The 110,476-nt window shown below is 46.1% G+C and overlaps 1 protein-coding gene, 1 long non-coding RNA gene, 5 other non-coding genes and 1 pseudogene across 11 annotated transcripts; 3 read left to right on the top strand and 5 right to left on the bottom strand.

The window, feature by feature from the left end:
- Positions 1–11,418: 11,418 nt before the first annotated feature.
- On the bottom strand, positions 11,419–17,542 carry LOC133045108 (uncharacterized). Of its 4 annotated transcripts, XR_009690128.1 has the most exons (8): positions 17,398–17,542; positions 16,621–16,776; positions 15,290–15,482; positions 14,581–14,925; positions 13,361–13,433; positions 11,895–12,072; positions 11,681–11,809; positions 11,419–11,594 (listed from the first exon to the last, which is right to left on the bottom strand). It is a non-coding gene; the product is annotated as an uncharacterized LOC133045108 (long non-coding RNA). The 4 variants fall into 4 exon arrangements; XR_009690126.1 differs by having other exon boundaries at positions 11,419–11,809; XR_009690127.1 differs by having other exon boundaries at positions 11,419–11,809; positions 17,282–17,526.
- LOC133045324 (small nucleolar RNA SNORA71) lies at positions 12,687–12,820 on the bottom strand. The gene has a single exon (XR_009690199.1). It is a non-coding gene; the product is annotated as a small nucleolar RNA SNORA71 (small nucleolar RNA).
- On the bottom strand, positions 15,979–16,113 carry LOC133045325 (small nucleolar RNA SNORA71). The gene has a single exon (XR_009690200.1). It is a non-coding gene; the product is annotated as a small nucleolar RNA SNORA71 (small nucleolar RNA).
- Positions 17,543–31,435: 13,893 nt separating the features above from the next.
- On the top strand, positions 31,436–31,570 carry LOC133045323 (small nucleolar RNA SNORA71). The gene has a single exon (XR_009690198.1). It is a non-coding gene; the product is annotated as a small nucleolar RNA SNORA71 (small nucleolar RNA).
- A 1,006-nt stretch (positions 31,571–32,576) lies between these two features.
- Positions 32,577–32,709, top strand: LOC133045322 (small nucleolar RNA SNORA71). Its single transcript, XR_009690197.1, has one exon. It is a non-coding gene; the product is annotated as a small nucleolar RNA SNORA71 (small nucleolar RNA).
- A 1,524-nt stretch (positions 32,710–34,233) lies between these two features.
- LOC133045326 (small nucleolar RNA SNORA71) lies at positions 34,234–34,365 on the top strand. The gene has a single exon (XR_009690201.1). It is a non-coding gene; the product is annotated as a small nucleolar RNA SNORA71 (small nucleolar RNA).
- Positions 34,366–37,754: 3,389 nt separating this feature from the next.
- On the bottom strand, positions 37,755–64,776 carry LOC133045107 (lipopolysaccharide-binding protein-like). Of its 2 annotated transcripts, XM_061127268.1 has the most exons (15): positions 64,556–64,776; positions 63,745–63,859; positions 60,565–60,693; positions 59,584–59,739; positions 56,686–56,749; positions 53,655–53,718; positions 52,462–52,553; positions 49,522–49,698; positions 46,918–47,127; positions 45,598–45,768; positions 42,936–43,003; positions 41,437–41,482; positions 40,464–40,527; positions 39,195–39,271; positions 37,755–38,292 (listed from the first exon to the last, which is right to left on the bottom strand). In XM_061127268.1, the coding sequence occupies exons 1-15, from the start codon at positions 64,677–64,679 to the stop codon at positions 38,260–38,262; spliced, it is 1,590 nt and encodes a 529-aa protein (XP_060983251.1). In that variant the 5' UTR covers positions 64,680–64,776; the 3' UTR covers positions 37,755–38,259. The 2 variants fall into 2 exon arrangements, with proteins under 2 accessions (XP_060983251.1, XP_060983252.1); XM_061127269.1 differs by lacking the exons at positions 52,462–52,553; positions 53,655–53,718.
- LOC133045370 (U1 spliceosomal RNA) lies at positions 49,900–50,040 on the bottom strand (annotated as a pseudogene).
- Positions 64,777–110,476: the final 45,700 nt, after the last annotated feature.

The raw sequence follows: 110,476 nt of genomic DNA, 5'->3' as shown, positions 1-110,476 counted from the left end.
GCAATACTCTGTGACTTCTGGGGCTAGGTCATAAAGAGGATAAGAGGATACATCTTCCACCTGGCTTACCCTCTTTTGCAATGCTCACCCTCAGAACCCAGTTACCATATTGGGAGGAAGCTCAGACCACAGGAAGAGAGCATATGGAGATGTTTCAGCTGACAACATCAATGGCCAGACATGTGAATGAGGAAGCCTTCAGATGATTCCAGTCCCCAGGCTTCAAGCCAGCCCACCTAAAATCAAGCAGAACAAAGACAAGAGAACCTCAGCCCAAACAGCAGATTCTTGAGCAAAATAAATATTGTCATTGTCTTAAACCACTAAGTTTTAGGGTAAATTGTATGGAATCATAGTAACTGGGACAGTTTTCAAGAGCCATAATTGAGAAAAGTTGTTAACTGAACAGATGTATGAGAAGTATGTTGTCTGTAGCCAATTTCTTCTTTTTTCCTTTTTTTCTTTTTTTAGTTGAGCTGAACTTGCTTGGTGTAGATAATGGTTGAGAAGACCCACTTGTATTTCTCCTGAACCTAACACAATACTGGCACAGCGTTGGTGCTCAGTGAACATTTATTGGACAGATAGGTGAGTGGGTGGAAAATTCGTTGGCTCAGCACTGAACCCACTTTCTTGCTGGACTGTTAAAGTCTTAATGAATAATATCCATTGGTAGTGGTAGTAACCATTATTAGACCTGGGCAAGACATCCCCAGGCTTCCCTGGTGGCTCAGCGGTAAAGAATCTGCCTGCAGTGCAACAGCCATAGAAGACACGGGTTTGATCCCTGGGTTGGGAAGATCCCCTGGGTTGGGAAGATCCCCTGGAGGAGGGCGTGGCAATCCACTCCAGTATTTCTGCCTGGAGAATCCCCATGGACAGAGGAGTCTGGAGGTCTATAGTCCATAGGGTTGCAAAGAGTTGGACACAACTGATGCGACTTAGCACAACGAGGGGTACCCTGCCCCAGACCCTGTGCTTCAAGCAGTACTTCATTTTGGACTGGTATTCCTCAAAGTTTTCTAAGTGCTTTTCTTAGGCCAACAATGCCATCTTGGTCAGGTGCCCCAGTTAGACCAGTCCCCATGAGGGGTCTGTTAGCCAGAAATTTCTAACTTGAAATTTTCTAAGGCTCCCTCCAGTGGTTGGGACTGACCAGTGCCAGAAGTGCCATCCAAGCAGGACTAAGCAGTCCCAGACCACATCCATCCCCTGTGGGTCTCATTCTCCATTTCTTCTCTTTAAGGAACTCTTCGACCCTCTATCTTACCCCTCACCCTTCTCTCATGTATGTGTGGGTTGACCAGATGCCCTGAGATACTGCAGGACTTATGTCATGAGCCTTATAGCCAGCTGTGGTTCCGAGTGGACAGCCTGGTGAGGACCTCACTCTTGGTATCTGGTGCAGTAATTTTTTCACCAATTTGTGAACGATTGGGCTGCCAAAATGGTTTTAACATGCTGATTTTGATGATTCTCACTCAACATTGAAACCAGGCTGGGTTTCAGATTCTGAGCTACCAGCAGTCCCCTGCAGATGCTTGAGCTGCAAGCGTGGGCCCAGGCATTGGCTTGCATCGCTCTGTTCAGACCACACTGCCTCTCTGACCTACTGCAGCCAGAGCAGTGGAGAGAAGGGCAGTAGATGGCCTTGACTCTGTGTATTCTGCAGTCTCTTCCCCAGCTGGCCACCGGCATGGCCACCTCACTCCCTTTGGCAAAAGCGGCCATGCCTGTCTCCTCTGCGGACTTCTGAGATGTTGCTCTACAATGCCAGTGCACTCTTCCCACTGATGTCTTTGTGAAGCTTTGAATTTCCCAGTCTTGACTCGCCTCAAGCGGAACACAGCTAAACCTGTGAGAGCAGAACCCGCAGAGGGTCTATTAGAAGTGGCGAGATGTTTATAAGGAGGCAGCACACTCTGAAAAAAGGTAGCACTTACAGGCAACACCTGTAACACTGGAGCAAACTTCATTACTGAGAAATTTTTATTTTAAAAAGAGGTTAAACCTGTATTTTTGTGTGACTTTTTTCATTACTGGGAAGTTGTCTGTCTTGGATTTGGAAAGGACAGCTTTTTTTAAATGATAAATCGCTTGCTCCCAACAAAGCAATGTCTTTACCGGATCTAAATCAAATATAACATAAACTCTGGTTTCCCTTAACACCTCTGACAGAAACCACAAGGCCAACTTACTTCACAAAACTACGATAGGGAACACGTCTCATCCCTTTTCTCTGTAAAATTGAGAAGAATCTGTTCTGTACTTCCACTTTTCGGACGTGGTGGGCAATTCAATCTCAGTGTTTTACTGTGGTTCTGATTCTGTCAGGGCTCTCCAGGCTAATGTCCTGGTGGAGTGCCCAAGACCAGAACACTGGGGAGCAACCCTCTGAAGTCCTGTCCACACTCCTGTCCACAGCGCAGGGAAGTCTACTGGCTGCTGAGTCACATGTTCCCTTTACTGGAGAGAAGTTCTCAATGAAGTCGTTTGCAGTTATAAACTTCTCCTTACATACCGATTTAGCTGCATTCCACAAGTTTTTATATGTAGTATTTTCATTATGGTTAAAGTCTAAGCATTGTCTAAAGTTTTTTTTTAAGGTATTGTCTTTATTTGTTTGTTTTGGCTGTGCATGTGGCTACACCTCCAGCTGCAGCACTCGGGCTTCTCTTTGGTTTCTCTTGTTGTGGAGTACAGCTTCTAGGGCACGTGAGCTCAGTAGTTGTGGTTCCCGGGCTCTAGAGCATGGGCTCAGCTGCTCCACGGCATGTGGAATCTTCCCAGACCAGGGATGGAATCCATGTCTCCTGCATTGGCAGGCAGACTCTTTACCACTCAGCCACCAGGGAAGCCCTGACGTTTTGCTTTTGTGTCTTTATGTTGTAGTCACATATTCTAATCTGTGTGATTCTGGTGCATTGGTATTTGAGACTTGCTTTGCAGCAGATAACGTGGTCAATAGTTGTAAATATTCCAAATGTACTTGAGAAAGAGATAAACTCTCTCATTGTTGAGCACAGAGATATTTTTATCTATCAAAATTAAGCCTATATTCCAAAGACTAGAGTATGGATAGGGAAAAATAGTTAGTGGGGATGTCTGGCAGCAACCACTTGTAACCAAGTAATCAAGGTGATAAAGCATGCTGATGTCATGTACTCTCTGATATGACATGATGAGAGTGGAATTTCACCTCTGTGATACTCTTTCCCAAAACCCATAACTCCAGCCTAATCATGAGAAAACATCAGAAAAACCCAAACTGAGAGACATTCTACAAAATACTTTTACCAACACTCTTCAAAAAAACAGTCAAGGCCATGAAAAATAAGGAAAGACAGAAACTCTTTCAGAATAGAGGTTAAGGAAAATAAGGAAAAAGTAATGACTAAATATAATGTGGTATTCTGGATTGGATCCTGGTACTTTGGCCACCTGATGCAAAGAGGCGACTCAGTGGAAAAGACCCTGATCCTGGGAAAGATTGAGGGCAGGAGGAGAAAGGGACGATAGAGGATGGGATGGTTGTATGACATCACTGATTCAATGGATATGAGTTTGAGCAAACTCCGGGAGATGGTAAAGGACAGGGACACCTGGTGTGCTGCAGTCCGTGTGGTTGCCAAGAGTTGGACATGACCAAGCGACTGAACAACAACAACAGAAAATGGACATGAGTGGGGAAACTGGGGATAACCAAGTTGAGCTTGGAGTTCAGTTAATGGTATTTAATACCAATATTAAGTTCTTAATTTTGATAAATGTGCTTATTAGGAACACCTGGGTAAAGGATATGTGGAAACGCTCTGTACTAGGTTTTAAACTTCTCTGCAAATCTAAAACTATTCAAAAACATTGGGTTGACCAAAAAGTTCATTCAGGTTTTCCCATAATGGGAAATTATGGGAAAAAATTTCCCACAATTTTTTATGAAAAAACCTGAATGAACTTTTTGGTCAACCCAATAAAATGTTCATTTTTAAAAGTCAAGCCTATTAATCATATCATTCAAATTTTCTAGTAAAAATAAAGTCAGGAAAAATTAAAGGGGAGAGCTCTGCCTTTACTTCTCCAAACACTTCTCATATAGAACTTTCAACTCCAAAGTCCCCTTTGCGATGCATGTGTGCATGCTCAGTCGTGTCTGACTCTTTGCAGCTCCATGGGCTATATCCCGCCAGGCTCTTCTGTCCAGGGAATTTTCCAGACAAGAATACTGGAGTGGGTTGCCATTTCCTTCTCCAGGGCATCTTCCTGTCAAAGTCCCCAAGACAAGGAAACAAACACAAAACTTGGCCATCTTCTTGATATGGTGCAGAAGACCCTTCAATAAATAATAACAAGGGTCAATAATTTAATGAGGCAGGGCAGCTGGTAAATCAAGAGTTTCATTCATCCCTCTGTTTAATCTTCACCATGTCCCTCTAAGGGCTTCCCCTATGCTTCCACAGTAAAGAATCGCCTGCAATTCAGGATACAGAAGAGACATGGGTTTGCTCCCTGGGTCAGAAAGATCCCCTGGAGGAGGGCCTGGCAACCCACTCCAGTATTCTTGCCAGGAAAATCCCACGGACAGAGGAACCTGGGGGGCTACGGTCCATGGGGTCGCAAGGAGTTGGACACGGCTGAAACGACTGAGCAAGCATGCATGTCCTTCTAAAGGAGGTAACTGGGGCCCAGACAAGTTGAAACTTGTCACCCAAGTTTCTGGCTGAGTTGCACCAGGTCTGTGTGACTCTGAAGCCAGGGCTCTCCCATCCACTCCAGGTGTCTGCCCTAAACCTCTGTGGCACTCACTATCCACAATGGCCATGTTAGAGCACCTCCCAGCATCCCTGACACTGCCTTTACACATAGACCACTCCTCCTCTGCACAGTTAATTCTACTTCCTCCGAGAGAACTTCTCTGACCCCCAAGAGGTCAGGTATCCCTGTTTAGACTCACAGCACCGGTCATTTGCCCTCCATAGCATTTCTTATAGTTTGTTCTTTTTTTGCATTGTTTCCCAAGTTAGTGATTTTTTTTTTAAATTATTTATTTGGCTGTGCCAGGTCTTAGTTGTGACATGCAGGATCTTTAGTTGTGGCAGTGTGGGATCTAGTTCCCTGGACTAGAGATTGAATCTGGGCGCCTATGTTGTGAGCTTGAAGTCTTAGCCACTGGACCACCAGGAAATTCTATCTTAGTTTTTAATGTTTTCTTCATTTGTGGGTTACTTGTTTATCATGATGGGACTGTGAGCTGTCAGCTATCTATGTTCACTGGTGTGTGTTCCCACTGCTTACTTAGCACAGAGGCTGGTAGTTAGTAGGTGCTCAATTAACAAGTGGTAACTGACTGAATGAACGCGTTCCGGGCACACTGAGGTTAACGCTGGGAGGCGGGGCTTGTGCTGGGCTAGCACTGCAGAACTTGGCATCCTGCCTCAGCAAAGCTCAGGAACATGCCTCAGGCATTCCATCAGGCATGCCTGATTTGTACCTGGCCCCACTCTGACTAGATAAGGAAGAGGGACACCAGGGGATGGCAAACCCGGGCTGGAGCAGCTTCTTTTAAGCCCCTACAAGATGCAGCGGTCCTCCAATAAAGGAGGCATGTTTGCAACACTCTTCTTTGATGGAATTAGCCTTGAGCCCCTCATCATCTAGATCTGTGCTGTAGCCACCAGCCACACGTGCTATAAGCATAACCCAGACATGCTGTAAGCATAACATGCACACCAGAGTTCCAAGATTGAGTTTGGGGAAAAAAAGAAAACATCTCAATCATTTTTTAACCTTCATTATAATTTTGGAATGACAGTATTTTTTGATGTAGTGTATGAAATAAAATCTATCACTAAAATTATTTCATCTGTTTTATTTCTTTAATGCAGTGCTTAGGAAAATTTTAGGGTTTGTTTTTTTTGTTTAAATTGTCAATTACATGTGTGGCATGTAATGTTCTAGATTGTACACTCCATGAGGCCCCTCCTCAGCTTTGCTCAGGGTTTCTGTGTGCATCTTAGAGCCAGGCCCGCACACAGTGACTGTTCCATAAATACCTAGAAATAGAACTTAAAGCTGTATGTGATCCCTGGGAAGGCAGACACTTCCTTTTTATATATATATATATAATTTTATTTATTTATTTTTGGCTGTACTGGGTCTTTGTTGCTTTGTGAGCTACTCTCTAGTTGTGGTATGTGGGCTTCTCATTGCAATAGTGTCTCTTGTTGCAGAGCACAGGCTCCGGGGCACTCGTGGGCTTCAGCTTACAGCTCTTGGGCTCTAGAGCACAGGCTGAACAGTTGAGGCACACAGGCTTAGCTCAGCTCCATGGCATATGGAACCTTGCTGTATTAGGGATGGAACCCGTGTCTCCTGCATTGGCAGACGGATTCTTTACCACGGAGGCACCAGGGAAGCCCCGAGGGCAGAAACTTTCTTATTGATCCTTGTATTCCGATTCTCAGCTTTTGTTTGCAGGGACAAATGAACCTTCATTCTCCCAGCTCTCCATTCTCGTGGCTTGATTCTACTATGTATAACTCCCACCAGTGGCTTCACCAGGGCCTCTGATCAGTTCAGTTCAGTTCAGTTCAGTCGCTCAGTTGTGTCTGACTCTTTGTGACCCCATGGACTGCAGCATGCCAGGCCTCCCTGTCCATCACCAACTCCCGGAGTTTACTCAAACTCATGTCCATTGAGTCAGTAATGCCATCCAACCATCTCATCCTCTGTCGTCCCCTTCTCCTCCCACCTTCAATCTTTCCCAGCATCAGGGTCTTTTCAAATTGAGTCAGTTCTTTGCATCAGGTTGTCAAAGTATTGGAGTTTCAGCTTCAGCATCAGTCCTTCCAGTGAATATTCAGGACCGATTTCCTTTAGGATGAACTGGTTGGATCTCCTTGCAGTCCAAGGGACTCTGAAGAGTCTTCTCCAACACCATAATTCAAAAGAATCAATTCTTTAGTGCTCAGCTTTCTTTATATTACAACTCTCACATCCATACATGACTACTGGAAAAACCATAGCTTTGACTAGACAGACCTTTGTTGGCAAAGTAATGTCTGTGCTTCTTGCTGTTAGGTTCCTAGCTCTTCTTTATTTATTTTTTAAATAACCTTTACTTTAGTTGTATTTTTAAAAACTGTTTGTTTATTTGGCTACACCGGGTCTTAGTTGCAGCATGAAGGATTTTAATTGCATCATGTGGGATCTTGCATGGTGGTGCAGGGACTCTAGTCATCCAGAATGTGCAGCGTCAGTGGTTGCAGCACTCAGGCTTAGTTGCTCCGAGGTATGTGGGATCTTAGTCCCTCGACCAGGGATAGAGCCTGCTTCTCCTGCATTGGAAGGTGGCTTTTTTTTTTTTTCTCCCTTTTTTGTTCTTTTTATTTATTTTTTTTTTTTGGAAGGTGGGTTCTTAACCACTGGACCACCAGGGAAGGCCCTCATGGCTCTTCTTGACCCTAATCCTGGTTCTTGGGTCACTTCAATCATACCCTGCAAAAGTATCCTCAAGCTTGGAAGAGCTAGGACGAGTCCTGCTTCAGACACAACCATAGGGAGATGCACACAATATTTTGGCATTGGCTGAAACATGCCCATCGTCTCTGTATGTTTCAGGTTCACAAGTTCAGTCCTCAAGACTGGTGGTTTGAATGCGGAATATTTTAGGAAGACTGGATAATAGGCAATAATTTGAAACAGATGGAGGGAATAGTAAAATATCCTAATTTCCAGTTTTCCAGTACAAACAAGCATCTGACAACCTCGTATGCTTGTGCTATTTATGAAATCAGCCTGCAACATTTTTCACTACTTCATACACTAGGAGATGGAAACCAGCTGGGCTGCTCATTGGAAGGGAGACAGGTCCCTTCATTTCTCTGAGCTTCGGTTTCCTCATTTATAAAATGGAGGATAATTAAGTCTACCTCACTGGGTGGTTGTGAAGATTAAGTGAAGTAATTATATACACAGGCTCACTTAGTACAGCACATGGAATTTAATAAAAGTTCATTCCATGATAGGGATGATTAACACCAACCCCACTGGGATGCCTGCAGATCTGCACAGAAGTAAGTATTCATGGTGTCACATTAACAGATGAGTATGTCATAATGACATTTTATATTTGTTATTCATTTTTAACTATCAGCAAGCTAGACATACTCATCAAAAACAGCTGATGTGTACAGAGCACTCAGTGTTAGGTAGGTACTGTGTTATGCCTTTAGCACGCGTCATCTTGTTTCATCGTTACTATTTGTAGTAGGTCCTTATAATGGTCAAACCACAGAGCCAGAAACTGAGATTCAAGGAGGCAAAATAATGTGCTCCAGGCCCCACAACAGTTAAGGGACAACATCAGAGTTCAACAGGCTCTTGGGACTTCCCTGCCGATCCAGTGGTTAACACTGTGCTTCCACTGCAGGGGACGCAGGTTTGATCCCTGGTCAGGAAACTAAGATCCCGAGTGCTGCAGGGCACAGCCAAAAAAAAAAAAAAAGAATTCAACAGGCTCTTAATGATTTCCTTAGGTTTCTTCCTAATGTAGGTGGAATTAGGTATCCTGGTGACATGGCAGTTGAGGTGACAGAAACAGAGGGGCCTCGGTGAACGATTCCTTGTACCCATGGTCCAGGCCACCACTGGCTTCATCCTTCATTAAATATACATTGAGCTCCTCACCTGTGTCAGCCACTATGCTTGTAACACACTATAGGCTGTTATCAGCAGAGACTCATTTAATGGCACAGTGATGGAGAATGTAAAGGCTCTTAGAAAGAAAAGGAAGATGGGAATTTTGGTCACATGACTGACCACACCTTGTAAAAATTCAGGGAAAGCTGAACCCCAGGCCTCATGTCAAGTCTGACAGCTGCTCTGACTCCAGAGCCAGGCCTTGTGGAGTATGAATGTGGTTTAGAAATTGGAATCTCATCCTGTCCCTTTAGGAATTCCAGAAGTGGCTCTCTTGCCTACAACAGGAGCTCACCTCTCTGCACCTCCGGGCTCTATTTTATTCTTAGCTGCGCCAGGTCTTCGTTGCTGCACGCAGACTTTCTCTACTTTGTGGTGCAAGGGCTCTTCATTGCAGTGGTTTTTGTTGCAGGGCATGGGCTCCGAGGCACTTGGGCTCAATAGTTGGGGCACATGGGCCTAGTTGCTGCACAGCCTGTGGAATCTGCCCAGCTCGGGGATTGAACCCAGGTCCCCTTAATTGCAAAGTGGGTTCTTAAAACACTACATCACCAGGGAAGTCTTGGACTCTGCTGTTAAAGGGACTTAAATCCTCCATCTCTTCCTGTTTTGTTTTTGTTCCTGCAAGCAGTTACTCAGGTTCTTGACACACTCAGGTGGCGCAGTGGTAAAGAATCCACCCACCAATGCAGGAGACACAAGAGACGCGGGTTCGATCTCTGGGTTGGGAAGATCCCCTGGAGTAAGAAATGACAACCCACTCCAGTATTCTTGCCTGGAAAAATCCCATGGACAGAGGAGCCTGCTGGGCTACAGTCCACAGGGTTGCAAAAGAGTAAGCAAGCACGCATGACACAGTCAGCTCAAAAGGAAAACATGCCTGGCTTGGTTAGCACTGCTCTTGGTCCTCGACCTAGGGCTGACCTAAGAGGCTGAGTTGGGGTGAGCATCACTTATGATTGATTGGAAAGTGAACAAGTGAATGGTCAAAAACATGTCCTTTTTTTTGACTACGCTGCATGTCACATGGGATCTTAGTTCCCTGACCAGGTCATAGGTTAGGCCTGCCCTTGGGTGATGACTGTGGATGGGGGTGGGGCGAAGGGGCCCAAGCTGACAGTGGAGAGCCTGCCCTCCCGATGCACACAGCCTGGTCTGACTCGCTAACCCCAGCTTGATTCGGCCGCCACCCTCAGCACATGGCAGACGTTGCTAAGTAGCCGTAGTCCTGCCGTTCCCCGGGCCTGTATCCCAGAGGAAAGATGCCTCCCAGCCCAAGTCCATGCTGTGACAGCTGGTGCACAAGAACACTCGGAGGTTAGCGCCCCTCACTCTGCTCAAATCACACCTCCTGGGGAGGCCTCCTCCAGATTCAAAGGGCCACACCCCCAGCTTGCCCTCAGGCTTCCTGTCTTAGTTCTCTGCTCAATTGTTTTTTCCCTTAGTCCTTCTCTAGCATACTAGACGTTTTAATACTTTATGGTCTGTCTCTGTCCTCTAAAATGGAAGCACCATAAAGTCAGGGGTTTTTGCTCTTCTGCCTTCTTCCATTTACCGATTCCTAGAATTAGGCCTGCCCAAAATTGACCCTTTATGTGAATGAAAGCCATTTCCTTCTCCAGGGGATCTTCCTGACCCAGGGATCGAACCTGAGAAGCCCACTGTGCACAAAACCGACTCTTGATGTGAATGAAAGGAAGGGCAGGGAATACAGGCTGGGCGGTGGTTTAGCCAGTGAAGGCTTCCTGCAGGAAGTGACACAAGCTGAGTCAGGCAAGGATCTGAAATGAAAGGGGGTTTCCAGGCGTGTACACAGGCTCTCAAAGTGGCAGCGTGGTCAGGAACATTATGTAGTAGCATGGCTGGGCATGTGGTGCTTCTGGAGTGTGATGTGTGAGATGAGGGTGGACACAGACCATGGGCCATGAGGAGGCCCCAGGTGTCTTCCCTGGACAGTGGGAGACCTCTCCTGGGGCTCAGGGTCAGGTGGGCAAGGGTGGCAGAAGGCAGGGGAGGGCAGACCTAAGAGGCTGGGTTGGGGTGAGCATCATTTATAATTTGAAAGTGAACAAGTTGAATGGTCAAAAACATGTCCTCTTTTTTTGGCTACACTGCATGACATGTGGGATCCTAGCTCCCTGACCAGGGATCGAACCTGTGCCCCCTGCAGTGGAAGCATGGTCTTAACCACTGGACCGCCAGGGAAGTCACAACACACTTTGGATTTCTGACTAACCATGAACTCTTATATAAGCCCGACACCTGGCCTTTGCCCACCACACCCCCAGAATCTTCCCAAGGGCAGCTATTCCTACTAAATCCCTCTTCTACTCCTGCTCAAAACCCTCTCCCTAAATTCACCCCATGTACTTCCACCCCATAGCCCAGGGCTCTCCTGCCCTCCTGGAGAAATTCAGCGCCTGACTCTGTCTCTACCTCCAGCCCACCCTCATCCTTCCAAAGCCCTGGTGCAAACGTTTCTCTGCCAACAACTCTAACAGCTTCCTTCTCTCAGAAACCTGAGCCCCCAGAGCACTTGGGATCATTCAAACCCATGGCAATTCGCAATTCTACATCCCATCCCCAGGTCAGGCCTCAGGAGTGTGTGAGGTAGAAAGTCTCAGTGAGTGGAAACTGGAAGACCTGCCCGTGTGACCCACAGCCTCTCCACCCAGCTGTGCAGAGGGAGGCAGGGATTAAAGGAAACAAAAGAAGCAAGCGGCAGGGCAGTTTCATGATTTATTGAAGTGGGTGAGAGGACAAGATGCCCAGCACAGACGCCTCCAACAGGTTCTAAAAGTTACACCAGGAGCAGAGAGAGGGACATGGAGGCCACTGGAGGACCTGGTTCAGATGGAAGGAAACCAGTCTTCTGGGTCCGCCGTGCCCTGTGGCACCTGCTGGGGAGGGGCAGAGCCAGCTGAAGGTCTCCAGCTGTGAATCCCAGGGCCCCCGAGTCCCAGGCCTTTCCCAGGCCCCTGACCTGGTCACACGGGGCTGAGTCCTTCCATACTGCGCTGAGGCAACAGGAGGAGAAGGTCTGGCGGTGGTCACGCAGCAACACCCCTCTTCAGTCTGCTACGCCATCGTCTGTGATCAGACCCAAAACAACCTAGAGGAGGAAGTCAGTGAGGCTGGCAGCTTGGAACGTCTGTCTCAGAAACACAGGCCAACTTAGCTCCTTGGCAGTAACTCACCATGAGGAGGCTCCTCCGGCAGAGCTGGGACTCAGCTCACCATCCTGAGAGGCCAGTGCTCCCATCCCTGAGGCGTCTTCCAAGGCAGCACCCCCAGCGTGACGGGGAGGTCACAGGGCAGGAGGTCACGACAGGGGGTTGCCCTCCGATGTTACCTCGCCTTTCTTCAAGCCAACATCTGTGAGAATGCCCCCAAATAGTCAGTCACAGCAAACTCAGCTCAAAAAGGACATCTCAAAGCTCTCAGAGAAGAGTCAAAAGGAACATTATCTTTTTAAAACTGCACCTTCTGAGGGCAACAGAGCAAATGTCGGAACTGGCAGAGAGACGGCTGCTCTCAGGAGCTCCTCCTGGTCGGTCCGCCCCCACTGTATGTCAGAGGGGGACCACCACCGCCAGCAGCCCTCCCGCCCCCCACTTTCATTACCTGCTTGCACACCTGACTCCCAGGTGCGCACACTCACCCCGGCCTCAGCTCATCTTCATGTTCCTCCCCTCCCCCCGAAGTCCCTCCTGTGGTCATCACGTCTCAGTCCTTCCAAGGCCGGCCCACCGCCTCCTCCCAACAGCTGCTCCCCTTGACAATCTTACAGCAGTGACCACACACCACCCGACATCTCGCGTGTTCATTATGCGTAACGCAGCCTGGCTCCTTACACCCCCTAACATCTCGAAGCCTGACCCGGCCACGGCCTGGCTCTGGTAACAGGAGGCCACGCTGAGACGTCACCGCCTGTCACAAAGGAGCCCCCAGCGCCTGAGGGGGAAGCTGGGGCTGGAGAGAAGCCGGGGTGTGGGAAAGCGCCAGCATTTGAAAGGGACAGGTGTGGACCCTCCAAACTCGGGAAATTGCTTTCCACAATTTCTCTCCCTGCATTGTCAACGACCAGAGCACGGACAGCCCGTGGTCTCTTTTGAATGCAGGTGCATACAGGGCAGAGAGCGCTCTGGGAGGAGAAGCCCGACGCTGGGCAGAAACACTGGGAAAATATTACGACTGGAGATTACAGGACTCGCGTGGTCTCGGGTACCACCAAGTCACCTCCGACACAGCTGTGGTTTTTCAAATGACAGAAACCAGGTTCTGAAGAGGATGCTGACTGAGATGGCGGTCAAAAGAGCCTCAAGCCCAGGGGTGGAATCTCTGGCGCCCAGGTTCACTCTGACACCCAGGTTCACATGCTTCTGGCCACACTCCGGGGAGGAGGGCAGATACCCCATAACTCCCAGTGCCCTAATGGGACTCCAGAGGTGTCATCCCTGCAGCAGCCGTTGAAGACAGCGAAGCGCCAGATGTGATCCAGGCTGCCCGGGGCTGGGGTGGTGAGTGGACCTGGGGACTCGTGGATGCTGCTTTCATCCCACCTCTCAGCTCCTCTACATCTTCACCCAAAGCCCCCGGGAACACACACACGACTACCGTGTGAGAGGACCCAACACTCTAGAGAATGGACCAGAGATCTTACCTCAAGGACACCGGGGTCTAGAATGCTCCTGACACGACAGCTTCCATGACCCCTCTGCACACAGTGGACTCGTCTGCAACAGACCAGAAGCCAAGGGTGAGCGCTCGACTTGCCCCTGCTCACAGGAGGGCAAAGGCACCAGGAAAGGGCTTAGCACAAGTGTTACCAGACAGTAAACATCCCCCAAGTGTTGGCTGTTGTTATTTCCCGAAAAGACATGCTATTTCTTCACACAAAAACAGTAGTTAACTCTGAAGAAGGAGACAGTGGATGGTCTGTGGCAGGGTGCCAATGCTGATTGATGTGTAACTGATCAGTGACAGGCAGAAAAGGATGCCATCGCCAGATTTATGGGAACGTGCTATGGCCAACTGACAACTGGGCATCAAGGGGAACTTAAGCAACACACAAAAGGAGCCTGTTTCCCAACAGCAGGAGCCAGAAGGAAATGCCCCAGCAATGACACTAGCACACCCCAGCAGACCCCGAGGCCCTGGAGGCCCGAGGGGTGGGCAGAAGAGACACAGAAGTGTAGAAATCTCCCAGAACTAGGGAGTGAGGATGCGAGACACCCCTGCTATGTCTCCTCTGTCTGCACTACCAGTAAGCAGGCCACCGGCAGCCCAGGATCACTTCCAAGTGCAGCGGCAGAAAAGGACAGAGGGCTTACTGAAAAAGGAGGCCAGTGGCAGAGGCTTGGAGCAGTCAGCCCAATTGAGCATGAGGACCCAGTATCTGCTTCCAGTCCTGCTAAAAAGCCTTCCACATGGCCCAGAAGGGACAGACAAAGCGAGGACACCTCTGAAAGAAAAGTGATGGGGTTCTTAGGTTGTAACAGACTGGGATGACACGAGCTGGAGACAAATAGCCTCACTGCAGTCCTGCTTTCTGGAGGATGAAACCAGAGATAGGAGAAGGTCCCAGAAGCAGGAGGAGGCAGAGAAGTGAGTGACACCCGGGTACAGGGCACATGTCAGAATCCTTTTCCCGCTCCACACATTCTGCTGCCCACGTAACAATCTGAGGAAGGTCTCCCCAAGGGCTCTCAGGACCACGCACACAAAGAGGAACCAGGTGTGTCCTCAAAGACCCCAGAGAGGGTGAAGCTGAGTGCCAGGACCAAGTCACCCTTGTCTCTCTTCTGTCTATTCCCAGACCACACGGGACCTCATGCACCTTGCGGGAGGCAAAGCCCCCGATCTCCAGGAAACAGAACTCACCTGGGCCAGCTGCCTCTTGACAGGATGGAGACACCTCTCAGGGACCCCTGTGTACCGTGCTGCTTCCTCTGTAATGACTGAGAAGTCCTGCATGAGCAACCTAGATGCCACCTGGTCACCACATGTCCTGGAACCCAGGCAGAGTACCTGGGTTCTCTGAGAAGCTGGCTGCTTCACAAACGTGGGCTGTGTTCCCAGCTCACGAGCTACACCTCTCATTCCCAGGACAGGAGTTCGCTACTCCACATAGGACAACAACTCATCTGCATCTGAGACAGAGATGGCTTTTCAGATCATCTTTTGTGCAAACTCAGATGACTCTGTACAGATTCTGGAAACTGGATCCTGAATAGAAAGAGAAAGTCCAGGACAGGTTTGCAAGTGTGTGGCACCTCACAGGCCACACAGGGGCAGGGGGTTAGGGGTTAGGGGGTAGGGGTGTGTGTGAGGAGGTAAAGGCACCTCAGGCCTCCTGCAGAGGTTGAGGTCTGGTGTCTATTTAGGCCTTGTCCAATTGCATTACTACTGTGATTCCTGCTATTTAAGCCTGTCCGAGTGCATTACTGTTCTCGTTCCTGCCACCGTAACCACAGGTCCTTGGGGAACTCTCTGTTAGTAGACTGGGCTCTGTCTCATGCCAAGGAACCTCCAACGGATAAATACTGGTCAACAGGAAGAACAACTCCAAGAAAAGAAACACAGGAAGTACCTCCACCTCTCCCCTGGCTGGCTGGCCACAAGCAGTCTTTCTCTGGTTCTCCATGACATGATGGGCCACACCACCTCACTGGGATGTGTCTGTCCTGTCCTTCTTTCCTGCTGGGCAGATATTGCACAGCTGCTGAGCACCAGACACCTGCCAGGCACCGAGCAGGTGACACTCACGGCACTGACCTTGAGATCTGAGCAGAGACAGGCAAAAGACAAGAAAACCAATGATTCCCATGAAGGATGATTAGTATCCTCACCTCATGTCAAGCCTCTCTCCAGACCACAAGCTGGACTAAGGACCTGGAAAGGGGAAAGAGGGGAGGTGGACCTGGCTTTCTGGAGGGACGTTCTTGGTGAAAATTACCCAAACAGTGGCTCCACAACCAGGCCCAGCTTCTAAGAAACAGCCCATGCTTTATCTTCCTTTTTTTTTTTTTTTTTTTTAACACATTATTGACCAGAGACTTATTATTAATACTTTTTTTTTTAACCCAAACATTATTGACTGCAAATGCATCAATATCACTTTCATAACAAATCACTGGCCACAGACAGTTTCTGCAAAAATCCCCTGGTCAACAATGAATTAAAAGCTTCTCAGAAACTAGCACTGAGCCTCACAGCACTTAGTAAGCTGGACACCAGGTGCCAGGAGGCAGATCTAAAAAGGTGGTAGGAGGGAGAGGGTGTGTGACAGCTCCAGAGTTCAGAAGGGATAGGCGTGAACCCTTCAAACACGGGGAAAATGCTTTCAGCAATTCCTCTCCCTGCACTATCAATGACTAACGCACGGGCAGCCCACGATCACTTTCGGATGGAGGGGCAGAAAAGGGCAGATGGGGAACCAGGCAGAGGAGCCCAGGTTAGCAGCCGGCTCTCCACCTAGGTAGGGGAAAGCTGCCCAGCCAGGTCCAGGACTCCAGGCACTAGCCTCACTTCCTGAAAAGGTTCTACCGCCCCCCCCCCCCCACCCCCATCAACAGAAGCCAGGGAAAGACCAACTCTGGTTTTTTAAAAAAGAAAAAAAGCCTCAATTACTCATCCACCCCACAAATACCAACTGAGGACCTATTACATGCCAAGTACTGTGAGTTCAAAGACAAAGAAAAACACAGACCAGGCCTCTGCCCTTCCGGAGCGATTGCCATTTTCTCCCGTGACGGAAAGGAAAGCTCAAGAGAATAAAGGAACTCACCCCAGGTTCCCTGGCTAATGAGGAGCTGAGTCAGGATCTGAACTCAGGCCTGCCTGGCCCCCAAACCCAGCCCCATCCTCCTGCACAAGGGCTTTGCAAGGCAGGTCCCAGAACCCTCAAGCCCAAGTACCTACCCCTCGGCAGTAGGGCAGGAAGGCCACAGCTCCAGCACTGCCCCAGGGGACAGCTCAGTCCCTGGACACGGCGGGGCCGCGGCAGGCAGTGTGGGTCAGGGTCCTGCAGGAGAGGAGGGGGCGCCGCCCGAGGCAGGGTCTTCAGCTGCGCAGGCCCTGGCCCAGGAAAGACAGGGGAAGGCCTTCGGTGCGAAGCAGGGGCCCAGGAAGCCAGACTGCTCTTCTAGGGCCCTGGGGGCGCCCTCAGTTAAAGTGGAGGTTTGAACACTTTTCCCTTATAAGTTACCGAGAGGAAATGGGCTAATGGTCACGAAGATATTTGCCCTGCAACCGACAAGCGGCTGCAGGGGATGAAACGCTGGAGTCAGAGGTGATGGGATGTGATGGGGGCCTCTGGCGCAGCAAGGGTGCGGTTCACACAGGCTCCGCACGAACCTCCCTGCGAGACCTCGGGCCCACACATCCCCGGACCCGCTTCTCGCCGTCGGTGGGCCCAAGTCTCCCCACCGGGCGAGTGAAGCCCGGGACCCGACGCTCCACGGCGTCGGCCGGTAGTGCGGTGACTCGAGGCCCCTTTGTCAAGAACACGAGTGCAGAGAGGTCCACATGCAGCTAAGGGAACCGGCTCAGAACGAAGAGTGGAACTGGGCTTGAAGCTGACCTGCACTCCCCGACCCCTCGGGCCTCTGTTTCCCCTCCTGTCGGGGGCAGGGGTGGGGACGGAGAACCGGCCTTAGAGGCCGCCGTGGGTCCCGGGGCGGTCCTGCAGTGACTCACCCGGGGCGCCAGGACTGTCGGCTGCAGGTCAAACTGGACGACGTGAGAAGATGCTGAATGGTTCCCGGCGACTCGGAGACACGACCCGCCCTCCATCTGTTGGGCGCTGGCGGAACTGCAGTTGAGAGTCTGGCTGGGGCCTAGAGCGGCGAATCCCCGGATGGACCCCGCGCTAGCAGTCTCTTCGCGCCCCCTAGTGGATCGGGGTTGAAACTCTGACCCGCCAAGTATTCAAGCATTCTTCCATCTCCCCAACCATCCATCCGACTATTAAACGGTTAGGACGTCTGTAGTTTTGACCTGTCTATTCCTTCTCTTCTCTCTGACTTTCTGTGGCATTCACTCTTCCTGTTGAATTCAGTCTTGCTGGGAACGTCAATTATGGTGTCCTGCCTTCTCCTGACAAAGTGTTGTGTGGGGGGCTGAAGCTGGGAAAACTATACTTTCTTCTTTAACTTTGTATCTCGAGTGTGAGAGAGTGTGGATCCTGAAGAGCTTGGAGGCTAGTTGTGGGGCTATGAATAGACTCATACTTCAACCAGTTTCCAAATTAAGATGGCTTCACGGTGGAGGTGTGCCTTATTGGGGTTTTGAAGGACTCAAACAGAAAAAGGAAATGGGAAGATGTTCAGAAAAGGGAGGAAGAGAAAGACTAAGAAGCTGATGTTGGGGTAAGGATGGGGGAGTGGATGTATGTGCTGGGATGTGAAGAAGTTAGAAACTGGATGGGGCATCTCATTGCATGGCCTGTAATAGATGATCTTTAAATATTGATGCAAGAGAAGAAAGAGAAATTTTCTTCGTTGTAATGGCAGAGGGGCTCACTTGATTCTGAAGTGTAAGAAAAATTCCATGTGTCTCAGTCAGCTCCTGGCTCCTGAGGGCTTAAAAAATGAGAAAAAGGACAACTGAAAGGATCCAAAGTGAAAAATCAATAAAACAACAAGAGTAGAAACTAAAATAGCAGAAAATGAGCATTATCATATTTAGAACAACAGAGCCAAACAATGTTAGCAATGAGGAAGTTGGTACAATCAGAGCAGAAAGTAAAAAAATGAGAGAACAATCTGACTTTTTACTCGTAAAATTTAAAACGTTGGTAAAATGAGCACTTTTCTGGAAACTATTTAACAGAATTGTCTTAAGGAAAAAATAGAAAACCCAAATAATTTCATAACACTGTAAGGAATTGAATCAGTAGTTAAGTCTTCCCATAAAGAAAACATCATAACCGAGTGTCTTAATAAGTAAGTTCTACAAAGCTTTATATTATATAGCCTCCTGGATAAGAGAAAAAGAGAAAACAGTTCTAAGTTCACCTAATTCCCAAATTAGAAAAGGTCAATAAAAGAAAACATAAATTATAAGTTAATTTATTTAGGAATGTAAACATCCTAAAAATATATTGGTAAATCTCAGGTAGAACTAGGCTTGATCAGTATAACAGGCGGACAAAGGACCCAACTCAAATTTGACCACTTTTCGGCCCCTCTTCCTTTCACTGTTGTTACCCACCCTCCACCCACTGTATCCCTCGGTATGGCCTGCCTACCCAGTGAGCTCACCCAGGAAGGAGCAGGGTCTTGGCCAAGCATCCCAAGCAGGGCAAGCCACAGAGACCCTGAGATGTATGCATGCTCAACACCTAGGCACCTCTGCACGGCCAGTACCTCCCAACCCACCCGTGAGATGAGACACCTCCCAGATGGGTGACTCTTCCCCCAGCTACAGAAAGGTGGACGTGCCTGTCCTTTGGCCTGGAAAGTAGCTGAGAATTGAGATTTCCAAGACTGTGGAGTTAAGGATTGCATTTCTCAGAAGGTCCCTCTACTTCTTGCAAACCTCTCTCTTATTCTAATGGACCTGCACGGGTTACACTGTCACAGGTTTAGTTATTAATATCTTCCACTTGTCCTCATGAAGCTTGTGGGAAAATTCCCCCCAAGTGTTGCTCTTTCAAGATACTTCCACGGACTACTCTGGTGGTCCAGTGGTTAAGACTCTGAGTTTCCTAATGCCGGGGCCGAGGTTCAGTGCCTGGTGGGGCAGCTGAGATCCCACATGCTGTGCAGCATGTGAGGGGCAAAAAAAGATATTCCCAAGAGTCTTCATTAGAAGGGCCCACCATTTAAGGATTAGAATGGAGATTTTTTGAATTCCCCCCTCCTTCACGATGGTAGAACATAGGGTGACTCTGCTGGCCCAGAGAAGGATGCTCTAGGAAAGCATCAAGTGTTTTCTATGTTCAACCAAGCATCCCTAATATCTCTGCTTCTCAGCAAGAGACTATAATATGAATGGCATGTCCCTGAGTTGGGCAGTGCTCAACCTGCACAACCATATGTGGCGATCCTGCCTCCCATCAGTGGAAGGTGGATGGATGTGTACTTCAGGGAAAACCCAGCATGTATTCCCCTGCTACCTCACATGCAAGAAATGGAGTAAATGTAAAGTTGGAAGTCCACAGAAAGAGAGAGGGGGAGATGCAGGACAGAGTCCTGGTAGCATTTCAGTCCCTGGTGTTTGTCACCTTGGAAGCTCACTTCCACCTCTGCCCTTCCTCTTGTTCGATTATATAAGCTTCCCAATAATGTAATTTTTTGTTAGCATAAGTTAGGTTTCTGTCTCCAACACTCCTGGCGAAAAGTCCGTCCATAGCCAATTATTAAGGTATTCCACCAGTGGCATGGAGCATGGGAGGTCGGCAGCTGCCTGATGCGCTGTGTGTGTTTATCTCAGATGACTTTCTCATCTACGACATTGGCCTACCTAACGAGACTGCAGCAAACAGGGCAGCATGTTGAAGTCTCGAAATAAAAGTAGTGTGACAACCTTTGCTTGGGGCATTCAGATAACAGTCCATGCTCAGTGGCTTGGCCTTATTTGTCAGTCAGCAATGTGTCTGCAGACGTTAAATACAAAACAAAATTGCAGTGCCTGCTCTGCAAACTCCTGAAGGGATGGATGTTTGAAGTGGGTCTATTGCTGGCGGGGATGTGTTGGGGACCTATCCAGAACAGGAGTAGGCTGATGATTAGGTCTGCCTGGAGCAAGGCTCTTTCAGGAGTGGACAAAATGGGCTTAAGGAGGCTCTGGGGGAGGAGAAGCCACCAGCCACTTGCTACTGGTCATCAAAACAGAACAGTAGCAGCAAAAAGGGGGCAAGGGCACTGCTCTGCCAATGAACCTTCTGTTCATTCATTCATTCATTCAATACATGGTAAGTAAGTGCTTCCACTCTGTGCCGGCACTGTGCTAGTGGGTGGGGCCAACAGATGGCAGGCAGCCTGACTGGCAGGAAATTAAAAAAGGAACAACGAAAACTACCATCTAAACAATTCCCCAAACAACTGTTCAGTTAATGATTTTTCCCCATAAAGGCACTGGAAAAGCTATGCCCCTTTTCAAATGCTGCTTTTTGTTTTTCTATTTGTATAATGACTGGGACTTCCCTAGTGGCTCAGACGGTAAAATGTCTGCCTGAAATGCAGGAGACCCAGGTTCAATCCCTGGGTCAGGAAGATCCCCTGGAGAAGGAAATGGCAACCCACTCCAGTACTCTTGCCTGGAAAATCCCATGGACAGAGGAGCCTGGTAGGCTATATAGTCCATGGGGTTGCAAAGAGTCAGACAAGACTGAGCGACTTCACTTTCACTTCTTTCACTTAATGACCGGGAGGTATAGGGATGAATGAAAGAAACCCATTGTATCTGTCTTGTTCCAAGCTTATGGTCTACTAATCCACCAAATTAGTTCTGTCCCACAAATGCAAGCATGGTTTTCTATTGGGAAGTCTAGTAGTTTATTGCAATGACGTCAAAAGTGTGGTAGATATCACAGAATCGGGAAGAAGACAAGATATGATGGATTGAGTTATGACCCCTCAAAAGGTGTTATGTTGAAGTCATAACACCTGGTACCTGGGAATGTGACCTGCTGTGGAAGCAGTCTTTACAGATGTAATTAAGAGGTAAGTTAGATGAGGTCATGTTGCAAGAGGGAGGACCATTAATCCAATAAGACGGTGTCCTTACAAGGAAGGAGAAAGGCATTCCAGGAGAATGCCTTGTGACTCCCAAGGTTGATGGGCACCACCAAAAGCTAGGGAGAGGCAAGGAAGAATCTTACCCAGAGTTTCAGAGGGAACATGGCCCTGCTGTCACGTTGATTTTGGACTTCTAACCTCCAGAATAGTGAGGGAATGCATTTCTGTTTTAAGCCACCCAGTTTGTGGTACTTTCTAATGGCAGTCCTGGGGAATAAATTCAATACACATAAAAATTTTTAATCTTTCTGAGTCTCAGTTTTTCAACTCTAAAGTAGGTCAAATAGGCAAAATGGCACAGCTACTGTGTGAAAAAGAGTTTTTTTGCCTGTGCCATGCAGCTTGCAGATTCTTAATTCCTTGACCAGGGATTGAACTCAGACCACAGCAGTGAAAGCACTGAATCCTAATCACTAGGCTGCCAGGGAACTCTCTGGTGCAGCCGCCAGGGCAAATAGTATGGTGGTTGCTCAAAAAATTAAAAATGGGATTGCTGTAGGATCCAACAATTTCACTTATGGATATATCCTCGAAACAACTGAAGGCAGGGTCTTTAAGGGATATTTGTCCACCCACGTGCATGGCAATATATTCACTATAGCCAGAAAGTAGAAGCCACTCGAATGTCCATTGACGGATGAATGGATAAACATGATGTGGTCTATCACACAATGGAATATTATTCAGCCCTCAAAAGGAAGGAAATTCTAACAAATGCTATAAGATACATGAACCTTAATGATATTATGCTAAGTGAAATAAACCAGTTATAAAAGGACAAATACTGAGTGATTCCAGGCTTCCCTAGTGGCTCAGTGGTAAAGAATCCATCTACCAATGGTGGAGACGCAAGAGATGTGGGTTTGATACCTGGTCCGGGAAGATCCTCTGCAGAAGGAAATGGCAACCCACTCCAGTATTCTTGCCTCAGAAATCCCATGGACAGAGGAATCTAGCCGACTACAGTCCATGGGGTCCCAAAGAGTTGGACATGACTTAGCAACTAGAGAACAACAACTGAAAGATTCTACTTATGCAAGTTTCCTTGATCAGTCAAATTCAGAATCAGAAAGTAGAATGGCGGTTGCCAGGGGCTGGGGAAAGTGGAGTTACTACTTGATGGCTGTAAGTTTCAGTTTGAAAGATGATAAGAGTTCTGGGGATTGACTGCACAACGATGTGAATGTATTGGACACTACTGAGCTGAATACTTAAAAATGGCTAAGATGGTAAATTTTATGTTATGCTTATTTTAAAATTCAAAAATTTAAGAGACTTTCCTGGTGGTCCAGAGGTCAGTTCAGTTCAGTTCAGTCACTCAGTCGTGTCTGACTCTTTGCGACCCCATGAATTGCAGCATGCCAGGCCTCCCTGTCCATCACCAACTCCCGGAGTTTACTGAAACTCATGTCCACCGAGTCAGTGATGCCATCCAACCATCTCATCCTCTGTCGTCCCCTTCTCCTCCTGCCCTCAATCCGTCCCAGCATCAGGGTCTTTTGCAATGAGTCAACTCTTCACATGAGGTGGCTAAAGTACTGGAGCTTCAGCATCAGTCCTTCCAATGAAAACCCAGGACTGGACTCCTTCAGGATGGACTGGTTGGATCTCCTTGCAGTCCAAGGGACTCTCAAGAGCCTTCTCCAACACCACAGTTCAAAAGCATCAATTTTTCAGCACTCAGCTTTCTTCACAGTCCAACTCTCACATCCATACATGACCACTGGAAAAACCATAGCCTTGACCAGACAGACCTTTGTTGGCAAAGTAATGTCTCTGCTTTTTAATATGCTATCTAGGTTGGTCGTAGCTTTCCTTACAAGGAGTAAGTGTCTTTTAATTTCATGGCTGCAATCACCATCTGCAGTGATTTTGGAGCCCAAAAAATTAAAGTCTGACACTGTTTTCACTGTCTCCCCATCTATTTCCCATGAAGTGATGGGACCAGATGCCATGATCTTAGTTTTCTGAATGTTAAGCTTTAAGCCAACTTTTTCACTCTCCTCTTTCACTTTCATCAAGAGGTCCAGAGGTTAAGAATCTGCTTTACAAGGCAGGGGACACAGGTTCGATTCCTGGTCGGAGAACTAAGATCCCACATGCCTTGAAGCATCTAAGCCGTCGAGCCACAACTGGAGTCAGTGCCCGGCGAAGAAAGATCCCACAAGATGCAATGAGGATCCCGTGTGCCGCAACTGAGACTCGATGCAGCCAGATAAATATATAAATATTTTTAAAAAATTAAAATAGGTAAAATAATGCATTGAAATATGTGAATACCATAAGTGCTTTTTTCAGTAGTTGATGTCTTACGTTAAATAGTAAACTAGTAATACATTTTAGCTACTACCATGGTTATCATAATTTGATTAAAAATTAATATTCATAACTATAAAAATTCTTAGAAATCTAAAAATAGAATATACATCATAAAACATTGTGCTTAGTCACTTCAGTCATAGCTGACTCTTTTTTTTTTTTTTTTTTAATATCTGACTCTTTTTGACCCAGTGGACTGTAACCCCCCAGGCTCCTCTGTTCTGGGATTCTCCAGGCAAGAATACTGGAGTGGGTAGCCATACTCTCCTCCAGAGAATTTTCCTTACCCAGGGATCGAACTCACATCTTTTATGTCTCCTGTATTGGTAGGCGGATTCTTTACCACAGAGCCACCAGGGAAACCATCAGTTAATTTCATACATAATGGTGAAATCATAGAAGAATTTTTCTATTTTTATCCTAGAAGCTCCAGAAAATTAGTCAGGGATGTCTGCTGCCCTTGACCGGGATGATCCAAGGTCATAAAAGTAAAGAATTGGGGACTTCCTTTGTGGTCCTGAGGCTACAGTTCTGCACTCCCAATGCAGGGGGCCCAGGTTCCATCCCTGATCAAGAGTTCACATAACACAGCAAAGATAGACGGTCCTGTATGCTGCAACTAAGACTCAGCACAGCCGAATAAACAAACGCATAAATACATAAATATTGAAAAAGAGTGAAGAATTGATATCGTCAACTAGCATGGTGAGAGAGAATGAGCCAAAATCAAGTATCATTATCCTGGAATGCTCAAGTATTCAGGCAAAATAGTTAATGATTCTCAAGCCAGGAGAGTTTAAATTAATTAGCCACAAACATCTCAGTTATTTAGTTAGCAAAGGAGGCCCAAAACTGTTGTTCAGGGAAACTCAAGTTAAATAGCTAAGACCATCCAGAGTCATTAGTCAAAAAGTTTGTATTCAAGGATTGTCCAACACCAAATGAAGGAAAGTCCAATGTCACCAGCCAAAGTTATCAGTCTTTCTCTTGGACTCTGGTCCCCCAGGGCCCAGCCTGCCAGTTTCTGAAGGGAGAAAGCCACCTCTTCTCCTGTCTGCCCCCATGGCAGAGGCCTGAGCCACTTAAACCTTCAGTGAGCTCACACTGACCCCCTCTCCAGAATCAGTGGCCTTCAGCCCAGGATAAAAATGAACCAGAAGGAAGACTAGTAACAGAGAGGTCGTGGGAGTCAGAGAACCCAGCTAGGGGACCCAGGGAAGTGGGGGTGCTGGGACCTCAGTGGGAACTGACCCTGGTAGAGAGACCCTCTGTTTCATCTCAGTCTGTCCGAGCATCCAGTGAGGGTTTGGGGCTGCTGAAGACCCCCAAACAGGCCCAGACCTGGGCCACAGGACAGCAGAGGCCCTGGGCGGCTGGACTGGCCAAGGCTACCACTGGCCCTCAGTCCCAGGCTGCAGAAGCCCAAGCCTATTCCTCCTGAAAGACGTAGTAACAGAGCATCAATAAGACGAGGAGGAGGACGAGGAACAGAATAATCAGAACTGCCAGTATGGTGTTCATTCTTAGTGTGGGGATGGAGCTTGGAGCTCCTGCAGGGCTCACCAGGCCAGCTGCTGACTTCAGGCCTAGACCCTGGGCATCACTTCCTTGGGACAATCTGTTTAGCCAGCTGAGACCTCATCTCCCCACCCCAGCCCCGCCAAGTCCAGGCAGCAGGAATCTCTCAGCCACTGTGAGGTCACAAACTCCAAGATGACAGAATGTTGGCCTCCCAGTCACAGCCCTATCCTTTATAAATGTGATCAGTATTTTGAAAGTGAGACTTTTCGTATGTCATCATAAAAAAAAAAATATATATATATATATATATATATATATATATATATATTGCCTCTCTCTTTAAACTTTCTAAATGGAAATATCTTTTCCCTATCCTTAGAAAAATATCAGGCAGTCCTCATAACTTCTCTGTTCTAAGTCTTGTGTTACTAAAAATAGTGAACATGATTTCTATTCCATTAATTTAAATGTTCATCTCATATATTCATCGTGTTTTCAGTGACCGTTGGTAGTTAGGACTTCTCTGCTCTCCACTGTCTGGGACCAAGCAGACAGTGCACTGCTGTCTGCTTGGAAGGGATGGGAACCTTCTCCCTTTTCTCATCCAGATGTGTTTCTAGTCACCAGGTCTCTTCTCAGTCCCCCTACCCCCCACTCCCAGCACCTCCAGGATCAGGTGAATTGAAGAGTGAGATGGGGGAACATTTCCCTCCAGGCTGGACCTGAAATTAAGGCTGTGCATTCTCCCTCGGCCCCTATTTCAGGGGTTCTTCAGAGATCCTCCTCCTGGTGCCCTTTGACTGAACCCCACGTGATGTGAACAGGCCCTCTTCTTGGGGACCCCCTGCCCCTAGCAGGCTCTGTCTAAAGTAGAACCTCTCGGGCAGCAAGTAGCCAGTCCTACCCCAGATTCTACACCTGCCGAAGGAGACAATGTACCTTTGACTGAGGAAGGGGTTGGGCACGGGTCACCTGGGCTTTCCAACGCTAGGTGACATTTATCAAGCTCTGAGGTGTTCCTGCTGGAGCTCCCGGTATGGGGATCACCAGAGAAAAAGGAACTTCCTCCTACTCTTCCTCTTGGGGGCAAAGGAGGAGGGACTATTTTAAGACATAGAGCCCATAATTCCCTCTTTTTCATGTCTAACACTGTACTTTAAAAAAAAGTATATATTTATTTATGGTTGTGCTGGGTCTTCATTGCTTTGCACAGGCTTTTTCTAATTGCAGAGAGCAGGGGCTACTCTCTAGTTACAGTGCGTGGGCCTCTCATTGTGGTGGTTTCTCTTGTTGCAGAGCACGGCTCTAGGGCATGTGGCTTCAGTAGTTGCTGTGTGCAGGATCAGTAGTTCTGGCACATGGATTTAGTGGCTTGGCAGCAGGTGGGATCTTCCCAGACCAGGGATCGAACCGGTCGCCCCTGCATTGCAAGGCAGATTCTTAACCACTGGACACCAGGGAAGCCCCACTATGCTGTTAATACCCTCAAATTAGAGGATTGAGTTACAAGCAACCATTTTCCAGTTATTTCTTCCTAAATTCTACATCTAATCCAATACCCTTTTAGGAAGGCAGCTGCCATTTTATCAGGTGGAGAACCTTCAAAAATTACAACAGTGATTTGTTATTGTTCAGCTATTCTTTCCTGTATTTTGGTGCCTCCTTGGTACCTCGGCTGAAATATCTATTTTAATATCTTGTTACACTAATGACAAGCATCAGCCACACCTTTTAGATGGCCAGCCTCCTCTAGACACTGGGGATGCAGAAATGAACCCGCCCAGATTCCCTCCCTGGCATCACAGGCACAAAGATGCAGATTATCTAGGTTGGAATCATGGCTCTGACCTTTCCCAGCCTTCTGAAGGCAGCTTCCCCTTACTCTCCAGCTTAGAACTATGAGGCTCCCCATCTGAGTGGTGCAGGAGACCCAGCGCCTCTTAGGAGGTCCCAGGCTCGTGGGTGGGGCCTGTGGAAGGGACTTGCTCTCAGTCTCCCACTTGCTGTTTCTGTCCTCTGACTCCAAAGAGCTGATCGAAGCCAGATGGCCTGAGACCTGGGCTGATGGACACGGCAGCCACCAGGCCGTGTGGCCACACAGCACTGAAATATCGCCAGTCCCAGGGGCAACGTGCTGTCGGTATAAAACATGCGCTGATTCCGAAGACTACGTGCAAAGGAAAAAGTAAATACCTTATTAATAATTTAAAAATATTGATTACATATTGAAATAATATTTTGATTAGCTTGTGTTAACTAAAATATATCATTAAAATTAATTTCACCTTTTAGGTATTTTTAAATTTTTTATTTATTTTTATTGCGATATAGTTGATTTACAATGTTGTGTTAGTTTTTGGTGTACAGCAAAGTGACTCCATATACATATTCTTAAAAAAATTTTTTTTAATTTATTTATTTTTGGCTTTGCTGGGTCTTCAGTGCTGTGCTTAGGCTTTCTCCAGTTTTGGTGAGCGGGGGCTACTCTCTGGTTGTGGTGCCCTGGCTTCTCATTGCAATGACTTCTCTTCTTGTGAAGCGTGACCTTTAGAGCACTTGGGCTTCAGTAGTTGCAGCACGCAGGCTCAGTAGCTGTGGCACACAGGCTTAGTTGCCCCACTGCATATGGAATCTTCCTGAACCAGGAATCAAACCTGTGTCCTCTGCATTGGCAAGCGGATTCTTAACCCCTGGGCCACCAGTGAAGTCCCCTATATTCTTTTTTATACTCTTTTCCCATTATGGTTTATACAGGACATTGAATGTAGTTCCCTGTGCTATACAGAAGGACCTTGTTGTTTGTACATTCTACACATTTTGTACCTTTTTTTTTTTTTTTACTTTGGTGCTTGTTTAATCCCTAAGTCGTGTCCGACTCTTGCAACCCCATGGACTGTAGCCTGCCAGGCTCCTCTGTCCATGGGATTCTCCAGGCAAGGATTCTGGAGTGGGTTGCCATTTCCTTCTCCAGGGGATCCTCCTGACCCAGGGATCGAACCCAGGTTTCCTGCATTGTGGTCAGATTCTTTACCAACTGAGCTATGAGAGAAGCACCCCCTTTTTAATCTTACTTTTCTTTTCTTTTTTTATTAAGTTTTATTGGAGTATAGTTGCTTAACATTTTTAATGTGGCTCCTGGGAAATTTAAAATTACACATTCAGCTGGCATTGTATTTCTACCGGATAGCACTGCCTTTAGACCCCTCAAACACAGCACACTCTCTGCCTCATAAATAATCCCATGGTGTCCTCACAGTGACAGAAACTCTGGGCTTTTTCAAAAATACTTACGTAGAGCAACTACCATGCTTGGCCATCTGCTCTGTGCTATGTCCTGGATGCACACTGTTTCATTTAATCCTCACAGCAATCGCTATGAGGAGGGGAGCTCTGACTCTGCCCATTTTCCAGAAAGGAAAACTAAGGCTGGACAAAGTTAGGTCATAGCCACACGGAGAGTAAGGGCAAGAGCAGGAGGCAGGAGAGGACACCAGGGCTGTGTGCACACCTGGCTCCTTCGTCCAGTGTCCCGCCAGCCACAGCATCCCACGACTCCTCCCCCTCACGGAGACACCCAAGGTTCTCACAGTCTTAGAACTGCACCGGCTCCTCCCAGGTACAGCGATGGAGTGTTTTCACCCTCAGAAACCACCTCCGCCTATTTCCCTCTTTGTGGTATCAGTCAGGCCTTGATTTCCACACTGCGCTGACCTAGTGACCTAGTGAGCATCGGGAATGTGAAGGAATGAGACCCTTGCTCAGACACACGTGGACTGTCTGCAGTTCAGAATGTGGACTGAGTTAGTGGCAGGGTTGCTTCAGGTCTGAGAGATACACTGGGCCGAGGATGCAGACAGTGTTAGTGCCTGTGTGATTAGGGGCCATGAGCCCCGTCTCAAGTCTGTCTGCAGCGCCTTCAAGAGGTTGGGACCTCTGTCTTCTCCGGAACAATGCAAATCTGACCAGGTCCCCGATCGCAAATATGATCAAGTCCCTCTTGATCAAAAGCAGCTTCAAGGCTGCTTTTACTTTTAGGGTGACCTTTTAGCAAAGCACCTGCCCACCACACTAGGCTTATCTCCCTGTCATCCTCACGTTCCAGTTGCAGGTCATTGGAACACTATTTTAGTCTGGCGAGGTCCAAATGAATACACAGTCAGAATTCATTCTTTTGTTCAACTGAGCCAGCCACGGAAACTAGGTGCTCTGAATACAATAGTCAGTCAGATAAAACCCCTACTGTCCAAACTCAACACGATCAATGTGAGCTCTTGCTAATAACAGTTCCTGTCTTAGGCTCCCTGGTAAAGAATCCGTCTGCCAGGCAGGAGACGGAAGAGATGCAGGTTCAATCCCTGGGTCGGGAAGATCCCCTGGAGGAGGAAATGGCAACCCAGTCCAGGATTCCAGCCCAGATAATCCCAGGGACAGAGGAGCCTGGCAGACTACCAGTCCGTAGGGTTGCAAGAGTTGGACACGATTTAGCGACTAAACAACAACAGGTAGAAGAGTAACCATTTCTACAGATTAATGACAAGTCAGTGACAACAAACAGAACACAAAGAAAAGCAGAGCAGGTGAAGGAAGGTTACTGCCAAAATTCCAGGCTGCTTCTGGAAATTACCCATTCATGCAACGCAGAACTTGGACTCCACTCCACAAGAGGGCGCTGCAAAACCGGTTGCGCGGGATCCACTCCAGGCAACGCCGGTCTAGCCGCAAGCCCCGCCTCAGCTTCATTTCCGCCGTCGCTGTGAGCGTGAAGGCGGTTCTTGCCCGTTTGTCCACGTTTGGTCGTGGATTCCACACTATCTGCACGTATCCGAGGCCATCCGCGGACACCGGCATCTTCCCGCACTGTCGGCTTTGTCTCCGCCGCTCTCCAGCGCCGTCTGGTCGTGGGGCACCCTGGGTGAGTCCTCTGCGGGGAGCGCCGGGCACGTGGTCCGCTCCCTCCCCAGCCCAAGGGGAAACAGACCCGAGCGGGTAGTGCAGGCCGCAGGTTGCCTTGGAGCCCAGGGCCGCTCCCGGTTCCGAGCCCGTCCCCTGAGATGCGTGTGGGTCTCTCGGGACTTGTCTTCTCGACAGAGGGGCCTCCGGCTGACGCCGCTTCAGAATATGGGGGTCCCCTGGCCTCACCCATCCGTGGGGAGATTTGGACCCGCCGACGGCGAGAAGCGGGTCCGGGGATGTGTGGGCCCGAGGTCTCGCAGGGAGGTTCGTGCGGAGCCGGTGTGAATAGCACCCGTGGTGCGCCAGACCCCCCCCCCCCCCACCCGATCACATCCCATCACCTCCGACTCCAGCGTTTGATCCCCTGAAGCCGCTTGTCGGTTGCAGGGCAAATATCTTCGTGACCATTGGCCCATTTCCCCTCGGTAACCTCTAAGGGGAAGTGTGCAAACCTCCACTTTAACTGAGGGCGCCCCCAGGGCCCTAGAAGAGCAGTCTGGCTTCCTGGGCCCCTGCTTCGCACCGAAGACCTTCCCCTGTCTTTCCCGGGCCAGGGCCTGCGCAGCTGAAGACCCTGCCTCGGGCGGCGCCCCCTCCTCTCCTGCAGGACCCTGACCCACACTGCCTGCCGCGGCCCCGCCGTGTCCAGGGACTGAGCTGTCCCCTGGGGCAGTGCTGGAGCTGTGGCCTTCCTGCCCTACTGCCGAGGGGGTGGTACTTGGGCTTGAGGGTTCTGGGACCTGCCTTGCAAAGCCCTTGTGCAGGAGGATGGGGCTGGGTTTGGGGGCCAGGCAGGCCTGAGTTCAGATCCTGACTCAGCTCCTCATTAGCCAGGGAACCTGGGGTGAGTTCCTTTATTCTGAGCTTTCCTTTTCTTCACGGGGGAAAATGGCAATCGCTCCGGAAGGGCAGAGGCCTGGTCTGTGTTTTTCTTTGTCTTTGAACTCACAGTACTTGGCATGTAATAGGTCCTCAGTTGGTATTTGTGGGGTGGATGAGTAATTGAGGCTTTTTTTTTTTTTTAAACCAGAGTTGGTCTTCCCCTGGCTTCTCTTGATGGGGGGGCGGTAGAACCTTTTCAGGAAGTGAGGCTAGTACCTGGGATCCTGGGCCCGGCTGGGCAGCTTTCCCCTACCTAGGTGGAGAGCCGGCTGCTAACCTGGGCCCCTCTGCCTGATTCCGCATCTGCCCTTTTCTGTCCCTGCATTCGAAAGTGATCGTGGGCTGCTGGTGCCTTGGTCATTGATAGTGCAGGGAGAGGAATTGCTGAAAGCATTTTCCCCGTGTTTGGAGGGTTCACTCCTGTCCCTTCTGAACTCTGGAGCTGTCACACACCCTCTCCCTCCTACCGCCGTTTTAGACGCCTCCTGGCAGCTGGTGTCGGTTGTCTGCCTGGCTCAGTGCTGGTGTCCGCGAGGCTTTGGGAAAGAATGTGGGTGGGTCTGCCACTGCAGTGGTTTATGACTCTGGTCTCCGGTCTCAGCAGCCCTGAGACCTTGTTTGCTGCTGGATTTGAAGTGATTACAGGCTGCCTGTGTCCTAGTTGTTGCTAATATGGGCCGAGGAAAAGTTGCAAGAATGTTCCTTATAATTCAGGTGATTCTTGCTTGTCCCTTCCAAACCGGACAGCCCTTTAGTTGCGGTCACAGTGGCCAAGCCTGAGGCGGACTGAGGGTGGAGGGAGTCAGGCTGTCGTGGGTTCATTGCCTCAGACCCGGATTCCCCAGCATTCACACCCCAGGTTTTCCTGTTGGTGATGATGATGGTTTCCTGTCTGGTGGGCTGATCACCTGCCGGCCTCTTTTACCCCCCGCAGGAGTGTCACGTGGCTGCCGCTGGGCGAGAGTTGTCCTCAGGGAGAGCCGAGACTGAGACTGAGGTAAGTGGTGTCCCGCTCATTCTGTGCATTCTGTCCTGCTCATCCTCCCAGTTCTGTGCAGACTGGGAGGCCAGAGGTGTGGGGAGTGAGGGTGCAGTTGGAGGCCCGGCCCTCTTCTGCTTATGAGAGCCCCGGGTGGAGGCCGAAGTGATGTTGAGAGGATGGAGGTTCACACGCAGTGACCAGCTGAGGGCTTGTCTGTGAGCCTGAGCGAGAATTCTCTCTGGTTCAGTCCTGGTGGTGTGTTCATTCACTCCTTCGGAACCCAGGGGTTCTCCGAGTTTCTGCCGTCAGTCTTCCCTTGGGCTCTTGGCAGGGATTGGGAAATGATCCAGAGTAGATCTGCCATCTTAGGCTGTGAGTCTGGTCAGTGCTCCGTCTGCTGGTCTGTTCCTCGTTCAGGCTGCTTCTCAGGATGCTGGCAGTGGCCTCTGCTCGGCTCCCTCTCTGCCCTTCTCTGCCCCTGCATTCGAAAGTGATCGTGGGCTGCCGGTGCCCTGGTCATTGATAGTGCAGGGAGAGGAATTGCTGAAAGCCTTTCCCCGTGTTTGGAGGGTCCATCCTGTCCCTTGCAAACCCTGGCGCTTTCGCACATGTCTGTCCTTCCCCCGATTTGTGTTGCTTCCTGGCTCCCAGTGCTGTGTGCTCACTGAGCGCCCCTCTTCCCGAGCAGGCCCCTTCCTCAGGAGTCTATGGGCTGGCAGGGGAAGGCTCCCTTCCTGGAAGCTTTCTCTGCCTCCTCCCCGCACCCCTTCCCACATCCTCAGCCCCATCACCCAGCGCTAACTCCTCCTGGAAAACTTGATTTGCTGGTCGTGCCCGTTATGCTGTGATCTTGAGGGCAGTGCCACTTTGCACTGTGTCTGATGTCTGGCTATAGCAGCTGGTCATAGAAGGGGGGAAAAAAAACCCAAAGAGGTAGAGATGCCCTATCTGTTGCAAGGAGATCAGACTCCTCCCATTGCGGAGGGTCAGGACACCATGCCCACCAGCAAGCCAGCCTGCTGGGTCAGCCTCCTTTCCTTCTCCCTTGGATGTGTTGTTTCTCTAATGAAAGCTAGGCTTACTGTTACCTGCCTTTAATCCTGCCGAGGGTGATTTTCTAGTAACCGACTGGACAGGGCACAGTGTCGTTGAGGATACATGTGTACATAACCCTCATAGTAGATGGTGGACCCACGGCCCTCCCCCACGCCTGTTACTCTTCCTGATCCATTCTGGTCGCTGCCCGTCAGCCACGGGCTGCTCCCCAAACCCTGACCTCAGCATGTTGTTTTTAAAATAAGACATATGAGCAGCAGATCAATCACAGTTGCCCCAAGACAGTAGTGTGGCGGTTCAGGGACTACGGTGACAGCCCTCTGTGAGGGTGCTGGAGTCTGCCAGCCGCTGTGCCAGTGGTTCTCTGACCCCCCCGGGGCCTGCTCTGCGCGCCCGTTCACGGCCTTTCTCTTGCAGATGGGTCTGTGTGCACAGAGGTTCCACGGGAGGCACCATCTTCATGCCAGCTGGGCGCTAGGCCCTGGGGCCCCAGGTAAGGTGTTTGGACCTTTCTGTGGAGTTTTGTGTGTTTTGTAAAGTCTTCTGCATGCTTCCTGGGGCTCAGGTGATCATGTAAGGGGAAGTGGGGTGACAGAGGCATCCTGGTGTGAGGCGGTCTCTCCCAGGTACACAGGGGAGGGCCCTGTAGAAACCTGCTTGGGAGAAGGGCTCCCCGGGCACCTCCCTTCCAAGTCTTGTGATGGGGAACATGTGGGTCTACGCACCAGAGGCTCTGGTTCCACCTCTGAACCCGTCTAGCCCTGTGACCCCCCCATCTCAGAAGCTACTTACGTGAAAAGGGAAGCTAGGATAGCAGTGAAGGTTTTAAAACAGGTTTCATGGCTGTGTCCTGACCAACATCCTGATTGTTTTCAGCCAAAAAGCTGTTTTTTTATGCTGGAAGTGTGTTGACTCCCCCTGGCAGGGAGGTCTTGTGGGGTCTTGGCAGGGCGCTACAAAGCTGCTGGGACTCGACGCGACTGGGCAGGGCTGGGTTGCTGCCCCTGACTCAGGCATTCCCCGGGCCCCTGGCACCAGCCTCCTGTCCTCTCTGGCTCCCCTTCTGCCCTTTGCTGCTCCTGCATTGAAAGTGATTACGGGCTGCCTGTGCCTTGGTCATCGATACTGCAGGGAGAGGAGTCCCTGAAAGACCTTTCCCCGTGTTTGAAGGGCCCAGCCATCCCTTCCGAACCCTGGAGCTTTCACACACTAGTTTTTTTCTCTTGCCAGTCCCTTCAGAGCTTAGACCTCTGCTGGTCCTTGGACTTGCAGGGGTTCACTTTGTCTTTGAAGTTCAGGAGCCTCTTGGCAGAAACCAGTCAGCACATATTTGGTCCTCACACTGAATAAGTTCACGTGGTGTGAAAGAGCATGGGGTGGGGAGGGAGGGCTGTAAACTGTGGCTTCTGCTCTGTGGACTTAACAGGAGTGTGGACAACCCATAATATATTATTCAAGACAGCCCATGACTGATGTGCTTGTTGGTGTGGCTGACGGAGCCCCCAGCCCTCATCAGCAGAGGGCTGACGACCTGCCTTTTGTCTCTGCTGCAGATGTGTTCGGTGGGAGGCAGAAACCATCCACCAGTGCCCTCGCTTAATATGCTCCGAAGAGGCAACATGGCACCCCAAGAGGTGTGTCCAGCTCCCAGATAAAGGTGAGGTGGGGTCCCATTCACCACTGCCCCCCCTTCCCCCACATTTGGTCTGAGGGCTCATGTCGAGTTCTCTCCTGTCTGCATTCGTGTTTGATCCTGTTGCTGCTAGGTGTCTCTATTCACATCTCATAATGTGAAGCTAGTGAGACTGTTAGATGTGAGCCACAGGGTACTCGGTAGGCAGCCTGAGCGTTCCCTTGGCTTTCAAACCTGCCCCCTGCCCCTGACATACATCAGAGGCTTGTCCTGTCCAGTCCCTGGTCCTGGGGCTCCTCAGCCAGCCTTTCCATTTCTCTTGGCAGCCCATATTAAGTGGGTCTTTGCAGAATAGGATGATGGTGGGAGAGCTCCTGAGGGTGGTGGTCCACCCTTTGATGAAGATACAGTGGGAGTTTGGTGTTGGGGCCCCTGACAGCACTAACGTCTAGTCTGTCTTCCCTGATCTGGTGCTTGAAAGAAAATCCGTTGTTGTAAAAACCAAACTTTTGAGATGTTTTTCTTTGTTACCGCATCTATTCTGGTGATTTCTAGTTGAGCTTGCATAAATTGGAAGCTTGGGCCTGGTCGATTGGAACCCTCAGTGATGTTACCTGGGGAGGAGATGGTGCTGGAGACTAAATGCTTATATGGTTCTTCCCTCCTAGGTCAGCCGTAGATCTGGAGGTGGCTGAGGAAGTCCCAAGGTCCTGCGTCAGTGACCTTGGGGTCACCTGGGATCTGGAATGGCTGGTATTTCTCCCTGAGGTGGGAACTGAACCGGCTGGGAACTGCCCTCCGGAGGGTTGGCTGGTTTAAGTCTATGCAGATGGGAACTCCCGACCATTGGTCTTGCCTGCCCTTTCTTGTAGATCCCTATTGTTTGTGGATACCAGTGGAGCAGAGAATGGAGAGTGCCATTCCCACGTGAAGAGCTGCCCGCCATCTGCTCACAGTGTCACGGGAGCCGTGTTCTCAGCACTAGAGATCCGGGGCAGGGCTCTGGGACTGGCGGCCCGGGTCCCCTTCAGCTGCTCTGACTGCTGAGAGCTCTGCCCTTGGAGGGTGTGGACCGAGAAGGCTGGCCCCAGTCCCTCAGTGACTTCAATGACCGGGAGTTTTTCTCTTGAGTTGGCAGCTGTTTATCATTTTCTTCTCCACTTGCCCATTCAATAAACTATACACCACCTCACCTGTGTTTTAAATCCACAGCAAGCCACGTGCCAGCGAGGTGGGGCAGCGTGAATGTGGGTCACAGGCCGGATCCTGTTTTTACCCGTTAAGTCCTTCCATCCTACTCCTGAGGCTTGGCACATGGGCTGTTGTTTGAGGTGTTGTGTTCGGACGGAGATGAACAAGTGCTGGTGGTTGGCTCAGGTTAGGACCTGTGAGAGTCGAGGCTCTGACGGGAACCAGGGTGCTGGAGTGAGACAGGTGCCGATGTCACTGGGAAAGCTGGGGGGTGGGCTCAGCAGGTACCAGCTGGCCTAGCTTGCGTGGGATTGAGGGGTTTCCCAGGACATGGGACTTTGGTTGCCAAAACCAGGAAAGTCCTGGGAAAGCTGGAACAAGTTGGTCAGCTTGTCTGGGGTGTAAAATACACGGTATTGGGACTTCCCTTATGGTCCAGTGGTTAAGATTCTGCCATCCAAAGCAGGGGACCAGTTGGATCCCTGGCAGGGAGCTAAGATCCCACATGCCTTGAGGCAGTAAGCCCATGTGCCAGTCAAACTGGGTATCTGTCAACTACAAACCAAAGCATCGCTGACTTTCTAAACTGGTGAGGTATGATGCTTCTTATTAGGGTATCCTGTGATGGGCCTGCCCCTGCATGAAGCCCAGCAGGTGCTGTACGTCACTAGGAAGACTTTCCCGCTTGTGCTGCTGGCCTAGATAACCCAGGAGGGCAGAAGCCAAGAGGACCCGCTGAATTCCAATCTGTGTGTGTCATCCTTCACTCAGCTTCCAGGCAGCGGTCCCTTTTCAGAGGTATTTGTCAGTCAGTCTACATGTCTGCTGACATTAAAAATAAAGCAGTAGCCCCTGCTCGCTGCAGCCAGAGAAAGCCTGCATGTAGCAACAAAGACCCAGAGCAGCCAAAAATAAAAATTTTAAAGCAATAAGCATGCCTCCTGCCAGCAGAAGAGGTTGTATATGTGAAGTGGGCCTTTTTGGTGGGAGGGGTTATGCTTCTTTCTACCCTGAAAAGCTGGAAAAGTGGGTTTGTCCAATGACCTTGGCCAGGAAAACCCATGAACAGGGGAATCCTTTGCTGCCAAAAGATGCAGAAGCAGAGAGGGAAACAGCCCATAATTAGAACAATAAATAGTAATCTGCAGGAAAAATGGCAACTTTCTTTGCTAACCAAGCATTCCAGGATAATATTTGGCTTTGGTTCATTATCATTTTCTGGGGAAGTCCTCTCATGCTATTTTAAAATTGAGAAATCTGGGGTTTGGAGAGATTCAATAGATTTTTGCTAAGAGAGCAAAGAGGTGATGTAGCCACAGTTATAAAGCAGGTCACACTTGCCCTAAGTCTATGCTCTTTATTACTTTCGTAACTGAGTATGATAGTAATTTGCTAATTGTATTATAGATCAGGGTTGCATTCATGGTGTAAATGCCTTTTATTCTTGGTGGATTGTTTTAGACCAGGGGTTTGTACATTATGGCCCATTGCTCAAATCTGGCTGCCTGTTTTGTTTGTTTTGTTTTTTTAAATAAAGTTTTACTGGAACACAGCCACGCGCACTCTAGCAGGCTGTTCTCTGTTACAACAGAAGTGTTGAGTAGTTAAAACACAATATATTCAGCCAAGACTAAAAGATTTGCTCTCTGGACCTTTACAGAAAAAATCTGGCTCCTGTTTTTGGCTGTAAGATTGACGTAAACAGAGACCATGTGTTTTTGTTATTCTGATCCCACCTCTTCTAGCACTAGGCCCAGGGACAGAAGCAGGCAAATCAAATTGAAATCATTTATTGGATAGATTTGTAGCCTGTATAGGCGCTGGGTGGTCTGTGGTCTCAGTGAGTCTTCTACATCAAGAAAGTAGCAGAACAAGGCTTTAAGCCCATTTCTGTCTGACTTGCTTCTTTAACCATGACATCAAATAACATGTATGAAGTTCCACATGTATGTTTAATGTTGAGCAGGATGCTTTGGGCTGCATGGTGGTTGAACACTGCTCATACTTTTTTCCGTCACTGAAGTTGTCTCTAGGGGACCACAGGCAAGGAGTTGGAGTTGGCTCCCCAGAGAAAGGCTGAGGACAGCTGAAAGAGGGTATGTAGGGACACAGGAAGGGGTGGTGGAAGTCAGGTATGTCTTCAGGTGTCAGACGTTTCCTGCGTCCGTGAGGACAGGGGACACTCATGGGAGAAGAGGCAGCCTCGATCCCCGCAAAGTCAAGGGCAGTCCACTTGTGTCAATCACTCTTCCAGCCACAGTTACTCTTCCATCATCAGGCTAATCAACATTGGCCCCTAAGAACAAGAAGTTCTGGAGAGAAGGCAAAAAAGACGAAAAAGATCATTTTCTGAGCCACACGGCATCGGAGCTTCCTGAAAGGGAAGCCTTTACAGGAAAAAACATGCTCACTTGAATAAAAAACCAAGTCAGCCTACAAACCAAGCCCTTGGAGGCCTTAAACACTGTGCCCCTCAGCTGCCTGCCCCTAGGAATTCATCTGCAATTTCCTGATCTGACTTCTGGAAGACATCCATGAATGTCCTTTTCCTGCTTCAATTTTTTTTTTTTTTACCCCCCTGGGAGAACCATGTACACACGAGTGCTGGTTGAGTTTACTCCCCTCTCATAGTTAATGTCTAAGGATGTAGCCCAGGGTTACCTTGGAGTAAGAAGCATTACACAGTGACGTCACTGGTAAACTAGTGTTTCTGAATTTATATCAGTGTCCTATGCTTGTCCTTGGCTCGGCCCCTGGTATGTTTCTTCCACCAGAAAGCATCATCAGGTTTTCTCCAGGACCACACATCCAGGGTGGGAAGCCTGGTCAGGGGCCTAGTGGGGACTCCCAGCCATGGACATTCTGGGCTTTTCAGGTGGCCCCTTATCAGCTCAATAAGTGGTTCATCTAATCTGACCCCTTTACACCCTCTCATCCTGTCATCAATAGCTAATGGGCCTTATACATTGTAGAGGTTCCATTATGTTTGAACTGAATTATTGGGAACTGAGCTATTTTACTGAAGCCAAGATTCCAGGTCATCAAAACCTGCCATTTATACTCCAAAATTTAAAACCAAAATTATTCTTTTCCTATGAGGATTCAGTTCAGGATCTATGTGAGAGTCAGGGACTCCCCCAAGTATCCATCAGCTCTAAAGCAAGCATCTCAGAAGGTCTAGAGCTCCCAATTCAGACTCCCATTTCCCACTGACCTCATGGATTTGGAACTCCAAGCTGTTGAGGTAGGTGTCCCTTGGCAGAGGGAGTGGGATGCCCTCCTCAAGCTTTGCTGAAAGATAAAGAGCGGAGAGCGGTAGGCTGGTCAGAGGAGATGCAAAGATGCAGACCATTGCATTTGCAATTGGCTAAGGAGAGAGTGGGCTGCTTTGACCCGTGGTGGGCTACTGGATTCAGGGCACATCTGTCCACTCTTCAGCCTCAAGCTTCTACTGGCCCCTTCAAGAGCCCCTTTTCATCTGCTATCCAAAGTGGCCTGGGCTGGGACATGCAGTGAGTGGTGTTTATATGCAAGGACTCAACCCCAAGGACCACCATCTCCTCCACTTTATCTTTTCCAGGCCAGTTTTGCGGCTCGTATCTCTTGGTCATAAAAGCCAGATGGTGAGGCCAGTTGGAGAAGGCCCTGGCATCAGAGAAGGCTCACTGGTCTCACAGGCAGCCACTATCCCAAGAATTCCATCACAGTCATCCAGCATGTCAGTGACCTCGCCTCACCCTAGGACCCAAATGTGCTAACTCCAGGACTTCCCTGGTGGTCCAGTGGTTAAGAATCCGCCTGCCAATGTAGGGGACAAGGGTTCCATCCCTGGTCCAGGAAGATCCCCCCCATGCCGTGAGGCAGCTAATCCCACACCCTATCACACCTGAGCCCACGCTCTGGAGCCCATGAGCCACGACCACTGAGCCCACGCACTACAGTTCCTGAAGCCCGTGTGCCTGCAGCCTGTGCTCCGCACCAAGAGAGGCCGCTGCAATGAGAAGCCTGAGCACCACAGCTGGAGAGTAGCCCCGATCGCCACGATTAGAGAAAGCCCATTCGCAGCAGTGAAGATCGAGCACAGCCAAAAATAAATTAAAAAAATTAAAATGTGCTAACTCCAGGTGCTCTCCACAGTGCTACCTGGAATGCTCGGCCTCCCTTGGCCTAACTCCTTGTGCTTTGGGACTCAGCCCAGCCCTCTAGACTGACCTCCAAGTCTGTTCCAAGCACCTCCTCCTAGCTCCTCCAGTCCTCTAGTTCCTACAACTTTCTTCTGTGGTGTCGTTTATCTAACTGTTGGCGTTCACATGTCCGCCTTCCCAACAACGTGTGAACTCCATGAGGGCAAAGATCCTGCATCGCTAGTCCCCCAGCCACCACAGAAGAGAGGCTCACCTTGTTGAATGAGTGAATGAACCATGAATCCTACAGAAAGGGTAGAATTCAGCTTTTGCATGGGGCAGGTAGTAGCTATTCTTACCGTTGAGAGAGGGGTATATAATGTGGAATGCATAGTAATTGAAGATGGATTCCATCAAATTCACCTGGAGCAGAGGAGGGGCCAGAGCAAAGGAATCAAGTAAGACAGGAATAAAAACAGAAATCCATGGGAAGAACATCTGACTCCCCACTCTGAAAACAATAGCCTGTTATCCCATTTACAAAATAGAGGTTGACAATGACCATCACCATGACACATAAACGGTTCCTCGCTCACAATTCCCAAATCCCAAATCTCTGACCTTCATTCTCCACAGGTGTACACAGGCACGTTTTGTGGCAAAACATGACTTGAACTGTCCTGGTGCTATTTAGTGGTGTTTTTGTTTTTGTTTTTAATTCTACCTTATTTGAATGTTTTAAAATTTTGTTGCAAAACTATGACTATGTTTGATTATAGAATGTTGCCCCAGATCCAGGGGGGCATGCTCCACAGTACCTCCCAAAAATTCCCAGTTCTGAAACCCATCAGCCTCAAGGGCTTTTGAGAAGAGATTGTGCACCTGACCATTATTATAGTGACATATACTGAGAGTGTAGTCTAATATGTGTGACATTTGGTCAAGGTGTCTTACTGCATTCATTGCCCCATTTCAAATTGCAGTCCCCGTTAGAGATAGATGCTATCATCATTCCCATTTTATGGTCAAAGAAACAGGCTCAGAAAGGCTAAGTGATTTGCCCAAGGTCACACAGGTAGGAAGTGACAGAGCTGATGGACGAGCCCAGACCCATTGTCCTCCAAAACTCACGCTCTGAACGTTCATGTCCTGTCCCTCTTTTTGCCCTTCTTGGATGATTAGCTTTCAGATGTGATACCCTGATTCCTGCAAGACTACACTGCATCTTTTCCGGGACCTTGTTGCTTCTCCTGGAGCCCTTACATGAAGCTTCTTCCCATGAAGCCCTGGTTGGAGAGGACATTCAAGAAATAATGAAGGAAAACAACTCACATTGAAGAAACCGATGTTGGAGTGCTTCAGTTCCAATTTCAGCTCACTGTGCAGAAAGAGAAGCACAGGTCACCCCACGCTATGGCTGGTACTTTCTCCCAAGTTCCCTCACCAGTGGGGTGTGTGGTACTTGTGGGCAAGGGCATTTCTGGAGGCTGGACACCCAAGGGTTCCTCTGCAATGTGCTTGTGGATTTAAGCCTTTAAGCATGTACTGTGTGGGACTTCCCTGGTGATCCCGTGGTTGAGAGTCCACCTTGCAATGCAGGGATTCGATCCCTGGTCAGGGAACTAAGATCCCAGATGCCACAGGGCAAGTAAGTCCTTGCACCACAACTACCGGGTGATGAAATGAAGATCCCATGTGCTCCAACTAAGACCTGATGCAGTCAGAGAAATAAATATGAAGCATGCATTGTGACTTAAGAAGTGACATTGTTAAAAATAACATTCACTGAGGCTCTTTGATAACTTGAAGAAATTATGATAATGTAAATATTAACCAGAAAAAGTGGAATACAAAAAAAAGTGGTAATGAATGCCTCCAATGATATAAAAATGTATAAGAAAACTGGAAGGAACCATGAAACTATTAATGGTGATAATCTCTGTGTGGCAAAATGATGAGGGATTTTGTCTGCTTTTTTTTTTTTTAATACTTTGGTAATTTCCAATTTTTTCCTTGCCATGAGCGTGTGTTACTTTTACAGCATGGCAATAGACAATAAAAATGCAAAAGAGAGGCACCATAAATGATGCTGGCACGTTGACTTCCGTCACTATAAAAGCCAAACCTCAACCCCTCCACCTGCCATATTGGTCTCCCTCCTCACAGGCTTTCCCTTGGCTGCTGAGCTGGTCCCCTTGTTCAGAAATTCTAATTACCCTGGATCAGTCTCTCTGTTTTCTGCTCACAGGGCAGGGCAGTTTTGATAATTCCTTGGTAAAATTGTGTGAGGTCCTCTTGAATCCTCCTTACTTTGCTGTCTCCTCATAGTCTAAACCCTTGGCTGTCTCCTCTGACACTGCAGAGACGCCCCCCCCCCCCCAAGTCATATGCATAAATTCGAATTCCAGGACCTCCAAAAGCCCCGAAAGCTCATTGTTTACTTTTTATTCCTGTATTTATTTATTTTAATTTGGCCACTTGGCATTTGGGATCTTAGTTCCCTGACCAGGGATCAAACTGGTGCCCCCTGCATTGCAAGTACAGTCTTAACCACTGGACTGCTAGGGAAGCCCAGCTTCTCTTTTTAAAGATCTCTTAAGGAGATGTTAATTTTAACAGGGTCAGGGCAGTCTATATGAGCCAACAGCATCTAACCTTGAGACCAGGAATTCATTCTTCTAGGGAACCCATTGCACGTGTACGTCAGCAGGGAGCAGAGCCCAGAGTGGATGAAATGTGGGGCACAGGTGAAGTCTCTGAACAGAGGACACTGCTAGGACAAGTGCCAATCCATCCCCTTCTCTCCTCTTCCCCAACCCATGGCCTCTTACCTCCCTGTAGCCAATGAACCAGTGATCCTGCTGGAGTTCACATTGATGGTGATGGAGATGTTGGTACTCTAGAAAAGCAAAAGAGGATGATCCAGATTCTTGGCCCAAGAAGACATGCTATTGGGTCCAAGAGCAAGAGACAAATCTCCAGAAATAGATACCACAGCCAGATGTGGGACATATGAGCAAAAAGCAGCTGCTTAAGGATTATGGACTGAGGAGGCAGGAGGCTGGTAGCTCCACAGATGACTTTAAAGAGAGGTGAGCTGCGGTTTCAGACATCTCCATCTTCATGGAAGCATCAGGAAGGGGGAAATAAGCCCAGACTAAAGACACAGAGCATTTGAATGGGGAGATTGTCCATCTGTAAGCAGGCCACCAAAAGTTCAGAGTCCCCAAGCTCTAGGGACATTTAAAGACACCAGTAATTGATGTCTATGTTTAATGATTAAGCTTGACCTGTTACAGATGTGGGATTGAACCAGGTGACTGTATCTGGAGGCTCCATAAAGCCTGTCCTATCTATGATGGTTAGCTGTTCTACCTGAGTCCATTTCCTCTTTCCAGGAGGTGAGATCTTACCTGCAACACCTGAATGAATGCTTGTGGCAACATCACTGAACAGCTCCACTTTGAAACCTGATTGATAGCCCAGAGACTTGTGGTAGGAAAAACGGAACACTGTGTCCCTACCAAAGGACAGAAGGCTGGCTTCCGCACAGGCATAGACAAGGTCATTATCAGTTTGAACAGTGGCCAAGAACTATTGAAGGTGAACAGGGAAGGGTCTGTGGCAGAGTCGGCTTCAAGTTTCGTAAGACAACCCACTGGACTACATTTCCTAGCTTCCTTTGCAGTTAGGTATGGCCATGTGACTGAGTTCTGGCCAATGGAATGTGTGTTACTTCCCGACCTTATCTTGGATTTCCCAGTCTCCAGAACTATGAGAAATAAATTGATATTGTTTAAGTCAGCTAGTCTAGGATATTTTGTTGTGGGAGCCCAAGCTAAGATAGCACTTGAAATATATCACGTTTGGAAATTCCCTGGCAGTCCAGTGTTAGGATTCTGTACTTCCACTGCAGGTTTGATCCCTGGTTGGGTAACTATATCCTGCATGCTGAATGACTCGGCCAAGAAAATGAAAAACAAAAAAACAAAGCGTCACTTTCTTTTGACCCCCATGTTTTCTGGTGAAAAACATGCTGCCGCTGGAAAAGTTTTTCCCTTAAGATAGGTGTTCTTTTTCTCTTGCTACTTTCAAGACTTTTTCTTTACCTCTAATTTTCGGAAATTTAATTCTTATGTCTTGGCATAGATTTCTTTGGGTTTATCTAGTTTGGAATGTGCTCAGTTTCTTGAATCTGTAGCTTTGTCTGTCTCTTGCTAAATTTGGGAAATTTTCAGCCATTATTTCTTTGAGTACTTTTCAGCCCCTCCCACTTTCTCCTCTCCTGAGACTCTGATGGCCTGAATGTTAGTTCTTTTGTTATAGTCCCACAGGTTCTTGAGGCTCTTTTCATTTTTTTTCTTTGGTCTGTTTTCCCCCTGTAGTTCAGATTGGGTGATTTCTACTGTTCTATTCTCTAGTTCGCTTATTCTTTTCTCTCTGGAGTTTAGCAATAAGTTAAATGTTAGTCACTCAGCCGTGTCCGACTCTGGGACCCCATGGACTGTAGCCTGCCAGGCTCCTCTGCCCATGGAATTCTCCAGGCAAGGATACTGGATGGGTAGCCATTCCCTTCTCCAGGATCTTCCTGACCCAGGGATTGAACCCAGGTGTTCCTCCTTGCAGGCAGATTCTTCATCATCTGAGCCACCAGGAAGCTATGGTAAAACAATTATTGTCTAAAAGTTTTCTATTTTACTAGACTTCATTTTTCTGGTTCTTTGGCTGGAGAAAAGAAGGTTTTGTTGTTTGTTTATTTGGTTTTTTAGGCCCCACATACTGCCACGCAGTATGTGGGTTCTCAGATCTCAGTTCCCTGATCAGGGATTGAAACAGCACTCCCTTCATTGGAAGCAAAAAACCTAGAGGGGATTTTGATAGGGATCGTGTTGAATCTGTGAATAAATTTGGAGGGTATTGCTATTTTAAAAGTTCTTTACATTTTATACTTTCTTTAAAAAGGTAATTTGATGATTTTTATTTATAACATTTTAAATAGGTTTATGCAAGAGACACAAGAGACAAGTATTTGATCCCTGGGTTGGAAAGATCCTCTGGAGTAGGAAATGGCAACCTACTCCAGTACTCTTGCCTAGAAAATTCCATGGACAGGGGAATCTGGAGGGCTCTAGTCCATGGGATTGCAAAGAGACTGACATGACTTAGCAACTAAACAACAACAACAACAATGCTTTGAATTAAATAAATTTTAAAATTAAGTAATTGCAACAGTGAGAAAACTAAAAATTTCCACCTCAGCTGGAGTGAATGACTTTTAAGGTTTCTTGCAACTCTGACAGTGTTATGATTTGATTAGCAATATTGGGAAGCTTGGCTGTTCAGACCAAGTGTGCAAGACCCACTCAAAACACACCAGAAATAAATAGCCTTCAGCTACTTCAGCTGTGTAGTCTCCCAGTCCTTTAACCAAGGCAGGGGCTTCTACCCATAGCAAACATGACCCTTTATTGCCCCGGATGGATTCAGACTTACCACCTTGATTTGGAAGAGGGGCTTGCGGCGAGCAGATTTGGGCAGGAGAGCGAAGGCCTGGATGTCCATCACTGGCATGAAGGTCACATTTCTGGGAGTGAATGTCAGGAATGGAGCTGATTCAGGTGACGTCTCAAGCTCTAGTTCCATATTAGGATACAACCTGGCCAGCTGGAAAAATAGGGGCGATACTAGGGGAGGATATGAGACAGACAGAGGGACCCTGAGCTGTATTGGGGAAGGCCAGATGGGCAGAACCCCAACTCAAATCTTCAAGGGCCCTGAACTGGCAGTGGAAAAATATAGGATGGTGGGAATTTTATATGTATATATAAATAAAGTTTAAAAATATATATTAAATGGTTAATGTAGCAATTTAGTTGATAAGAAATACAAATGGCTATAAATAAATGAATACATGTTAAAATTCAATAGTAATGGGGATATGCACACAAAATGTAGTTTCACATTATTCCATGAAAATGGACACAAAAATTCATACATGTGATAATATCCAATTTAGAAGAAAAGACACTCAAAATAGTGAGAGAAAAAATTAGCTAATATTCTCAAAATATTTGTTAGTAGGCAATTATATTTTTAGAACTCTTTTTCAGTGGATGGCTTTATGATTGGAAAGAGCACTTTGATAATGTATCCGGGATGGGTAGAAATACCACAATGGGAAAGCTCCAATAACTGGATGGTCACTATACTGCCTCCTACACTGTGTTAAGACTAGTGTGCAAGTTTGGGGCCAGAGCTGAATTGCCTGGCTCAAGAGAGGGGAGGCTGAGAACTCTTCTCCACTATGCTCCTGCTACTTTTCAGCTCTGCCGTACATAAACAGCAAACAAATATTGATTGTTGGTCTAGCCCCCAGTTATTAGCCTGCCCAATGTGTCCCATTTGCACCCTGGAAGGATCTTGAATGTTTGTCCTGGCTGAGTGTTATCTCCCATTTGATAATGGCCAACCCAGCAGCAACTCAGTGGGGGCAGGTACTAGAGTTGTTCCCATTTGATAGATGAAGAAATTGAGGCCCAACAAGATCAAGTTCCCAAGACAGGAAACAGCAGATCCCAGATTCAAACACAGGCAATCTGAATCTGGATCCTGTGTCTTTTTGCCTCCAGAAGTCAGAGAATGATGGAAATTTTGAAGCAAAAAAAAAAATCTTAATTTATTTAATAGCTTACTTTTATTCACTATGTTAGTAAGTAAGCTGTTTGTTCGGAGAAAGTTTATGCATAGCTCATATATGTCCACACACAATCTCAACATTTGGCCCATGTCAGTGGGCTTGTCCTAAGGTCTTACCTGAGGAATAATGGCCCAGAATGAGCTGGTATGCAGCTGGATTGGGAAGTCCAAGGGAATCTGCAGCACACCAAGCAGGAAGCCACTTGAGAAGCAGGACACCAGAGTAGTTAGAGGCATGGACTTGGAGGTCTGGCAGCGGGGCCTCAGCTGCTGCTTCCGCCAGTTTTGGGCTGACTTATGGTTGATAAACTTCGTTAGGTTCTGTATCTGGAAAAGGAGGATGATCATAATAGCACTTGTACAGGGTGTTCGAGGACTGAACGAGATATTCTAAAGGTAAAGAGCTAACTGCAGGGCCTGGAACATAGGAAGGGCTTAATAAATGTCTATGATTGCTATTCATCACTTCTCAGGATTCTCCCCTAAAGGGCCAACAAGAGCTGGTAACCACCACAGTCTGGATTTAATGTGCTTTCAGATATGGCTTTCCCCAACCCCAAACTCTTCTTCTGGCCAGAAGTCTCTCATGGTGCTATTCTCTACCCATGCCTTTGGACTTGCTCATCTTTCAGCTTGGCAAGCCCTGTCTTATACCCGTCCACAGTACACCTTCCTCCATCTCTTCCCCCTTTAAGATCCTCAGCCTTGGGACGTCCATGGTAGTCCAGTGGCTAAGACTCTATGCTCCCAATGCAGGAGGCTCAAGTACAATCCCTGGTCAGGGAACTAGATCCTGAATGCCACAACTAAAAGTCCTGCATGCTGCAACTAAAATCTGGAGCAGCTAAATAAACAAATATTAAAAAAAAAAAAGATCCCCCACTGTTCATTTGGGCAGCTTCTTGTTGCTGTTGTTCAGTCACTAAGTTGTTTGACTCTTTGGGACCCCATGGACTACAGCATGTCAGGCTTCCCTGTCCTTCACTATCTCCTGCAGTTTGCTCAATCCATGTCCATTAAGCTGATGATGCCATCCAACTATCTCATCCTCTGTTGCCTCCTTCTCCTCCTGCCCTCAATCTTTGCCAGCATCTGGGTCTTTTCCAATGAGTCAGCTCTTTGCATCAGGTGGCCGAACTATTGGAGCTTCAGCTTCAGCAGCAGTCCTTCCAGTGAGTATTCAGGGTTGATGTCCTTTAGGGTTGACTGGTTTGATCTCCTCGCAGTCCAAGGGACTCTCAAGAGTCTTCTCTAGCATCAGTTCTCTGGCGCTCAGCCTTCTCTAGAGTCCAGCTCTATTTAGCACTTACCACAGTGCTCAACTCGGGGCTGTGAGGGTACCCTGCTCAGATCTCCCTTCAGAGGCATCAGCTGTGAGCAAGGCAGCTGGTTGACAGGCCCCCACACCCCCTGCCTCACACCATTCACACTGGGGCCACCCTCTCCCAGACAGCTCCCAGCCCCTGACTGAGCATAGCCCACATGGTGGAGATGGAGAATTTTGTCAGATTTCAGGATTCGAGGTGATCGCTTAAGACAATGAGTCAAACTGAAAGTCACAATCAAGGCTTCATTTGCTTACTCTGAGAGAGGAAGCAAGAGGCTAAACCAGAAAGGACCCTGGCCCCGCTGTGGCCCCCTTTTCCCTGTGGCAGGACATAGGATACCATCATGGACCCAGTGGGAGGTGGTGGAGGAAACGGGGAAGGACTAGAAGGCCAAAAAGAAAAAGTATTGACTATTGAGTCAAACTGGAGAAAACTGTCTTCAAGGCCCCCAGGAAGGGATCTCAGCTGAAGTTACCCCCACTCCCCATCCACAAATAGGCCTCTGAACGGGAAATATCAAGGCTGGGAATGCAGGTTGGCAGGCGAGGCACGGGCTTGAGTACTTACCTCCCTCTGGAAACTAGCAAACACTGGCCGTGAACCAAGTCTGGACTGGGTGAGACCTGCCACCTAAAGCTTAATGTCACTGCCTGCAGGTGGATCTGAAAGATCACACATAGGATTCACCTTGGAGCCAGACTCCTTTGACGCCCGCCTAATACACACTCCTCTAATAAGCAAGCTTGGTGCTGTGGCTCCCCTTCAGCTTAGCTGAGACTTAGACACACAGCAGCACTTCTGCCGCATCTGCCTGCCTTCCCTCTGCTTCACAGGCATCTCTGTCTAAGGGCTCGTCCCACCCGCTCCATCCTCCAATGCCCGTTATCTCTCCAGGTGTTTCCCTAATAAATCTCTTATAAGTCTGAAGTTGTCTTGGCATCTGCTTCTTGGAGTACCTGATACAACACACCAGAGCCTGTGTTATTTTTTGAAAATACTATCGAGACCTTACTGGCGGTCCAGTGGTTAAAACTCCAAGCTCAAAATGCAGGGGGTGCCGGTTCGATTCCTGGTCGGGGAACTAAGATCCCGCATGCTTCACGGTGCAGCCAAAAATAAAAATTGAAAAAAAAAAAATACTGCTAATATAGCTAACATACATACATGCATCAGACTCCAAGTTCTTACAGGCTGTCTCTCATATAATCCCTGGGGTAAAATAGGCACACATGCACAAAGAGGGGAACTGAGGCACAGCCTGGATTCGAAGCCCTATTTGGCAGGCTCTAAATTCCACATTCTTCTCCCGGCTCCCCAGAGCACTCACAGTGGATCTACTGTCCCGTCTGATGCTCTCTCTGGGGACCCCCAGCCTCCTCCCTCCCCTACTCACATGCTTATTTTGGATGGTGAATTTCATCTGCCCGGCCTGGTGGTAAACCCTGCTGGCCGTGTTGAAGGCATATTCGGAGACAGCAAAGTATATCATGTGGTCATGTTTCTGGGGCAGCCTGATGGGCGGAGCATCGAAGGGGACTGAGGAGTTCCGGTTTCTGCCGAAGAATTCACCCTGCAGACAGAAGGACACAGCGGCCTCCAGGGTTCCTACCAGAGAAGATGTCAGGCCCGGGTGGCGGCTGGGCTGGCGATTCCTCTCTAGACTGTAGGGCTGGTGTCTTGGAAGATTCATCTGGCCCCACAGTACGTAGACCCTAACAGCTACCTGAAATTCCTATCGTAGACTGTTTCTTTTCTTTTTCTTTTTTATTTTCAGGGGAAAGCGCAAACGCAGTCCCCCACTACCACAAATTATGCAGTCGAGTTTCCCACATTTGGGGAAATCGCAGGGGTCAGCACATCCGGAGTGCAATGGATAAGCCTCGCCCTGGGAAAACCACCTTCATGATAGACTATTTTTTTGGGTGGGGGCTGTGTCTTATGTTCTTCCAGGCTCAGGATGCAGGGGAAGGAGCACCATCCAGTGAAAAGTATGGATTCTGGAGCTTAACCTCTTGGTTTTGGATCCTGGCCTGCCACTTACTCGCTCTGGGATCTTGGGAAAGTCTCCGACTTCTTTGTGCTTCAACTCCCTCACCTGAAAAATGGAGGTGTTGTGGGACTTCTCTGCTGGTCCAGTGGTAAGGAGTTTGCCTCGCAAGGCAAGGGATGCGGGTTCGATCCCTGGTTGGGGAACTAACACCCCACATGCCATGGGGCAACTAAGCCCATTCACCATAACTACGGAGCCTGCACTCTGGAGCCCTCGTGCTCTGACCTGAGAGCCTGTGTGCCGCAGGGTTAGACCCCGCACGCTGCAGCAGAGATCCCATGTGCCGAAAGGAAGACCGACACCGCCAAAAAAAATTAATGAAAAAAGTGGGGATGATGCTAATGGTTTCTACTTCATAGAGGTGGTATGAAATTTACATGCATTAACATTTGTGCAAATACTTAAAATAGCACTTGGCACATAGTAAGAGGAGCTTCCCGAGGTGGCGCTAGTGGTAAAGAATCCACCTGCCGAAGCAGGAGATAAGACATGTAGGTTCGCTCCCTGGGTCGGAAGAGCCTCTGGAGAAGGGCATGGCAACTCACTCCAGTATTCTTGCCTGGAAAATCCCATGGACAGAGGAACCTGGCGGGCTACCGTCCATAGTGTTGCAATGAGTCAGACATGACTGAAGTGACGTAGCATGCACGTCATAGTAAAAAGCATGTAAAGAAAGTGTGAAGTCACTCAGTTGTGTCCAACTCTTTGCCCCATGGACTGCAGCCTACCAGGCTCCTCTGTCCATGGAATTCTCTAGGCAAGAATACTGCAGTGGGTTGCCATTTCCTTCTCCAGGGGATCTTCCCAACCCAGGGATCGGACCCAGGTCTCCCGAACTGCAGGCAGACACTTTACCATCTGAGCCACCAGGGAAGCCCTGTAAGTGTTAGGTGTCAGTTAAATAAATAAAACTGGAGAGGGGTGACACTCTAGGACCTGGCTCAACAGGGGTTGTGGGAAAGACCAGAATGAAGACAGGGTGTTTTCTTTTCCTCCTGCCACTGTAACAAATGACCATAATCTTAATGGTTTAAAACAACAGAGATTGTAGTCCTTCACGTTTCTGGAGGTCAGAAGTTAAAACTCAAGATGTTGGCAAGTCTGCCTTCTTTCTTGAGGCTTCAGGGCTGAATCTGCTTCCTTTTCTACCCTGTAGAGGCCACCTGCATTCCTTAGCTTCTGGCCCCTCCCTTGCATCACTCTGACCCTTAGTTCCAAGCTCTTGCTTCTGTTGTCACATAGCCTCCTATCCTTTATCACCTACCTCCTTTTTATAAGGGGCTTCCCTGGTGACTCAGATGGTAAAGCGTCTGCCTGCAATGCAGGAGACCCAGGTTCGATCCCTGGGTGGGGAAGATCCCCTGAAGAAGGAAATGGCGACCCACTCCAGTACTCTTGCCTGGAAAGTTCCATGGACGGAGGAGCCTGGTAGGCTATAGTCCATGGGGTCGCAAAGAGTCAGACATGACTGAGCAACTTCTTTCTTTCCCTTTTTATAAGGACCCTTATGATTACAACCGGCTTCCCTGTTAGCTCAGCTGGTAAGGAATCTGCCTGTGATGCAGGAGACTCGATTCCTGGGTTGGGAAGATCCCCTGGAGGAGGGCATGGCAACCCACTCCAGTATTCTTGCCTGGGAATCCCCACAGACAGACGAGCCTGGGGGCACAAAGAGTCGAACCCCTGAGTGACTAAGCACAGTACATGATGACAACAGCTAGCCCATTAATCCAGGATAATCTTGTCATCTCAAGATCCTTCATTTAATTAAACATTTTACCTTACATTTCAAAGTCTCATTTGCCATATACAGTAAAATGTTCAGATTCTGAGGACTGGGACACAGACATCTAAGGGAGCCATTCTTCAGTCTAGCATAGGGAGTAAGGCGTATACTACATGCCAGGCACTTGGCTATGCACATTAGACACATCTCATTTAATTCCTGTATTCACTTTATGATATAAGGCTATTATTATTTGAATTCCATGGAGGCTCAGAAAAGTTAAGTAATTCTTCCAAGATTCTTCAGCACACACGTGCTAGGGATTTGAGCTCAGGTCTTCTGAATTCCAGACAGATTTACTATGTTGGTTCAGAGACATCATCTTAGGTTTTGTTCTGCAGTGTGGGCTGTGTATCACATCTTCCCACTGTGGGCACTAGTCAGGGACATGGACTGACAAGCAGAAGGTCTGGAGGAGAGTAGAAGCCAACTCTGAGAGGGAGAATTGGATTTCTGCCAGTCCCCGGCTCCAAGGCCCTTTCTCTACAGCCCCTTACCTTAAAGGGTGTATCCAGGCCTTGGGAGGTCACCTGGGGAGCTCCTACTAAACTGTAGTCAATGCCGGCAATCTGGTCAATCATCACGGTGACTATGAGCAGGAGACAGACAGCATTATGAACAAGGGAGCCAAACACAGTTGTTCAAGTTGTGCACTGTGCAAATCCACAAGAGCTCTTTTCCCATATAGCCTTTGGAGAGTGAAAATGGGGCTGGTGCTGATCAAGGTAACTTCAGTCACAAAGAGAGTGCTTCATACACTCATTCATTCAATATTTATTGAGTCCTTGCTATATACCAGGCACAGTGAATGCAAGAGGCTGATGAAATAGGTTAGTAGGAGAGTCAAAGTCTCTGTTCTTCTGGAGCTGGCAATCCAGAAGGGAAAAAAAGACAAGTATTTGAGCAAATAGATATAAAATCACAACTCTGCTAGGTATCATAAATTCACAGGATGATACTAGCCATATAAAGGGGGTGAAGTGGGGGATATAGAGTCAGAGGAGGTTTTGCTTGGGCCGAGATCTGAAGTAGGAATAGGTGTTGATCAGTTGCCAGGGCGGGCAGAAGCGGGGGCTCAGGGAAGGATGTTCCTGGCAGAGGGAGCAACACATGCAAAGATCTTTTTTTTCTTTTTGCAAAGATCTTATAGAAGCACGGGACATGGTGTATTAGTGGAATCACAGGGACCCATGTGGCAGCCAAGTTGCCCAGAGCAAGATGAAGCTGGCAGTCAGGCCTGCCCATGCAATGCTGCGTCACCCACTGCGGGGTCGATATTCTGAGAGTCAGGGGAGTCTTTGATGGCTTTAAGAAGAGGGGAGGACCTGACCTGATGTATGATTGTACAAGGTCCCTATGGCGGTTGGATGGGCAAGGCTCAGGGGTGCATGGAAATCTCAGAGCAACCCTATTTTGTTCAAGCAGCCAGTACAGAGTCAGCATGTGATTCTCCCATGTATTTGTAATCCTATGCCCACCTGTGCACCTAGCAGGTTACTGAGTCCCCACCCTCGATCACCTCATGCCCCCGTCTCCAGAGAGCAGACCCCCAGGTGTCCAACCATGTAGGATGGAGAGATACTTGATGGGGAAAATTCTCCCAGGATTCTTGGGAGATGATGGTGATGGTCCCGGGGTGCTAGGTGCCATAGCACCTGACGGCACCCAGAGAAGACAGGGGCCTCCAAACCTGGCAGAGTGCGGAGATAGGGCTCCAGGTGGGAGGCTGCTGACTTCTTGACCATTTTGCAGATCTGCCGGAAGTGGACGAGACAGCCACGTGAGGCCTTCCCCATCTCCCTCCCAGGCCATGTCCCTGCCCACTTCCCCACCGCTGCCTCAGGAACTGTGGGTCACATGCCCACCCTGTAGGTAGGTGAGTGGAGGGAAGGGAGAATATGGTGAAAATGGAGACGAGACCTCCATCAACCACAGCACTTGGTCACTGCCCATTTTTGTTTGCCCAGCTTAAGTTTCTAGACTTTTCTGGAACCCTCATTAAAAGCAGATGATGGTCAAGTCAGCACTACCCTGGGGTCTGCTATTGTCATGGTCTTCGGTTCAATGTCTTGGTTGCTAAGTGCCCAGAAGTGCAGTATGCATTTATTAGACAGCAGGCGTTGGTGGGGGGACCTTCCCTGGCGGTCCAGTGGTTAAGACTTAGCCTTCCAATGTAGGGGGTGTGGTTGGGGAGCTAGGATCTCTCATGCCTGGTGGTCAAAAAGCCAAACTATAAAACAAAAAGCAATCTTGTAACAAATTCAATAAAGATTTTAAAAGTGTTCCACATCAAAAAATATTTTAAAGAAAAGAAAAAAGAGAGAGAGAGAGATCAGAGGGACAAAACAGAAGAGCTTCTAGGTGCAGGAGGCAGCTCTTATATCAGAGGCTCCACCACCCCCATCCTCCAGCTCCTTTGCCCTCTTCCTACCGGGATTCCTTGCCATCTGGGATTAGCGGATCCGTGAAGGAGCTCGGTGGCCGGTCTGCAGGCAGTACTCACTAGGGCCACCAGAGGACGCCCCAAAGCACAGCCAGGAGAATTCCATTCCTCAGCCAGCCACCAGCTTCCTCCTCCGTGTCAAGAATGGGAGATCCCAGAAGTTGGAAGCTTGTCATTTCCTAACGTTAGCCATATCTATACCATTTCTATGAATTTTCCCTTCTTACCTGTTAATGTAATTAATATTTCTTTTACACCAAGTAGCCTTTTAAAAACTATATAGTCACTTAGTCGTGTTCGACTTGTGACCCCATGGACTGTAGCCCATGGAATTCTCCAGGCAAGAATACTGGAGTGGGTTGCCATTTCCTTTTCTAGGGGATCTTCCTGATCGAGGGATCAAACCCCGGTCTCCTGCACTGCAGGCATATTCTTTACTGTCTGAACCACCAGGGAAGCCTCTAAAAACTACAGACGTTTAATAAAAAATACAGAAAACTATCACTGTTGTCAAAGGGAAACTGTTATCCCTTGGCATAAACAGGATATACCTGGGAAAAAGAGTCCAAGGGGTTGAAAAGCCACTCTGCAAGGTGGGCTAGATATAGCTGCCCACAAGATAATGCCCCCTCTTTGTTAAAGGAAAGTGTTCAGCACCTATTAGTCCTAAATGGAGACTTCCCCTTTGACATAAGAAGAAAGAGAAAAGGGACCACATAGGGAATCCCTTGTTCATTTTATCATTCTGCATAATTTAGCACTGAGGCTTGAAGCCTCAGTACTCTCCTTTCGGGGGAGCTTTCCCCACTTTGGGAACCACTGTTTGATGCAAACTTCTGCCCTGGCTTCTCCTGAAGCAGAGGGTAAAGGCAGTGCTACCTGGGCAGCCAGCCCGCCCAGGCCTGAATCCATCCACCCCACGCCCCTTTCTCTGCAGAGCCACCTGGGGCTTTGCACTCATAGCCCCGTGGAGGCTGGTCAGAGACCACATCCTTGGAAGCTGTTCTTGTGCTTAGCCTCTCTGACACCTGCCCCGCTTCCCACTGGACACATGGTCCCCGGATTTTTCTGGCCCATGTTTCTTATATTGGTAGTGCAGAGACCACCCTTGCCTCTGGCCTCAACCTGCTGCATAGGGCTACAGGAGCATACATGTCTATGAAAATAAGCTTGCCCTCCCCTCTTTTTTAAGCTTGTCCCCTTTACCTAGCTCCTCTTCTGTACTAGGCACTGGTCAGTGCCTGTAGCTGTGATGTCGTATGGTCCTCACAATAGCCCTCCAAGGTAGGTGCTATGATTATTTCTATTACTTTTTTGGCTGCACCTCACGGCATGCAGAACTTTACCAACGAGGGAAGGAAACTGCGCCCCCACCCCTGCAGTGGAAGTGGGGGGTCTTAATCACCAGCCCACCAGGAAAGCCCTATTTCTATTTTATAGATAAGAATCCTAAGGTCCAGAGAGGTTAGGCCAGTTAACCAAGGCATCACAGCCAGCGAAGTGGCAGAGCTGGGATTTAAACCCAAAGTATCTGCTCACAGAGCTCATGAGCTCAACAGTGAAGGTTCAAGGAGGTGAAACCCAGTTGGGAAATGACTCTGTAACAGTAATAACGTGAGCCCTCTGAACACACCCAGTGTACCTCTATCCAATTAAATCCTCACAGCTCCCTTCAAAATAGGGGTCATTGTCTCCATTTAACCAATGAGGAAACTGAGACTCCAGGGGGTCCCTCAATTCACCCAAAGATACACAGAGCGGAAATGGAAGAGGTACCTCTTTGCCTCTAAGACCAAGGCTTTTTGGAGAAGTGAGAGATACCAAGGGCTGACCTCACTGCTGTTTTCAATATGGTGCCTTTTATTGGGTCAGGAGAGGGAACATTATTTGAGAAATATTTTCCTCTATTTGAGATGAGAAAGATACCCTAGGTTTTCTGCCTGAAACTCTTAGATTTATTTTGGCATTTAAATCCTTGGACCACCTGGAGTTGATTTTTGTATATGGTATGAGGAAAGGATTTAAAGTCACTTCTCCATGTTGAACATTATTTATAACAAAGATATCACTCTATCAGTTCCAAATGCCAATTTAGCACGTGTGGTTATTCAAATCTGGGAAAGCCGTGACATTCTCCTTTACATCATGAATGAAGAAGGTTTTGCTAAGCAAATTCCAATGACAACATATTTAAGGGCCACGACTGTGTCTACACACCAAACGTGTACATGCCGATGACCTGCGTGTTAACTGCGAATCTGCTCATCCTTTTGTTTACCTTTTGTTCCAAGATGGTTTTGACATTGTTTTCAATTCTTTCATGGAAGAGGTTCAGGATCCAGCTGGAGAAAAGAGGAAATCAGGTCAGAACACACTTTATGATTAGCTGAGACTCCTAAGAGAGCGCTAATGGTGGTGCTAGCGGTAAGGAAACCGCCTGGCAAGGCAGGAGACACAGATGTGGGTTGAACCCTTGGGTTGGGAGGATCCCCTGGAGCGGGGCACCGGCAATCCACTCCGGTATTCTTGCCTGGAGAATTCCATGGACAGAGAAGCCTGGCCAGCTACAAATCCATGGAGCCCTAAGGAGTTAGACACGACTGAGTGACTAACACTTTCACTTTCACTTCCCAAGAGAAGGGTGACCCATGGATCTGAGCTTTCCCGTGTGCTATTCCAAGAAGGGACCTGGCCAGATGAATTTAATCCGAGGGATGGTAACCCATAGTATGCTGTTAAATCAGAAATATAGGTGGGAGAAGGCTAGTTAGGGGTGTGGTATTAACTATATACATCAACATCTCCAATATTCTTTTCCTTCCTTAAAATCCACTCATTTCCTGTTTCCAGTCTTGGTGGTTCAGTGAGACTAACCCTACTAACTCCTGTTTCCAGTCCTGGTGGTTCAGTGAGACTAACCCTACTAACCCCTAGGTCTAGAGGTGGGCCCTAGACCCTGGCTCAGCCAGTAAGAGTCCAAAATGATTGATCCAAGGAACGGTCTTGTGACCCCACATTGACCAATGAGAACTTGGTCAAAGTTCATTGGCCAATGCTCTACCTGGAGCCCTATGGAAAAGGCTGCTCCTGCTTGCTGAGATGCTGGGCTCTAACCGACAAGGAAACCTGGCTTTCTGCGACCATCTCTGCCACTCTAAGAGTGGAGGACCCTGTCTGAGAATGAGCAGACCTAGACCCAGGAGACAGAGAGATTCCTGGCAATATCAAACACCTGAAGCCAATCACAGCTTTGGCTTCCTTCATGGACTTTTGGGGCTTCCCTGGTGGTTCAGTGGTAAAGAACCTGCCTGCCAATGCAGGAGATGTGCGTTCAATCCCTGGGTGGGGAAGATCCCCTGGAGGAGGAAATGGCAACTCACTCCAGTATTCTTGCCTGGGAAATCCCATGGCCAGAGGAGCTCGGCAGGCTACAGTCTATGGGGTTGCAAAATCCTCTGACATGACTTAGTGACTGAGTATGCACAGACTTTTTAGGTATATGGGAGCCAGTCAAGTCCATTCTCAATGCTTAAACACCTGAGTTGAATTTCTGTAACTTGCAACTTAAAGGAGGCTGGTGAATTTGTATGTCAAAAGTTTAAAGATTTCTTGGGGAGAAGAATAAGAATGGATATGAAGAATCTGTTTAGAAAACATGAAATATGTGACTCTTAAGGATGCACAACATTATTCACAAGATAGACACTCACTAAAACTGAGACACTGTTACCTTTTAGGTTGGCAAAAAGTTTAATCTCTGATGATCTGCCCGTGATGGCGATTGTACTTTCTTACCTTGCGAATGGATGTGAAAACTAGCAAGTCCCTTGGAGGGCAATTTGTTGGTAAATATTAAAATTACAAAATGCACATAGCAATTTAAGAATAAATCCTAGAGTTTATTTGACCAGGTATAAAATGGTATTATTCCTCAAGGTTATCCTTGTAGCTTTATTTATAGTAACAAATGACAGGAAGAAACCCTCACTCCCAAACTAAAAATGTATTTATAGAGGACTAATTATATACGTTTTGAAAAGTGAAAGTGTTAGTTGCTCAGTCATGTCTGACTCTTTGTGACCTCATGGGCTGTAGCCTACTAGGCTCCTCTGTCCATGGAATTTTCCAGGCAAGAAGCTCCCCTGCCAACTCCATTCTGTTCTTCTCTGTGTCCTGGAGTGCTGATGTCTAGAGATTCATCTCCCAAACTCTCTTGCTCTCTGGCTGCTGGTTGTTTTGGCTAATGGGAGGCACAGCCAGGAAGCAGAGAGGAGATGGGGTACTTATACCGAGGCACCTGTCTGTTGGACCACTAGAGTCCTGTCCCCTGTCCCCTCCTCTGAGATTTCAGTTCTTTCAGGCTCTGGTAACCCCCTTGCCTCCCTTGCTGAACACTCCTTAATCCTGCCCACACTCCAGTTAATATTCCCCTCTTGTTTGCCACTGGCTCTTGTCAGTTAAGCCTTTTGAGTTGCCCTCTGTGTCCTGCTGGGATCTGAGTGATGCAGTACCAACCCAAACACAGTGACAGGCTGTCATCCCACAGACCACCACCGTTCATTCCTTATTCACTGAGTGGACCCTCTAGGGAAATCACTTTGAAATGCGGGCTTGCCTTGAAAGGCACTGGCGAACAGTTTCTTAAAGGGCCAGATTGTCAATATTTTTGGCACTGCACGCCAAATGGTCTCTGCCAACTACTCAACACTGCTGTTGTCAGACTAAAGCAGTCCTGGACGAATGGGCATGGCTGTGTTCCAGTGAAATTTGCTTACTCGTGGCTGTGACTTCCCTAGTGGTCTAGTGGCTAAGACTCCATGTTCCCAATGCAGGGGGCCCAGGTTCAATCCCTGGTCACGGAACTAGATCCTATGAACCACAACTAAGAAGTTACTTGCTGCAACTAAACATCTCACATGCAACAAAAATCAGTGATCCCATGTGCACAACTAAGACCTGGTGTAGCCAAATATATAAATGAATATTTAAAAATAGATAAATTTAAACAATGGTTGGCAGATGGATTTGGCCCCTAGGCCTTACTTAGTTCATTGACCTCTGATCTTGATGGATCCTCAGTTTTGCTCTTATGTCCCATCAGAGGAGTCCCCTGGGTGAGCTGGATGCTGAGACAGCTCTGACAATCTCCAGAAAGTGTGTTTGGGGGGTCACTTACCTTATGTGTCCAGAAATTTCAACACTGACATGGCCGATGGAGTTGCGGCAGCGGGTCACGGAGACAGTGGGTCGCCCAGACTGGTCCTTGCCCAAGTTCAGGGAAGCCAAGATGGAAATGCCGTCCACACTCAGATCAAAGGTACCATGTAAGGTGCTGGGTGGGAGAAATGAGAAGCAAAGGGTATAGAGTCAGTCACCTCCCAGAAGATGAGCCAAACTTACGCACACCCAAGTTTGTCTCTCAGACCCCACCAGCTAGTTGTGTGTCCTGAGTCTCAATTTTTAAACTTTCCAGGTGGTGCTAGTGGTAAAGAACCTGCTTGCGAATGCAGGAGACATAAGAGATGCAGGTTGCATCTCTAGGTCAGGAAGATCCTCTGGAGAAGGAAAAGGCAACCCACTCCAGTATTCTTGCCTGGAGAATCCCCATGGACAGAGGAACCTGGTGGGCTGCAGTCCGTAGGATTGCAAAGAGTCGACTAAAGCAACTTAGCAGGTACACACAGCTGGTGTTGAGTATTTGCTGTGTGCCAGGCACACTGCTAAATGCCTTAAAACTGTTATTCTATAGAAGCCACAATTGCATCTATGAGGTGGGTTGTTATTGACCCCATTTTACAGATAATGAAACTAAGGCTTAGGGATGGTCAGATCTGGGTCATTTATTGACAGGAGAGGTTTCAGAACCCAGAAAGGGAATTCCACTGGGGGAGGACATTTTGTTTCGTGTTATGCAGTCTCTAAGTTGTGTCCGACTCTTTTGCAACCACATGGAGCCTGCCAGGCTCCTCTGTCCCTGGGGCAAGAATACTGGAGAGGGTTGCCATTTCTTTCTCCAGGGGATCTTCCCGACCCAGGGATCAAAGCTATGTCTCCTACTTGGCAGGTGGGTTCTTTACCACTGAGCCACCAGGGAAGCCCGGGAGAGGATATGCCCTTGCCCAAAGTCGAGAGACAGTCTAATACCAGTACTACTCACATGAAAGACTTTTCCACCTTCCAGTTCCCACTGACAGATACATAGTTATTGGACAAGGAGGCTCTGATACCCTGTCTTGGCTGTAGACTCAGCTGGGAGTTCCGGAGTAAGAAGTGATGGATCCTCATTCTAGGGAAGGAAGACAGATCATCAGACTCAGAAAAACCAGGGGCACATCAGTCCTCCAAATGAATCTTGAGAGTCCCCTTTCAGCCTCTCACACTCTTTTAAATTTACTGACTTAAACCAAAAAGGACAAATAAATCATTTCATTCACATCCTTCATGGTCTGCTCAGGTTTTACCTCCTCCAGGAAGCCTTTCTTCCTCAATCTTCCAAGACCAAAGACCTTCCTCTCGCCTCTGACACTCACCCTCACGAACTGCCCTTGTCTATCCTATTTATTGGATTCTCACCACCTCGAGGACCCTGTGGATGGTCTGCCCCTGCCCTCATGCCATCTGCCTGCCTTTCTGTAGAAAAACTTCAGTCAAAGAATACATTCAATCGGAGAAGTGAGAAAACGCATAAACAAAGGAAAACAGTCAAACCAGACCAAACAATAATAGTTTAGTCATTAAAGAAAGAACCTTTAGTTCCTCCTCCAGGGCTTTAGATAATATTCTGAGCCTTATCCTTTGAGCCATTTTGTATATAGTAAAACCCCCACTATGTGGAAGAAGTTAACTACGTGAGGACCAGAAGGTAGCTATGACGTAATTCCAAGAATCAGCCTCCAAGAAATGGGAACAAACCAACCCTGTAACTATAGACTAATGGTACTTAAAAGAGTCAAGATGATGCTGGTCAGACCACTGAATGGCCAATTCCAGGATGACTGGCAGATCTGACTGTGCTGCTTCTGCATGCAGCCCGGTCCCTCCACCTACACACCCCTGAAACTCTTGCCCACTGATTGTCAGTGGGGAGTTGGCCTTTGGAACCTCTTCTTTGGTTTCTGGCGTCTGAAATAGCACAAACTTTCCTTTCCACCAAACTTTTCCCTTTCAAATGGTAAGCATCTGGATCTCACTTTCATAACACTGTGAGCTGGCTTTGCATTATGTATCCTTCAGCTTCCCTTTTCCCACCCTCACCCACTTGGAATACAAATAAGGGCTCACGATTTAGATCCTGGGACCTGTGGGACATACATATGAGAGGTATGATGTAGATACACTTTTCTTTTCCTATAGAGTTTTAAAAATTTTGAATTGGTTGCCACATTTTAAGATTGGAAAGTTTTCCACCTAAAATGTGAAGGAAAAAACGTACAAGTCTGGCTTCTCTTGAAAAACAAAACAAAAAACATAGTTGACTTTCCCTTACAGCCTCAATCAACTGCAGGTGAGCAGCAGTGACCCCTTACAGGGCAGGTGCCTTCCAGGTAAACATTGCTCTGGTCATTTGTTTTTGTTTGTTTGTTTACAGGTCTATTGCTTGTTCGTCCCTTCTTCTGACATTTATTAGCTGGGATTGATGCAGGCAAACTACATTTCCCAGAATTCTTTGCAACTGAAATCTGATTAGGACTGGCCAATGGGATGCATTGGGGAGAGATGAGTGGTTAGGAAAAGGGGAGAAAGCCAGGATATTTTTTCTCCTTCTCTCTGCCTCAATTTGTGTCTTGGTAGTGGTTACATTTCCACATTGGGGCAGCTCCTGCAGACCACCCCTTCCTTCACGATCTTAGCTCCTACCTAGAGATCCTGGATCTTGTACTGTGTTGATATTTCTTGTCTTTTTCTCTCCGGCTTTTAAGGATGTTAGTAGCTTTTCATTGCTACTAATTTTAGGTTGCGTCATCATTCCCAAAGTGGCTTTTCAACTCTTCTAACACCTTTGTAGCAAATTTCTTATATGCAGTTCCCTCCACTGAAGTTCCTGGCACGGGTTCTGCTTTCCCAGCTAGTGCCTGATGGACGCATTCACCCTGCCTGGCACACTCCTCTTCAGGAGGATACATGGTCACTGTGGTCATTTAAGTTGGTGGTTCTTGTCAGAGCAACACTTATTTGTCCACTCAACAAAAATTCCTTGAGATCCTCCTGCTCTGTCAGACCTGGCTCCAGGCACAGAGGCTATAGAGATTCAAAACCCAGTCCTTGCCCTTGGAGAGCTGACGGTTGGTGGTAGATCCGGATGCTAACAGACCACAGTAACTCAGCGTGAACAAGCGCAAGGGCGTGCCCTAGGGCTGTGGTAAGGAGCATCGCCCTGTAAGCAGCAGGTCCTGGATATTTTCTGTATGTATGCATAAATTTAAAATGGCTTCTTTTTGCTGACTGTCTCAGGGAAATTGTCTTGAGAGACTTGAGAAGGATTCTAAAAAGCAGCTTTTTCTGTCAGTGATGGACAAACAATCTCCAAGAACCTATTCTGGACACTGAGGAAGCTGGGGAAGGAGAATTCATATAACCAAAGAATGATGAAAAAAGAGTAAGGGGTGAGGGCTCTAGGACTGAATACGAGAAAGTTGGAGGGAGTGTAAGGTCAGTTGTATCTCACAGGGAGGAAGAAAGGGAACCAGGGTTGTTAACCAGAGACCAGGAGGCTCCTGCTTCATTTCTTACTGGGGATGTATGTGGATGCTATCTTCAAGGGGTAGTATGCAAATAAAATGTGGACAGGGTCCAGAAAGACTTAAAGTCCGTGATTGCAACTCCTAACAGGCTCTGAGGGGTGGATGGTACGTCTCAAACAGGTCCCTGATCTGGAGAGTAACCAGGATTCCCTGCATGTTAGTTGCTCAGTCGTGTCTGACTCTTTGTGATCCCAGGGACTGTAGCCTCTCTCCACGGAATTCTCCAGGCAAGAATACTGGAGTGGGTTGCCATTCCCTTCTCCAGGGGATCTTTCTGACCCAGGGATCAAACCCAGGTCTACAACATTTCAGGCATATTCTTTACCATCTGAGCCACCAGGGAAGCCCCTAGAATTCCCTGGTAGAGCAAAAATCCAGAGCTGATCTTTGGCGGGCTGACATAGGAACTGATGAATGGTTTCTAATCCAGATGATTCAAAAAACACATAGCACTTTCCAGAAGTTCCACAAGAGCTTTCCATGATTCCTTTACCTTTAGTCCAAGTGATGGTCCAATGTTTATCCCCCTTCCCCATGACCCTAGGTTCCCATTCTTCCCCCTCTGCTGCCCCCGTGGGGGAGAACAGAGACCTCACCCACTAAACACATAGTTCACGCTTCCAAGCCAACCGATTCCGTAGCTTCCTGACAAATCAGGCAACTTGATGGTGGACAGCTCATTCTTCAGGGTGGCTACTCCATACTGACGGGCTGGGGGGACATAGAGTTAACACATTCAGTGGGAGGTAGCTAAGTATAACAGTTGAATGGCTAGGCTTTGGAGTCATGTGGACTGGGATGAAATGCAGGATTTACCGCATACTATTGTAATCCCAAGCAATTTCCTTATCTCCCTGAACCTCAGTTCCCACATCTGTAAAACGGTAACAACAACAATGATGATGATGATACTAACCTGTGTCTGAGTATTAAATTAGATCATGAATGCAAAGGGCCAGGTCAGTGGCAATCATTGTTATTTATTCATCCAGATCAAGGTCATGGAAGCGATAGTGGGATACTGTGGGGCTTTTGAGGAATCACTGACTGCAGTTTGGTCAAACCTTAGGGTTTTGACTATTGCCTGGGTCATGTGAACAATGCAGATGTCCAGATCCAACTTCAACCAGTCTTGGTTAGGTCTCTGGAGTCTGCATTTTAATGTGTCCCAGCAATTCTAACATGGGTGGTACATGGACCACCCTTGGAAGAAATACTGATCTAGTCCTATCCTTGGCTTCTGTCATTCAAGATGAAGAAACTGAAGCCCCAAGGTTTCTAAGGCTGATATCCAAGGTTTCTAAGCCAGGCGGTGGCAGAACCCTAGCCTGTGATTCCCCAACCCAATGACCACACCACTCTGGTGGGCAACAAGGAGCCCCAGAGGAATCACCACCTTCCTCTTACCATATTCCAGGCCTTTTCTGGTGATCCTGGCCACGAACCCGGGATTAGGTGTTCCTTCTCCAAACCTGGTGAACTCTGCCAGCAACAGTAGAGCCACTACCATGTAGTATGGTCTGGCCATCATCCTGTCCTCAGCTCCTTCCTGGGCAGGGATGGGTCAGAGTCTCTTTGTAGGAGCCTCCCTTAGTGAAGGTGATAGCAGAATCTTAGGTGCTTATAAAGCCAGGGGCCGGATGAGGAACTGAGCCAGTTAGGAGGGGCTGAGAAAGTTTAAGGCTTTGGGGCAGCCCAAGTTTCAGCAGCTTGAGATGCAGGGCAAAGGTTGCTTGTGAAACTTTTTGAGGTTTCTTTCTGGCCTGAGAGCAGAAGTAATAGCACAAACTCCAGTCGCTTCCTCTTCCAATAGCTGCTGCCCAGGGCTGCCAGTGGAGCCAGCCTCCCCATGCCCCTCTCTCTAGCTGAACACTCTCCATTCATTCCCCACTATCTACAGACTGAAATCTAAACACCCAGCCTGGCAGCAAAGGCCCCCCAACTTGGCTGTGATCCATCTTTCCAACTGGTTCTTCTACTGGCCAAGCTTGCTAAGCCCACATTCTGGCTCTGCTGGAATCCACTGTTCTCCACTTGCGTCATGCAAGACCATCTCAAGTCAGGTCATGAAAATAATGAATGGCTTCCACAAATCTAGACCCCAGGCTCTTGGATTTTTCTTGCCCATGTTGTTTTTATTATTTTTAAAGATAATTTTTTTGATGTGGACCATTTTTAAAGTCTTTATTGAATTTGTTACAATATTGTTTCTGATTTATGGTTTGATTTTTTGGCTGCGAGGCATGTGGGATCTTAGCTCTGACCAGGGATCTAACCTGCACCCTCTGCACTGGAAAGTGAAAGTCGCTCAGTTGTGTCTGACTCTTTGCGACCCCGTGGACTATACAGTCTGTGGAATTCTCTAGGCCAGAACACTGGATTGGGTAGTCTTTCCCTTCTCCAGGGGATCCTCTCAACCCGGGGATCGAACTGGGGTCTCCCACACTGCAGGCAGATTCTTTACCAGCTGAGTCACCAAGGAGGCAATGTCTTAACCACTGGACCACCAGGGAAGTTCCACCTATGTTGTTTTTAAAACAACCTTCTTAAGGTATAATTTATATGCAGTAGAACACACATATTTGAAGTGGACATTTCAGTGAGCTTTGACACACGTGTATCACATGTGTGATCACGTTGTAATCTAGATAAAAAATTTCCATCACTCCAAGAAGTTCTCTTGGCTCTTCTCAATCATGTTCCACCTTCTCTGATTCCAGAGAAGCACTGACCTGCTTCCTGTTGCCACTGATTCCTTTTGCCTCTTCTGAAGCTTCATATAAATCGATTGATACAATATGCATTCTTTCTGACTTCTTCCATATAGCATTATGTTTTTGAGATTAAGCCATATTATTTTGTGTCTCAATAATTCATTCTCCTTTTTATTATGGAGGAGTCCTCCGCACAGCAGCTAGAACAATCCTTGTATTGCATTTTTAATTTCCTGTAAATAGGAAATACATTCACATGGTTCAAACATCAATCAATATAAAAAGATGTACAGGGAAAACTCTTACTCTCATTCCTCTTCTGTGTCTTCCCAGTTCCTGTTTCCTCCCCATCAAATCAGAAAATGTTTCTACTGTGATAAGTACTAGGAAGTATGGAGGGTGCTTTGACAGCTTACCCGCTAGGGCCCAGGGGAGCACAGAAAGGAAACAAAAGAGAAGATGTGCTCAAGCTTGGTTTTGAAGTCCATGTAGGGGTTTGGTAAAACAGACAGAGAGAGGGAAGTTACCCCAGGCAGGGGGCACAGCACAGGCCAAAGCATGGAAGCCTAAAAAAGCACTGCACATTCTGGAAGGTACGAAGAATTTTTGGAGAGTAAAGCGTGGGGGTGGGGACGGAGGAGAGAGTGCCAGACGAGGAGGCGTGAGCAGTGGCGGGGCGTCTCCTCTTGAAGGGCCATGTTATCCAGTCTTTGTATGAACATGGAATAGTTTTGTTTTCTAGTAATTGATAATCCCTATGATGTGTTAGGGGCTTCCCAGATGGCACACGTGGTTAAAAAAAAAAAAAACCCCACCTGCCAATGCAGGAGACATTAGAGTTGCAGGTTCAATCCCTGGGTCGGAAAGATCCCCTGGAGGAGGGTATGGCGACCCACTCCAGTATTCTTGCCTGGAGGATCCCACAGACAGAGAAGCCTGACAGACTACCGTCCATAGGGTCAAAAAGAGTCAGACATGATGGAAGCAACTTAGCATGTACGAATGCATGCTTTGTTAAATTCTTTATTTTCCCTGGAGAGGCGGCTGACTTCGTGACATCTCAATCCTGATTCTGTCACTTTTAAATCATGTTTGGTCTAATAAGACTTGGTCTGGGACTTCGCTGGAGGTCCAGTGATTGAGACTTACCTTCCAGTGTAGGGAGTGTGGGTTCGATCCCTGGAGGGGGATCTAAGATCCCACATGCCTCACAGCCAACACTGTGAGGCATAAAACAGAAGCAATACTGTAACAAATTCATTAAGACTTTAAAAATGGTCCACATCAAAAAAATCTTAAAAAAAAAAAGAGATGTAGTCCAGTCCTTGTAAAATCTCAATCTCATCTTCTACTTAATGTTTTCCCTCTATTTCTGTGCAGGCTTCCGTGGCTCTCATGGCTTGGAGCAAGCATGTGTATGTGTGTGTGTATACATGTTTATACACGAGCATGTGCCTGCATAAGTGTGCATCTGTCTATGTGGAGGGGTGGTCTTCTCTTTCACATACCCTTCCCTCTTCCCTGCTCTGTTCCTGTAAGGAAGAGGGAGGGGAAGCTAACTGGAGGAGTTGGGGCTCCTCTTTGCTTCTTTCAGTGGTGATGAAGGTGACCCTTCCTGAGGGTCTCAATATCTGTCAGCTCCAGTGGAGAAACAGAGGCCCCGTAAATTCAATCCATGTGGAACTCAATTCCAAAGAGCTGTCTAGGTAAGAACCAGTCTGTGAGAGACTCATTCTCTACCTGTAGCCCCCAAATTCATGCCCTCAACCCTATACTTGTGACCAGTGTTGCGTCCAGTTTTGCATCCCTTTGGAAGATGGGATCATCTCAGAGAGATGGTCCATGCCTCTTCTTTGTTTGCCTGGAGCATCTTTGCCTCTCTCACCAATGTTCTAGGTCACTAAATAGGGTCCCTCAGCAAGCCCTGGACTCAGCAGATAATTAATTATGGAAGGAGGTGTCAGTCTCTGCTAGTTTCCCTCTGCTTGGACTTTAATGGACCAGTCGAGAATCCTTTCTCTTCTTCCACAGGATGGTGTGGGGAGGGCATAGCTGAGAGTGGGCAGGTCATGTTTGGCTTCTAGATGGAGGTCCAGCAGCCCTTGGAGGATGGAGAAGATCTGCGTGAAGGATGCACAATGGGGTTGGACTCCAGAGTGATTTAGGGGACAGAACATGCTGCCCATACTAGTTTGCTAGGGCTGGCATAGCAGGGTACCAAAAGCTAATAGCTTAAACAGAGGTTTATTTTCTCAGAGTCTTGGAGGTCAGACATCTGAGATTGAAGTGTTGGTGGCATTACCTGCCAGGGCTGGGAGAGGTAATCAGGTACAGCCAGCCGTTTCCCCCTCTTTCAATGGTTTGCAGACAAGCTTTGGCATTTCTCGCCTTTGCAAACACATTGCCCCAAATTCTGCCTTCATCTTCACATGGCATTCTCCTTGTGTGTATGTCTGTTTCCAAATATCCTTTTTAAAAAAAAAAAAAAACCAATAAGGACACCAACATATTGCATAAGAGGTCCACCCTAATGACACATCTTAACTAATTACATCTGAAATGACCCTATTTCCAAATAAGGTCACATTCTCAGGTCCTGGGGGCTAGGACTTCAACATATGCATCTGCGGGGGATACTGTTCAATCCATAACAATGTCCTAACTGCTATAAGGAGTAAGGATGGCCAAGTCATGGCGATGCTGAAAGTTGAGTCAAGGTCCTGTATGAATGTTTCTTTGTGAGCCTGTGTCCCATCCCCAACACGGGCACAATCCTATGAACCTTTCAGGATCATTGTGGGGATCAAATACGACAACATTTGGGAATGTGCAGAGTGCCCAAACCTGTGAGTCTGGGCAGTGAGGTCATCTGCCTTGAGGACCATCCTATGAGATACCTTGTCTTGCTGAAAATGTGGAACCAACAATAGAGGAAATCTTCTAATCATAGTTTTCACTTCTCCTTTGACTTGAAACTTGGGGCAGAGCCAGGAAATTGGAAGTTCATGTTTCTGAACTCAAGAGTTAAAGCTCCTCAAAAGCTGTGGGCTGAACACATGCCTTCGAGACATTTTTAAGGCGCTTTTTCCTCCAGCCCTTCCGGGCACCTGGGTATGCTTCCTCTGCCATCTCATTCTGGAATTGATCTGCCCACTGCTTTCCACACAAGTTCCTCTTCTCCCCAGGGCTGGGAACTCACTATAATCCAAGAACACCCATGGGTGGCCTGGTCTTGGCATTTTTTCCTTCCCCCCACAATGGGACAACTTGTCCTCTATTTGGGTTCATTCCTGGCCCACACAGACCTCAATCTGCAGCAAGGACATTGTGTCTGTCTTTGGTCCTTTATCTGGGCTCATCTTCATTCACCTGTTTCTTCCAGGATGGGGCTAAAGCTCTAGCTAACTTGATTAAAAACTATCTTCATAGGCAGTATCTGTACATGATAAAAAGTGGTACAAAAGGTTGAAAATAACCCTTCTTTCCCTGTTCCCAGTCCTCCATCTCCTTTCTCTAGGGGAGGGTCTTTCTTACCCTTCCAGAAGCCCTTCGTGACCACAGAAGCATACACGATAACACAAATTCTCTACACTTTGTTTTTTGCACTGAACAATAAAGCTCAGAAGATGGTTTCATATCAGCACATACTAATCTGGCTCTTCCATTTTAATAACTGCAGAATATTCTGTTATATCAAAGTTCTAGAATCTGTTTACCCAGCCTCATTTTGATGGACATCTGAATTAGTTCCATTCTTGCTATGACAAACTGTGTTGTAAATAATATTGTTGTGCAAATGTATTTGTGTGCAAGTGTGAAATGTCTGTGGGAATTAACCTTAGAAGCAAGAGTGTCCCTATTTTGCTTAGGTTTAGTTGAGCTTCTTGAAACTGCAATATTATATCTTGCACCGAATTTGAGAAAAATTTGGCCTTTTCTTCTTTTTTGACTGTGCCTTGCAGCTGCCAGGATCTTAATTCCCAGATCAGGGACTGAACCTGTGTCCCCTGAAGTGGAAGCATGGAGTCCTAACTGCTGAACTGCCAGGGGATTTGCAAAATTGGGGCATTTCTTTAAAAAGCTTTTTTTTCTTTTCTGGCTTATTCATTCTTTTTTTTCCCCTCTTTCTGGGACTACAGTAACATGTAAGTTGGGTCTTTTGATGTTGCCTAAGTTACCGAGGTTCAGTTCACTATTTTTTCAATCACCCCCCTTTACCCCCCATTCTTCAGATTGGATACTTCCTATTGAATTTGCTTATTCTTTTATTTTTTTCTACCATATTTAATTTGCTGTTAGGTCCATTCAGTTTATTTTTTTAAAATTTCAGATATTGTTGTTTTCAGGTCTCAAATTTCCATTTGGTTCTTTTTTAAAGTTTCTATATTTCTGCTGAGGTGTCCTATTTGTTCACGCATCTTCAGCAGTTTTTCCTTATGTCTTGGAACATAGTTACAACAAAAAATTTAAAATCCTTGTCTGCTAATTCCAACAGTTGGATCCTGTGGGTGTTGATTTCTTTGGATTGTCTTTGCTTTTGAGTGTAGGTTGTATTTTTCTGTTTTTCACATGTTGAGTGTTTTAGCATGTATCCTAGACATTGTGAGAGGTGTGAAAGCAATTGATTCTGTTAGGTTCCTCTGAAGAGTATTAATTTTTTTTTTTTAAGAAGGTAGTCACTTTGATTGATCTAACTGAAAACTTGGCCTCCTCTTTGTTAGGCAACAAAGAAAACCTCAGTTCAGTTATTTTAGCCATAATCGGACTGTTTAGGGGCTTCCCTGATAGCTCAGTTGGTAAAGAATCCACCTGTAATGCAGGAGACCCCGGTTCAATTCCTGGGTCGGGAAGATCCTCTGGAGGAGGGGTAGGTTACCCATTCCAGTATTCTTGGGCTTCCCTTGTGGCTCAACTGGTAAAGAATCCACCTGCAATGCAGGAGACCTGGGTTTGATCCCTGGGTTGGGAAGATCCCCTGGAGAAGAGACTGGCTACTCACTCCAGTATTCTGGCCTGGAGAATTCCATGGACTGTATAGTCCATGGGGTTGCAAAAAGTTGGACAAGACTGAGTGACTTTCATTTTGGGCTGTTTAGAGTCTGTGTTGTTAATGCACAATTGAGGAGTTGGCTAGAGATTTAGACAGTTTATACACAGAATTTGAGGATCCTTTTGCTCTGAGAGGTTTCTTCCTTCACTTTCAACCACTATGGTTTCCCTAAACTCTGTCTTTGCGTTCTTCAAACAAGCTAGAGCATGGCCTTCCCTCATATTAAAAGCCATAAAAATGGGAAGCATCAAGTGCTGACCCCTTATTTCAAGTTTTAACTTCCCTCAAGTATCTCCCCAATGTGGCTTTCTCTCCAGGGCCTTTAGAGAGTTGTTTTTCAGATTGGTCTGATGTTTAGAGTTGTTATGTAAGGGAGGGTGGTCTAGGGGATTTCCCTAGTGGTCTAGTGGTTAAAAACCCACCTTCCAATCAGGAGATACAGGTTTGATCTCTGGTCAGGGAACTAAGATCCCACATGCTATGGGGCAACCAAGGCCACGAGCTGCAACTACTGAGCCTGCATGCTCTGGAGCCAGAACACCACAATAAAGACCCAGCACAGCCAAACACAAGTAAATAAATAAAATTTTAAAAAATAAAGAAAGAGACAGTGGTCTGGTAGGAGATGCTTGACCAGTTTTAGTGACAAAGAATCTCCATTCCCTTCCTTGCACTTAATATTTAAAACTTGTTCTTGATGATTTATTTATTTAGGCTGCATGGCATGCAGGATCTTAGTTCCCTGAGGACCAAGAATTGAACCTGTGCCCCCTGCAGTTGAAGAGCAGGGAATTCCCATATTTTAAAAAATTATTTTTAATTGTCTGCCTTCCCATCACTCTGTAAATGTCTTGCAGGGAGGTGGGGATGGAGGTCAGTTTTGTTCATCATTGTATCCCCAACTCATTGTACAGAGTGCATGATAGGGGCTCAATATATGTTTGTTGAATGTGTTAATGAAAGGAGACACAGTCCTTATCCTCATGGGACAGTCTGTTGGAGAAGACAGATAATAAACAAAATACATACGAGGTTAGAAAAGGGAAGCACAGAGTTAAATAATGTAAATAAGGATGACCAATGTTACTGTGCCCAAGCATTATGCCAAGTGTTTGACAAGCATCATTTCATTTAATCCTCACCATTGCGTATAAGGTAGGTGCATTAGGTTTCCAGAGATGCTGCAAAAATTACTGCAAACCTGATGTCACACAACAGCAGAAATTTATTCCCTTACAGTTCTGAAGGCCAGAAGTCCAAAATCAAGGTGTCAATAGGAACACGTTCCCTGAAGACTCTAGGGAAGAATCCTTCCTTGCCTTTCATAGCTTCTGGTAGTTTCTGGCAATCCCCAATGCTCTTTGGTTGCAGCTGCATCATGATAAATTTCTGTTTATAAGATATATTTATTTTTGCTTATTTCATTCTCTATATAGTCTCTCTCTCTATGTATATATGGTTATATATATAGACATAAAATTTAGAAGGACTTCTCCTTGGATTTCATTTTATTCCTTCCAAACTTAAAACAAGGTGGGACAGAGCCCACTGACATGCTCTCTCACCCAGCCCTGACTTTCTCCATCTTGGCCACAAGACAGACTGTTGGGGTCCTTTAATGGACCAGAACCTTGTGGTGGGGAGTCAATGATAAGAAAGTGAAAGAGAGAAAGAGAGAGAGAGAAAGAGAGAGAGAGAGAGAGAGAGACAAAAAAGACCCGGGGACCTAAGCTCTGATGGAGCAAAGGTGCTTTAATGATTTTTCTATGAGTATATATAGGCTGCAGTACAAGAAACTTCTTTCGGGAATGATAGAGATCAGAATACCAAATGTACAGCAACCGTTACCAAGGGAACAACGGGTAATGTTAGTCACAAGGTCAGGAGACAATCCATATCTCAAGAAAGGGGAAGGAGACTAAGCTGTTTTGTCCTAAGGAGAATGTTTACTAAAGGAGACTCATGCTTGCCTCACACAATGACCTCAGTCCCTGGGAGCAGCGTGCTGTTCCGCTTGAAGAGGGACAAAGGACTTATGAGAGACAGCATGTAGGAATCCTCCCGTCAAACATTCCCTGACAACAGACGACCACGTACTTAGCTAAAATCATCTCTGGATTTGTCAGTCCGAGAGGAAAGCGAAGGTGGTCTTAAACCTGTGTCAGCTCCATCTATCCCACAAAGACAGAGAGGGGAGCAGGGGAGAGGAGATGCTTAGCAGTGCAGAGGGTCATATGATGTGCAGGGGACACCGGTTCTGCCACAACTCAGTGTGGGATCCAGGGAAACTGTATCCCTTTATAAATGTTTGCAGTCCTTTTATAAAACCTGGCTGATCATGGTGGTCTCCCAGGGTTGTGAAAGATGAAGGAGGTGGAAGTTTTAAACCCCCAAAAAAGAAACACTGGAAATCACAACATTCTTATGAACATGAAGAAGAGGGATTTCATGGGATCTTAAGGGCTGCCAGACTGTGCTTTCTTGGGTTGGGTTTCCCCGAGGACTGTCATGGTTGCCTGGAAGTTATTGCTTGTATGTGCCAGCAAGGTTTGTTGTAATTCCTCCTCAGGGGGAGGGATGGAACTTTGTCCTCTCACTGACCTGCAGAACAAGGATGTGTGGGGGTTTCGAGGGCAAGCACTTCCTCTTCCTCCCAGGAGTTCTGGAAGTCACCCAGGGCAGATGTAGGAACCACTGGGCCTGAAGCAGCTGCAGGACGGGAGGGCTGGAGCAGGAGTTCATGGATGTGATTGGGCACCTGCTTTTCCAGAGAACTTAGGAATTTCTGGGTCCCCTCATAGGATAGTTCACTGGGGGTGATCCTGTTTTTTTTTTTTTTTTTTATTAATTTATTTTTGGCTGCACTGGGTCTTCATGGCTACACAAGGGCTTTCTCTAGCTGCAGTGAGTGGGGGCCACTCTTCATTGTGGTGTGCGGGCTTCTCACTGTGATGGCTTCTCTTGTTGGGGAGCACAGGCTCTTGGCATGTGAACTCAGTAGTCGCAGGTCACAGGCTTAGTTGCTTCGTGGTGTGTGGGATCTTCCCGGACCAGGGATTAAATCCGTGTCCCCTGCATTGGCAGGCGGATTCTTAAACACTGGACCATCAGGGAAGCCACAGAGGCTGATCTTAAACAACAACAATTTTTTTAAAAGCTTAGGAATGTGGGGTCAAATGCACTCATGTTCCTGGAGTAACTTTACTGCTGTTCAGTCACTACGTTGTGTCTGACTCTTTGTGACCCCATGGATTGCAGCATGCCAGGTTTCCCTGTCCTTCACCATCTCCCAGAGTTTGCTCAAACTCATGCCCCTTGAGTTAGTGATGCCACCCAACCACTTCATCCCTTCTCCTCCCGCCCTCATTCTTTCCCAGCATCAGAGTCTTTTCCAGTGAGTCGACTCTTTGTATCAGGTAGCCAAAGTATTGGAGCGTCAGCTTTAGCATGAGTCCTTCCCATGAATATTCAGGGTTGATTTCCTTTAGGATTGACTGGTTTGATCTCCTTGCTGTCCAAGGGATTCCCAAGAGTCTTCTTCAACACCACAATTCAAAAGTATAAATTCACATATTTCAGAGGGGTATAGTGGATTAAATAGTATGGCCCCCAAATTCCTACTGAAACCTCAGACTGTGAAAGTTATTTGGAAATAAGGTCTTTGCAGATATGATTAAGATAAGGACTGAGATGGGGTCATGCTGGACTTGGATGGGCCCTAAATCCAATGAGAGTGTCCTTATAAGAAGAGAGGATACACAGAGAGACACATAGGGAAGAAGGCCTTGAGAAGATGGAGGCAGAGATCTAAAGGATGCTGTCAGAAGCTAAGGAACACCAGGAGTGTTTCTGGTGAGTGTTTCTCACCAGAAGCTGAGAAAGGCAAGGAAGGATCCTCCCTGGAGTCTTTGGAGGGATTGTAGCCCCATTGTCACCTTGATTTTGGACTCTGGCTTCCAGAACTGTGAGAGAATAAATTTCTGTTGTTGTAAGCCACCATATTTGTAGTAATTTGTTATGGCAGCTCTAGGAAGCTATTATAAAGGGCAACTGGATAATATTTGAGTTGAGGACATTTAACCCATTAATTCCACTGCCAAAAAATTATTGTAAGGATATGCCTTCATATATATGCCAACATACATGTCTAAGGAGACGTTGGTTGGGTAATGAGGGTATAAATTTGCATACTGTAATTCAACTATGCAAGACTATGTTTTGGTAGCTAAATATAGTGAAACAGCAATTGGGGAATTTTGGTGAAATGTATATAGGAGATCTTTGTTCTGTTTTTGTAACTGTTCTATAAATTTTAAATTATTTTGTAATAAATCCCTACCAAATATGAAGTTGCATATTAATTGACATTGCACTTTGAAGGAAAAGTGTTTCCTTCTTATTTACTTATATAGTTATTTGTTTACATTAGTGCAGACTCATGGATCTTTATTTTATTCATTGGGTTATAATTCTTTAATATCATCATCTATTTTGATATTGAGTTATACCAGATTTGTCCAGTGGGAGTCCATTTAAGCTGGACTGCATGTCCTTCTGACATGTCTCCATCTTTCTTAGAACACTTCCTTACCTTCTGGAAGAAGGTATTTCACACTCACCTTATACTTTGTCTGCCTCAGCCTTGAGATCCATCATTTCTCTAAGGATCTTGGTTTATTTTTATGGAAGAATAGTATTTAGAAATCAAGATCTGGACAGTAGGTGTGCTTATTGCACTCAAGTGATATTATATAACTCTTGATTTGATGCTAACAGAAGCACACAGACACCTGTAAGTATTTTTGACACAAACTCAAATCTGAATCTGGCCAGCCTCTAAATTTTATTTTTTTAAGATTTTTTGATGATGTGGACCATTTTTAAGTCTTTATTGAATTTGTTACAATATTGCTTCTCTTTTATGTTTTGTTCTTTTTTCTTTGGCCGTGAGGCATGTGAGATCTTAGCTGATGGACCAGGGATGGAACCTGTACTCATTTCATTGGAAGGTGAAGTCTTAACCACTGGACCACCAGGGAAGTCCCTGGGCTAAAGATATAAATATGAGAGTCTTCTGTGTTTGGATGGCATTGAAAATCTGCCAGGGTAAAGCGGCTGGTTAGTCTCCACTGGCCTCTATAGATCTACCCTTCATCCTCCTCCATTCTGTCTGTGCTCTGGGAGGTTGACCTTTGTGGATGCAGACTCCATTGTTGAGGACTTTTCTTACAGGCTTCTTCTTTCTAAAGAAATATGAGATGAGATAAAGGACCATTGGGCTTCCCAGTTGGTGACAGCGGTAATGAATCTGCCTGCCAAAGCAGGAGACGCAAGAGATGTGGCTTCTGTCCCTGGGTGGGAAGATCCCCTGGAGGAGGGCATGGCAACCCACTGCAGTATTCTTGTCTGAAGAATCCCATGGACCGAGGAGCCTAGGGTGCTACAGTCCATAGGGTCTCAAAGAGCTGGACACCACTGAAGCAAGTTAGCATGCATACAATGAACCATTGGGCTGGTAGGAGTTGAGGAAAACTAATTTTTGTTTTTTAGCTCATTGGACATTTGAACCCCAATGCATGAACCCAATGTTCTCTTGACACGTAAAGCCACTGGGAGGACAGAGGAGAAAATGGAATTGAGAAGAGTGATTATCAATAAAACAGAATCTCGAAGAGAGTAAGCGTTCCAGTGGAGGGGTTTGCCTTGGAAAGGCAGAATAATCTATGTGGTTCTTGTAGGCTATTTGATTTGGAGCAGGTCTTTATGTTAATGGATTGACCGTGCCCTTACCTGTACTATCCAGGCTGTGAAGTGAGTTAGCCTTTTGTTTAGCCACTTATATCCTTGAACACTTCCTTTCAAGTTCAACCTGACTGGGTCCCCGGAAATAATGGTACATAAAATCCCATCAGCCTTCCAAAGGTGGTAGATTTCATTCAGTGAAAGACACGGAATGCAAGTTTGTAGATATTGGAGACAATTGAACTTATTTACATCGTAAATGAGGAGGGAAATGGAAATTGCAGAACAGACTGAGTTGAAATGCAGAGGAGGAGAGGGACCAGAGAGGAACCAAAATGAAGAGGGAGAAGAGTATGGTGAAAATGTAAAAGCAAACTCAGGCTTCAAGGTGGCCACAAGGACCTTTCAGAATGGCAATGCTGAATGTAGGTTAGAGAATCTTTTTCTGGGTTGTGCATTACATAATCTCCTCTGAACATTCCTTAACTCTTTGGTAAGGTCTGAGATGTTTAGGAATCTTTGTTTTAGTGGATTCTCTTTGGTCAAAACTGGCAGAGGAGCCAGTTAAAAAAATTTTTTATTGGATAATAGTTCATTTACAATATTGTGTTAGTTTCAGGCATACAGCAAAGTGAATCAGGCGTACATAAGTTGTAGCCACGCATTCTGGGAAGCAAACTCTCAGAAGGACAATGCAGATAGTGGAGTGCAGTTTATTACACTGGCAGGCCCAACGCAGAGTCTCCTCTTAGCCAAGGACTCCGACCAGTTTTTGTGAAAACCTTATATTTTTGTGAAAACCTTATATACCTTAAGCCTAAGTGTCCAAACCCACCTCCCCAAATTCCCTGAAATTAGTTTGAACAAAGGAAAAAGAAAGATACAATCAAAGTTAACCCATGATTCATATGCCTTAAGCCTAGGTAGTTAACAGTGGACAGTTATCAATAGGCTTGTGGTCGTTCCCCAATAAGCATAATAGAATGTATGATTCTATTCGGTCACACAGATGATTAGGGTATCCTCTTAGGGATGGAGAGCCCTGGGGCTCTTCCTTCGGGGGCCTGGTTTTCCAGTTGGCATGTCGTTTCCATAGATACTGGGCATAGAGCTCAAAGTCCACAGTCTGGCCCAAGATGGAGTCCTGCTTTCAAGACAGAGCCTGTTCTGTCTGTTTCCTCCTTCCCGTATACATACATCCCCTCTTTTTTAAGATTCTTTTCCCATCTAGGTCATTACAGAGCGCTGAGTAGAGTTCCCAGTGCAATATAGCAGGTACTTATTAGTTATCTATTATATGTATATGTTAGTCTGCTATGGGTCAAGCCCAGTCTCCCAATTTATCCCTCCTCTCATTGCCTCCTGGTAACCATAAGATTGCTTTCTACATCTGTGACTCTATTTCTGTTCATTTTTACCATTTTTTAAATTCCACATATAAGTGACATCATACAATGTTTGTCTTACTTTAAACATTTTAAAGAATTATGGGAAAATATGTTTTATATAGCAAGAAGATTACCACTTTAACCATTTTTAAGTGTAGAGTTCTGTGGCAGTTCTGTGTGCGTTCCCATTGTTGTGCACCTGTCACTGACATCCATCTCCAAACTTCTTCATCTTCCCAAACTGAAATTCACTACTCATCAAACACCTCCTTCCCATCCTCTGCTCCTCCCAGCCCCTGGTAACCACTATTCTACTTTCTGTCTTATGAGTGTGACTTACGCTAAGTACTTCATATAAGTGGAATTATGCAATATTTATCCTTTTGTGAATGGCTTCTTTCACTTGTCATTACTGTATTCAAGGTTCATCCTTTTATAGCATATGTCAATGGTAATCCTTTTTTTAAAAAAAAAAATTTTGGATTTGGACTGTTTTTAATGGTCTTTATTGAATTTGTCATGTATTGTGGCTGTTTATGTTTTGGATTTTTGCCTGCAAGGCATATGGGATCTTAGCTCCCCAACCAGGGATCAAACCTACATCCCTTGTATTGGAAGGCAAAGTCTTAACCACTGGACCACCAGGGAAGTCCCAATGGTATTCCTTTTTAGAGCTGATTAATATTCCAGTGTTTTTATATACCATATTGTGTTTATGTGGCATTCATCTGTTGATGGACATTTGATGGATTCTACCTTTTGGCTATTTTGAATAATGCTGCTACAAGCATCGGTGTACAAATTGTGAGGTTGCCAGGGTTAATACCATGACAGGCGGCCTGGACCTAAGTTTTAGCTTCCCCCGAAATGGTAAGATTCCCTACCCCCATCAGGTAACCTGGAGCCAGCCAATCAATATGCGCCCAGTAAGAAACAAAGGGAGAGCTGAAAAGGCCGCAAACGCCCAGGTTTGCGAAAGTCTGTACCAATAGAATTGCTTTGCAAACATGTAACCAATCCGCTTAAGCCAGCTTCTAACCGCTTATGCATATCTTATAAATTTGTGTAACAGCTTGGGCTCAGCACTTTCTGACCCTGCACCACTGTGATGGTCGCGGCAGAAAGCCCTGGCTCGAGTCAGTAATAAACTTCCCTTTTTTTGCGAGTTGCATTGTCTTGGAAGCCTTCTCTCTTCCCGCTCGGGGATTTGGACATCGGGCATAACAAATATCTATGTTCCCACTTTCAATTCTTTTGGTTGTATACCCATAAGTGGAATGGTGGAATGACATGGCACTTTTAATAAACCAAAAATTTATTTTATTTTTGGTTGCACTGGGTCTTTGTTTCTGAGCGAGGGCTTTCTCTAGTTGCAGCAAGTGGGGTCTTCTCTTCGTTGCATTGCATGGGCTTCTCATTGCGGTGGGGAGTCTCTTCTTGTGGAGCACAGGGTTTAGGTCGGTGGGCTCAGTAGTTGTGGCACAGAAGCTTTTTGCCCCAAGGCATTTGGAATCTTCCTGGATCAGGAAGCAAACCCGTGTCCCATGCATTGGCAGGAGGATTCTTATCCACAAGACGTGACTATTCTATGTCTAAAAATCATTTCTGGTTTTTTAGGAACCAAGGAGCTGCACTTTTATGTTTTGGGTTGAGGCGTGGCATCCCGGGACCCAGAGGGAGCAGGTTACACACTCGACGAGATGTAAGTTGGTTGAGTAAGTGAGAATTATCCACCGAGAATTATCCAATATCTTAGGGAGATTTTGCTTTCAAAGACATGGCCTTCGGACTCAGATGTATTCAAGCTAATTTTTCCAGGTGCCCAAGATGAACTCTGGTCAGTAATGCACACCAGGCTCAAAGTGTTTTTATGTCTATAATCAATTCACTTAAATAGGCTTTAAAGCATCTTACGAAAGGAATAACATGATAGTAAGCTGAAAATAAAGAAATCAAGGATGATAGAAAATAGGTTAGAAGAGTGAGGTGAAGTTGGAAGAAAAGTCTGTGTGTAGGAGGTTATTAGAGGTAGACGCCGTTTCCCTGCAGCCAAAGCAAAGTGGCAAAACAAGACTTACATATGCACAGAAAAAGTACCAATTGCGCTTAAGAAGCAAAGCATTTATTTCCTGGCTGCAGACTTGAGGGACTTTTCCCCCTGGCACTCACACAGGGGACACAGTTGGTATAGGGGTAGTGTCTTTCATTACATCACTACTGGACTGAAGACTTTCCCATATGCTTCTTTTTCTTAAAAAAAAAAATATTTTTAATTAAAGGATAATTGCTTTACAGGACTGTGTTGGTTTCTGCCAAACGTCAACATGAATCAGCCATACATAGCATATGCTTCTTTAAAAAATTTTTTTAATTGGTGGGAAATTGCTTTAAAATGTTGTGTTGGTTTCTGCCATACAACAGTGTGAATCAGTCATAATTGGTATATATACAAGGTATATATATATATACACCTTCCCTCTTGTGCCTCCCTGCCCCTTACTTTCCATCCCACCCCTCTAGGTCATCACAGGGTGCCAGGCTGGGCTCCCTATGTTATATAGCAGCTTCCCAGTAACTATTTTACACAAGATGGTATATATACGTCAGTACTACTTTCTTAATTCATCCCACCCTCACCTTCTCTCGCTGTGTCCACAAGTCCATTCTCTACTAGCTTCTGTGGGCAAACTGTAGGTGTATGCTCAAGGGAACTTAGCAAGAAAGGAAAGTGCAGGAGGTCCAATGAGTCCTTTTTATTCAGACATTTCATATAACTAGCTTGCCTGAAAGTGAGGGGAGATAAAAATATAAGAAAATAATCTCTAATGATTTCCCACATATAGGCTTAAGTTTCCCTCAAGGCTGCTTGGGAAAAAGTGCAGATGGCCTTTCCCTTAAAGGAGGAGGAAATAGAACAGAAATGAAAAGTGTTGGAGCATCTGGACACACGTGGCCTCCTGCTTCTCAGAGTACATCCAGAGATTCTGACATTCAGAAGCCTGGGCAGTGATTTCTCATCCAGCTTTAAGAGGGCATTCTTTTTCAAACCCATGAACTTGGAAATGTTTCCACTGTCTCCATCTAACTTTCCTCCACAGTGTATCTGAAGTTCAAGTAGAAGAAGGTGGGAAGAGAACTTAAGAAAAAGATGAAGCAAGTGTTGGTTGGGAAGGCTCCAGGCCAAGTACTGATGTGGTTGGGGGAACAAGGAGCTGGGCATGTGATGCGTCCTGCTGTGTGGTCCAGTGGGGAAGGCAGACAAGCAGGGCAAAGAACATACGTGTGTGCGCCCCCATATGAATGGTACTGAGATGGATGAGAAGAGTGGAGACAGCCTGGTGAAGAAAGAGGGCTGTGGGTGGAAGGAGAAAGTATGTGACAGGTAGAAGGGGGTGATATCCACTGAATTTCAGGGGCCTCTGTCTCCTGAGCAATTACTCACACATAACTCTTTTTTGCCACACCTCATGGCATGTGGGATCTTAGCTCACCGACCATAGATAGAACTCAGGCCCCCTGCAGTGGAAGTTCAAGTTTTAACCTCTGGACCACCACGCAAGACCCCTCACATATACATCTTACTTACTGCTTCCAGAGAGCTTCTTTGTATAAATGATTGTGTTCAATTCTCGCAAGCATCTGATGAGATCACAGCATCTTCATTTCCCAGATGGATCCACTTAGTCTTAGAAAATATGTATCTGCCTGTGACCATACAGGTAGTAAATGGCAGAGGTTTGAAATCAAATTCCCCGATCCCTGGATTGATGTTTTGGCCAACTCTGTTCTTGCTATCCAAATCTGACCTGCAATCTGGGTGGTATCAAAGATGGCTTTAGGCCTGGGGTTGCCAGTTCATAGGGTCTTAATGATGAACTAGTACATAATGGTATAAATGATCTTTGGCTCAGGAAAAATTGTGAAGGTGGGGAAGGAGGGGCTGATATTTGAGGACCACTGGGCTGTGTGGGTGCTGAGCACAACCAGAAAGCTTCGGGCCAACCCCTCTGCCTGGAATGGTGGCTGCTGCTCTTCTCAGATAACCGTGATAGTTAATAATGGGTTGTTATGCCTGGTGCTTTCCATTTCTCAAAGGATTTTCACATCAGTCATCTCAAATGGATATCATTATTTCCACTTAACGAATTCATCCATTAATTCCTTAACAAGGATTTATTGAGCATCTATCAGGTACCAGGTGGTATTTTAGAGGCTGGGGATATAGCCAGGAACAAAACGGGCAAAGTTGCTACCCTATAGACCTTAAATTTTAGTTGGAGTGAGTATCAGGATTTTGGCAGCAAGGAATCAAAATCCATGATACCCTCTGGCTTGGGTAATAAGAAAATTTATCATCCATTGTAACAAGAGGGGCAGTGTTCAGGTGGGTTGTAGGGGCAGTGTGCTCATGGTTCTGCTCTGCTTCCCTGTGATTCTCTTGAACCTGCTCATCTCCATGTGTTAACCATCTTCTGGTTGCTTTCAAGTTTGCTTTGGTGTATCCAGACATGACAGCACCCACAGGAAAAACAGAAACACCGTTTCTTTCTCGTGTCTCTTTCTTAGGAATGAAAAAGTACCAGAAGCCCCCTCAAGAGACTTTCCAATGTGTCTCATTGTCATTGTATTATTTAAATTTAGATTGGACTGCATATTACAAACAATGATTTAAAGAAATGTTAAAAATTAAAATGGAGACTGGACTTAAGAATTCCCTGAGTAGGCAAAACCATCTAAGCATACAAGTAAAAAAATAAATCTAGCTTATTTCATGAACACAAGTGAAACTTAAGTCAGATTAGTTCTTGCAAATGCCTCTGACAATCATCATAACAGAAACTTCAGTCATCTTCCCGAAAATGTTATGAGATAATTGCTTTCTAAAGGTTCAAATCAGGAGACTTCCTGGTGGTCCAGTGGTTAAGAATCCATCTTCCAAAAAAAAAAAAAAAAAGAAATCCATCTTCCAATGCAGCTGATGCAGATTTGAGCCATGGGGCAACTAAGCCCGCGTGTTGCAAATACTGAGCTTGCTCACTCTGTAACCTGTGCTCCACAACAAGAGAGACCCACACACCGCAACGAAGACCCAATGCAGCGAAAATAAATTTTAAAAAGGTAAATAAATAAAATGCAGAAAAAGAATGCAGCGCAGTATTATTCATTATAGTTACCATGCTGTACATCATATCCCCATGACTTACCTATTTTATAACTGGAAGTTTGTACCTTTGACTCTCTTCACCCATTTTGCCCACTCCCTGCCCCTTTCTCTGGCAATCACCAATCGGTTCTCTGCATCTATAAGCTTATTTTTTTTCTTCTTTCTTTAGATTCTACAAATAAGTGAAATCATACAGTATTTGTCTTTCTCTGTCTTACTCACTTCACTTATCATAATGCCCTCAAGGTCCATCCATGTTTTCACAGCTGGCAAGATGTCCTTTTTTATAGCTGAATATCTATACCACACTTTCTTTATGCATACATCCACTGATGGACACTCAGGTTGTTTTCATACTTTGTAAATAATGTTGCAGTGAACATGGGGATGCATATATCTTTTCAAATGAGTGGTTTTGTTTTCTTTGAATAAATGCTCAAAAATGAAATTGCTGAATCGTATGGTAGTCCTATTTTTAATTTTTTTGAGGAACTTCCATGTGGTTTTCCATAGTGGTTGCACCAATTTACGTTCCCACCAACAGTGCACAAGGGTTCCCTTTTCTCCACATCAAGTGAAACTTATTATTTCCTGTCTTTTTGATAATAGCTATTGTAACAGGTGTGAGGTGATATCTCATTGTGGTTTTCATTTGCATTTCCTTGATGATTAGTGACGTTGAGCATCTTTTCATGCACCGAGTTGGCCATAGATTCTGCCTTGCAGATGGTTAGCTTCTCACCATGTCCTCACATGACAGAGAGAGAGAGGAGAGAGAAAGGCTTCCCTTATGTCTTTTGTTGTTGTTCTACCTATTTTATTTACTTATTTATTTTTAAAGATTTTTTTGGATGTGGACCATTTTACGTCTCTATTGAATTTGTTACAATATTGCTTCTGTCTTATGTTTTGATTTTTTGGCCAGAGACATGTGGAATCTTAGCTCTCCCACCAGGGCTTGAACCTGTACCCCTGTATTGAAAGGTGAAGTCTTAACCACTGGACCACCAAAAAAGTCCCTCACCTATTTTATATTTTAGGGTTCACATATAAGTGATAACATACAGCATTTGACCTTCTCTGTCTGACTTATTTCACATAGCATTATACCCTCCAGGTGCATCCATGATGTTGAAAATGACAATAGTTCATTTTTTAAGGCTTAGTAGTATTCCACTCTATATATGCCCAGTGTCTCTTGTAAGGACACTCATTTTAACAGATTAGAGCTCCACTCTTATGACCTCATTTAACCTTAATTAGTTTCTTACTCCTATTACCATCGATTGGGGGTTAGGCTTTAACATCTAATTTTGGCTCAGTCCAGAGCAGGAGGCTTTGGAATTTAGTTTCCATGAGCTGCCAGGGATCCTGAGTGGTCTAAGCAGACCCAGAGATGGCTGTGGAGCTGGCTGGAGAGCTTGCTAGAAGGGATCACAGTACCAGAGTGAGGTACTAGATCTGCCCTATGCCTAAAATCCAACATATGCCATGGTGATTTGCAAATGTTTATTAAAAGAATTAGAATCCACCCGCAATGCAGGAGACGCTGGTTCAATTCCTGGGTCGGGAAGATCCCCTGGAGAAGGGATAGACTATCCACTCCAGTATTCTTGGGCTTCCCTTGTGGCTCAGCTGGTAAAGAATCCGCCTGCAATGCGGGAGACCTGGGTTTGAAGACCCTGGGTTGAGAAGATCCCCTTGAAAAGGGACCAGCTACCCACTCCAGTATTCTGGCCTGAAGAATTCCATGGAATGTATAGTCCATGGGGTTGCAAAGAGTCAGACACGACTGAGCAACTTTAAAAAATAAATAAATAAAAGAATTAGTGGGGACTTCCCTGGTCATCCAGTGGTTAAGAATCTGCCTTCCAGTGTGGTAGATGTGAGCTCGATCCCTAGTCAGAGAGCTAATATCCCACGTGCCACTGGGCAACTAAACCTACATGTTTCAACTACTGAGCCTACACTCTAGAGCCTGAGAGCTGCAACTAAGACCTGAAGCAGCCAAAAATTAAGTAAGTAAATATAAATATATGAAAGAATCAGTGGACTGTGTCTTCTTTTTGTGGGTGTCTCATGAGTGTCCCAAGTTCTCCAGTCTTCAAGAGCCACTCTTTCCTTGAACATCTCCTGAGTATCACCTCCGAGACCTTCAGAAAATCAACTCAAGAGCCCAGTACATGCTGATATATTTCCATAGATTGATGCTGCAACGGTTGTATTTTTCTCTGAATGGCTCCATTGAGCCAGGCCTCTTTGTGGTCACCTACAGCCATTTCCCACCTCTTCTCCCACTTGCTGTTCTTCCCTTAAGCTATTTGCTCCAAACATCTTTGAGCAGGTAAGGCTGGCTCCAGGAGAGCACAGACTCCAAACTCTGGCCTGATGTTGTTTCTGCCTCAGAAGTGTGTGGTACTGTGGCCTCAGACATCAAACTGTCTTCCAGCTCATCCAGGTAGGCCTGCTCTCAAAGGTTCAGCTGAGAGAATGTGACAATGTTCTAGAGTTTAATCATCTTGCATCTTTCTTGATGATCCCCCAGCAGTCTCACAATCCAGCTGAGTACTTAGATTCAATCCCAGGGGATTCAGAGAAGGTGTTGTTTTGTAGGGGAGAAAGGATGGGGGATGATGGGAGGTGGGTAGGTAGAGAAGATGGAGGCAAAGAGAGAAGAAGAGATATATTACAACTTAACCTAACAATGTCCTTTTCATTATAGGGGACTGGAATGCAACAGTAGGAAGTCAAGAAACACCTGGAGTAACAGGGAAATTTGGCCTTGGAGTACGGAATGAAGTAGGGCAAAGGCTAATAGAGTTTTGCCAAGAGAACACACTGGTCATAGCAAACACCCTCTTCCAACAACACAAGAGAAGACTCTACACATGGACATCACCAGATGGTCAACACTGAAATCAGACTGATTATATTCTTTGCAGCCAAAGATGGAGAAGCTCTATACAGTCAGCAAAAACAAGACCGGGAGCTGACTGTGGCTCAGATCATGAACTCCTTATTGCCAAATTCAGACTTAAACTGAAGAAAGTAGGGAAAACCACTAGACCATTCAGGTATCACCTAAATCAAATCCCTTATGACTATACAGTGGAAGTGAGAAATAGATTTAAGGGACTAGATCTGATAGACAGAGAGCCTGATGAACTATGGATGGAGGTTCGTGACATTGTACAGGAGACAGGGATCAAGACCATCCCCATGGAAAAGAAATGCAAAAAGGCAAAATGGTTGTCTGAGGAGGCCTTACAAATAGCTGTGAAAAGAAGAGAAGCGAAAAGCAAAGGAGAAAAGGAAAGATATTCCCATTTGAATGCAGAGTTCCAAAGAATAGCCAGGAGCGATAAGAAAGCCCTCCTCAGCAATCAATGCAAAGAAATAGAGGAAAACAACACAATGGGAAAGACTAGAGATCTCTTTAAGAAAATTAGAGATATCAAGGGAAAATTTCAGGCAAAGATGTGTTTGATAAAGGACAGAAATGGCATGGACCTAACAGAAGCAGAAGATATTAAGAAGAGGTGGCAAGAATACACAGAAGAACTGTACAAAAAATATCTTCACGACCCAGATAATCACGATGGTGTGATCATTCACTTAGAGCTAGACATCCTGGAATGTGAAGTCAAGTGGGCCTTAGAAAGCATCTCTACAAACAAAGCTAGTGGATGTGATGGAATTCCAGTTGAGCTATTTCAAATTCTGAAAGATGATGCTGTGAAAGTGCTGCACTCAATATGCCAGCAAATTTGGAAAACTCAGCAGTGGCCACAGGACTGGAAAAGGTCAATTTTCATTCCAATCCCTAAGAAAGGCAATCCGAAAGAATGCTCAAACTACCGCACAATTGCACTCATTTCACACGCTAGTAAAGTAATGCTCAAAATTCTCCAAGCCAGGCTTCAGCAATACGTGAACTGTGAACTTCCAGATGTTCAAGCTGGTTTTAGAAAAGGCAGAGGAACCAGAGATCAAATTGCCAATATCTGCTGCATCATTGAAAAAGCAAGAGAGTTCCAGAAAAACATCTACTTCTGCTTTATTGACTATGCCAAAGCCTTTGACTGTGTGGATCACAATAAACTGTGGAAAATTCTTCAAGAGATGGGCATACCAGACCACCCGACCTGCCTCTTGAGAAATCTGTATGCAGGTCAGGAAGCAACAGTTAGAACTGGACATGGAACAACAGACTGGTTCCAAATAGGAAAAGGAGTATGTCAAGGCTGTATATTGTCACCCTGCTTATTTAACTTATATGCAGAATACATCATGAGAAATGCTGGGCTGGAAGAAGCACAAGCAGGAATCAAGATTGCCGGGAGAAATATCAATAACCTCAGATATGCAGATGACACCACCCTTATGGCAGAGAATGGAGAGGAACTAAAAAGTCTCTTGATGAAAGTGAAAGAGGAGAGTGAAAAAGTTGGCTTAAAGCTTAATATTCAGAAAACTAAGATCATGGCATTTGGTCCCATCACCTCATGGGAAATAGATGGGGAAACAGTGGAAACAGTGTCAGACTTTATTTTTTTGGGCTCCAAAATCACTGCAGATGGTGATTGCAGCCATGAAATTAAAAGACGCTTACTCCTTGGAAGGAAAGTTATGACCAACCTAAATAGCATATTAAAAAGCAGAGACATTACTTTGCCAACAAAGGTCCATCTAGTCAAGGCTATGGTCTTTCCAGTGGTCATGTATGGATGTGAGAGTTGGACTGTGAAGAAAGCTGAGTGCTGAAAAATTGATGCTTTTGAACTGTGGTGTTGGAGAAGACTCTTGAGAATCCCTTGGACTGCAAGGAGATCCAACCAGTCCATCCTAAAGGAGATCAGTCCTGGGTGTTCATTGGAAGGACTGATGCTGAAGCTGAAACTCCAGTACTTTGGCCACCTCATGCAAAGGGTTGACTTATTGGAAAAGACCCTGATGCTGGGAGGGATTGGGGGCAGGAGGAGAGGGGGACGACAGAGGATGAGATGGCTGGATGGCATCACCGACTCAATGGGCATGAGTTTGAGTAACCTCTGGGAGTTGGTGATGGACAGGGAGGCCTGGCGTGCTGCGATTCATGGGGTCGCAAAGAGTCGGACACGACTGAGCGACTGAACTAACTAACAATTCAAACTTGAATGTGCACCCAAAGCACCTGAAATGCTTGTTTTTTTAAATATTTAATTTATTTATTTTTGGCTGCTCTGTATCTTTGTTCCTATATGTAGGCTTTCTCTAATTGCAATGAGCAGGGGCTATTCTTAGTTGTGGTGCCTGAGCTTCTCATTGAGGTGGCTTCTCTTGTTGCAGAGCAAAGGCTCTAGAGCATGAGCTCAGTAGTTGTGGCCCATGGGCTTAGTTACCCCTTGACATGTGGGATCTTCCCAGCCCATAGATGGAACCCATGTCCCCTGCATTGGCAGGCGGACTCTTAACCACCAGACCATCAGGGAAGTCCCTAGATGGTTTATTAAATCACAGAGTGCTGGCCTCCACCTCAGAACTTCTGATTCAGTAAATTTGGGGTAGGGACCAAGACTTCTCATTTCTAATAAATCCCCAGGTGATGCTGATGCTGCTGGTTAGGGCACCACACTCTGAAGACCCCTGACTTCCTCCAAAACTAGCTGGGAGGCAGTGCACCCCCTTCAGATACAGTGTTTTCCTTCTCACAATGGGTAGGTAGATCTGCTCCTTCCTAAGTATCCTCGCGGCCAACAGCCAAGTCCATCTGTTTGTTCATGCAGTGGCAAGATGTCCAACAAGTCCCTAAAGAAGCTAATGAGCAACTTGGATCCAACTCTTTATTGTCTGTCAGAGGAAAGGCATCCATGCTTGGTAATGAGCTTTGTTTGCTCTGTTGGACTCTGTGGCCAGAATTAAGCACCGTGTCATCTAGCTGGTAAAGGACTTAGTTGACAGTACTGGACCAGAAAGTCTAAGCAAGTCCTGTCCTCCCGAATAGCACCTACTTATACCCCATTATATTGGGGGTACAGTGAATGGTTTCTACTCTCAGAAACCTGTTTGTTTCCATCTCGCTGGTCTGCAGGTCAGGAGAGGGTATCCCACATCATGCAAAAGCCTGAGCTGTGATGACTGCTGCTCCCGTTCACCCATTCCATCAGCATTTTGTAGCCTCCTGCATGGTCTGACCCTGAATGAAGTGGGAGCAGGGGACAATGACAAAATGCACCCAGGATCTGCTTCAAGGCTAAGCCTGTGACATCGCTCTAGGCTGGGCATATAGTGAATCCTCAAGTAATGTCAGCCTTGATTATTATGAATTTGATTAAGGGAAGAGTGTTCCCATCACGATCCAGCATAGAACTCTCTTGCTTGATGCAATTCACAAATGCCTTCTGGGAGGAAATTAGCATTCTTGATAAATGCTTAAGCAATTTTCTGATAAACTTTAACAAGATTAAAACCTCCTTGGGGAAATCAGCTACCCAAACACTCAGCTGATTATCAGACATTCTTTGTCTTGTATTCAGTTTAATAATGCTTATCCAGCCATCTTCTTTTCCTGGGGAATGTCCTTAACAAAAGAGAACTGTGACTTGGCTTTGTGGCATGATCGAAATAAAACTTTGGCACGTGTTTATAACTGATTTATCTGAAGAAATTTAAAACAGTCATTATGGAGATAGGACACTGGAATAGTAACTAACATTTTTTAAGTACTTGCTGTTTGCCAGATGTTATAGGAAACGTTGTGTAATAGCTCATCTCTCTTTTTAAAAAAATTTGTTTATTTTTGGGGTGTGCTGGGTCTTCGCTGATGTGTTAGGGCTTTCTCCAGTTGCAATGAACAGGGGCTACTCTCTAGTTGTGGGGCATGGGCTTCTCACTGCGGTGGTTTCTCTTGTTGCAGGGCATGGGTTCTAAGGCATGCGGGCTTCAGTAGCTGCAGTATGTGGGCTCTAGAGTGTGGGCTCAGTAGCTGTGACACATGGGCTTATTTGCCCCATGGCATGTGGAATCTTCCTGGACCAGGGATCAAACCCATGTCCTCTGCATTGGCAGGCAGATTCTTAACCACTGGACCACCAGAGAAGTCCTCTCTTTCTCTTTATAATGAGTTGGGTTAGTATAGCTCTGTTCTATTTCTAAGATGCTCAGAGAGGTGAAGTGACTTCCCCGAGAACACACAGCTAGTAAATGGCAGAGCCAGGCTTAGAAGCCAGGCCTGTCTGAGTCCAGAGCTGGAGCCAGCAATAACTACACCCTTTTGCCTCCGCCAAAGAATTATAGTGGGAGATGGAGAATGGGACAGTGTCTGGGAGACAAGTGTAGGGTTACAGGGCTGCAGAGTGGGGAGAGTGCCTGCCTAGGTACAGGGCTTAGGAAGGAACTATGGGGGAAGAGGTGTCTCAGCCCACAAGAATATGTAGGGGAGGGACATTGAAGACAGCGAGAAGGGCATCCAGGAGCAATGGGCGGGACAGAGGCAGAGTCAAGGCCAGGTATGTTTGAGAAAATGGTAGAGTTCAATCTGGCAACCACAGGAGTGGTCCCCAGCCCTTTCAGTAATATGAACCCTGTCCTCCATGTGCTGCTAGTTGGATTTTTATGACTCTGGATCAAGAGATCCCATTCCAGTTCATTCACCTACTAGCTGTGTGACCTTGGGCAGATCACTTCACCCCTCTGAGGCGAAGCTTTCCTCGTGTGAAAGTTGGAAGGTAATAATAACCTTGCTCTTATAGGATTGCTGTGATAAACCATGACAATTAGCACAAGCCCAATGTCTACTAAGAGCTCTGTTAAAAGGTGAGGTTTTAATGTGTGACTGAACTTATGGGAGCATTACATCACCATTTTCTCAGTGGGGCTGTGAAAAAAATTTTTCGAACTTAGTTTAATTTCAGACTGCTAAAAAGTTGCAAAAATAGTACAAAGAGTTCCTCAATACTCTTTATCAAAATTATATGTATAATCATTATATATAATAGATATATATAATCATTACATATAATTATAATTAGATTCCCCTGAGGAACTTGATAAACATACCCAGTACCCCCTGAGAATGTGGCTGGGGAAACTGCGTGGTTAACCAGCATTCTAGGCAACCGGTTGTCTACATGCCTATGTTCCTTTCAGCCATAACAATCTAACACATGGCCAGTAGATGGCAGTGCAGTCTACCCTTTGAATGTTGCTTCTGGAAAGATCTAGTGAAGCGTCCTGTGAATTCAAGCTAACGTGCTTAAGCAGCTTGTCTTCTGCTATCCCTTCCTGTCCCTTCACAGTGACTTCCCTTGATGCCCCAGGACCTCAAAGCAGTCAGAACTCACTTGGAGTTTCCTAAGCTCCTCGAGGTAAAACCCCTCTTTCTGAAGAATTAGCCAGAAACTGTAAAATGATACCCCAACAATACTCCAACCAGCATGTACTGAGCATGTACTGGGTGACTAGCAGGACTGCTACTTTCTCTTTTAACCCTCACAACTACCCCCAAGGAGGGGATTGTTAACCTCTTCACAGTCACAGAGTAAGTCTCTGTCACCACCTCCTGCTACCATCTTGACTGGAACTTAAACTTAAGTTAGAGGAGCAGATGGGGGGCAATAATGAATGTATCAAGGCATAGGCTCTGAGAGCTTAGAGAGCCTCCTGAGAAGAGAAGAGATGCTCTTTCCTGCTTTGAGATCAGGGGAACTGAGCAGGGAGCTGCAAGGAACAGACACAGTGTGAGTCCCTGTTAAGGGGCCTTCCAGTGTCCAGGAAAGCAGTCCCAACTTGGGCCATAGCACATGGAGGGCCAAGGGGACGGCTGTCTTTTAGACCCCGGGAGGCTGGAAGGACTGGGGAGATTTCAAAGACTGGAGGGGAAACTGTGCAACTTGGATTGGGACTTGAACTCGGCCAAAACCCAGTGGGATTGAACCCACTGTCTTTTAATTAAAATCACACAGCTGGTCTCAAGACCTCCTGAAGCTCAGGTTCTTCTTCTTTTTTAAAATTAGAGTTCAGTTGCTTTACAGAGTGTTGTTAGTTTCTGCTATATAGCAAAGTGAGTCAGCAGTATGTGTACATATCCTGCCTCTTTGTCCCCGCAGGCATTGAGTAGAGTTCCCTGTGCTATGCAGTAGGTTCCCATTGGTTATCTAGTTTGTACATAGTAGTGTATAAATGTCAGTCTCAATTTCCCAATTCATCCCACCCTTCCTTTCCCTCCTTGGTGTCCACATGTTTGTTCTCTACTTCTGTGTCTCTATTTCTGCTTTGCAGACAGGTTCATTTGTATCCTTTTTCTAGATTCCACATATATGCATTAATGTACAATATTTGTTTTTCCCTTTTTCACTTATGCAGTTCAAACTGTTTATGTCTCAGCACATAATGAATTCAGCAAGGAACAAAGCAATAGGTAAGAAGTGGTTTTATTTGGAGAGATACACATTCCACAGAGTGTGGGCCATCTCAGAAGGTGAGAGGCCCCAAAATATGAGATGGTTAATTTTTATGGGCTGGCTAATTTCATAGGTTAATGAGTGGGAAGATTATTTCAACTATTTTGCAGAAGGGGTGGAGATTTCCAGAAATTAGGCTACCACCCACTTTTTGGTCTTATATGATTATCCTCAGAACTGTATGAGTGACTAACAGTTTTACATTTCACTTTTCTTTTGGAACTGTCAGGGCCCTGGTGTCATTTAGCATATGCTAATATATTACAGTGAGCATAAAATGAAGTTCAAGGTCTACTGGAAGTCGAATCTTCCACCATCTTGGACCTAGATGGTTCTAACCAGTTTATATTGTATCCAAAGACTGTCATTCTTTTAAAGGTTATGCCCAGCCCCCTTCCCTCTTGTTTCATGGGGATACTGTGGGACATTCAGTCTGTAATGCTCATAATAGAACAAACCATACTTGTTGAATTTGTTTCTGCTTACTCAATCCTTTTCTAAGAGATTGTATCAAGGGGATTTTCAAGGGAAGGGATCCATGGTATTGGGGAAGATGGTGTGAAATGAGCCTAGAGACATGGACAGGTAAGAATTTTCACCTGGAGATGTGGGCTGATGGGGGTTTTCCCCAATGGGTGTGATCAAGGGAAGTGTCCTAGAAAACAGAGAAGTTTGTCTGGAGATCTGGAAGTCGTCCTTATCAATACATACTGCTGTTGAAGCAGACACTGCCTGTTGTTTATGAAAGATCTCAACTCCCCTTCTTCCTTCTTACTAGATCCCTGGATTAGTTGAAGTGGCCACTCACTTAGCTAAGGAGCTCCATTTCCTGGTACTGGCAGCTGGTTCTGGCCAATGAGATGTGAGCTGGGCCAGGGTATTAGTCTGAATTCAATCAGGGGAGAAAAACCACATGATAATTTGAATAGGAAAAGTTTAATATAGAGGATTATTGACTAATACAGAGGATTGAAGTAATGGAAAAGGGTGGGTGTGGGATGAATTGGGAGACGGAGAGGTTGGCTAGTAAGAAGTAAAGGGAACTCTGAAGAATACAGTGAAGTAGCAGATATAAGGAGCAGTCACACACTCAGGGCTGAGACAGAGCTTCCCCTCCCCTATGCCCTTCTCAGCTTGAGGTCCAGACTGTAGGATTGGGCAGAACTGTGGTTCACTGGGCTGCAGAGAAATCCCTGAGGTCTGCGCTGGTAGAACTTGCCAGAAAACTGCCCTCTCTCATACCAGGGAGAGCTTTCCTGATACCACTGACATATCTCAATGAAGCCACTTGAATACAAAATTGCCAAAGGTGAGGATGCTGGGGGAAGCTACTAGCATCTTTTGTGCTGCTGGCTGTTGTATACTGCAGGAGCAGGTGCTAGAGCAGCTGCCTGCACTGTCGGAGGCTGATGGGTGACCCACCCCAAACAGGAAAGGGTGGGCTCCCTGGAAAAACCCTCTAACAGGGATTAGATTTGGCTAGTTTGACCCTTTTGCACTTTGCTCTTCCCTTTCTTCCTGCAGCCCAGACCCAGAAGGAAGAGGACACGGCAGAGTTGCAACTGACATTTCATGTGAGTGAGAAATAAACCACTGTGGGGCTCAGCTGCTAAGATCTTGGAGCTGTTTGTTCTGCGGCACAGCCTGCTGAAAGCTGACCAATACACATGAAGAATGTTTTATATAATAATTGCCGGTTACGGTAAATGGGAGTTTCCTCTGTTTTGTAAAATACTATGAGAAGATGAGAATTATGATTAAAGAAAGAGCTAATAGGGGCTTCCTTGATGGCTCAGCAGATAAAGAATCTGCCTGCAATGCAGGAGACACAAGAGACATGGGTTTGATCCCTGGGTCGGGAAATGGCAACCCACTCTAGTATTCTTGCCTGGGAAATTCCATGGATAGAGGAGCCTGGTGGGCTACAGTCCAAAGGGTCATGGTGAGTCGGACACGACTGAGCAAAAACAAGACAAGAAGAAAGAGCTAATAAGATCTTCAGCAAAGAAAAAGAGTCATAAAAATACTTCCTGGATTTTGGAAACACTGGTGCTTCTGAATTTGTTACAGGAACAGGAGAAGAAAGAAAAAAAGAACAAAATGGGAAAAAGAAAGGTAAAACAGTAAAGAATAAGCAAAGGAGATCTGAGAATACTGTGTTTATAGACAGCTCAACAGACTCCTTGGTATTGCTGGGGAAAATAAGAGGAATATTATTAAACCAGAGCAGCATGGTGGCTGCTTACTTGGAAGCCACACTGAATTGCCTGTGGGGGACACAATAGGGAGCATCTCTTTGTCCCCGAGGTATATGATTGAAGCCACGTATTCTGTCTCAATGGCGTTTTAACATGCCATGTCTCTCCTCTTCAGCAGGCGCACGGGCTTCCCGCTGAACTCTAGTTTCAGAATGACCTTTGAGGTGTCCCCAGGGATCCACGGAGTTAATAGCTTTTATTTTGTGTCAGACACTTCAGCACATAGTCTCTCAATTTAGTGAAGATCCAGATAGATATAGGCTTTCACAGAAAGTGGCAAGAGACAGAAGCAATTGGCTTTGATGTGTATGAGGAGGAGAAGGTGGCAGAGTGACAGGCCTGATGACCCCTTCCAACACCTCTCAGGTGAACAATAGCAGCAGCGAGACAAAATGATGGAGCAAGTAACAGAAGAGTGTGTCATCTGTAATGAACATGGCAGAGTTGAGCAAATGGTCAAAAGCGCCTTCTAGACACACAGAACTATCTGTAACATGTTTAAGGAAGACATGGGGAGCCCCTGTCTATCTTTCGGATATCATGTAGGTGCAGGTTTCCTAAAAGTAAGTGAGAAGGTTTGGAAGGGTTTGGCCAACATCTTTACTTGGAAAGATGAGAACTCAGAGCAGCGGAGGACTCTAGAGTGTTAGTGAAGGTCATACCTTGTGACTGTCCCCAAGGCCTGGGGTGATGGGAACCTGGGCTGGCAGGAGGACCCCATAACATTAACAGCCTTGTATTCTCTGAGCTGGCTCCAGTATCAAACCAACAAGCCAAGGGCAAGGTGAGAGAGAGGTGAGAAGGACACTCTGCCATTACCCTTATACAATGCCAGCTGAACAGAGATGAATCCTCTGAACCACACTGGCTAAAAGGGCTTTACCAAGAGCCACAGGGGTATACAGAGGATCTGAATCAAATGACGGATCAGATTGATATGAGTGATAATATGGCATCATGTCAATAAATGAAAACATAAACAGAGAATGTATCTTTCATTGAAACACCCATGAGAATATTCAGAAAAATTGACCATGGCTATAGGGAAAATGTCTTTCCTGGTGGCTCAGACAGTAAAGAATCTGTCTGCAATGTGGGAGACCTGGGTTTGATCCCTGGGTTGGGAAGATCCCCTGGAGGAGGCCATGGCAACCCACTCCAGTATTCTTGCCTGGAGAATCCCCATGGACAGAGAAGCCTGGTGGACTGCAGTCCAGGGGTTGTGAAGAGCTGGACATGACTGAGTGACTAAGCACAGCACAGCATAGAGAAAATATCAACACCTTTCTCCCCAAAAAGATATAGTAGAGACCGCTTTGACTATCAAGTAAAAAAAGCAGGAATTAAAAAGTAGAAATGAGGCAAAAGCCCAAGCACATGGAAAAATTAAAACCTCTTCCTTAAAGTTTATTTATTTTAAAATTGAAATATAGCTTGTTTACAGTGTTGTGTTAATTATTGCTATACAACGAAGTGATTTTATATATATACATATATGTATACAAGTATTTTTTTATATATTCTTTTCCATTATGCTTTATCATAGGATATTTCATGTAGTTTTCTGTACTATACAGTAAGACTTTGTTGTTTATCCATTCTATATATAAAAGATCACATCTGCTAACCCCAACCTCCCACTCCATCCCTCCCCCAGCCTCCTACCCTTGGCAACCATCAGCCTGTTCTCTATGTCCGTGATTCTATTTCTGTTTCATAGATAGGTTTATTGGTGTCATATTTTAGATTCCACATATTCGTGATATCTTATGCTATCTTTCTCTTTCTGACTTACTTCACTTAATATGATAATCTCTAGTTGCACCTCCCCCCCAAATTAAAAACTCCATTTGAGAACAAAAGAAAGTCAAAATTGCAAGTTGAAACCAGTTTGGAAAGAAAAGATGCAAGCACTCTGTGTCTAAAGCAATAAGATATAGCTAAAACCATCATGAAAGGGAAATTTCATCATAAACACTTATTTTTCTGAAAAAGAAAGACAAATATAAGTGAATAAGCATTCCAACCAGGAATACAAAATGAGCAGCAAAATTCTTCTAAGGAAAGAAGGGCAGAATGAAGACAAGCAGAAAATAATCAGTCGAAATACAAAACAAATATAGAATTGGTAAATGGAAGAGCTGATTCATTGCAGGAAAAAAGCCCACACAGTAAAACAGAGAAGCCACTAGCTAGCCTAATCAAAGGGAAAAAGACCACATACAGAGAAGACATAATTAGGATGAGAAGTGAAAGATAAGCATGATAAAGGAACTTTTTAATATGTATCTTCTAATTACAGAAATAATGCACAGATACACAGGCATTAGAAATAAAAGTCAAAGAAGAAGAAAAAATAGAGTAAAAAATTAAAGTCAGTTCAGGCTGCCAGAAGAAAATATCACAGGCTGGGTGGCTTAAGAAAGAGAAATTTACCTTCTTGCGGTTCTGGAGGGTGGAAGTTCAAGTTCAAGGGGCCTGCAGGGCTGGTTTCCTTTGAGGTCTCTCTTCTTGGGGTGCAGACGGCTGTCCTCCTGCTGCCCCTTCACACAGTCTCCCCTCTGTCCATGAGCCTCTGGAGTCCTTTTGTGTGTCCAAGCTTCCTCTTCTTATAAGGACACCACTCACTTTGGATTAGGGCCCAGCCAATATTTTAACTTACTCACCCCCATTAAAAGGCCCCATCTCTAAAATACAGTCACATTCTGAGATACGGGGGGTGGGGGTGGGGTTTAGAGTTTTAATGTGTGAATTTTGGTGGGGACAGAGTTCAACCCACAACACCCTTTCTCCCCGTTCCTCCTTCAAATTCCACCTCTCTCCCAGGAGTAACATGATTTTTAAAAATTAATTAATTAATTAATTAATTAATCATCGACTGTGCTGGTTCTTTGTTGCTTTACACAGGCTTTCTCTAGTTGCGGCGCACAAGTTTCTTACTGTGGTGGCTTCTCTTGTTGAGGACCATGGGCTCTAGGGCTTGTGGGCTTCAGTAATTGCAGGCTCTAGAGCCCAGGCTCAATAGTTGTGGCACAGGGGCTTAGTGGCCGTGTGGCATGTGGAATCTTCCTGGGCCAGAGAGGGAACCCATGTGCCCTGCACTGGCAGTAGATTCTTAACCACTGGACCACCAGGGAAGTCCAGGATGAACCAGACCCTCCATGACGTTGATGGTGTCCAGGACAAGAGTCAGACCAAGGCCCACCTGCCATAGATCTATATATTTTTTGTAAATCCAGCCACCAAACAGTTAAATAAAATGTTCTATCCTCCTACCTGGACAAATATACTTTCATTTTGACCTGGGAAACCAGGTTTGGATTTAGAATTTCTGGACTCTCCAGAGTTCCTTCCCAGAACATGGTGGTAGGGCCTCCCTTCTCTTCCTGTGGCCGGCTCTGTCTACACCACCAGAGATTCTTGCATACAGACGTGGAGACTCCAGTTTGCACATTCCACGCCCTCAAACAGTGCCCTTTGGTGACTGACCGGGCCTGACAGTGGTCACAACAGTGCTGCACTCCAACCTCAGGAGAATGTACCTAGGGCGAGGCACCCCATGCCCCCAGACTCTGGAAGGAATTTCTGGGCCCCAGGAATATGAAGGCTGGTCTGGAAGGAAGTCTCAGGCCCTAGATGGGTGTGTGGGGTGCACCTGGAGGGAATATGAGCAGCCCTTCTAAAAAGAAGCCCACAGGAGAAGTCCCTCTTGCTCACAATTAGATATTAGTGGGTATCTTTTCAGACCATTTTATATCCATTTTATATATGAAAAGGAGATCTTAATTCCAAAACAAAGGCTTGTTTTTATTTTTAAATTACCTTTTAAAAATATTTATTTATTTGACTGTGCTTTATTTATTTGGGTCTTAATTGCAGTGTGTGGGATCTTCTCACTTCATTGCGACATGCAGATTCTTTAGTTGTGGCATTCAAACTCTTAGCTGTGGCTTGTGGGATTTAGTTCCCTGGCCAGGGATTGAACCCAGACCCCTGTATTGGGAGTGCTGAGTCTTAGCTACTGGATCACCAGGGAAGTCCCTAAAAGCTTATTTTTAAAAATGAATTCTCTCTTTTTCTGAGATTTGCTTTTTTTCCCTCCCGTTCTGTCTTGTAGATCTTTCCATGTTAGCACAGAGAGATCTACTTTGTTCTTTTCCATTGATGCACGATATCATGCATAATAAAGGCAAGGGGAAAATTATGAAAGCCTATTTAATGTGATGCAGTGTTAATCCTCTTGAAAATCAGGATGATTTAAAACCAAAATAAATTAAAAAAATAAAAATTACCAGGATTGGCTTAAGAAGACATTGAAAACTCAGAAGACTAATAACTATAGAAGTAGCTGAACACTTGTGAAGGGATTGTTGTTCACTTGCTAAGTCCAGTCCGACTCTTTGCAACCCCCACGGACTGCGGCACACCAGCCTTGCCTGATCTTCACCATCTCCCAGAGTTTACTCAAACTCATGTCCATTGAGTCAGTGATGCTATCTAACCATCTCATCCTCTGTCATCTCCTTCTCCTCCTGCCTTCAATCTTTCCCAGCATCAGGGTCTTTTCCAAAGGGTGAACACATGTAAATCCATGGCTGATTCATGTCAATGTATGGCAAAACCACTACAATATTGTAAAGTAATTAGCCTCCAACTAATAAAAATAAATGAAAAAAAAAATTAGACTTTCTGAATTTGGTTAGTTTAATCCAAAGGGTCAGCTCTTCACATCAGGTGTTCAAAGTATTGGAGCTTCAGCTTCAACATCAGTCCTTCCAATGAACATTCAGGCTTGATTTCCTTTAGAGCCTTTATAAAAAGAGTCATGAGAGACACCTCCCTTTCTTCTTGCTGTGTTAAGACACAGCCAGAAGATGACCATCTGCAAGCCAGGAATTGGACCCTAACCAGGAACCAGATTGGCTGGCACCTTGATCTTAGACTTCTCAGCCTCCAGAACTGTGGGACACAAGTTTCTGTTGTTAAAGCCACACCGTGTGTGGTGTTTTGTTATAGCAGCCTGAGCAAAGACAAGTATCAAAACCTGACAATGCAGCAAAAGGAAATTCACGGGCTAATTTAATCTATGAATATTGAAGCAGAACTTCTTCATGAGAGATTAAGAGGTGGAATCCAGTAATGCTGTTACGGAATAAAAAAAACCTATAGTCAAATGATGGGAGGCTGACACGCAGAAATCAGTCACATCAGTCTTATTTCTCTATATCACCAACGAACAATTGGAAACGGAAATTAAAAACACAATACCATCTACGATAGCTCTAAAATGCAATACTTAGACATAAATCTAATAAAATATGTACAGGATCTTTATGATAAAAACAATGAAATGTTATGAAATCAAAGGCTTCAATAGATGGAGAGATAGACTGTGTTCACAGATTGGATGATTGAATATAACAGAGATGACATTTCTCCCCAGATTTACTTATAGGTTTAACATAATTCCTATCAAAGTTCCAGCAGGGATTTTTGTAAATACAGACAAGCCGATTTCAAAATGTATACCTAAAGGCAAAGGAGATAGAATAATTAAAACATTTGAAAATGAAGAATAAATTTAGGTGAATCACGGTACCTGATTTTACTACTTATCTATACAGCTGCAGTAATCAAAACAGTGGCATTGGGATAGACGCAAATCAAGGGAACAAAATAGAGTCCAGAAATAGACCCATATAAGATGATCCACAGATTTTTTTTGGCATTTCTTGCGGGGCCAGGGATTGAACCCGGCCCCTTGGCAGTAAGAGCAGGAAGTCCTAAGCATTGGACCACCAGGGAATTCCTGATCAATGGATTCTTTTAAAAATGTTATTTATTCATTTATTATTTTTATTTATTTGTCTACACTGGGTTTTCACTGCTGCTCGTGGGCTTTCTCTAGTTGTGGCGAGCAGGGGCTACTCTCTAGTTGTGGTGTGCGGGCTTTTCCTTGCGGTGACCTCTTGTGGCAGAGCACGGGCTCTAGGGTGAGTGGGCTTCGGTAGCACAGTATGTGGGCTCAGTAGTTGTGGCCCACAGGCTTAGTTGTCCCTCGGCATGTGGGATCTTCCTAGGCCAGGGATCGAACCCGTGGCCCCTGTATTGGCAGTCAGATTCTTCACCACTGAGCCACGAGGGAAGCCCAATTTCTGTTTTCATACATTTATAGATTGCTAAGGAGAAGGCAATGGCAACCCACTCCAGTACTCTTGCCTGGAAAATCCCATGGACCGAGGAGCCTCGTAGGCTGCAGTCCATGGGGTCGCTGAGAGTTGGACGTGACTGAGCGACTTCACTTTCAGTTTTCACTTTCATGCATTGGAGAAGGAAATGGCAACCCACTGCAGTGTTCTTGCCTGGAGAATCCCAGGGACGGCGGAGCCTGGTGGGCTGCTGTCTATGGGGTCGCACAGAGTCGGACACAACTGAAGTGACTTAGCAGTAGTAGAAACATAGAAATAAGTACGAATATGTGTATGAATGTTAGCCTACCCATGTGTATTTCCTAGTTCTGTCTTCTCAGAAGGCACTGACAAGCCAGTAGCAATGAACACATTTAGAGATGCAGTGCCCAGATCATGGTTTCTAAATACCATTTTCACACACACACATACCCACACACACACACACTAAGGTTTCTTGGAGAAATATTTAATTCCAGAGCTTGGGCAGGGAAAGTAAACCATGAGCTTGAAATATATTATGATGTTAGCAAGTAAGGAAGTGCTCAGAAGATGATAGGGCTGTAGTGAAAGGACCCAGGAACCAAGCTGAAGTCATTCCTAATGGTTTAAAGCTGGGACTATTCGAGCAACAAAATGAAGGTTGGATTATAACTTTGTTCAGTTTTCTCCCAAAACCATTATTATGTCTTAACCTACTGTATAATTAACTTATCATGTTTTTTTTTATTACCTCGTTCTCCCCACTTGAATATAAACTTTAGAGAGTGATGTTTGGGAAGGGGCTCTGTTTTGTTTATGGATATTGTGGATATTGGCCCATAGACTAGGGAAACTGAATCTACTAAGAAGCAAAAAGAGTTTTTCCAAAGAATCGAACACTAAGCATCAGCAGCTATCACCAGCAGATTGTCTTCCTCAGCACCTCTGAGACTCACAGGGGCCGGCAGGCCTGGTCTTGAGGGACCTGAGTAGTCTGAGGTCTTCTCCTGAGAAAAGAACATGGCAAACTGGGAGGCCATCTCCCAAGGAACACTTTAGAAGATTTTCCTCTCAAAAGCACCCTTGGAACAGCTGTGCTTATTTTGCAAACTCAGTGAGAAGCTGACTTTTGCATGACATTAAAAGCCCATTGATATCTTTATCTCAGTGAAAACCCTCCCCCTCCTGTGAGGTTGACGTTGTTGTTTTGCGCTAAGTCGTGTCTGATTTTTGTGACCTCGTGGACACATGAGCCCGACAGGCTCCTCTGTCCTTGGGGATTTCCTAGGCAAGAACACTGGAGTGGGTTGCCATTTTCTTCTCCAGGGGATCTTCCTGACCCAGGGATTGAACTTGCATCTCCTGCCTTGGCAGGTGGAATCTTTACTGCTGAGTCACCAGGGAAGCCCGAAGTTGACATCAAATTCCTGTTTTATGGGTAAAGGGAAGGCAGCATGGAGAAGGTAAGTGTGTTAGTGTCCTGGGACTGCTGAGACCTAGAAGAGTCAGATTCCTAGAGTCAGAAAGTACATTAATAGATGCCAGGGGCTGGGATCGGAATGGGGAACGGGGAGTTAGTGTTTAATGGGGACAGAGTTTCAGTTTAGGAAAGTGAAAAATTCAGGAGATGGATGATGGTGAGAGTTGAATGATGCAAAATACTTAGTGTCACTGAACTGACAGTTAAATATGGTTAAAATAGTATATTTTATATTATATGACTTTTATCACAATAGAAAATAAATTTTAAAAAAGTACCACAAACTAGGTGGCTTAAAACTATAGAAATTTATTGTCTCACAGTTCTGGAGGCCAGAAGTCTGAAATTAAGGTATCCACCGGGCTGAGCTTCCTCTGAGACTCTGTGTAGAGCTCTTCTTTGTCTCTTCTTAGCTTATGGGAGCCCCAAACACTTTTTGGCTTGAAGCTGCATGTCTGATCTCTGCCTTTGTCATCATCTTTTCTCTCTGTGGGTGTCTGTTTCTGTGTCCAAATTTTTAAGAGCCCCAGTCGTACTGGGGCTTCCTTTGGGGTTCAGGCAGTAAAGAATCTGCCTGCAATGCAGGAGATCCGGGTTCGATCCCTGGGTCAGGAAGATCCCCTGGAGGAGGAAATGGCTACCCACTCCAGGATTCTTGCCTGGAGAATTCCATGGACAGAGGAGCCTGGAGGGCTACAGTCCATGGGGTGGCAAAGAGTCGGACACAACTGAGCAGCTAACACTTTCATATTTCACTTTCAGTCATATTGGATTAGGGACCACCTTAAATGATCTCATTTTAACTTGATGATCTCCATCAAGACCCTATTTCCAAATAAAATTACATTTTGAGTTGCTGGAGGTTAAGACTTCATCACATCTGTTTTGGAGGATACAATTCAATACATAATGGTAAGTAAGTTTGAATCAAACAATGTTTGAGCTTGTTGTTGTTGTTTAGTTCTTAAGTCATGTCTGACTCTTTGTGACCCTATAGACTGAAGCTCACCAGGTTTCCCTGTCCTTCACTATCTCCCAGAGCTGGCTCAAACTCATGTCTATTGAGTTGATGATGCCATTCAACCATCTCATCCTCTGTTGTCCCCTTCTCCTCCTGCCCTCAATCTTTCCCAGCATCAGGGTATTTTCCAATGAGTCATCTCTTCACATCAGGTGGCCAAAGTATTGGAGCTTCAGCTTCAGTATCAGTTCTTCCAATGAATATTCAGGGTTGATTTCCTTTAGGATTGACTGGTTTCATCTCCTTGTTAGAGCTAAAAGAGACTTTTTCTGTTGGAGTATCCACTGCATGACTTAACCATGCCTAGACTCTCCTGAAATGGAAAGTCATCAGGAAATTCCCAAAATATTAACTATGCTAATCCCTGCAATCTTGATTACCCTCTAAAGTGTAGCCTTTTTAGGTCCTCTCTTTTTTCCTGCTGACTGGGGTTTCCATCCTCCTGAGTTAACATTTCATGGTTCACCTGCCTCCTGAGTACACCCTCTGGAGCATCAACAGAGAGCTTAGAGCCATTGCAAAGAGTGAGAACCAGGTGAGATATCCTTTGGGGAGTTCTATGACCTGAACAGAAGTGATATAAAAGGGAAATACAGGGCCACTGAGCATGTGTGGTATAGCAAAGGCAAAGGTACAGAGACAATTAACAACAGACTAAAATTGGAAAAGCTATGTGAAAAGGGCTTGGGGCAGCCCATAGCTGGGGAAAAGACTGGAAAATTAGGTTAAGTGGCAAGAGACTTCAAATCAAATCACCAGATACACATTCAGTGCCCAACTCAGTATTTCAATGAGCTATGGGTGATACAAAGGCATATAACATCTGTTTCCTGCCCTCAAGGAAAGTATAATCTACTTACAGAGGTTAGACATAAAACTCAGGAGAAATAAGATAACATAATATTTAAATAGGAATTCACAGTGCCTCACAATTGATTGCTAAATGAGCTGTAAAGCCGATGACAAGCTTTTAAAACTCTGTACCAGGAGATATTATTCGGTTGTTTATGGTCTAATTAGGAGCATATTTTCTTGCTGGGGGAAAAAAAGGGTTAACTGAGCAGGGCAAATCAATGAACCTAAGAGATGTCTTTTTACTGAGATCAATGGAATTCATAGGCCTTTCACTAGACTGATAAAAAAAAAGAGACGGATGTAAATGAAATCAGAAATGAAAGAGGCGACATTACAACTGATGACACAGAAATAAAAAAAGGATGATAAGAGACTACTGTGAACAATTATATTCCAGCAAATTGGGTAAGCTAGAAGGAATGGAAGCATTCCTAGAAACATATACCCAACCAAGACTGAATCATGAAGACATGGAAAATCTGAGCAGACTTGCAACTAGTCAGGAGATTGAATCAATCATCAAAAATGTCCCCCAAAAGAAAAGCCCAGGACCAGATGGATTCACTGAGAATTCTACCAAAATTTAAAGAAGAATTAGTGCCAATAGTTCTCAAACTTTTCTAAAATATTAAAGGAGAGGGAACACTCCCAAACTCATTTTGTGAGGCCAGTGTTACCAGATATCAAAGCCAAATGAAAACAGTACAAGAAAACTACAGGCCAATATCTTTGATGACTATAGATGCAAAAATCCTCAATAAAATACTAGCAAATCAAATTCAACAGCTCATTAAAATGATCAGACAACATGACCAAGTGGGATTTACCTGTGTGGGGCAAGGATGGTTCAACAGATGCCAATGATACACCATATTGACAGAATTAAGGGTAAAAATCACATGGTCATCTCAGTAGATGCAGAAAAAGCATGTGACAAAATTCAACTGCCTTTCATGATAAAACACTCAACAAACTAGGAAAACAAGGAAACTACTTCAACCTAATAAAGCCCATATATGAAAAGCTCACCACAGGTATCTTACTCAGGGGTGAAACACTGAAAGTTTTTCTTCTAGGAATAAGGCAAGGATGACCACTTACTGCCACTTCTATTCAACATAGTACTGGAAGTTCATGACACAGCAATCAATCAGGGACCCAGGTTGCTGCTGGCTCTGTCATCTTCAGGACATTTATCTCAAGTTACCCTGGGTGTGAACATTTGGCTGGGGGCAGGGGTGGGGGAGAGAGAGAGAGTCAGACTCATATGGGGGTGTTTGTGGGCTGCACCTGGAGTGGCATAGATTACTTCTGCTCACATTCCATCTGCCAGTCCAAAGCTTGGTTACAAGGTCACATCTAACTGCAAGGGAGGCTGGGAAACAGTTATGTGCCCAGGAAGAAGGAGAAATGGGTTTATGACTAGCTATCAAGTCAAATTCTTTCCCATCTGCTCTTTCTCAGCGGAGGGAACGTGGGCTCAGAGAGGTCCTAGGTCACTGTGAGTAAAGAGAAATTAAGAGATGCAATCTATACATAGTTGACGAAGCAGGAAACAAAAGTGCAGATGTAGTACCTGAAATTATAAACTAACAGAGAAGCCAAAAATATGAAGCTACTGGGAATTCCCTGGTGGTCCACTGGTTAGGACTTGGTGCTTTTGCTGCTGTGGCCCCATTCAATCCCTGGTTGGGGAACCAAAATCTTGCAAGCTGTGCAGTGAGACACAACCCCCGCCCCACCCCCAGAAAATGAAGTTACATAGCTTTCTTGAGAGAAGGACTGTAAATGGGGTGGCTAAATGAATTGTTGGCATATAAATGTTCAGTTGAAGTTCTTTCGTGTTCATTGCTGCTTAATATTCCATTTATTTCACTATGTGTCCATCCACAGCTGATGGACATTTGGGTTATTTTCAGTTGGAGGCTATGATGATGAGTGTACATGAACACACCAGTAAGTGTCTCTGGTGAACATGTGCGGGCATTTCAGTTGGGTGTATGATCGCTGGGGCATAGCCACGTTCAACTATAGCAGGTCATTCCAATGGTTGTACCAACTTACACTCCTGCCAGAGCAGACAAGTGTTCCAGTTACTCCACGTTCTTGCCAACACTTGGATTTTGTCAGGGGGAGTTCTTAGAGAGCCACTCTCTATGTATTTGGCTGCCTCGGGTCTTAGTTGTGGCACCCGGAGGCTTCTCTAGCTGTGGTGTGTAGGCTCAGGTGCCCCATGGAATGAGGGATCTAGTCCCCAGAAGAACAAAGCCCAGACCGCTCTCTGAGCCAAGTTGAATTCTTTACTATGCAACCCTCCTCAAGCCAACACTGTGAGTCTGAGGGAGCCCCTTCTTCTGTATACTCAGGAGGAGCGGGGAGGGTGAAAGAGGAGACTGAGAGCAAATACCCAGCTGCTAAATTGATGGAAGAGTCTCTTTAAATGACTGAATTCCATTTCTGACATTTATTTCATGGATGAGCTGGCTCCTGTACATGTGTGGATGCATGAATAAGAAATGATGTATGGATAAGGTTATTTCCTGAAATATTATTTATTGTCATGAGTTCAGCTGAGTTGGAGAGATATCTGGGCTGCCACCTGGGCTGTTGGAGTGGTTGATTAAAGCAACAACAAGCCCAAATGAAAGTCATAGCGAAGCCTTTAGTCACTCAACCCGAAATATAAGCAAGAGGCTCAAACCAGAGAAATCACTGATGCCCCTGTTCCATTTCCTCCATTGGACAACGTGCAGGTGGTCAGGGGGATTGCTGTAGACGTTGGGGTCATCTCATTGATGGGGATCCCCAAACAGAAGCCTCTGGCAGGTTCCTGAACCCTGAGCCAGGGGGGTGGGGTTGGGGAGAGTGCTGGGAGTGGACAAGTAATGAGCATGAGTCATTATGGGTTTCCCTGGTGGCTCAGTGGTAAAGAATCCAACTGCCAATGCAGGAGACATGGGTTCAGTCCCTGGGTTGGGAAGATCCCCTGGAGAAAGAAGTGGCTACCCACTCCAGTATTCTTGCCTGGGAAATCCCATGGACAGGGGAGCCTGTCGGGCTACAGTCCACGGGGCTGCAAAAGAGTCAGAGGAGACTTAGCAACTGAACAACAACAACAATGAGTCATTGTGGGGAAAAGTCTTCAAGGTCCCCCACTTCGCTCTCTGATAGGGTCCTTGGCAGAGGCATCTAAAGACCTTGGCCCAAGGTTTCAGGTAAAGAGACTTAGGAATGAAGGCTTCTGGGTTAGGAATGCACATATGCAAGGAGCATGCCAGCCAGGGTGTCTGAGTCTCTGACTGCAGCTCCCCTCGGGGACTGCAGTGAATTTTCTGGGCACCAAGACTTGTGTGGGGAGGGTAGTTTTCCTCCATGAGGCCCATCAGTTCAAGCCTTTGTCATTGCCTACAGTAAGGCCTCAGAAATCTCACTTAAGTTTTTGGGGAAGTGCTCAGTTCAGTTCAGTCGCTCAGTCGTGTCCGACTCTTTGTGACCCCATGGACTGCAGCACGCCAGGCCTCCCTGTCCATCACCAACTCCTGGAGCTTACTCAAACTCATGTCCATTGAGTCGGTGATGCCATCCAACCATCTCATTCTCTGTCGTCTGGACTTTAGTTAAAATGAGGAGTTGGGCTTCTCACTTATAAAAACCAATTATTGGAAACAACCTAAGGTCCAGTTAATAGTGGGTTGGTTAAAAAAATTGTGGTTCATCCTCACCAGTAAATCCAATGCATCTTTAAGAAAGGGGAAGCTGTCTGTGTATGTACACAAATGTGGAACAGTATGAGGCTGTAGGAGGGCTCTTGGGAAGTTAGTGAAGAGGGGGAGAGGCACTTCGCAGCTAGGAAGAGCATCTCCAGGGTGGCATCTTATTTTGTGTGGGGTGAAGTCTATGGTACAATGGCTATCAGTGGTTCCTCTATAGTCTCTTGATGGTTCTCTGATAGCCCAGAGTTCTAACTGTTACTATTAGAAAATGCTGTCTCAAGGTGTCAGAACCTGCTAGAGGACCCCAGGGCTGGCAATGGTGGTCCTGGAGCCACCCCAGCAAGACACGATGACCGTCTAACTTGAGGCTCTGCTACTGAGTGAATGTGTTTATTCTCACTGGGTAGAAATGGCCTCTCCTGCTTTGTGAATGAGAGATATTTTGTACTTTCATAAATAAGTGTTTGTTTCCCCTATCTCATAGCAAACCTGGTTGCTCCATACTCATCAAGTACTGGGCTTCCCCAAGTCCTTTCTTAGAGCCATTCCTTGGAATGCCCTGGAATGACCTAGAATGCTATGAAATGAGGACTTGCTTGCAAAGTAGGCTGAGTTTCTTAAAAATATGCAGAGGAGGGATACCTGGTGGTCCAGTGGCTAAGATCCCTCCCTCCAAGTGCAGGGGGCCCAGGTTCGATCCTTGTTGGGAGAACTAGATCCCACCTACTGCAACTAAGAGTTCACATGCCACAGCTAAGACCCGGTGCAGCCAAATAAATAAACATTAAAAAATTAAAATATGCAGAGGAGACCAAACCATGGCTTTTACAAGCAAAGTGGGGAACAGTCTCATATCACATCCAGAAGTTTGGGCCCACATGCAGGCCCCACCTATCTTACTAGTCAGTCATGCCAACCTGAGTTCTACTTGCTGGCACTTGCTGGCACTTTGCCTGAGAGGTTTCTATGACTGCCAGAGCCTGCTCTGTCTACACTAGAAGAACTGGAGAACTAGTGTCCTCTAGGAGATCCCCTCAACAAGTGACTGATGGGAGATGATGTACAGCATCTTGGCAATCTTGGCCCTTGGGTGGATCCCTGGGAAGGGTCCAACACTGGCTCCCAGGGTCCCCTCAGTGAGATTAAGGTGGACACTGGTTTGATCATGAATCTTTTGAACTTTAGAGTTTAAAGGCTGCCTTCCCTTCTCCACTCACTTCCTCTCCTCCACTGGTTACTTCCTGGGATCTTCTTCCCAATAAACTACTTGTCCCCACCTCCTTGTCTCAGAGTCTCCTTCCAGGGGGGCCAGAGAAAAGCAGGTGATAAATGCATCAGCTGTTTACCAGGACCTGGTTATGCCCTGTTCTTCCCCCACCCCTGGAAGCTGGATGTGAATCCATTGTGTCCCTAGTCACCATGCAAGGAGGGGTTACCAGCAAATTGACATGTGAGGACTTTAAAGAGCCCTTGCCCTGGGGCCCAAAGCAAGTGTGTTGGGATCAAGACTGGCTCTTTCCACCATAAGGCAAAGTTCTGAAAAGCAGGCGCTGGAGCTGGTTTTTACTGCTTCTCCTTCCCCTGTGCTGACCAGCTCAGAGCCTACAAACAGGAGGTGCTTAGTAAGGATGTCCAGCCAATAAATGCTGAATCCCCAGTAGGGCTAAATAAATCCTTTTACATGGATCAACTAATATTCTCGTTATAATAGTCCTGGGTCATGGATACTATTACTAGCATCCTTATTTTATAGGATAAAGTGGGGGAAAGAGGAAAGGGACCTGCCCAAGGCCACATGGCCAATCCTGGATGAAGCCAAGCTCTTCACAGCCCATCACTGGGGTGGATGATGGTGAACAAGTGCACAAAAGGGATGAGGTGAAGTCATGGCTTACCCCACCGCTGGCTGGGTGACAGTGCATCGTCCCGACTTGGAATTCACCTCTGTCACACACGGGGTAACTCGGTCTATTCCCTGTGAATTATCTGCTAGCTGGCAGCTCCATCCATCTGCTCAATAACACAATTGAAAAAATATCCAACGAGCTTTCTGATTCCCAGTCCCTGGGGGCCCAACTACATAACTTGGAAATGACTCTTTGGTAAAGTCTGATCAGAGGTAGGTTGTTCAGTAATCAGAAATCATGGTTTCTTCCTCCAGGCTTGAGACTCACAAACATCAGTTGGATGAGCTTTATATTTGGGTTGGACCCAAAATCTAGACGGATCCATTTCCCCCTAATTTATACCAGTTTCAATGGGGAGAAAGCAGCAGGAGGCTGAATTTTTGCTCTGGGAGATCCCCTGGTTCCTCTGTCTGCAGCAGGCAGAGA

Source organism: Dama dama, chromosome 23, assembly GCF_033118175.1.
Source record: "Dama dama isolate Ldn47 chromosome 23, ASM3311817v1, whole genome shotgun sequence".
NCBI lineage: Eukaryota > Metazoa > Chordata > Mammalia > Artiodactyla > Cervidae > Dama > Dama dama.
The sequence above is the reverse complement of the archived record's forward strand: the minus strand, read 5'-3'. Positions and strand labels throughout refer to the sequence as shown.

Bases quoted from the DNA above. Each gene is read 5' to 3' on its own strand.
- LOC133045107 (XM_061127268.1), bottom strand. From the start codon at position 64,679: ATGATGGCCAGACCATACTACATGGTAGTGGCTCTACTGTTGCTGGCA. The intron at 41,483-42,935 runs GTAAGAGGCCAT...CTTTCTGCACAG, and splicing joins GGTTCATTGGCTACAGGGAG to TGAGCTGAAATTGGAACTGA. The intron at 39,272-40,463 runs GTAAGAATAGCT...TTTATCTTTCAG, and splicing joins TATATACCCCTCTCTCAACG to CAAAGCTTGAGGAGGGCATC.